General features: G+C 38.0%; 5 protein-coding genes across 11 annotated transcripts in view; 1 reads left to right on the top strand and 4 right to left on the bottom strand.

The window, feature by feature from the left end:
• The first annotated feature begins 12,014 nt into the window (after window positions 1-12,014).
• Window positions 12,015-29,687, top strand: LOC310722269 (uncharacterized protein). Its single transcript, XM_083534620.1, has 42 exons — window positions 12,015-12,174; window positions 12,912-12,935; window positions 13,174-13,328; window positions 13,555-13,659; window positions 13,905-14,067; window positions 14,154-14,264; window positions 14,795-14,923; window positions 15,013-15,129; window positions 15,217-15,385; window positions 15,485-15,610; window positions 16,875-17,056; window positions 17,179-17,364; window positions 17,442-17,581; window positions 17,679-17,839; window positions 18,043-18,069; window positions 18,147-18,227; window positions 18,312-18,443; window positions 18,528-18,729; window positions 18,845-19,017; window positions 20,864-20,975; window positions 21,105-21,240; window positions 21,786-21,941; window positions 22,532-22,555; window positions 22,772-22,926; window positions 23,048-23,152; window positions 24,414-24,576; window positions 24,666-24,776; window positions 24,925-25,053; window positions 25,194-25,310; window positions 25,388-25,556; window positions 25,774-25,899; window positions 26,140-26,321; window positions 26,653-26,838; window positions 26,989-27,128; window positions 27,331-27,491; window positions 27,937-27,957; window positions 28,056-28,109; window positions 28,213-28,326; window positions 28,404-28,605; window positions 28,902-29,074; window positions 29,204-29,315; window positions 29,429-29,687. The coding sequence occupies exons 1-42, from the start codon at window positions 12,049-12,051 to the stop codon at window positions 29,565-29,567; spliced, it is 5,496 nt and encodes a 1,831-aa protein (XP_083390746.1). The 5' UTR covers window positions 12,015-12,048; the 3' UTR covers window positions 29,568-29,687.
• Window positions 29,688-31,586: 1,899 nt separating this feature from the next.
• On the bottom strand, window positions 31,587-49,837 carry LOC310722363 (store-operated calcium entry regulator STIMATE-like). Of its 2 annotated transcripts, XM_083534773.1 has the most exons (11): window positions 49,204-49,837; window positions 46,656-48,805; window positions 44,133-44,181; window positions 43,276-43,371; window positions 43,079-43,200; window positions 40,780-40,892; window positions 40,156-40,233; window positions 39,917-40,066; window positions 38,278-38,388; window positions 33,748-33,871; window positions 31,587-31,946 (listed from the first exon to the last, which is right to left on the bottom strand). In XM_083534773.1, exons 2-11 carry the CDS (start codon window positions 46,861-46,863, stop codon window positions 31,840-31,842), a joined length of 1,158 nt encoding a protein of 385 aa, XP_083390899.1. In that variant the 5' UTR covers window positions 46,864-48,805; window positions 49,204-49,837; the 3' UTR covers window positions 31,587-31,839. The 2 variants fall into 2 exon arrangements, with proteins under 2 accessions (XP_083390899.1, XP_083390898.1); XM_083534772.1 differs by lacking the exons at window positions 38,278-38,388; window positions 39,917-40,066; window positions 40,156-40,233; ... (4 more) ...; window positions 46,656-48,805; window positions 49,204-49,837 and adding an exon at window positions 33,953-34,109.
• sfmbt1 (Scm like with four mbt domains 1) lies at window positions 49,673-77,535 on the bottom strand. 3 transcript variants are annotated; one of them, XM_083534751.1, is made up of 21 exons: window positions 77,385-77,535; window positions 68,561-68,608; window positions 67,715-67,809; window positions 65,201-65,444; window positions 64,433-64,521; window positions 64,074-64,326; window positions 61,956-62,053; window positions 61,739-61,840; window positions 60,266-60,425; window positions 58,588-58,670; window positions 58,293-58,419; window positions 57,149-57,262; window positions 56,428-56,470; window positions 56,274-56,341; window positions 55,615-55,754; window positions 54,617-54,726; window positions 54,325-54,500; window positions 54,021-54,199; window positions 52,998-53,219; window positions 52,701-52,829; window positions 49,673-50,889 (listed from the first exon to the last, which is right to left on the bottom strand). In XM_083534751.1, exons 2-21 carry the CDS (start codon window positions 68,583-68,585, stop codon window positions 50,749-50,751), a joined length of 2,598 nt encoding a protein of 865 aa, XP_083390877.1. In that variant the 5' UTR covers window positions 68,586-68,608; window positions 77,385-77,535; the 3' UTR covers window positions 49,673-50,748. The 3 variants fall into 3 exon arrangements, with proteins under 3 accessions (XP_083390877.1, XP_083390879.1, XP_083390878.1); XM_083534753.1 differs by having other exon boundaries at window positions 68,561-68,646; window positions 77,385-77,489; XM_083534752.1 differs by lacking the exon at window positions 77,385-77,535 and adding an exon at window positions 71,275-71,723.
• A 1,990-nt stretch (window positions 77,536-79,525) lies between these two features.
• On the bottom strand, window positions 79,526-101,995 carry prkcdb (protein kinase C, delta b). The gene is made up of 17 exons (XM_083534688.1): window positions 101,675-101,995; window positions 90,895-91,013; window positions 88,990-89,256; window positions 86,635-86,800; window positions 86,228-86,259; window positions 85,655-85,740; window positions 84,695-84,824; window positions 84,249-84,349; window positions 84,023-84,110; window positions 83,583-83,713; window positions 83,276-83,449; window positions 82,847-82,938; window positions 82,436-82,498; window positions 82,133-82,271; window positions 81,680-81,868; window positions 81,225-81,353; window positions 79,526-80,518 (listed from the first exon to the last, which is right to left on the bottom strand). Exons 1-17 carry the CDS (start codon window positions 101,833-101,835, stop codon window positions 80,360-80,362), a joined length of 2,226 nt encoding a protein of 741 aa, XP_083390814.1. The 5' UTR covers window positions 101,836-101,995; the 3' UTR covers window positions 79,526-80,359.
• Window positions 101,996-109,705: 7,710 nt separating this feature from the next.
• Window positions 109,706-127,500, bottom strand: part of fgd5a (FYVE, RhoGEF and PH domain containing 5a) — a 37,862-nt gene continuing 20,067 nt past the window's right edge. For 2 of the 4 annotated variants that reach the window (XM_083533663.1, XM_083533664.1), the window contains 16 exons: window positions 125,854-126,005; window positions 124,835-124,991; window positions 120,550-120,640; window positions 120,359-120,409; window positions 119,458-119,516; window positions 118,490-118,561; window positions 118,162-118,230; window positions 115,698-115,781; window positions 115,078-115,157; window positions 114,743-114,836; window positions 114,513-114,650; window positions 114,311-114,413; window positions 113,652-113,794; window positions 113,391-113,519; window positions 112,502-112,656; window positions 109,706-111,960 (listed from right to left, as the gene is read on the bottom strand). In XM_083533663.1, the coding sequence (XP_083389789.1) occupies window positions 111,924-111,960; window positions 112,502-112,656; window positions 113,391-113,519; window positions 113,652-113,794; window positions 114,311-114,413; window positions 114,513-114,650; window positions 114,743-114,836; window positions 115,078-115,157; window positions 115,698-115,781; window positions 118,162-118,230; window positions 118,490-118,561; window positions 119,458-119,516; window positions 120,359-120,409; window positions 120,550-120,640; window positions 124,835-124,991; window positions 125,854-126,005 (1,614 nt within the window). In that variant the 3' untranslated portion in view covers window positions 109,706-111,923. The remainder of the gene's footprint in view (window positions 111,961-112,501; window positions 112,657-113,390; window positions 113,520-113,651; window positions 113,795-114,310; window positions 114,414-114,512; window positions 114,651-114,742; window positions 114,837-115,077; window positions 115,158-115,697; window positions 115,782-118,161; window positions 118,231-118,489; window positions 118,562-119,457; window positions 119,517-120,358; window positions 120,410-120,549; window positions 120,641-124,834; window positions 124,992-125,853; window positions 126,006-127,500) is intronic. The other 2 variants (XM_083533666.1, XM_083533665.1) reach the window with 2 other exon arrangements.

Raw genomic sequence — 127,500 nt, 5'->3', positions numbered from 1 at the left:
GAAATGCTGAGGTAATCAATGTCTTCTCTCCACATTGCTATCAATTTGTTGGTGTGAAATCATAGCGTGATTAACTTTAATAATTATTGGATTGCTGACTTTGTGAATTGTCTGTGCTGAATGTCCTGAAAGGTTTTGACTTTATATGTGAGAAAAATTGGTGAATATTTGATACAATTTATGCCTTTGGGACTGTAATGTAACGATTTTTGATAAACAGAACAAATTATTCCTTTAGTGCGATCTGTCACCTTATTAACATTCATTTCTCATGAATTTAATTACATGACCATTGAAAGAAAACATTTATTTTTGCTGTAAAGGTTTGTACTTTTAGCCAATTGCACAGAAATTTTGCAAATTATCACCAGATCAGCAAACAGGTCCCCTGGTGGTCTAGTGGTTAAGATGCAGCGCTCTCACCGCTGCGACCCGGGTTCGATTCCCGGTCAGGGAACCATCCCCAGCCACTCTCAGTGCCGGTCCCAAGCCCGGATAAATTGGGGAGGGTTGCGTTAGGAAGGGCATCCAGCGTAAAAACATGTGCCAAATCAAACGTGCGGAGGATCCGCTGTGGCGACCCCTAACGGGAGAAGCCGAAAGAAAGAAAGAAATCACCAGATCAGCAAACAATTCCCGGTTTCTAAAATTCAAGGTCGAGTTCTCAAGAAAATTCGAAGTTTCTGTATCTTTCACTTTGCATGTTCAAATACAGATCAAAAATAATTGGTATTTTATGCACTCACGTATCTACACGGCTATATGTTATCATTTGAAGCAAATCTAGCAAACATTACAAACCAAACATGTCTTAGTAAACCGTATACCTTGGTGTAAAGTCCTAAATAGTGGAATTGTTACATTTCACTAAAGAATTCCTCTATCACAGAATCAGAGTGAAAATGCACAGGAATGCAGCAAATGACTGTTGCTCATACACATGGGGTTTAGTCACTGCTCTGGCCATGACTGGAAAGAGCTTTCAGTTTAAAGCCGAGTTCTCCAATACGGTTGAAACGGCATCTCGTTCTAATTGAATCAGCATCCTGTGCAGCGTTTTCCCAGCATGGAACAGTGCTCCTGTCGTCTGTCTGTCTGCTCTCGCTTTTACTCTTATACTTCCTATATTTCAGGCGTTTTTTGTTTGCTTGTTTTTTCCCCCACAGCTTATCACACCATCTGGAATTCAGCTCTATGAGTCTGATAAACATGGGGCACCAGTATGTCTCTCTCTTTCTTTCTTTCTTTCTTTCTTTCCTTCTTTCTCTCTCTCTCTCTCTCTCTCTCTCTCTCTCTCTCTCTCGCTCTCTCGCTCTCTCGCTTTCTCTCTCTGTAGACATAATTGTGATTTAACACAAGCATGACAGTACGGGACTTCCAGCATGTGAAAAAAAAAAAAACTTAAACAAACAAACAAAAGATAAATCTGAAATATGTAAAGTATCTTATCTTAACGTGCAAAATGGTAAGAATGCTGATTCTTGTTGCAACAAGAACTCGTACCCGAAAGACACACGTCTCCGTCCTCGGCTACAGCGCGATGGCCTTATGACCTTTTTTCTCTCTTCGAGGTCGACAATTGTGCATTAGTGATGCTGATAATGTACATTTTTTTGTCATTGTAGCTTGTATACAGTTTCGATAATGAATAACGATACTGATTTCATGCCTCCCAGTGTATTTAAATGACCAGATAATGACACTGAGACAATTAAGACAGTTTGATAGGATATCGCTTTGTTTGCTTTTCTTTCAGTCATAAATAGACATTTGACTCATCACATTTCAAGCAGGTACAATTTTTTATCTATCTCAATGTGTGATTTTTTTTTTTTTGAACAAAAATCTTTATCTAATTATCCTTTAGTTTATTTAAGGCTACATTTTTCATGATTTCATGGTTTGCACTGCAGCATCCTACACTAAAAATCGCAGAAAAAAAAAAACTAAAAAAACAAGCAAAAGTACATCTGTTGATAATTGAAGAAAAATACAATGCATATGTTTCTCTTGTGTGATTATGTGAGTCATTTATAAAAATCTGGAGGTGCTTTTAGAAGATGGCCTGACCTCCAGTCCTCGACACCTGAAGAAAGAACATTGGCGTGAAAAAGGTTAATGTGGAAATAAATGAAAAGTAAAAAAGTCAGCTTGAAATTTCTACATGAATGTGGTGTCTTTCTGTCAGTGTGTTCCTCTATTAGCTGCGTTTTGTATGTAGCTAGCTAAATTGATTTGTTTTGTAAACACTAGCACTTCGTGTCATCAGATATTTTGCCATGTAATTATAGCAAATAAAAGCTAATCATAATGATAATTGGAAATGATCCTTTTTTTTTTTGTAGGATGTTTTTTATGTTTTAGTTTAGGGTTTTTTTTGTGCTTACTAAGTTATAATTAAGTATTAATTATAAATACAGCCCACTGGTTTCTAAAAAAACATGTTAAAAAGATCCTTTAGGCTTCTGGTTCTGGATGGTAGTTAATTGTAGTTGTTTTTACCCAGAAGGATTTGAGATCAGTGGTAGTTTATTTTTTCATAGTTTTTTCTTGTGTGTGTGTGTGTGTGTGTGTGTGTGTGTGTGTGTGTGTGTGTGTGTGTGTGTGTGTGTGTGTGTGTGTGTGTGTGTGTGATCTAAAACAGACTTTCTTTTAGTTTGTGATGCTTTAAAGCTCACACTTTTACAAGTAAATGAATTGTACTCTTTTTTTACATTTACACTCAACTGAAGAACTGAAAATAAAGAGTAATAGAGTGAGAGCAAGAAATTACTCATATTTTAGGAGTGTAAAACAGAGAACAATCTGAAAGAGACAAAAAGGGGGGGGGGGAAGAGAAATAGAGAAGTCTTGGCTATAAAAGCATACAGATGAAGAGAAAGAAAAAGAGAGGCAGAGATAAAGGCCAGGCAGCCATGTGGGTGATTCCAGCCTCGCTCAGGTGTGTCCGACTAGCAGCGCCGAGAGACAGACAGGCGGGCAGACTGGCGTCGACGGCCACACGCGTGTCCTGCCACGCCACACGCCAAGAACCCGCATACCAGCGCGCCCACACGCGGGCACAATGAGCGCTCAGTACTGCATCACGCATCGCCGGCAGCAGCAATGCCAAAAATTCCTGCACAAAGGTAGAGCTGGTGTGCGAGCAGGACAGGGTGAAGGGTGAAGCACTAATCACTGCACAGTTCACACAACTGCCACACACACACACACACACACACACACACACACACACACACACACACATACCATACACGTGACCTTGAGCTGCTTTACATCAGATAATACTTAGATGTGTATGGATAGACTTTGTGACACTTTTCGATGAAAAGGATTCGAAGAATTTGTTGTGCTTTCAGGCCTGTAATCCAAGCTGGATGATCGAAGTTACATAATTTATTCTCCTCTGTATAATAAAGTAGTTGAAATCATGATTCACGAGAGAATTTAAAGGATTTACAGTGCAGAAATCTAACGTTCAGGCATGACAATATGTCCTGTATGAGGAAACAAATGATTTCATTCATTAAAACTTTTACAAAAGAAATTCCCAGGATGTCAGTTTTATTCTATAATTATAACAATTTTATTTTATAATAAAAGTCTATTATTCAAGATTAGAATATTTTCTGCACATATACAGTAGAAGGGTTGAAGAAATTACAAAATTAGATTTATAATTAAGTGAAGAAAATTTTTTTTGTGGTGTGGTAGTGCTTTTAGAATTGTTGTTGTATTTTAATTGTATTTTCATCTTTATGCAACAGTTTCTGGAGATAGTTCAGGAGATGATAATGTTTCCTTTTACAAACATTTGTAGTGGAATTTTTTGTTTTTTTTAACTAAAATACTTTCTGCACTTTTAATTTAAATTTATGAAATGAGGTCAAGCAAAATCAAATGTTTTTAAGCCTCAAATTCAGATTAAATGTTCAGCATGTTGTGTTCACATAAACATATCAAATTGTGACCCATTTAAAACCCATACCTCTCAATAAGTTGACAGGGATGTCCCTAAAAACTTAACCGAAACTGGATTGCAATCATCACATATAAATATAAATATTAAACAGTGTTGACAAATATTTACCATAAGTTTAAGCAGGTTGAGGTTGAACCTCTCAAAGATCTGTAGCTTCAGCTCTCAGTGACTGTTGAAGAAAAACTGTACTACAATAATATATATACAAATATGCTTTTACTGTAAAACAATGAATTGTTAGTCTTGTTTTGGTGTTGCCACTGCCAATTATTTTATTTCTTACACATTTAGTACTAGATATTACAAGATCTTTAGTTTAGATGTTGAGAGTTTGTAGTTAAATAACTTTAATAAGCCTTAAATAAGCGTAAAAAACCCCAATGGTGAATATCAGGATTTTATTAATTGGGAGGTTTAACACAAAAGTCAGACAGACAGACTTTATTCATTCCACATTGAAATTCATATATTACAGCAGCACAGAGAGTAAGAAATATACTAAACACTTTATAAATAAAAGATAACATTAGAATAAAAATAATATACAGCATACAAAGAAGACACAAACATTGTGAGGGTGTGATGGCATAGTGCAGTAGTGTGTGTGTGTGTGTGTGTGTGTGTGTGTGTGTGTGTGTGTGTGTGTGTGATTTGAGGCGAATTAAACAGACATTAGCACAGTGATCACTGTAAGCAGTGTTCATCATTCATTGCAACGTTCATCAGTGACAGAATTTGCCGTGTGATTTCAGTAATTTTTTAATTCAGTAATTAAAAATTAATTAGAAAAAGCAAGACGGAACAATGCAACAAAGAGAGAGTTCACAAACTTCAAAATGCACAACTTGAACTATATAATATAATATAATATAATATAATATAATATAATATAATATAATATAATATAATATAATATAATAATATAATATATAACACTGATCTAGGATTTATGTCCACATTATTTTTATGTCCACATTGTTGTACGTGTGTATTAATGTTTCTAAGTAGTTGCTCAACAATGCATTCAGGCTTAAGTATGATGTATTTTACTATTATATATTTATATAAAACTGTAGGATATTTAATGATTTTTCCAGGAAATTACACTCAAAAAATGATTTTATCGTTATTGAGATATAAAGCTATTGTATGTGTGTACGAGAGACTAAGCAGTGATACGAAAGTCCTTTCACTTTACATTACTCATTTTAGTGTGTTTTACTGATATCAGTGCTTCATCTACAGATTGCATGTTATCAGCAAACGCTCACAAACAGGAGCGAGACTATGAAATAAAGAACTAACACAACAACAACTACAACTACAACTACAACAACAAAAACACAATAAAGTATGTTGCCAGGTGATAATGTGTTTGTTGAGGTTACACATGTCCCAGGAATTTGTTGTGGTTAGAGCTGGAGCTCGAACACTGTTTACTATGACACTAATGTGTAGTAAACAATGATAAATATGTTGTGAGAATCTTCAGCGCCAGAAAATAAGAGCAGATGATTCGAATAGAAGCATTGGATTTGTCCTAAACCAGAGAACGAGTGGCAAAATATAATGTGTGATTCGAGCTATTTTTTTGATTTGCAGAAAGAATAAAATTTTCATGAATTTTGTCAGAATTTGAATCTCCTCATTCATTTCAAACTGGATTCCACATCCTAGGAACACAAATACACATGTCACTTTGTCGTCACCGAAGACCGAAATCGTCCGGGTTCTAGAAGAAATGATTATCATGTTAAAAATTCAGCTTGACTCCTTTTTTGATTAGACTGATATGCTGTGAAATGAGCAACATGGCCAAATCTGTGTTTCTGTTCTCCAGATGATTTTATTTCATTTATTTATTTATTTTTAAGACAGGTGAAGTAAATTCACCAACAACAGTTTAATGAACCGTATACAAAACTCTCCATTTGTGTCCTTTTAGTGCACATAATACACATCTGCTTCTCTCAGCACATTCTATATCATTCTGCACATTTATTCTGAAGTATTAGTCTTTTCAATCATTCTATGTGTTTAGCCTGAATGTATTCATTGTGTATCCTAAAGGATTTATATAATCGTGTGTGTATATATACTGTGTATAACCTTTTATACAGTTGTATATTTCTGGTATTGTAAATTATTTTATCCCACATTCTCCACACATATTGTGCCTTACACACAACCTGCACTTATATAACTTAAACTCATATATGTTTATATACAGGTTTCGATTCTTATATTTACTGAGCTCCTGCACATTTTCACTGCCATAGCGTTAACATTTATTTGCTGTGCATTTATTCACATATATATCACATGATGTACCTGTACTATGCAGTGACAATATAGTTCTATCTATCTATCTATCTATCTATCTATCTATCTATCTATCTATCTATCTATCTATCTATCTATCTATCTATCTATCTATCTATCTATAGTAATTTTATGTCTATAAATCTTGCATTTTAAATAAAAAATAAAATAAAAAAAGGTTGAAAGGTTTGTTTTAGTTTATTTTATTTTCTAAACCATAATTTCTGCAAATTGCACACCAGAAAGCTTTTCAAAAGGAACAGCTATAGTGATGGAAGATAAATAGTGTTTGGTCACCTGCAACATCCACAAAAAAGCTATATAGTTAATGAGGTCAAATATTAATGAAAGGACACTAAAAATACACACAAGCACAGAAAACAATGTATAATTTGTATGTATACTATTGTGCATATACAGTAGTATAACTGAATACCAGTTATTTTAATTAAAATACACCACAATAAAGTAAGTGCGTGTGTGTGTGTGTGTGTGTGTGTGTGTGTGTGTGTGTGGTGGGGGGGTGTCAGAAATGGCATCAATATTTTTTTCAAAGACCTTTTTTTATCCATGGTATTGTTCAATAAGAATGCAATCCATTCACTAACTTTATAAACTTCGAAGCAAAAAGACAAAAATGGTGGAGGAAAATACACCAAAAGAGGTACACGATAATTTTCTAATTACAAAACAAAGGTTCTGAGAATGAAATACTTATTAATTAATAAATAAAAATCGAATGTCTTAAACTTAGAAATGCAATTTTGTTTAATCTTCAAATCTGTGTTTACTTTGAAATAAAAATTTTTTTATAAGTGAAATGGTAATTGCCTTTTTTTTTTTTTTTTTTTTTTTAAGAGACCCGAGCTCAGTTCTTTTTAATTAAGTTTTGACGCCACCTAGTGGACAAAAGCACTAGGCGGTTATTGTAGCTTTACCCCCATCTTGTGGTCAAATAATGCAACTACGCCGATTTTCTAAATAAAAAGTCACAAGTATTCAACGCTTCGACAGCTACCAGTTTAGCATGCTGTTTAGCAAACTTTTATTTATGGCTGCTTTAAGCATCTTTACCCCTAGAATATGTGTATTTTATATTGCACAAGGTGTACAGATAGACACAAAAGATTTGGATGAGCCAAAAATGTCTTTGTGACTGATTATTACAGCACATAATGACATATTTTACAATGAACAATATTTGACAATGTTTCAAGCCTTGTTAGTGTCACTACCTGCCCATCAGTGGTTCTATGGTGGTCCCTTTCCATTGATGAATTGGGTAGGCTACTAAATTGTGCAGTCTTCGTTAATAAGTTTACAATAAAACCTCTAACACATAATCAAGCTTTTACGGTTTACGGTTGCTTTTTTTTTTTTTTTTTTTTAACCCTGTAATGTCCTGTGTATTTGTTTTGGTCGATAATAATGTGTCATACAGACAATTTTAGACATCAACTATGACAATTGGAGATATAGTAGGTTTATGTATGATATAAATGTGTTTTTGCATTTATATCATTTTAAAAACACTGCCAGTTGAATGTTTTCTAACAGTTTTACAATTAATTGTGAAATAATTGCAGCATGTAAAACTGTCATGGCAATAAAAGTAAGAAACCCAGACAAGAAACCACACACACATCCACCTCATTGTACCTATATCTGCACACTGAGAGAGACATGTGTTATTAGTTATTAAGTCTCAGTCAGAGCAGCCCGAGGGTCCCTGTGAAGCCTCCGACTCAAATCCAGCTCAACTCCTGAACTTCCGACACGATCCGGGTCAACACGCTTGCCCTCGGCCCACGGGGGACACACGCCATAGCTGTTTAATCACGGCTAAAAAAGGGCCAGGCACCCCAACAAGATCTCATTCACACTTTCTCTCTTTCACACACACACACACACACATCACACACTCAAGTGCAGATGAGAGAATGACTGAGTTACTGTTTAAATATCTTCAAATTTCCCACACGTCCTGAAATAGCACTAATGTACACCAACACGGAAACTAATTCACGTGACACGACACACACTGTGAACTCCAGAGGGTGGGACATAAGTGGAAAATGAGTCATGTTATTCTTTGTAATTGTCTGGTTTGTTACTATGACATCCCTATGAACATGTGTTCATGTGATATTTTTAAAGCACAACCGTGAGAATCCATAACAAAAACTGAAGGATCTGCCAGGAAGAACTGGCAAAAAGTTCAGGATCCAGATCCAAATTTTGAAAAATTTGCAGCTGCACTTGCAGCCGAAATACTGAATCACAGAGGATGGAAACTTCTGCAAACACCAAACGGATATTTTCTTGTGTTATTAATCAGGGCTTTACAACCTCAAATATTTAGCAGCATCAAATGTCAGATGTGTAAAATTCCCAGTGAAGCTTATTTCTGTTCTAAGTTGTAATGTGAAGGAGTTTAAGGGTGGGGTAACTATTATATATGCATGCACATATTTCATGTACATTTAATAACTATAACACATATATGCTATGCCCAGAATGCCAGACTCCATATTCCCTGTCCTTTACTCTAAATGTAATTTATATTTTTAACACTCATTTTGTTTGCAAGTGCAGAGATGAGAAAAGATTTGGATGAGCACAGGACAGTCTAGATTAGTAGACTTATCTAGAAGGAAAACGGAGCTCTTTCTGATTTTGGCTTCATTCTAGCTACTGATAAACAACCTGCCCCCTTAAATCATAATACAAAATTAAGCAATCTTTTTTATTATTTCTGACCACAGCAGTGCTCTAAGATGGAGATTCAAGTTTCATTAGCTGTTTCGCATTCAAGCATTTAACCCATGCACACCACATTTTAGATAAAAAAAGAAATCAACATTAAAAAATCTAAACTCTTCTCAATTTTATTCCTAGATCGTTTTTTTCCTTATAAAACTGCAAACTCCATAAAGCACTCTTTAGCTTGAAAAGGTAGGATATTATCATTATGATTTTCAGAAAGTTCTGCTTGTTTAAACTCTTTAGAAACCAAAGAAGCAAGAATTATATTATTATTTGGTTTTAGCATTAAAATCTTTATATGTTTCTCCTTAACAAAACAAACACAACAATTTCAGTGCTAGATATAAAGATTGATAGCTCAATATTGCTCAAGTTGACAGTAATATATTCTATATAAGTTTTGTTTAAAGATGAAATCTGTCAACAGGGTAAGGAAGGGTGCAGGAAAGGAAACAAAACTGAGGCTTTAATGAAAGTTAAAACTTTATTTAATTCTTTCTGTGTTTGCCAAAATATCCAAGGGATTTAAAGAGAAATAACGCAGAATAGGTGGGGCTGAAGATTTCGGAAATTTGGGAGATTTTCCTCATTTAGGGCAATAAAAATATATATATTTTTAAATTACTTCATAGGTGACTTCAGTCCTGTTAAAGAGGGAGGAGTGGGCAAAGACAAACACAAACACACACACACACACACACACACACACACACACACACACACACACACACACACACACACACACACACACTCACTAGCAAGGCTGAGATCAAGCCAAAATGCCATAGTTGCACAACCCACACAGACAGACCTATTGATTTCTGCCTCTTCCTTCTCGGAAGCTGAATATAAAGTGAAACTGCCTGGAATGAAACTTTTTTTATTTTTTGGATAAATAAGCTGATGTTAAAGTTGTTCAGGCGAAGCAAAATACATAGCAAATTCTGTGCAGGGTGTGTACACATCCTTGTGAGTCAGTGATTACGTGAACGTAACAAAAAAGGCTCTGTTTTGTTCATGAAACAGAAACCAATTGCCAAGTCTGACGTATCTTTGTTAGTCTTTTAACCCTGCACCATGCATTTAGATGATTATGGAGTCGACATATGAAGCATTATGACAGCGAATATAAAAAACATCTTCAGGATGTCTGGATTACAGCTTGCAATACAGTTTGTTTGATGCAATTTAATAGTTCGGCTTCCGCTATTGTAGAACAGTTGTAATGGCCTTGATGAAGGCAGAAGAAGGTGTGGCCTAATGTTTGAAGGTACAAATTGTACAAAAGTCATTTAGACAATTATACATATAGTGGCTCTATATCATTTCAAGATAAAGAAACGGACATAAGTCGTTGTATTAATATGAGATAATTAACTTTTAACTGCATTTTAAAACTAATTATTTTGGAGCACAACAGCACCCCCCTGTGGGCGAAATACAAACAGAAATGCTGGGTCTGATTTCTTTCTAACCCAGACTGTAGATTCCTGCAGCATTGTCTGATTAAGTGTCATTTGATTACAAAGAGTGAGATATTTTATCTCCATTCATCATTTTTGGCCAAGAAGGCAAATCCAGTTTCAGGTGTAATTAATAAACGAATGAACAAAAAAAGATTTCACAAAATGTCTTCAGAGGAGAAACAAACACAACATTTACAATCAAAGTGACAAAAATGACAGAACTGTAAGTTTAATGGTTTTCTTTGGTTTAAAGGAATGAGGTACTAACAAATTTTTCAGTGTTAGGTATTCAGAGGAAACAGGGCATGAAGCCAGTAGGACATTACACATAAATAAAAAGGGTAATCATGAATGCAGCTGCTTGTCAGCTACAAGTGTGTGTATGTTTGGGTGTGTGGGTGTTTGTGTGACCGGATAAGCCTTGTATTATATAATAGTGAGTTTTATTTATCAAGGAATTCATAAACTCTTAACCCTCATAAGGTCTTCGTTTCCTGTTTACAAAACTGGTCTTTGGGGTCTATATGACCCCAACAATTGATAGAGAAATTATACAAAAAATATACATTTTTAATTATACAAATAATATATATATTTTTTTGTTTACTTCTCATCTATTCATTAATGCTGTGTTTTGGGAGATATGAAGTACTTTTGTACCTATTTACCACACAATTCCTCAACTACACCATAAGCTTGCATATGAAATATTAATTTTTTATAAAAAAATCACTTAAATGATTATTTAAATTTCTGATTTATGCTGGATTGATAGATTTTTTTTTTTGACAAATGAAGAAAAAATATTGAGTTTTTTTCACATTTCCCATTCATTTCAATGTGGGGTCTTATTGACCCAGAAGCCCAGTTTTTTTGTGTGTGTATAGATAGATTATGTAGGAAAAGTCACAAAATATTATTCCACTCAGATGAAGGGAACCCTTTTTTTTAATCAAGGAAAAGTCGATTGGGGTCATATAGACCCCAAGGACCGATTAAAGGTTAATCTAATACTACTGATAATATAGTAACATTATAATTTGTATATGAAATTTCCTGTATGTACTGATTGATTTTTGTATTTGATTCATTATAAATCTTTTCAAATGCAATCTTTGTATTTATATGAAAGTATACAAAAAAGAATCTTTTCTGCATGACTGCACCATTTAAACATGTTTTATCTGCTCAGCAGCACTTGAGGGGTCAGGGGGTGGGGTAGTGTGTGTAAATAATTATTGTTTCAAGAGTATTGACAATAGTATCGTAGTATCTTGTCTATTTGTGAAGAATCAAGAATGATTCAAGGAACGAGCACTTTACAAAGCTAAGAGAACACTTCAGATACAGCCTTATAAGTCCACACGTTCCACTGGCAAAACTCTGGCAACTAAACACTGCCTTATTCATTTCACTTTCTCACCCTCCCTCGTTCACTCTCACACACACACACACTCATTTAAAAGCTCCTGCAGTCAGGACTAAAATTCAGAGCAGAACTCAAGGTTCATCATGGCTACGGTGTGGATTGGGCTGCTGGTGTGTGCTTGCGTCTGCCTGAGAGTTACAGCACAGCTGCCAGGATTTTCCGTGCTTCTTCATCATGAGGAGGATGAGGATGAGCAGCCAAAGGAAGAGGTGGGATTTTATTTGCAGTTAAAGGCTGTGTGTGTGTGTGTGTGTGTGTGTGTGTGTGTGTGTGTGTGTGTGTGTGTGTGTGTGTGTGTGTGTGTGTGTGTTATATAACTCGGCAAATACTCTACGTATCATCATTTGTGTTCAACACAGTTTTTGTTCCGTTACTCATCTACAGTATGTGTAATCATCACAGCACAAAACACATTTCCTGTTTTTATTATTTACACTAGTTTTTTACAGTTATTGAGTTTTAGATCAACTTTTAATTTCAGATGAGCAGTTTGTTAGACTTAACACTAATAACCATGACAGCATATATACTAATCTCCATGATTAGATCCATGATGTGATTATTGCTTTCTTTCATGTTTTATAGTCATGAACTGCACTGGGCTGGACTGCATTGTATAAAATAATCAATAAATTAAAAGAGACAATAAAAAAATTAATAATGAAAGGAAAAATTTAACAAATCCAGTAAAAGGTTTTTTTTATATTAGATTTTTTTCATTTATATTTTACATTTTTAAATGTTTTTATGTGAATCATTTCTAATATTATTAACATATGATTTTTTCATGCATGAGTCCATAATCAATGAGCTGTTATGAAATCGAATAACTGACAGAATTTTGTGATTTTTTTAAAAAATGATTCCTAAAAAAATCATGACCGTGAATTGAATAAAAATACTCTGCAAAAATATTAATATATTTATTAAAATTTTATTCTCACAGACGCCAAAGCCAGGGAGTCATGAGGTAAAAAATTATCAGTTGCCATATTTTTCTGAAAACTAGGAAATGTTTAATAGACCTCTCTGAAACACATACTATATAAAATTATTTACTAACCCTGACTCTTTTCTCTATTGGACAGAAAAGCATATTTATTGGTGGTCAATCAACACTAATATTTTGTGTTTACTATTTCATGCATAATTTGGTTAAACAGCTAAAATGGTTACCCAAAATGTGGCTGATTTTCTTGGCACTTCAGATCGAGATGCAGTATATGAAGATAGACTGCAAGGTGGCGTCTCGATTTGCTCACACAATCATGACATCAACAGCCCTGAACAAAGCCAACACCTCACAGGAAGTCTTCTTCGAGGTGGAGTTACCCAAGACGGCCTTCATCACCAACTTCAGCATGTCAGAGTGCTTTTTTATAACTGCTTATACAGTTCATCTTTTCCAAACAAATGAATCATAAATGAGTCATAGAAAAAATGACTCACAAATTTACAGTAGAGATCACTGCTGCAAATCCAGTCCTCAGAGATGTTGCATGTTTCTTTTTAAGGATTAAACATATGGTTAAATACAGGTAGATGTTTTGAATGCATAATCAATATTTTGTGCATTCTGGTTTTTTTAGGGAGATTGAAGGAAAGACGTATGTAGGAGAGGTTAAAGGGAAAGAGAAAGCCAAGAAGGAGTATGAGACAGCAGTGTCTTCTGGGCATACAGCTGGACTGGTAAAGTAAGTATAGCACATATAATGACTTTCTAATGAATATGGATATTTACATTGCATCATTATTTTTCTTAATGCTTTGAGACATGGTTTTTTTTTTTTTTATGCATTTGCCAACATTAGTAAACGGTTTAAAATGTTTTTCTCATTACAATATGTTCTTGAAAACAAGAACTGATTCATGCTTCCACTTTGCATACCTTTAGGCAAAAAGCACATTATTGTGTGGGTTTGTTTTGGTTGTTTTCCAGAGCTTCAGGAAGAAAAATGGAGAAGTTTTCAGTCTCTGTGAACGTTGCAGCCAACAGCAGTGTCACTTTCACACTTACCTACGAGGAGCTCCTTCAGCGGCGGCTTGGAAAATACGAACTCATGATCCGAGTCAAACCCAAACAGCTGGTTCAGCACTTTGAGGTGGCGTAGTAATGAGTATTTCCTGTGTTTTTTTTCCCACTTGAATTGATTTTCAGTGTGTTAAATATTCACGTTCACACCCACAGATTGCTGCTTCCATTTATGAGCCCCAGGGCATTTCATTTCTGGATACCAATGCCACATTCATCACCAATGAGCTCCTCCCACTAGTGGAGAAAACAGTCACTGATAAAAAGGTGAGACCGTTAGTTTTCTAGTTTTCACTGTATGCAATGTAAAATGGCAAATACAATGATAACAGCTGCATGGGGGTTTTATTATTCATGTCAGTTTGTTAGGAAACCTATAAATTATGCTATTTACAATACATGACACATATTTCATACATATCATATATTAAAATATGCTGAAATATGTCTCGAAATTGCAAAATGATATTTTTTGTTAATATTAGCCACTTTAAATCATAGTCCATATCACTTTTGAATAAAAAAAAATTCTCCAAATACTACAGTATTAGAAATACTGATTCAAAACTGGATTTAAAAAAAGGCCATATTGGAAAGTCACAAAATATAGTAGATGTTTACAGCAGAATACTGCACCTTAAAATAAAGGATCTAATGTTTAGTAACGTATTCTTTCTATATCTTTTATATTATACACAATCCATTGTGTAATTAACACTGTGGATTTATGTGTATCAAAAAGGAAATATTTTTAACTGATTTCTGGCAACATCTTATTGCATGATCTTTTTCTCCAGGCCCATGTGTCCTTCTCCCCAACTTTGGACCAACAAAGGAAATGCCCAGACTGTGATGGTACACTGATAGATGGGGATTTCCTTATCACTTATGACGTCAATCGTGAACAGGATTTGGGCAATTTTCAGGTCCAACCTTAAAGGCATTTCAATAAAAACATTTCAGGATCTATGTATTTGAAACTCTTTCTAACACTAAATCAATGTTTTGGTTTCAGATAGTCAATGGGTACTTTGTACACTTCTTTGCGCCACCTGATTTGCAAAAATTGCCAAAGAATGTAGTGTTTGTAATAGACAGGAGTGGGTCTATGGAGGGCAAAAAAATTAAACAGGTACGTTAAATTAAACTAAAAAAACATACATTATAAGCATTGTTACAGAACTATGGACAGTTTTTTTTGTTGTTGCTTTTGTTGTAGACCAGAGAGGCACTCATCACCATTCTAGATGACCTATATGAAGAAGACCACTTTGGGCTGATCATATTTGACGATGAGATAGAAAGATGGAGACCGTCACTGAGCAAAGCTACAAAAGAAAATATAAAAGAAGCACAGAAATATGTCAAAAGTATAAGAGCACGGCATAGTAAGTGTTTGTAAAAGCATGATGATTGTGGAAGAATTTAACAAACTCATCATCCTAAAGATCACCTTACAAATGCTATGAATGCACCTGTTTTTAAAGTGACAGATATCAATGGAGCTGTTTTAAATGCGGTTGACATGCTCAATACAGCCAAAAGAAACAATTCCCTGCCAGACAACAGCCCCTCCATGATCATTCTACTGACTGATGGCGACCCAACTGCTGGTACGTTTGGTCCAGAGATGCTTTAAAAACACGAAATGAAATACTATTATAAAACCAACAACAATGAAGCTTCAAGGCTTTAAGCAGAAGTTTCCAGATTTGGTTCCCAGAAGAAAAATAATATTTAAAAGAATTACACAATTTACATTTTAAAATTGTTTCAAGCTACACTTAATGGAAAACTGTTTTTTCTCACATGGTGGCTGCTATAAGCAGACTTTTGCTCACCAGCTGCTCAATGTTTAGTAAATAAAAGTAAATAAAAGTTTGTCACATTATCTAGAAAAAAAGTCCTCGGTTCTAAAGACACTGACACTGGAGTCTCCTCCAAGTAAACATCATCCTAAAAAATATTTACCAACAATATTTTCTCTAGATTGTGTTGAAAGATTATTACACAAGTTCTTTATTAATTAGTGATAACTAAAGAAACAATTTCATTAAATTTTTTCATCTTCTCCTGCTTATCTGTAATTTGGGTCAGGGGGGCAGCAGTCTAAGCAGATTCCCCAGCTACTTTTCCGTGTCCAGGGATCGGGCTGTCAAGGCCCCAGCCTTCGACTGCCGCCCAATCCTCTCAGTACCGGTCCCTTACCGTCCCTCCTGCAGGTGGTGAGCCCACGGGAAGGCCACGTCGCTCCGACGTCACGGTCCTTGATTTATTTTTCTCGTAAGGGTCCCCTGGAGCATAGAGGGTTAAGGGCCTTGCTCAAGGGCCCAAGAGTGGCAGCTTGGCGATACCGGGGCTTGAACCCCTGACCTTCCGATCGGTAACCCAGCGCCTTAACCGCTGGAGCCACCACTCCCCCTAAAGAAACAATAAGATAATAAAATCAGCACTTGCTTGTCCTTTAGTTGTTGCTCAAGAAATTAAGGCAGCACCTTCTTTCAAATTTTGATTTGCAGCATAGAAAATAATGTTACTAATAAATGAAGAATTCATATTGCTCTTTGTCATTGCTGTGAAATCTGGATGCTGTGCACTTAATTTGCACGGACCAAATTTGTGAAAACAAAATGCATTCCATTTCCATCTGGCCCAAATACCATCACGATCTGAATCTCACTGCTAGAACACAGACACTACTCAACCTTAAAAAGGCCAAATCTCCATTAAGATATGGACCAAGACGAAAATTCAAAGCCTTATATTGGTTACATCATTTATGGCCCACAATACACTTGTCATTGACATCAGTATAACCATATTTGGCTTGTTATTTTCCACAGCACCATCTAAAAAACTGCATTTTTTTATATTCAGGTGAGACAAATACAGCTATGATTAAAAAAAATGTCCGTAATGCTACTGATGGAAACATAAGCCTTTTCTGCCTGGGCTTTGGATATGATGTACAATATAGTTTTCTGGATGTGTTGGCCAAGCAGAATAACGGTTTGGCTCGGAGAATCTATGAAGCCTCAGATGCTGTACTGCAGCTGCAGGTACGTAAATTGGCATGTCCACATTATATTTTGTTTTTTTTTTTATAAAAAAAAAAAGTTATTAGATGTTAGTTAGAGACAGAACTTTGATCTTGACTATGGCCTGCACTATCCTTTCAAAGGGGTTTTATAAAGAGGTGGCTAGTCCACTCCTTTTAGATGTGAACCTGCATTATCCAGACAGCATTAAGAATTCCATAACCACCAACCATTTCAAGCAGTTCTTTGGGGGCTCTGAGATTGTAGTCGCCGGCCAATTGAACGACACTCAAGCGGACACGCTTCTTGTTGAGGTGTCTGCCCAAATGGTGAGTATATCAGAAATATCTTCTATATTTAAATAGATGTCATCAATATGCTCACATTTATTTTTGTTTTTATTTAGCTGGATAGAACTTTTACAATTCAGGGCCAAGCAAATGCTGAAGAATCGTCTGATATGTTCCCTGAACAAGAGTACATCTTTGGAGACTTCATTGAACATCTCTGGGCATATCTGACTATCCAACAACTCTTGAACAAACAGTATGTTGGATATCGTATGGTTTGTTTTCGGTTTTTTTTGTAATGTAACATTACCTTTAAGTTGCACTAATCTGTGGTTAAATGAATGCCCTGATAGGGACGTGTGTTCACCCGAAGAATGCGAGAATGTCACCGCTGAAGCACTGGACCTCTCGCTAAAGTACAACTTTGTCACCCCTCTCACCTCCATGGTGGTCATTAAGCCGGAAACTAACGGGGCCTCAGAAGATACGCTAATAGCTGACAAATTGACAGAAGGTATGACTAAAATCGTATTATTTCTCCAGACTATTGAACATTTTTCACCCCCAAAAGAGAACCCCATATCTGTACTTGTATTTAAAACCCATAGCCTGCCCAATCAGAATGACATTTATATACGATTGCAAAAACATGCAACATGAATCCATATAAGTGTCAATGCTGAACTGACAGCATGTGTCTGCTCATTTCCTTCATAGACGAGCGGTTGGATTTTGCAGGACAAGGTAACAAGTTGCTTTCTTATTAGATAAAGGTTAAAAGAACTACCCTCCTAAGCACCACTAATCATTTCTACTTCTAGTTTCCAGCTCCATGTTACAGAGTTCAAATGTTCACAGTTTACTTTTAAGTAGTGGACTTTTTAGAGCGAAAAGTCATAAAGGTGAGACAGTGTGATCAAAAAGATAGATTTTATTTTGTTTAATGAACAAATTAAGAAATAAACCATTTTTTTTCTTTGGTGAAGCTCTAATAGCTATGGCAGTTGATGGAGATCCACACTTCATTATTGAGCTGCCTGATCGGAATAATAATCTGTGTTTCAATACCGATGATAAACCAGGCACTATCTTCAACCTTGTAAAAGATCCAGATTCAGGTAAATGTGGGCTTTACAAAGTCTTCTTTGCAAGTGTGCCTTAACAGTGATCACATTCTGTTTATGTTGATTTACAATCCACAGGATTGGTGGTCAATGGAAAAACCATTGGCGACAAGAAGGTGAAGCCTGGAAGCAAGCAGCACACTTACTTCGGCCAATTTGGAATTGTTCATGAGAAATTCAGTATCAAATTAATGGTGACAACAGAAAAGATTATAATATATAAGCAGGACAAAGAAGAACATCTACACTGGTCAGAAGCATCTAATGTTAAGGATTTAAAGTGAGTAAAATGACCTGATATTTAATTTATAATGAATGCATTCCCTCAACATGATTAGATATAAAAAAAAAAACTTTGACCTGGGGAAAAAAAACTTACCTTCTCTCCTCTCTAGCATGGAGCTTCAAATAGTTAAAGATCACAGCCTCACAGTAACCCTGAAGGACACTATCAAGTTCACCATCATGTTGCACAAAGTGTGGAAGCTGCATCCCTACCATCGAGACTACCTGGGCTTTTACACGCTGGACAGCCATCTTCTTTCAAAAAAAGTCCATGGTCTACTTGGTAAATTTACTAAAATTTCCCTTTTTTTTTCCCTTGAGCAAAACCCACAATTTTCAACTAAATGATCATAGAAATGCAAAAGTAAAAAAAAAAAAATAGAAATTCACCAGGGATGAGTGATGGGATTTTATTGGAAGTTTACTAGAAAAAATTGGGAAATTCATACATGCCCGATAACGCTTTTCTTGCCAGCTAGCTTGCCAGCAATTCGCTGTATTTTTACAGGATTACTACCATAAACATTTACATGACAGTGCTGATATCACACTGTATATTCAACTATAATGTCATTTTACAGCATTGCTTACACTTAAAACATCACCTATACTGTAATGAGTAAAAGACAGGAGGTGGAGCTGGAGGTAGCAGAGCTGAAGATGTTGAGGTTTTCGTTGGGAGTGACGAGGATGGACATGATTAGAAATGAGTTTATTAGAAGGACAGCACATGTAGGATGTGACAAGGTGAGGGAGGCGAGATTGAGATGGTTTGGACATGTGCAGAGAAGGGACATGAATTATATTGGTAGAAAAATGCTGAAGATGGAGCCACCAGGTAGGAGGAAAAGAGGAAGGCCAAGGAGAAGGTTTATGGATGTGGTGAGGGAAGACATGCAGGTAGTTGGTGTGAAAGAGGCAGATGTAGAGGACAGGGGGGTATGGAGACGGATGATCCGCTGTGGCGACCCCTAATGGGAGCAGCCGAAAGAAGAAGAAGACTGTAATTATTGCTTTTTATACTGTACTCCTAGATTTCATTTCACTTTAAATAATTAAACAGCTTATTGTAACAAAAAAAAAAATGTTAAATTAGCCGTAATCATTTATAAAACAAAAGTGTAATAAAAGGTGTTAAGACTGTTTAACTTTCTAGCCAATGTTAGTGGTGTTAATTTGTTGTAATTCATAGTTGTTTTTAGCTCACTAAAATAATTAGAAAATGCGACTGTGATTTGTTTTTATGGTTACAGATATTTATAAGACAGCATTAATAGAATGGCGTTTAAACTAGCAATTATTTATTGATTTTCTCGAAGGCAAAGGTTAATTTATCCTCGTCACAGGCAAACAAACTCTGAAAAACCTCCAACAAATGTACTCTTTCTTAACACAGCTGTTTCTGTATAATCCTGAATTAGAAGTCTCTGCTCCAATCATAAGAGATATTAAAATTAGCTGGAAACATGAATTCAGAAATTTTATAAATTTATTTCATTCTTTAGAAATTGGCTTTGAAAATGTAATGTTATTTCTTTGTTTTATATTTACAATGACAATTTTTTTAGTAATTCTAAAAAATCTAATTTTATTGTTCGACAATCAGTACAATAAGAAACAGCTACAATTGCAGAGAGACAAATTCTATTCAACTCAATTCCTTCAGTTAATCAAAAAATAATTTTTTATAAAAAAAAACCTTCTGAGCAGGTGAAACTGAGGCTCTCAGCTGAGGATGATTAGTAATCATGTGAACGTGTTTTTGGGGTGTGTAGTCGTTAACAGCCATATTTGTAGGCCTCGTGTGTGTGAAATGTAATATGGCAGGGAATTTTTGTTTGTTTGCTTTTTCTTAAAGCTGTTTTTCTTGAATGATATCTTGCACCATAAAAGCAAAATGATGAAGGTTGTGCTTTTCAGCATGTTTTGTTCTCTCTATGTTACTAATGAAAAGCAATACAAATAGTTTTTTTTTCATTTATTAAGAAGTTACAGTCATACTGTTTTTGTGTAAAGAAAAAAAAATGCTGATCACAGCACTAAAAGGATTATAATTTTTATCTATTAAATTATATATGTAATTGTGATTTATATTTATTTAATATAATGTTGATGTTGTCTTCTTACAGGACAGTTTTTCCATGGTATAACATTTGAAGTGAGTGATGTCTTTCAAGGGAAAGATCCTGACAAACCAGATGCCCACATGCTTGTGAAAGGCCACAGTCTCACAGTGACCAAGTAAATAATTTTTAAAAAGCCAAAAGAACATACTTTATATCTTCTTTTATGAACAAGTGAAGTCCTTTAAATGCACAGGTGGAGTGCGTGGTTGAGTGAGTTCATTAACTGTGTGCTTTGTGATTCCAGGGGCTGGCAGAGAGACTTCAGAATGGATGTGGAGAAAGGAGAAAATGTGCCCTGTTGGTTTATTCATAATAACGGCATGGGGCTTATCGATGGAGTCCTAGAAGACTATGTGGTCTCCAGCCTCTTTACAACTGTTTGAGAGGGAAAAGGGACTACAGAAGAACTGACTAAACTGTAGACATGTTTTCATTTTATTACTAAAAGTATGACATTTTTTTATAAAGAGAAAACCTGATCATGAATCATTATAACAGAAATCTTTGTAACAAACAAATTAGAGGACTTTGACTTTGTACACATTTGCTTCTGACTATAAACGTTTATGGGATTGCTCAAGTTGCTGTCCATTTAATCGATTTTTGTGTGTGTGTGTGTGTGTGTTTAATTCTGATTAACTTAGTCAGTTCAAATTATTTAAAATGAATTTGTCAAAAGATTATGCCAAAGCTAGCAGGAAAATGAAAGAGAAATGGAAAAATACCAGTAGTTCACTCATCGAACAAACTGCAAAAAAAATTAACTTGACACAAAATAATGTAACCTTAACCTACTAATGAAGAACGGTGCAAATCTGTGTGCCAAACCTAACAGTGAAAGAACTACAGCCATTTGCCAAGATGGTCAATGAACGGGCAAAGAGCACACATAATCACTGACCTGCTTACAAAAACACTGATTTAGTTCAGGGTTTCTGGGAGACTTCGCATTCGGGAACTGAGCTCAGGACGCACAATGTCTACGGCGTGGACTGCACTGCTGATCTGCATTTTGATTTACTTATGTTTACCTCTGGGGTCTTATGGAGCATTTGTGATCTCAAGAGAGAATGGGCGACAGGTATGTGAATTAATTCAGTGTTGAAAGATTTTTGGAAGGAAGCGTTTGTGTGTATGGAATTGGTGTATGTCATTAGTATACGGTGTGGTTTAAGAGTCTAATTCTCAATGTAAAAATGAGATTTGGTTTTAGATTTGCAAACGTGTAACCACTTGACTGTATCAGAAGTCAAAATGTTGCACAACTTTTAACCATTTGAACTGATCCGATTTTTTTTTTTAGTCCCTTCTGTTAAAGCATGTGTTTAGACATGAATGGATTTGATCATGAATAACCAGGTTTTATTACAAATTTCTAAACTAACGTTTTACTCAGGTTATTGCTGATAATGTGATTTGTAATGAAAACCTTTGTGTTCAATTGGAAAAAAACTAAAAAGCATTTTCACCAGTTCTCTTGAACTTTTAAAACACTGTAATCCAGTTTCTGCTTCTGCAGGATAGTAGCAGTAAAGCCAGTTATATAATAATGAGAAATGACTGCCACAATATTTTAAAGAAACAACTACAATTAAAAACGTTGCAATTAAAAATATTAAAATATATTATAATTATTATATTAATTCTGTCTACCATATTGCCTCCAAACAGAAACGTAGTGCGAGTCCTGCTCAGGTAAGGACAAGTTAATCAATACATTAAACATTTAAACATTAACCAAATTGATGATTTGGTTTGGGGAGATTAGCGATCATAGTATCATTACGCAAGAAGATTATTTTGAGATTGGAATTCGACACTCAGTACAAATTTTCACATCGGTTTGAATGTGTTTAATATTGGAATACTTTCAGCACTCTTTTTTTTTTTTATTCACATTCTCTGTCTCAGATTGAGGTGCAGAATGTGAAGATATCCTGCAAGGTGACGTCTCGGTTTGCACATACAGTCATGACGTCCACCGCTCTGAACAAGGCCAGCGTTTCTCAGGAAGTCTCCTTTGAAGTCGAGTTACCCAAGACTGCTTTCATCACCAACTTCATCATGTCAGTTATGGGCTGGTTTTTATTATTTGTATTTTACAGAATCTTTCATATTATGCTTGCTTTTGATTTACTGGGCCTTTCCTTCAATGCACTTCAATATAATATTATATTGACCTTTCAGGGAGATTGATGGAAAGACCTATGTTGGAGAGGTTAAAGAGAAAGAAAAGGCCAAGAAGCAGTATGATGCAGCTGTGTCGTCTGGACAGACGGCTGGTCTGGTCAAGTAAGTGATAGAATTGATCATAGATAACGATTTGGCTGAACAATGACACATGATTAAATAAAAAAATATGCTCACACTCAATCACACTTAGGGACTAAATGAAAGTACCTTGAAACTAAATGATGATCGATGCATCTTGGGCAGTGTGAATGGAAGGAAGAGTTGTGTGACTTCATGGTATCAGAACAGATATTAGTATGCGCATATAACGTTATACAGTGTTGGGGGTAACGAGTTACAAGTAATGTGCGTTACGTAGTAATATTACTTTTCTGGAGTAACGAGTAAAGTAGAATGCAGTAAAGTATACTTTATAAATTTACACATTAATATCTGAGGTAATGTGTAAAGCACAGCACTACAGATGTGTGTGTGTGTGTGTGTGTGTGTGTGTGTGTGTGTGTGTGTGTGTGTGTGTGTGTGTGTGTGTGTGTGTGTATATAATGTTGAATATATAGAAATGGAGACAGAAATATAGAAAACTTTTGCCGACTTTCCACCACTGCAGATCTGTTGACTGCTCAGAATAAAAGTTTTCCATGGGAGACACATGTACGCGGAGACAGAGAGCAAATTCACAGCTCATTTGCTCTTTGTGGGAAGATAAACTGCCAGGGTCACTGATAATAGCGCGAACTTTGTAAAAGCGTTCAGAATGTTTCAAGCTGATACTGAAGCAGAGAATGATGTAGACAAGGTCGTGGTCATATTTACGGAATTGCACAATGTTTTACGGATGACAGTGAAAGGTATGTTCTCCCTCCACATCACAGGTGTGCAGCCCACACCCTTAAACTTATATACACGAACGATAGTTACATTCCTGACGGCGAAGGCAGTTTGAAAAGCAGTGTACAGAAGTGCGACTGGAAAGTGTTCAGCCTTGTGGTCAAAATTTAGTCGATAATCTTATTGTTGTCTAAGAAGTTATTAAAAATTGTAAATGTTTAAGACATGTCTTTTGCCCTAATATAACTTATTTCTTAATGGCAATTATCTATATTACACCTGTAAGGTGTAATATAACGCATTACTTTCCATAAAAAGTAACTAAGTAATGTAATTTGTTACTTTTTTGGGGAGTAACTCAATATTGTAACGCATTACTTTTAAAAGTAACTTTGCCCAACACTGACGTTATATAATCATAAGAAGAAGAAAAACTGAATCAGGCTGAGTACTGAGCCTTGCAGGAAACCAATGGGATAAATGGAACGCTTGAAAAAATAAATGAACAAAATGATACTTGTCTATTTTCAAGAGCTTCAGGGAGAAAGATGGAGAAGTTTTCAGTCTCTGTGAACATTGCAGCCAACAGCAGTGTCACTTTCACACTTACCCACGAGGAGCTCCTTCAGCGGCGGCTTGGCAAATACGAGCTCATGATCCGAGTCAAACCCAAACAGCTGGTTCAGCACTTTGAGGTGCAGTTTATTGCTATCTACATGTTCTCTTTTTAATTCTTCCTCATTCCCTGGAACTAACTTACATTTGTAAAAAAAATTACCTATAGATTGTTGCAGATGTTTATGAACCTCAGGGCCTTGCATTTCTGGATGCTCATGGTACGTTCATTACCAATGAGCTGCTACCCCTGGTGAAGACAACCGTCACTGATAAAAAGGTGAGTCCACAACCTCTGTGTTGATTATACGTATATGTGATTAATTGTTTTTTCTATAAACTATGTTAATCTACAGAAATCCACTAGAATAAAAATGCAAGAAAAACAAAATGCATTGTCCTGATCCTAAACACATGATCTTTTCTAGGCCCATGTGTCTTTCTCCCCAACTCTGGATCAGCAACGGACTTGTTCAGACTGTGATGGCACACAGATCGATGGCGATTTCTTCATCAATTACGATGTCAAGCGTGTATCAAATCTTAGTGATATTCAGGTTTGGAATTTTATGAACAGGAACATTGATATCAGCATTTCTCTAATATAATAATAATAATAATAATAATAATAATAATAATAATAATAATAATAATAATAATAAAAAAATTCCCATGAAGTTCTTCTTCTCTCTTTCAGATAGTGAACGGGTATTTTGTACACTTTTTCGCCCCAACGGATTTGCCCCGATTGCCAAAGAATGTAGTGTTTGTGATTGACAAGAGTGGCTCCATGAGCGGAACCAAAATTAAACAGGTAAGGAAAGGGACATCTTTGCAACGCTGACCGAGCCGATCCAATGATTCGTTGCCTGCCTTGTTGATGTTCAACAGACGCGAGAGGCGCTGCTGACCATTCTCAAAGACTTGCACGAGGAAGATTTCTTTGCCCTAGTAACGTTTTCTACCAGGGTGCAAACATGGAGGCCAACCCTGAACAAAGCCACAAAGGAAAATTTGAAAGAGGCAATGATATTTGTTGAAAACATACAACCAGATAGTTGTAAGTATCAGCACATTTTCTGATCTTTGGGTTAAAAACATATGACATCAGCTGTCACGTAATACTTTTTTTTATTAATACTACTTTTTAATAAGTTCCACACGAAGAAAGCTTGACAACTGATGACATGACAACTGATGTTTCACTTTTTCTCTGTTTTTTTTACATATATATATATATTAGCTCATCCTGAGCAATTTATTCCTTTTGTTTGTAGACACAAATATCAACGATGCTGTTTTGCTTGCTGTGGATATGCTGAAATTAGCCAAAAAAAAAGAAGTCGTCCCAGTAAACAGCGAATCCATCATCATTCTTCTGACTGACGGAGATCCCAACGAAGGTCTGTCTGTGCGAGTAATTATATATATTGTTTGATGTTGTGCCCACTGATAGCACAGAAAAAAAACAGTAAACTTTAAAAAAAAAAGATAGAGAAAAAAAGAGAGATTAAAATGATCATTTATTTCATATTTTTTTATGTTCTCCTCATTGATAAGCTTTGAGACCAAATGTTCTCAACAACGAAAATAAGTTGATTCTAAAAAGATATAAAAATTTAGTGAATCATCCATTTGTTTAGGTGAATCAAATCCACAGAAAATACAAGAAAATGTCCGGAATGCTATTAGTGGAAACATGACCCTCTTTTGCTTGGGCTTTGGATATAATTTGAAGTACGATTTCCTGGATGTTATGGCCAAGGAGAACAACGGTCTGGCTCGGAGAATCTACGACGAATCGGATGCCGCTGTTCAGATGCAGGTGTGAGCCCAAACATATTGTCCATGAGTCCATATTAACAGGGTTTCCTCATTAACACAACAAATTGCATTTATGAAGAAGTTAAAAAATTATGATCTGTCATAATCTAAAAGATGTAAGCAATTTTTAATTTGCTGATAAAGGCAAATGATTGACTTTGGTAGGTAAAAGTAACTTCAGCTCACCAACCTATTATTAACTGCATGGCTGTAACAGTACAGAATTTATATAACTTTAGCTGTTTTAAAAGCGATCTCTAAGCACTCATTTAGGTATAAACAGTATTTTGCTGGATTGAATAATTGTTTTTAATATGCACTTGATTAAACAGGGATTCTACGATGAAGTTGCAAATGTTCTCCTATCAGACGTGAATTTCAATTACCCGGACAATGCGGTAAACTCCCTGACAGGCAAGCACTTTAAACAACTGTTTAATGGCTCCGAGATTGTCGTGGCAGGTCGACTGAATGACATCCAGATGAACGACTTTCCGATCGAAATATTTGCTCAGTCGGTGAGAGACGTCGAATAAATTTTTTTAATCGAGCAATACTGTAGAAAATACTATAAAGTCACTTGTTACAAATTCAACCTATATGAAAAGGCTAATGCAATTAGAATAAACACATCTGGGAAATTTAGATATGATATTCTTTCTGTTTAGTTGGATGACAAGTTTGCCCTAAAAGGCCAGGCCAGTGCTCAGGACTGGAATGTCATCTTCCCTGACAAAGAGTACATCTTTGGGGATTTCACAGAGCGTCTCTGGGCATATCTGACCATTCAGAATCTTTTGGACAAGAAGTAAGTGCAGCATTGGGCTTATTTTGTGGATGAAAAACCACTAAGATCATCTCGATGTTTTCATAATTCTGTGCTATCTGAATCGCTATAAACACCTTTTTCAGACCTTTAATAAAGGGGTTATGAAAAAAATACATATTAAATAAAATATTTACTGATTTGGAGGCTCAACCAAAAACTAATGGACAGCATTTCCCGACAGAGACAAGGGCTCGCCCGAGGAGAAACAAAACGCCACGGCAGAAGCCCTGGCGCTCTCTCTGAAATACAACTTTGTGACGCCACTCACCTCCATGCTGGTCATTAAGCCTAAAACCGAAAACGTTCCAGAGGATACATTAATTGCTGACAAGCTGACCGAGGGTAGGATACTACTACATGGTTATCGTTTCTTTATTGAAAATCAGAGCACAGTTCAATCCTCTAAAAGTACCACAAGTTTGACCGTGAACTGCTTTACACAAAAACATCTGCTAATGATAGCAGTAGGAAGAGAAATGCCATACTGTTTCGGGCTAACAGGAAGGCTATAGTATAACTCAAATAAGTACTTTTTATTGCTATAGTGAGTAATCTCAGAATTATTTATGGACTACTAACCACAACACAGAGTAGCAGCCTACATCTTGGCCATGACCAAATCAGGAAGTGTCTGAGACTAGAGGTTGAGTGTAAACAAAAACATTAAGCATTTGGCAAATCAGGAAAGAAGGGTGTAACTGAGAAATAGTGGTCAGTGGACGAGTAGTACATGTTTGATGCAACAGAGAAATTGCTCATGCTTGACATGTCATTTGTTGCTTTACAGATCAACGTCGTGTTCCACAAGGTCAGAACTTATCAACAACTCCTTCAGAAGGCTAAGTACTAATTACTTTTTGCACCATGGATTTTTTTCTCCTCTTTTATCTGTTTATGTGATTCTAGTTTCTGCAAGTTCACACACTTACAGGACGTACACTTCAACACCTATAAGCTCAGGTAAAGGTTTTATTTATTTACTGATACATCCAGTAACGTATCAACCGAGCATAAAGTAACAAATTTGATCAATTTAACATCTTTTGTGTTGTTCATATAACAGTTGATTCCGATCCACATTTCATCATTCAGTTCCCAGACCAAAATGATGCAATCTGCTTCAACATCAATGACGAACCAGGAACTATCTTCAACCTGATCAGAGATCCACTGACAGGTACGTGGACATGCAGTTCATAAGATTCTGTCAAATCAGGACTTTAAAGATCCTTTAAAGTGACCTGTTTCTTACAGGTATCACTGTAAATGGTCAAACCATTGGGGACAAGAAGGTAGAACCTGGGAAAACGATGCACACCTACTTTGGGCGCTTGGGAATCATTCATGCTAAGTTTGGCATCAAATTGGTGGTGACCACGCAGGACATCTTGGTGTCTGTAAAGGGAAAACACGCACAACTCTTCTGGTCTGACAATGCCTCAGTCAAAGTGTCCAAGTGAGTAAGACAAATACATTGTAGAGAATGTGTAATAAAACAAAAGGTGTAAAAAATGATGTATAATAAGTCTTTATTAACATCCATACTCTGGATGGATGGCAGAATTGGGGTTTGAACTGCTGATCTTCTAATCAGAAGACCAATGTCTTAACCAGTCATCTACAAAGTCCTCTAAATGAGGTTATTTAGTCAGGATAGATGGACATTGAGCTAGGAGGTATAATTTCACAAATGCTTGTCTAACATCTAAAAATTGCCACTTCCCATAACTAAATTAATTTCTCCTTTCTCAGCATGGACCTGCAAGTAGCCAAAGACCGCAGTCTTACAGTGACCTTGAGGAACTCAATGAAGTTTGTTATTGTTTTACACAAAGTGTGGGCGAAGCATCCTTACCACCAGGACTACTTGGGCTTTTACACCTTGGATAGCCACTTGTTTTCTCAAAGTGTCCATGGTTTGCTCGGTAACTATGCATTAAAATTCATTCAAGACATTCATTTTCAAGCCAGAACAGATAAGCAACAAACAGGACTACTTATTTTTAATATATAATCATTATAATTCGTTATAAATTTGTGTTTGTATTTTACAGGACAGTTTTTCCATGGTGTAACCTTTGAAGTGAGTGATTTATTTCAAGGGAAAAGTCCAGACAAACCAGATGCCAACATGTTTGTGAAGGGCCAAAATATCACAGTGACCAGGTAAATTATAAAAAAATATTAAATATATTATTACATTAAAATATTATTGAAATGTACAGATAAGATCGTAGAACCGAATAAGTTCCTATAAATTGTGTGCTGTGTGACTCCAGGGGCTGGCAGAAAGACTACAGAAATGATGTGAAGAAAGGAGAACTTGTGCCCTGTTGGTTTATTCATAATAATGGCACAGGGATCCTCGATGGAGTCATTGAAGACTACATTGTCTCTGGCCTTTTTAGGACAACCTAAGAAAATATAGACTACAATCTACATTTCTTTTCTTTAAAAAAAAAAGAAAAAATATTCATTGAGATAAACATGTTTTTGAAATATGTACATGCTTGTGATTAAAATATTTCTGCGAACAAACTGCTTGGGTCATCCATTTTAATACCAAAGCTTGAGCAGCACAGAGCTACAGAAGCAGCAATAATATACAGTTAACAGTTTAAAAAAAGCAGAAGCTGGGGCACAGATCAAGTAGATGATAAAATCCCCAAAAAAGGTACAGTTGTTGCAATGTTCATGAGGCTCATTGGCAGGACACAGGTAATTAAGGGTCTCATTTTTCAAGTACTGGTTTGGTCTCTGAATGCTTATTTATTTATTGTATAGAAAATGGCAAATACAACTTAAACCACCTAAATATACACTCTTGTTATTGTGTGTGCTTGTAGCTCAGTGGTTAAGGTCAGTGTCAGTATGTGTGAGACAGTCCTGGTTCAAGGCTTGTTTCACTTTGATGATTTTCATTATTTCTCTAAGTTTTGCAACAAAAGATAAACCACCTGTAAAAATAAACACCAACCCAAACCCAAACCCTGCTTGTTGACCTGTTGGCTCAGTGGATAAGAGCACATGTAAGTGTGAACCTGACAGTCCTGGTTTAAACCTTCACATCATATTGCATTGTGTATCAAGTAGAAGATAAATCCCCCCAAAAAGGCATGAGTGCTGTCAAGGACCTGGTGGCTCAGTAGGTAAGAGCACAGGTAAGCGTGAATCTGACAGTCCTGGTTCGAGCCTCGCTTCAGGCTTCAGTTAAGGTCTTTCGTTTAGAATCAGATGTTTTTGTGTATCATGTAAAAAATAAACCCCCTAAAAAAAAGCAGGTTTGACAGAAAGCACCGGTGGCTCAGTGGGCTAGAGGTGAGGTTGGGGCTGTCACTGCGAGCACACAGGATCGTGACCGCCTCTGGCGAGCTGAAGGTGCTGGAACCCGGTGGGACACTAAATCTGGCAAAGTGAGAGAAAAAGAGTGAAAGCCAGTATGTCCCAACCGGGGCTCCTGGAGAGGTGGAGGAAGGGGTTATGCTACTCTGGGCTATTTATATATATATATATATATATATATATATATATATATATATATATATATTTATTTATTTATTTATTATTATTATTATTATTATATATTTTATTTATTTATTATTATTATATATTTTATTTATTTATTTATTATATATTTTATTTATTTATTTATTTATTATATATTTTATTTATTTATTATTATATATTTTATTTATTTATTTATTTATTTATTTATTATTATATATTTTATTTATTATTATATATTTTATTTATTTTATTATACATAATATTCACCTTTATTTTAATATATATTTTTTTGTATACTTTGTCTATATAATCGACAATTACCTCATTACTTTTACTCTTCTACTTAAAATTATACATATCTACTTGCTTCTTTATTTTGTTGATAAAAACTTTGTGTTAATTTTTTTTAAATGTAAGTAAATCATCTCACTGCTGACTTGAGGATGTAAACCACACCTTGGATTTGAACCCTGAGCTTCAGCAGCACGCAAACACTTGCGCTGTAACCCACTGAGCTACAGATGCTGTTGGAGAACAAATTCTTTTATTGTTTATTTATAGCTTTTTTCTGCATTTATTTTAAGAAAGATATAAGCAGTACTTGAACCAGGAATCCAAGGATTGAAAGACGAACACTTTCCTGTGCTGCCACAGAGGAAGTGCTACACAAAATACTTTTTGTAATAGTTTATCCTGAATATGAAGCAGCAGCTTGTTCAGGCTCCCAGTTGATACATGCCATTAAAGAATAACATGCCTTATCTGTAAAGTATGTGTGTGTGTGAAAGCTCACGTACACAGTTATTTCAGGCACATAGAGTGGAGGATAAATACCCTTTTTTTTAAAGGCCCTGGCGCCTTACTGGTCTGGTGGTGTGTGTTGACTTAATACTATGAAGAACACAGGATTAAAGCTGTGAAACAGAAATCTTTTTCTTGACTGAAATTGAAATCTTTAATAACATCAAAAACTTAGAAAATGCACAAATACAATTGTTACTTGAATATTTTAATGTATAAAATATAAGACTTAATTGACAAAAAATGTATAATAATAAATCAAACACTTATTTGTTTAGAAACATTTTACAAATTGCACCAAAAAAATAATTCTTTCAGCATTTGGAAATTCCAACTTCCGGTTCCATCATCATATAATTAGACAGCAGCCTTTCTGAAAAAATCATTTGCCGAAGACACTCCCTGATGGAGCTTTGGGCTTGTCGAATGCCGTCTCTGTTCCGGTTCGCACACCGCTGAACACAGATGGAGCCGTCTTGCCCATACGTTCTGAAAGTAGAGGCACCAGACATATCACTGCACACATCCTAGAGTACTTTTAATCCAATTCTATACCAGAGCTGGTAATACACTACAGTTATTGATTGATACACAAAGTACTTTAATATACTGTAAGAATGCTGTCTGAAACAAACTGCTATAACCTTAAAGTTGATTTCGATTGAGGACTCATCCTGGATCCTTTAATCAGTTTATATTACAGCAGTGTCCCAACACTATCTGTTTTTTCATCATTTAAGACTAAAATGCCATATGCTTTTATTTGGTTTTAAGTGCAGGTAATGCAGAACATTTGGGAAACAAGTTCCAATTATAAAGAACACAATTCCCACTCTCTTATCAGCCTGTTGTAAAGATAGTTATACAAATAATACAAATATAGTTTGTCATGTTACAGTGAAAGCACTAAACACTGTGTTCTAAACACTTTCTTTAGTTACAGCTTGACCTCTATTTGTTACAAAGTGCTGACACTGGAGACTCCTTCCAGAAATGTTAAACACCTCACCAACAACTGCATCATATCAACAATGACAAACAGAAACGGCAACATATTAAAACATATTAATATAAACGTGCATTTTTTCATTTTCATGTCAGTCCGATCGCTGAAAAATGACAAGACTTTTTTTGTTATGTTACTTCTCCAAACAGGAGGGGGCGCAAGTTTCTGCCGGTCACCATTGTAATTAAAACCGAGTAGGATATGCGCATTATTGTGAACATTCACCAAATTATGTAAAATAAATAAATAAATAAATAAATAAATAAAATAAAATAAAATAAAATAAAATAAAATAAAATAAAATAAAATAAAAAAAAAAATATATATATATATATTAAAAAACCCAAAGTTGACAGTGAAAACCGTGTTTTCCAGGCAATACCTTACCTTTTAATTTTTTAATTTATATATATATATATATATATATATATATATATATATATATATATATATATATATATATTTTTTTTTTTTTTTTTTTTTACCGAGTTTAAGGGGGCACTTGCCACAGGCTTCTGTATGTTTCAAACTTTCCCTTTAATAACTGTTATGTAGCACTTTTTAATCTGTTCTCTGAGGGTAGTTTGAGAATGTTCTTATGGCTACTACATAAAAATAGGGTCATTGCACATTTGTTAAAATACATACATTTGCTTGTCATTTAACCAAGTTGGCTATTTAAAGGCACATAACTGCACAAGTTTTATATTTAAAAAACAAATAGCATTAATTGCATAATGAAAACCCTTAATAAAGAGTAAATTGAAAAATTATGTAAAATGTGTTAAGTCTGTATTAATAATCTGCCCCCCCGGAAAGATTTCTGTAGTTCCCAAAGAGGTAAATGAGGCATTTCGTGTTGCCACGTGACTAAGACACCTTGGTGCTTGTAGCAATGTTAAAATTTTTACTGTAATTATCTGTTACTAGTTCAGGAATATTATGTAGTGAAAAAAGACAAGCTTCTTCCAGCACTGGTATAATAATAGTAGCCCAAGTGGCTGAGGCCCTTAATCAGAGACCCCTACAATTCTCTAAATTATACATTTGAGCACTTGAGGGTTTAAGAGCCTTGAACAAGGGCTCAGCAGTAGCATTATGGCAGTACTGGGATTCCTATCAGAAGTCCACCATCTTAACCAGTGCCCTACCATGTCCCATAGCTAAATCATAAATGGTTTGACAAAGTTTTCAAGCAGGACGAGCAGCAACAAAATCCACAGTTGTTGTAATGCTAGCACCACTGTAACAGCGCTTGAAATAAATGGACTTTGACAAACTCACCACATTCCACCATGACTTCATATGTTTTACTCTTCACTTCTCCTTTTAGGCCCAATTTACTGCGGGCCCCTTTCAGGTCCTCCTCCTTCATGGGGGGACGCTTCTTCTTCTTCACCTCTCCTGGCTAAAGGAGTGAAGCAAATGATAACTCGATTTGAATCACCTGTAAAAAATAAATGTTACACTTGCCTACATGATAGCGTACCTGAGACATGGCGTATGCGTATATCCGTACGATCCCGTCTGGCCCTTTTCCTTGTCCCTCTCCTATCTCAGTGCCCTTTATATATCCTTCCCTCTGTGTGATCCTCTCCTTGGTGCTATCTCTGTCTTTCTGTTATCACAGTGTATTATTAGCTATGACGTCAGCGACGGTGCAGCACGAATGGATGATCCTTCTCTTCGAGAGTGATGACCTCGAACAGCTGGACGAATAAAACACAAAACATACCCTCACAAACACCCCCCACCCCCCCACCCCATAACCTTAGACTTCCTCTTCTTTACTGAAATGGGAGCCAATCATAATGCTTTAGTTTCATTATGACACATCATGACATTATCAAAAGCAATATTCGGTTTAACAGCAGTCTATGTGTCTCCTGGACATCAGGTGAATTTCATGTGCAAAAAAGGTTTTGGAATTTAAGTATTAAGAGATTTAATCTATGTCCTTTTGTGTATGTGTGTGTGTGTGTGTGTGTGTGTGTGTGTGTGTGTGTGTGTGTGTGTGTGTGTGTGTGTGTGTGTGTCTAGAGTATATGAAATGAATTATAAGAAGAGGATACAAATGGAATGTCACGCCAGTATAAGATACAATATGAAGGTAGCGTGATTCATTTTTTAAACGTAGGCTCGATAGTTTTATTTCTTACCATCTGCTCAAGTAAGATAAAACCTGCGTTGCTGAAAAGCGAGACATTTGTTCGAGTCCTATGAACATTATTTTTCATAATATACACAGTTAAAATGAAGACCCGAGAAAAGCTATTCATAAAACAGATTTTCCATTAACAGCCTTTAAATATGACTGTCTCATCACAAATTATGACATTACAAAGACCTAAAATATATGTGACACACTCACCATTAATTATTTTGTCTTAGTACAGATATAGTGATAGTGATATGGACGTCTGTGATCACTGGGACATTTTCCAATAAAAGATTGAACACAGCAAAACAAAATAACAAAGCACTTTTTTTTTTGGGACAATGAGTCAGCTTTAATAAACAAGTCAGCAGGTTGTGTGTGTGTGTGTGTGTGTGTGTGTGTGTGTGTGTGTGTGTGTGTGTGTGTGTGTGTGTGTGTGTGTGTTTTCAGAGGGAAAACAGGCTATGAATAGTCATTGAGCTGATGTGTCTGGCTCACTGTGGGATCTGGTTAGACTTAGGAAACACTGACAAATGCTTGTATTAGAGGGTCCAAATATTATGTACTGCAAACAACTGAAGTTAGACATGTCAAAAACTTTGATACACACAATATTAAAAAATATCAGATAAATACTAAGTTATTGCAGCAGTTAATATACAAATTGTATTTTTTTATTAGAGGGGGTGTGGCCTCTGTGTCTGTCATTCCCGGTTAAGCAAAGAGCAAAACAATTTTGTGTCATATATATGATTTATACTGATATAATAATTTATCCTGGAAATTTATTCAAATTAAATATTTTCAGGGACACAAAATGTTTTATTTCTTGGAAAGCTCTAGGAGGAAATAATAGAATATTATGAAGCTAAGATTTATGTAATTTCAAAAGCAAATCGGTTTATATGCTTTATTTTAAAAAGAAAACTACAAAATAAGCAGAAAACCGTAAAACATTTGTGAGCATTTCCTATATTAGACAAAAAGAATAAATCAGCTCGTTTATTTTTTCTATCTTGACAATCAAATACTCTGCTTCCTTCAGCTAAACACAAAACTATGCTGTAATGCTGCATGAGAGTGCTGACCTACTGTGTGTATATTTCAGGCTTTACTCAGGCTAATCGTAGAACAGTCAATAGTTTAGCGCATTGTGTTATGTCTACATTCCTGCACTCAGTTTACACTTACCATCTGTCCCAGTAACTGAATGTTCAGGATTCCTTCTCACACCAGTGATGGACTGTTTATGTACTCCGTTGTGGTTAGGATTTGGTGTGCTCGGGTTTAATTCCCGGTTGTGTGTTAAACCCATGGTGTTTGCTGTCAAGAATTGAAGTTCCTGTATTGTACCCGTCATTGTTTACTGAACTAATGTAAGATTTTAGTGAGAATAGACACCCAGAAACACTTGGGACAAAATTGTATTATAGTTTATATTGGAAGTAATTCATAGCACACCCAGAATTTGCTTAATAGTAGAAGTGTTCAGTGTCAATGACCTTAAGCCCAGAGCATTCAGAAAGGCAGCTGTCAGGCTCTGAACCAGATCCCAACCTTGCACATTTAACAAGCTCATAGTTGAAAAGAGTGTGTTAGAAAAAAAGGCAGGGGGTTGTGTGGCGAACCTGTGGTGACTGCCATCCATTATTCACTAAATATGTCCAAAATAGGACCTTAGTGTTGAGTTTCCACATCAAATAAAAAAAACAAAACAATCAAATCAAAGATACCATTTCATTGGTATTGAGATAAGGCTGTCATTATTTAAACTCTGACTAGATTCCTGCTTAAACCCTGAAAAAAAAAAAAGCTCTGGCCAGACCAAAAAGTAAATCTGAAAGCTAATACAATCAAAATGAAGTATGCTATATTATGAATGGTTATCTTTTTCAACTAATCAATTTGGCTAAAATGTACAAATAGTAAGAAAAGCGATCAGACTGGCAAGGAATCGCAGACACCAAACATCAAATCACAGACAATGCTCCATATTCAAAAGAGTATTCAAACCAGCAACGATTAAGCGATCTTCATTTGCAAATGTCTGCTATGGCTGATATACTGTGTGGATTATCCAGGGAATGAAACACCTCTCTGGTTCATGCTTTACATTCCGTTTGCGGCTCGCCCACATTGACGTTCCTCGGGCCCTGCACATGCTTCTCACGCCAGCTCATCATCTCCCTGGTGGTCTAGTGGTTAGGATTCGGCGCTCTCACCGCCGCGGCCCGGGTTCGATTCCCGGTCAGGGAACTAAGGTTTTGGCGTGACAAAATGTTATGAAAAAAAAAAAAAGAAACATTACAAGAAGCAGCAAAAGAAATTTCATTTGTTTATTGAAAAGGCATATAAGGACATTGCAACTTGTCAGTAAACCCCACTCGTGTAGTAGTTAGTATTTAAGATTCCCAAATACCAAAGTGTCCTTGGACAGTGTTTATCAAAACAAACAGAATTCGCAAGCAACATTGCTGCCGGTCTTCACAGTACTCCAAAATCAGCAGGTTAAGCGTGAGCACGAGAACATCGAGACATTAGAACACAGTCGTTGGGACACCGGGAACGACTGGTGGCACATAAGGATAAAAACTCCACAAAATGTGAGAATTCTACCATGATTCTCTCGATATCGTCAGGGAGGAATGCTACAGTTTATACAGGATGCCAAAATGTGAACTTTGCTACAGAAAAGGCATAAAGTATGAGGGGTTTCATGCCTTTCCCACCAAAAAACAAAAACACCACAGTGATTAAACAAAACTGTGCAAAAGGTAACCGTGGAATTAGTTCAAATCTCCCAAGAGGACAGAGGAACCATAAAACACTGTAGAATCAGAAAGTCACACAGACACAAACACATGGACACACAAGCGTTGCCCAAACATACGTTTTGCAGAAATCCCCCCCCCCCCCCACTGTTTTACAAGAAGGTTCCCTTTTTTATGAAACCTAACAAATACATATTGTAAGTAGCTTGAAAGAAAAAAAATTTCGTATCGCTTTATACTGTTCGCCAAACCGTTTGTTCCTGAGATCTTTGCACCACACAAGTTCAACATTAACATTGATTAAACGTGACGGCACGCTCGTTATTTTTTATTTGTTCTTCATACAGTCAAAAGGACGACGCGCTAACGAGACAGAAGAGAAACGCTAAAGGTAGAGGTGTGCTTGAAGGCCGGGTCATTTCTCCCAAGTTAGATTTTCCATACAAAACACATCGAGGCTGAGTGACTCCAGCCGTTTAGTATATCTACAGGTATAAAGAAGCAGCACTGGTCTCCAGTATACACTTTCTTTAGTAAGGTGGTTGGTATATATATATATATATATATATATATATATATATATATATATATATATATATATAAAAAGCAGGAGCGTTTTTGTAACAAGAGCCGGCTTATAGAAAACAGCAGGAAGGAGTCGTATTCCTCTCTCGCTGTTTTGAGGGTCGGTGATAAAGCCACTCCTGCGGCTTCGCAGCTCCATAATCAGTACCTAGAGCTTTGTTCAGGAACGAGTTATTCCTCCTACCTGCTGATCCGTGCACGGATGGAAGGCTGGACACATACTAATCTGTCTCTCAGGTGAGCAGAATGCAGCAGACCGAGTCTGTGACAGGAATGAGCAGATCTAAAGATTGATCACACAGGAATGCCCAGTCGGTGTTTCTTTTTCTTAACAGTTTTGAGACCGGCGAGTCGGCGTACGTCCTCGTCACCGTCCGAATCATCCATTTCGTCATCCGCCGAGAACAGGATCTGATCGGGGAGGAAAAACCTACAGTTATTTTCTTTAACGTGCACATCAAAAATAAATTACGGCTAATGGCCTAAAGAAATAAAGCTGTGACTAACACTGTGACTTAGGAGAGTCATATTTAATCGTGGTGTAGTGCAGCATGCCCATGTGGCAGCATGTAGAAGCTGTTACAATGCACTGACACTGGAGACTCCTTCAAAAATCCCCCTCCTCATACAGTAACCGTACTTACTGTAAAATGTTTTCTACGTGGATGAATAGACAAACAACAATATGATGCAACAATAGATAGGATGCGTAAAGGTTTTTTCTTTTCTAGTATAGACGCATCCTATCTATTGTTGCATCATATTGTTGTTTGTCTAATAAATACATGGATTCTAGACTTTGATCTGAAGTAGAAGCTGCTGTGTTTGACAGATGAATTAGGCCAGTTGATGTATCCCGATCTATTTATCCATGTAGAAAACATTTTACAGTAAGTAAACCGAACCGAAACCTTTAGCACATACGGCGAAATACACCACCTGCTTGGACTCGTTCATGCATGGAGCAGGGACTGTTGTACCCTACAATAAAAATATTCCTCACTGCATATCGAGCGAGTGAATGAATAAATGAAAGATGGAATGAATTATTTTAGGTCAATAAAGAATGTGTTTCTTAAATGCAGACATTTGCTGAAGTATGCTGAAATAAGCAGAACAGTTAAGTAGAAATTTTATATTAAATATAGAAAACATACATACGCATTAATTTATTCAATTTTTTTTCAAATATATATATATTTTTTATTTTATTTTAAATATTCTGTAATTTTCACAATTACAGAAAACCTTTATTGTATATATTTCTTTATTGTATATATATATTTTTTTAAGTGTCCTTGCTATATTTCACACACATTTAGAGAAATAAAAACCTGAAATTTTTTACCTCACAAATTGAATCCAATTTATTTTCCATGAGACAGAACCACACAAAAAGCGAAATGCTTGGAAACCCGGTACACTAACAATTACACACGGATCCCATGTAATAACTTTAGAGCAATGACTCGAATAATTTTAGAAAAGCAAGGTGGAGTTAATGGTTTGTTTAAAAAATAAATAATAATAAAAAACACTCTTTGCTCCATGACCTCTTCAGTCAGCCGTCATGTTCCCACACCGCTAATGACAAAATCAGAAAGAGTAGGTACTGTGTGAAGGATATGAGGCGAGTTAAGCTCAGCCACACCTGCGTCATTAATACAATACTCACATTGAAAGAAAAAACAAAAAAACTAAAAATACATAAAAAATTAAAACAGCTGCTGGGTGTACGGGTGACACCATGTTACACAATTACCTCTTAAAATATTAGATGTTATTAGACTTCATTGGCTGGTTTATTAGTTCAGCCTGAAGCTTGGTGCTCTTAAATTACTTCTAGGTATGAAGCATTTTCTCTGCAGGAACCTATGCTGTATGTTTGTGTGTGTGTGTGTGTGTGTGTGCGCGCGTGTGTGAGAGAGAGTGACCTCACCTCAGATTCGGAGTCATCATGCGAGAGCGCTCGTCTGTAGCGCACTTTGCTGTTGCCTCGTGAATCGTCCGCGACCTCTCGCTCCTCCAGCTTGGCTTTTGTCCTGCCTTTCTTCATTAGGAAATTATCGACGACCCAGAACATCAGGGCCTGGTCAAGCACACACAAACATTCAGAAATGTACAAATGTTTTAGGTAAAAAGTGCTGTTTCACCACAGGAACCAGACGTTCTACTCACATTAACGAAGAACGGCACGATTAGCATAACGAGAGCCAGCTCCAGCTGTGGGTTGGTGATCTTGTTCAGCATAGCCAGCTGTACACCCAGGCACAAAAGAGAACAATCAGGATGAAGGTCGAGCTTACAAGAAACTCTTTTCAACCTAGAGCATATATACTATATGGCCAAAAGTTTATGGACGCCTGATCATAAGATTCGTATGAGCTTTTTTTTTTTTCCGAACATCCCATTTCCCATTTGGTCCACATTTGCTGCTGAAGATGTTCCACTAGATTTTGGAGTGTGCTTGTGGAGATTTGTGGAGATTCGTTCAGCAAAAAAGTGAGGTAGAGTGAACTACTGCATCCAAAGTCATCTATACAATTGTGTGGCTTGTGGTAACAGTTTAAGGGAGAACCACATGTGGCTGAAAAAGTCAGGTGTCCCAATACTTTTGTTCACAGTCTATTTTCACATAGAAATGTCTTGGTCTTGAATAACTAAGATTATGTGTAAAGGATGAAAAAATCCTACTGTAATTATAAGCTGTTAAGAGTCCATTAGTAAGATAAAGAATAAAAATGAAACGGTTGAGCTGCGAATCACACAAATCTAATCTCCGGTGTAAAACGTGTCACTGACCTTCTTCCACTGGGGAATTAGAAGCACCAGGATGATGACCACCTTCTCAAACATCATAATTAGGATGTACAGAGCACATTGGCCTGCCCAAGCAGTGCACTGAACTGGCTCCCCTACACACACACACACACACACACACACACACACACACACACACACACACACACACACACACACACACAGACACACACAGACACACACAGACACACACAGACAGACACACACAGACACACACAGACACACACAGACACACACAGACACACACAGACACACACAAAGACATCATTAATATATTGCGAAAGAAGCATGCAGAATACATTCTGGTTTCCTTCATTAACGGCAAACAATATATGACTGTGTTCCAACGTGCATGAGCGCCAGCGTGCGATATGACGAATAAGAAAAGAATCATCCTGGCCATTTTTCATTAGAAAAACGGCGTGTTCATAATCCTCTATCTTACTGCACGAATGAAAAGAAGAGCCGAACGGATGACATTCGCGTGCCAGACGCATATTAGTGAAGGTTTGTGACGTGAATTACAATTTCCTCCTCCAGCTTGACGAGCCTTTAAATAAGCGCCGGCGCGATTTCTTTCTGTTCTTCGTAACGACCCGTTCCGCTGATAAGCCTAATCAGTATAAATTACTGGGGGTTAATCAAACAGCAGAATAATTATCACACGCTGACAAGATGTTGGTACAGAAACACAGCGTGCTCATTTTTACACACTTTTTTGTTTTCCTTTTTTAAAAAGGTGCAGTCTATAATGGTGAAGGTGTCTGTAATAATGATGGAATCTCAAAAGCTACATCAAACAACCTCTGCAATATTACTAAGCCATCTTTTTTTCTTGGATTTCTTGCCATTCCTTGTATGTTGTTTAAGGCCAGAATTGAGCTTCTAGGACAACCAGGGCAGGGCTGATCAATCTCACTACTTTGCTATAGATTCTTAATCACAACAGAGCTGGTGGGGTTGATTATTAAATCTTTGAAGAATTCTTCAAAATCTTCAAAAAAAAAAAAAAAAAAAAAAAAAAAAAGAAATAAAGTGGGTCATGTAAGAAAAACAATTGCTATTTAAATGTTTTGATCCCAGTCTTATGTTTTTGGAGCATTAAGACAGATTTAGATTTGGACAGTAAAGAATATAAACAGTCTGCTACAATGGACACAACAGCCATGAACAGTTTTATACTCACGTCTCCATCAGGGAACAGTTAATAACCTCAACAATTATGATACAATAATTAATGGACATTCGGCATCACCCAGGTGAAAATGGGTTCTTTTGAGCAACAGTATGGTTTCATGCTAAGGAAAAGCACTATAGACACATTATTGCTTTGAGGATATGATTGAGAAGTATAAAGAAGTTTAGAAGAAGTTGCATTGTGTGTTTGTGGATTTAGAAAAAGCGTATGACAGGGTGCCGAGAGAGAAGTTGTGCTATTGTATGAGGAAGTCAGGTGTGTCAGAGAAGTATGTGAGGGTGGTGCAGGACATGTATGAGGACAGTGTGCAGTAGGAACGACAGACTGGTTCAAGGTGGAGGTGGGACTGCATCAAGGATCGGCTCTGAGCCCTTTCCTGTTTGCAGTGGCAATGGACAGGTTGACAGACGAGATTAGACGAGGTCTCCCTGGACTATGATGTTTGCGGATGATATTGTTATTTGTGGTCAGAGTGTTGAGCAGGCTGAGAAGGGCCTGGAGGGGTGAAGGTACACGCTGGACAGAAGGGGAGTGAAAGTCAGTAGGAGTAAGACAGAGTACATTTGTGTGTATGAGAGAGAGGGCAGTGGAGTGGTGCGGTTGCAGGGAGAAGAGGTGGAGAAGGTGGAGGAGTTCAGGTACCTGGGTTCAACAGTGTAAAGTAATGGAGAGTGTGTTAGAGAAGTAAAGAAAAGAGTGCAGGCAGGGTGGAGTGGGTGGAGAAGAGTGATAGCAGGAGTGATTTGTGATAGAAGAGTATCTGCAAGAGTGAAAGGGAAAGTTTATAGGACTGTGGTGAGACCTGCGATATTGTATGGTTTAGAGACAGTGGCATTGAGTAAAGGACAGGAGGTGGAGCTGGAGATAGCAAAGCTGTAGATGTTGAGATTTTCATTGGGAGTTACGACGATGGACAAGATAGATCATCCAGATACCCTTCTATCAGTTCAGAACACGATCTCCAATTTACACCCTCCAACTCTAAAATACGTTTCCTGAAAGAAAATCTAACAAATTAAAATAATTTTGTTTTGAGTCTAATCCTGTATTTTTAAAGAAACTAGACTAAGAACAAATCTTTACCATACTCTCCGAAGCGCAGCGACTCCCACTGCCTCCATTCGACCACGGCACTTACGGCCTTCACACCACCGTAAATCACCAGCATGCCCAGTGTAGCGTCCAACAGAAAGTTTATGAGGTATCTGGTGGTATGACAGGAAAGAAGGTCACACGCAAAGAAACATCTTGTGACAGAAATAAAAGCAGTGGGGACTCACAGTGAACACGGGTCTTCTTTCGTCAGGTCTGACAGGTAAACGTTGGCAAAGTGAATGAAGAGCATCCCGATGGCCAGCTTGGAAGTGTCAAGAAACCTAAAGAAGAAGTGAGAGGGAGAAGATATGAGCAGACTGATGGTGAAAATTATTTATTATAATTATGAATTCATTTTAACAAAAGATGGAGGTTTAGTCCGTTCCTTATCCGCCATGTCTGGCTAAGATTTCTCAATAATATGACATCATTTGAAATTGGCGTGCGAGATACAGAGCTCTTACTTGACCTTTCATAATATTAGAGATGAAATGAATCACTAAATACACATCAAATACACTATATGGGCAAAAGTATTGGGACACCAGACTTTTCCAGTGTAATTAAAATAATTAAACTGGATTATAATTATAATAAACGTTGGAGGCAAATAAATGTAAAGGACGTCGCAGGATGTGAAAATATGTTTTGCACTACTTCAAGTAGAGGATCTTGAGTAGCCTGCTATAGAGCGTTGACCTCAACCCTATTGAAAGCCTTTGGGAGGAATTGGAATCATGACTGCACCCAAGACCTCCTCACCTCCCCTACATCAGTACCAGACTTTACTTTTTTTTTTTTTAGACTTTGTGTCTGAATGAATCTACTGGGAGATCTTCCCAGAAGAGTGAAGCTAAAGTTCGAATGAGATGTTAAGAAAGTGTCTTATCTTATGGTCAGGTGTCCACAAACATTTGTCTATTTAGTGTAGTTTCATCTAAGAATATTTCACGTGTTTCAGGGTGGAATTGATTTTTACACACACAATTCTGATCGATTATAGAGCATTGTTGTGTAAGAGTTCAAATCGTGATTGCCTTACCAGATCCTCCAGGGTCTTCTTTCGTGCTTGGGTTCTCTGAAGCGTTTTACTGCAGTGCAAACACATACACGCAAAAACAAACACACACACACACACACACACACACACACACACACACACACACACACACACACACACACACACACACACACACACACACACACACACACACAAGCACTGAAATGAGGTCTGAGCCATAGAACAGATCAATACTAGTTACCAGGAATATTCTCTGCTAGATATAGCTGTCCGGCTCTAGTCCACGACATGCTGAGGGAGTAGTTATTTGCACAGAAGTTATTTACAGCAGCATTGAATAAGCCAAACTTCCCAAAATCTGGAAAAAAATATAAAAATATATATAAAAAAAATCTCTTTAACAAATGAATCACCTGAGGTAAACTTTAATAGCATTCCTGCAAATATTACTCAGCAGTTTCCCTAAAAAAGGTCAGATGACCACAAGTAGCAGCGTCTGAGAAGCACAAAGATCGGATTTCACATCTATAATGATTTACTTTACTAAATAATTCATCGGAAAAGTATGCAAATGCAGTGGCATGCACGGGGTCCGATAATCAGCCTACGACGGATCGTTCGGCACCGTACGACACCCAATTTGCAGCTGGAATTGATCTAATCGTACAGAAGTGCTATTCAGAGAGCAAGAATCAGAAATAAAGCTGTCGCTGTTTCGGACAATGGTGGTTGTGTTTGGGGCACAGCAGCAGAGTCTTCAACACGTGCCTGCTTCCTTTTACAAACTAAATAATGTATAGAATGGGATGGATAGGCAGGGGATGTGAAATCCTTTATAAAAAAATAATAATTACATTTTCCTATTACTAACACTGGAGCCTTTTTGAAGCATTTGCTCAAATTATCAGTACATCCCATGAAGACTAAACATTCAACACGTCTCCATAACCTCATTGGAATGTGTTTAGTGCTGAATAGAAATAGAACCCCGACTGGTGGAGCCTCAACACCAACATTCCCTTTATTTTTTTAAAAGTAAAAAAAAAAAAATTCTCCAAAAGTATTTGAGTTTCCATGATGGAGGAACTTCCCCCTGTTTGTTTAAGATATAAACCAGGTCTACACATAACACACACACACACACACACACACACACTGGGAAGATTATTACGGTCACCAGAATCTGAGGTCACGTTTTATATGCAAATTAATAACATCATAATGTAATATAATTTAATAAAATCGCATTTGTGGACAATATCTGACATGATCTTATATGTTTATGAGGCATTAGGGATTTTCTGCTCTTGTTTCAGAATCAGTTAAATTAACGTTATTTTTTGCCTAGATAAGCTACATGATGAGTTTGGTTGGCTTGTCGATCAATTTTTAAACAATTTCACTTCGATTTTCCAGGTGAACACATCCAACAAACCTGGAGAATTCATTGGAATAGTATATCAGCACTCCAAAGAAGAATCTCAGTGCTATAAACAAAACATATAACTGTGATCTTCAGTACCCACAATGTGTATTGGTTCAATTTCCTTAAACCGAGCCGAGTCCAAAGCTTTCACTTTTCACACGAATATCAGTCAGCGACATGTTTGATTTGCCGTTGTACAGTTTGATTGCGTTGTTGAAGATTAATGATCGCTCTGTACGACCTTCAGATGGCATCTTTTCAAAGTAAACGAAACGTTCTCATATTTGATATTCTAAATGCAAAAAAAAAAAAAAAAAAAAAAAGAATATATTCAGACTGACGTGGAGCCACAGACAGAGGTAAGGAGTCACAAGGAAACCCAGAGAGGAATCAGACTCAGAAAAGGGAAGCAGTAGTGTTTTGTATAATTAAAGTGTGAAATGGCCTTTTTGCATGTCGCATGTACGTTACAGAAGAGTGAAATTCTTTCTTTGCATACCCCAGTGAAGTTAGGAAGCTGAGGTCAGAGTGCAGGGTCAGTCATGGTGCAGCAACCCTGGAGTACAGAGGGTTTTGCTCAAGGGCCCAAGAGTGGAGGCTTAAGAATACTGGGGCTTGAGGATTCTGGGGCTTGAACGCCTGACCTTCCAATCAGTAACTGCCAGAGCCAATAATCAATGAACTTCCACAATTTCCTGCCATTGTATCATGACACGGCTGAAACAAATACCTCAGCGTGAAGTTGCCACCTGGCTTTAACCTCACATATATTATATTTTCACCCTGTAAACAGTTAAACGTGTTGAAATAAAATAAGCATCAAACCTTCCACGTTTTGTTATTTTAATACAATGAAACATTGTCCCTGACCTAAATCACTTCATCGTAAATTATCAAACTCCTGAGGTGAACCTGAAGGGCAGCACTCTACATCAGCCACTGCAATTGTCGCCATGTGACGTCATCAAGCTCACAACATTGCTGACTTCTTACAGCATTGAATGAAAATACAACTGACAAATTAACAGCAGAAACACCATGCACGCCCCTTCTCCTTCTATTTAAACCTGTGGATGGTTCAGGGTGGAGTTGTGCTTTAAAAGGCTGTGTACACTTACACATGAGGGTGCTGAAGGCCACCACCCCGAGCAGACCCTGCAGGAAGATCCCAAAGCTGTCCATCAGGTCCCCGTTGGCGCATCCCTTCATATCCGGGTCTCCTCCGGGAGACGAGTTGGAGGGCAGCGCGGCTCCTTCCCCGGGTCTGGACATCATGTGTCCGGCTGCGTTCCCTTCCAGCATCCCACTAACTCCGGTATTCGCCATGTTTTCCCCCCAAAACTCCCCAAAAGAAATGGCAGGATTTCCGGTATGACAGGCCTCTCAGTAGGAGTGTATGTTTTTTCTTTTTATCAAGACGTCCCTTATTCTATTTTTCGGACCTCCATTTCCTCTCAGGAAGCTCAATAAACCTGGTTTCTTATTTTATAAAACATTATATTGATTATTTATTGCATTTAAGACCAGGCTACCTCACGTCACTCACCATGCCATGGACCAACATCCTATTAAAGACACCAGGGGGCATGTAGAAGGGATGCTATACTGTCTTAATATCCACCATTCTCTCACTAAGAAATAGTTTTATTTTTATTTCTTTAATTCTTCTCTTTTTCTACCTTCACCTCTTAAAACCTAGACTGTAAACTATGCTAGCTAGTCGTGTAACTGCCAACATGCACTGACTCCGGGGGTTTACAGCAGGCTGTAAAACACGCCATGTCACATATTCCCTTTCTTTCCTTCTCTAAATATATATTTCTATCAATTTTAATTAACGTACAATTACATTACAGCACCAACACCGGACCGACAGCGCCTTTAAAACCCAACCGTTAGATGAAACTCCCGGTTCGATTCAGTCCTAGAGTCATCCGGTTGTTTATTTGTTTTTGCTTATTTGTTTGTCCAAACGTCTTCATCTGAAACGTAAATTCTTCTCCAGACTGAATTGTTTTTCTTTCCTTTCAGCCCTCAACTGCAAACAGTCACGTTACACATCACAGCCCAACATCCTACTCAACTTCCGCCTTGACCCCCCCCCCCACTCTCCACGTCGTAGTGACGCATATAAAACGCGCCCTATTCTGGGAATCCTGGGAAATGTAGTACATATCGCTTCTAAACTTTAGCTGTTAAAGCAGAACCCGAGTAGTGCAATGATTTAGATTTTTAAGTAAAGAATGAAACACAACAAAGCGTATTGAATTGTATAATTAACCAAAAAACAATTTAAAGGGATAAGAACTATTATAATTAATTTTTATAAGTGGCTGGCCATCAGGGCCAGCAAGGCCTTCACTGCTGGCCTAAACTCTGACTTACGTTTTTATATATCTTTTGTCAATGAATATGTATTAAATTATCCCAATAGTCTATTCTCTTCATTTCATAGGGTTTCTTTCGGTTGCAACCAAGGTCCAAGAAACGTGCCTTGAGGCATTCACAATCAACAGTGAGGCACTTGTGGTATAAAGTATATGCAAATTAAGCTGTCGCTTTAACCAATCAGATTTCAAGTTGATGGCACTGAGGCCATCTAGCAGGCATACATTAAAATCAGCATTTTCACATCTTTTGATTGGATAATCATAGAGCGCACTAGTCAGAGCTCGCAAACCGCATCTGTAACAAACCGAACAAGCTTAAATATATTCGTGTCAAATTAATAGGGTTTTTTTTATTCCACAGTGGCTGACATAGGAAGCAGATTGATTTGTTTGCAGATACACTTAGAATACATTTACAAAAAGGACTTTTTAAGAAAAGCTGGACATCCTGAGGAAAGTCAGCCAATAGAGGGTTAAAAACAATGAAGCTTTTCTTTAACCAATTATACTTTTGTGTTTCTTTCATGTTGAATTTGCACAAAAGCACACAATCAGCCTTCATTTCAAATCCCCATTAAAATCGTAATGCACAAAACAAAATGCTGGAAAAACCAGAGGTCATTTTACGAGGTGAGTTGATGGTTCGGATATAGATGATGTATGCTGGCCACGCAGTTGTGGCTCCAGTGAAAGGAGACTTCTTGAATTGTGTTCACTGGGTTTCTTGCTTTAGTTATTGCATTCATTCGATTGTTTTTCCTCTCCCTCAAGTTATTAATACCAAACAAAAATTGATAAAACATTGATGCTTGTTTAGACTGACATTAGAGACTCCTAAAACTGCAGACTCATTACATAAATGAATATTTAATAAATATGTATTACAAATACATATTTGTATTTGTAATACATATTTGTATTTGCCCACCCAGGGACGCCAGGGGGAGTGGTGGCTCCAGCGGTTAAGGCACTGGGTTGCAGATCGGAAGGTCTGGGGTTCAAGCCCCGGTATCGCCAAGCTGCCACTCTTGGGCCCTTGAGCAAGGCCCTTAACCCTCTATGCTCCGGGGGTCCCTTACGAGGGAAATATCAAGGTCCGTGACGTCGGAGTGACGTGGGGCCGCCTTCCCGTGGGCTCACCACCTGCAGGAGGGAGCGTAAGGGACGGTGCTGTGAGGATTGGGCAGCAGTCGAAGGCGGGGGTCTGCTTAGACTGCTGCCCCCGCGACCCGAATTACGGATAAGCGGGAGAAAATGAATGAATGAATGAATGAATGTATTACAAATTTCAACATAAGGATTATAAGCCTTTTGTAACATATAAGCCTATGTTAAAGCGTCCATTATACATGTCTGTGTGTGAGAACATTAATGGAAACAGGGGGTTCGTTCTATATAGTATACATTAAAAGCTGATTCTGGTTAATCTGATTAAAGAATTTAGCACTGCTGTGGAGAAAGTTTGTTTATTATCAGAAGTAAAACCAGTTCTATTTCATCGCTGAAACCACAACAGCCAATCAATGACACCTAAATAACTCCCAATGTGTGTAGTAATATACACTGAGACATAACAGTGATGTATAATGCAATAGTTGGCGCTTACTGTTGTGCTTAATTATTCTAGATCTGTAGAAGGCTGGATGATTAATGCATAACACAATTAACATCAATTAAAAAAAAAAAAAATTAGTTTTTCCATTTCATCATGGAGTATTCCCGCATCAATGAAGTACACAAGGTAATTTGTTTGATCATGGAATTTATTTACAGCACCTCTTTTGAAAGAGACAAAAAATTAGCTCCAGTTTAGTTAAATTTTTTTTTAAATAACATTTCACAAACATATACAATTTAGATGAACAAAATTAACATTCAATCAAATGTTTTTGAGCCAAAAAAAAAAAAAAGGGAACAAAATCAAACAATGTAAGTAGACACACACGTAATAAAATGCTTGGAAAATTCACCAGAGCGCTTTGGAGATGGAACGAGATAAATGGGGAAAACTAACTCGAGAAATTTGACTCGTCGAACTCCTCGAAATACGAATGCGATGCGTGAAGCCGAAACTTGATTCTGGACTTGCATACTTTATTATATCGGACAGATCATCCCGAAATGTTTATACAATAACCTGAATCCTTTTGTGTGCTTGAACGCTAACCACGACATCAATCACATTAAAGGTGTTATATTACACGAAATGTCATTTCTGAACGCGGCCGAAAACGACTCGAGTGTCAAACTGGAGGAGGGAAAAAAAAAAACTTTCTTTACAGAATCCCACCGCAAAACCAATTACCAGGCGTGTTTACTTTACATTGTAATCCTCCAAAAAAACTAAACAAAACAAACAAAAAACCCTGTAACTGGGACATTTAATCCCACTAAAGGGAATATCTGATATTTACACGTATATACAGACAGACTACTATGTACACGTTTGCATACCACTTACTGTACACGGGCAATTGGTCTTTGTGCTTAAGATTCTTGCATTGTCTTCCGCTCTAAGATTATTAAAGGTTTCAGAAAATAAGCTGCTTGAGCCTTACGGAAAAAACTAGCTAATGACTGACTGAGAAATCTTGTGAGATCACCTAGAACGCACGATCAGTCTGAGCAGAGCTTTGTGACAAACACCACTAATTCTCAATTCTCCACACACCAAATTCCCTCCTCAGTAGCTTATTTCTATCAGAAATAAAACTCAAAGTAAACAAAAGAACACAGACTCACATTTTCTCTCACACACACAAAGAGAAATAAAATATTATCAAATAAAATAACCCCCCCGGGCGCTGTCATCGTGCTACCCTCAGCTGGCAAACTGCTGGTAAAACGCCAGTTTGACCCTCTCGATGTGGTGGCACAGCTTAATGGCGGGACCGAGTTTTAGGTCCATACATTCCTGCACAGTGGGCAAGTTTAGCAGCAGCAGGGCCTGGCCATCAATCTCCTGAAAATGATTCCAAAACAAACAAATAAATGATGAGAGAGTGATTACGTATAAGATTTCATAAGGCTCAAACACCATCAGAATCCCTGTGCTGTTTCCAGTGGGGCATGTTTCTGTTTGAGTTTCTATCCAATCATATTTCAGACATCGTGTGTTTGCCAGGGTCAAAGAAATCTGCCTTGCGAGCTTCATAGTCAACAGCGAGGTGCATGTAGCTTTAAATAAACGACAATGAAACTGTCACTTTAACCAATCAGATTTTAAGTTGCCGACACCAGGGCCATTTAGCAGGTATGTGACGGCGTCTGATTTTCCATGTCCTTTGATTGGATGGTCAGAGAGCGCACTAGCCTCTGTAGCAAACTGCGCAAACTCAAAAATATTCAAACGAACAGACTCGTTATCGATATAATTCTGTTAACATAAAAATTGCTGTTCTGCACGATTGCTGCGTAAACGTCCATTGTCCACATGTACAGTATTTATTTTTATTCAGACGACACTTTTTCTTTTCAACAATCGTTTTGTACTGTACTGGTCAGTGCTACCGTGTCGCTTTGTTTACTGTATGGCGAGACACTGTGTTCACTTGCCTCTTTGCATTATCTAGTCCTTTTTCCTTTGCACTAAATGTTGCACATGTGCACTTCATGTAGTTCGGTTTTAATTGCGCGTAGTTGCGTGTTACTTTTTGTTATTTTATGTTTTTTGAAGTAGCACCCTGGTCCTGGGGGAACGTTGTTTCTTTTCACCGTGTACTGCCCTGTGTATAACAATAAAAGCCTACTTGACATGATATATGTGTAGACTTAATAGCTGTTTGATTCCACAACGGCTAATAGAAGAGAAGAATTTGATTTGGTCGCAGAAAAACTTTCAAGGACATTTTTAAATGTCATGAGGAACGTTTTTTCTTTTACCATTTACAACATTTTTTCCTGTAGAATTTGCACATGCACAAAAAAAAAAAAAAAAAAAAAAATTATAATTTTCTTAATTAAAAAAAAATTTCATGGTTGGAGGAGTCAAAAAGTACAACATAAAAGCACGGAAAATTGTCATATAAAAAGGTTAATATTATTGCGTTAATATAATATAATAATATATTGCGGGAGGTGCAGTTGTGGCTGCAGTGAAAGAAGAATTGTTGAATTGTGTTTCTTGCTTTAGCAATGCCTTGGATACATTAAGTGAAGTGACTTTTCACCTCTTACCATGGTTTCATACAGATGTGAAAATCCTTCTATCAGGTAAAACAATTCGATACACATCTTAAACAGATTCGATTAAAAATTCAGTTTTAAATACGATACGATTTATAACCAATGCAATTCGGTACAGCACGGACAGGATTCGATTGAGCATGCTATGTTTAGTTTCAAGTTTGATCCAAAAAAGGTTCAGTTAATTTAAACGTAATCAAAATTTCATGTCATTTAAATTGTAGTTTGCACAACAATATACACAATTTCTGCACTTTCGTTATTTCGTCTGTAAATTGCTAGAATCTGCGTGCACGATCGATACCGTACTCAACTGGTTCAAGTAATGATTTGTGTTCGACATTTCTTTAGGAAGCTAAAGTCATATTTTTGCCAAGTGTAGATTATTCAGTTTACACGCACCTTTACTATAACAACCACAGTGGATTTGAGAGTGGATGTGACCAGTAAATCTGAATCATTTCTGCAGTCTTCCGGATACACACATAGTATATACAGTACAATATGTTAAAATGAGATACAATAAGACAAAGGATATAGAAACCAAGTACGCTGTTGAGAGATGTTTTAAGAGAATAAAGTAATCACCTGATCCATGAAGATGCGTGCGAGTGGAGCGCAGTCGGTTGTCCTGATGAAACGCACCACATCTGTAACGCTCCACTCCAGAGGACTGCTGTCCAAGCACAGCTTCTGAGGTGCCTCAGGAAAGGGACTCTGAGTGATACATAGCGATAAACCCTTTTATATTATTGGAATAAAAGTTGCATTGACTCGTATTGTGATCTGCGTAATCGGAAACGAGCTCAAGATAGCGTACTATTTAGAGCAAGCGCAACAAAATCTGACAAAACAACCCGGGTTTAAATTGTATGGCGTCGTTACTTTAGGCGACGGAGGTCTGTTCTCGTCGTCCGAGTACGAGGGAGAGCGAGCTTTGCGACGTCGGCGTGTGGGCCGAGGGGTTTCAGGAGGAGACGGTGAGGGGGTCGGGGGCTGCGATTTCTTTTCCGAGTATTCGGAATCTTCCATCAACTCGTCCTGCTCGGAGCCGCTGTCGTCGCTCAGCGAGTCGTCTTCGTCCAGGTCTTCCTCGTCGGCGCTTCCCTGGAGAAGCACAGATGAAACGGGGGCTACAGGTGAATCAGGCGAATTTTAAAAATGTGGACAGGTGAACCAGTCAATATGCTAATATTTCTACTTAATTTTTTGCATAGGAACATATGAATTTACATTCTAAGGCATTTGGTAGACATCCTTGTCCTTATGAAAAGCTATATGGTTAAGGGCCTTGCTCAGGGGCCCAGGAATAGCAGTTCGGTGTGGCTGAGTTTTGAACTTGTGACGTTCGGACTCAAATCCAACGCCTTTACCACAAACCTACCACCTCTCTATTATGCAAATGTGTATTTGTCTTGTTAAACAAGTAAACTGATAGACAACAGCAACAATTTATATTGGGAACTTCTTTCTGCCAGATTGTGCAATATCCTTCAAAATAAAAACAAGAATGAAAATTCCATTAAGTAATATGAGTACAAAATTTAAATGCTCCGCTCTGGAAACACAATCTCCGCTCGAGTTAATGAGAATTATAAGGTTTATAAATACAAGTGACATGACTTTGCCAAAGGGGTGAAGTTTAATGCCGTGGTCATGAATTAGCACGAGTTAATGATCGGTTTCGACCTTCAGTGTTCCACTGTTCTAGAAAGGATTCAATGATTTAGAAGCAAGAATCTATTTTATAGAACTCATAATATATAACAGTAAGAATGAGTACATCTGTAAATTTGTCAAAGATGTCAAGTGAAATGATGTTTTTCTTTGCCAAATATTTCTGTAATACTGAGATTCTTTTATTCCTTTGTGTTTTCTAACATGATGTATTTATTGGTGTAATATTACCTGAGGAGACCCTGCAGGCGTGTTGTCCACGGAGGCGGAGGAACGCCTCTTCTTATGGACAAACAACTGCTTCCTTCTCTTCTTCCTCCTGCCTCGTCTCTTCACACCCGCATCCATGTTGGTGTGGCCTCCGGGTGGACGGCCTACACGCCGACTCTTCTTCTTCCCGTAGTAATATGCTGTAGAATAAGAATTTTGCATCCAAATTAAAAGCAGTAGTTCTAAGTATTTGGAAGAAACAAAAAAAAAAAACTAACGAGAAGGTCAACGGCAGAACCTAGAACCGTAGAAGAACGTTACTCACTGTATTTGGTTTTGGTGAGCACCGAGCAGTTCTCTGAGCAGCGCTCCAGCACCATGCGTGGCCCGAACAAATTAGGACAGCACTCCAGCTTCACGCAGGTTCTTCTGCAGAACTCGGCCACGCGGTCTGCCGTGCGAACGATCTCCACTGTCGCCCTGTAGCTCTTCCCTTTGTATCTACATTATATTCACATGCACACTGGTTAGGAAGTCCATTCCAGGAGACGCAGGAAAAGGTGCAAATGAACAAATCCTATTCTCTCTACAACACAGGTATGTGTCGGCATCCTCACTTGGCTTTTAGGATCTCTCCATGACCCTGCCAGCGTCCCTCTTGGTCCAGCTGGAGCTCACGGAGCACACGACTGGGTTTGTAGGCGGAGTTTATCAGCAGGGACAGAACCTGAATTGACACATACACAGCACCAAGTTAAAGAGTTCTAAAATAAATAAGTAAGACACCGACATTACTAGAAAAATACTTTATATTATATATTATATGATGAACTTATTCATAAGTTGTGAAAGTTATTTTTTTTGAGGAAATGATTTATTAATTGATTTATTATATATTATTAACAATGGAATAGAATAGCAATAAAACTGAATAGAAAATAACTTCATGTGTTCTATATTATAATGTCACAAAATACGAAAAAAAAAAAAAAAAAAGGAAGCAAATAATAAAAAAAAATTGACGAGAGCGAAATGAAATAGAATAGAAGGTGACAGAAGAATCCTACAGTACAAAGATCGAAGAAAATCTTACATGCTGATTGAGGCATTTATGACAAAAACACAGTCAAATTTATTTCTAGAGCGCTTTTCACAACGGACATTGTCTCAATGCAGCTTTACAGAATTTAAGAGTTAAGGTGAAAGTGATAGTGAGAGAGAAGGAGAAACAGCGAGAGACAGATATTAAGAGAAAAAAGAAGAGAGAGAGAGAGAGAGAGAGAGAGAGAGAGAGAGAGAGAGAGAGAGAGAGAGAGAGAGATTACGCAATTCCTCTTGTCAATTCCTCTTCGCATGCTTAAAGGTATTGTGTTGAGGTATGAGTCATTGTAATTCCTGCTCATGAACACTAAGCAGAGCCAAAACTATTTTAATTGTTGAACAACATTTTGTGTTACTGTTCCGCATTAAGACTCGCTAATGCGTACTGAAAGCGATCGGAGAACACAATAAAACCAAGGACAACAGAATTAAAACAAAAGAACACAAAATAAGACGAAAGATTGTAATAAAACAATGAACAGTGACCGAGACATTGATGACAGAAACCACTAACCTCTTTAAGCACCAGGACGCAGTTGCCCGGACCTACACACTGTGGCAGCTCCGCGATGCGGCCCTTATTGAGGTACGGACCGGAGAAACACCTGTGGTTAAAGTAGATCTTGGGGCAGCTGTACTTCCCATTGACCTGACCTGCAAAATACACAGCAAATATCCTTTGCGATTTAGCGGCCATTTCTCTACTTAGTTACTCAACAGCCAATGCACATTTTTCACTGCCACAGCCATTATATTTATTTTCTGTACATCGATCTATTTATATATGACAGGCTGTATGTATAAATGAAATATTAAATGTAAAACACACAAACACTTACATACACATCTGTATTACACAACAGGGGTCTAAAAAAATGCTAAATACTTAATCCAAATTTTCCATGTATTACATTTTTTTTTTTCCAATTACTTGTGCCAATGTGATCAAGTACTCAATTTATTCAATACAATAAAAACGCGTATTGCATTAATTTATTTATTTAAGAACATCGAAGCAGCTTGACTCCTACTGCAGCCTCAGAGTTGTGTTCAAACAAAAACAACGAGAAGCATGTACTCTTTATTGTCTGAATAAAAGGATGTGTGTGTGTGTGTTTGAGAGAGACAGAATGTGTGTAGGTGTTTTTGGACACTGAAGTAGCAAACACTTACTCATCTCTGTCTGGCTGTTCAGAGGCTGTTTGAGGGAATCAGGGGAGGAGGCTTTAGCTGGCATTCTGCTGTAGGTGTAAGACAAAAGGAGGATTAGTCTGCAAATAGTGCAATCATACGCAGCAATTTGTCACGTGAGAACCGTGTCGCTTACTGCCGCTCCGGCTGGACGACTGCGATTTTCTTCTGCTTTTCCACTGCAATGAAAATCAAAACATGCGCAGAAATGAGTGAACCTGCACGGACGGACTTTGACAAAACTGAAAACTTTATATATTTTTATAAATGATTGAAGATAAACGCAGTGTGAAGATCTTTACGCGGCCGGTGAAACGATAATGCGATCATACACACAGGAAATACTCAGAATATAATCTGAGGATGTGTTGATACTAAAGCAGCAGCAGTGAGGCATGTGCTAAAAAATATTACAGTAATCCTCCGCTTTAGCGCGGGTCCACACTCACGCCAACGCTTTAACGCGGAATTGCGTTTGTTGCCACATAACTAATTTGTTTGGCTGATTTTCCCGGTCTCTCGTGGAACAGCACGATAGACCAAAAAACTTATAGGGAATTGATTTTATGGAGTTTTATGTTAAAAATAATGAAAAGTATTAATAAAAATATAATAATTAATTATAAAATGAAGTTAAATGTTAATACAGTACAGTAATATGCGCATAAAATAGTATTTTTGGGGTGGCACAGTTTTTCATTTATAAACATGGGATTACTAAAATTTATTTCAATCCAAATATCAAAGATATTTTCTCTCTTTCTCTGTCTCTCACTCACACACACACACACACACACACACACACACACACACACACACACACACACACACACACACAGAGAGACACATAAAATAACCTTTGGGCTTGCAGGGGTATTGAAGAGGGTAGCCGTTAGTTTCACACCAGCTCACAGGAAAAATATCCATGGAGTCCATATGAGTTATGATCTCTAGAACAGGTTGCTTTACTCCTGCAGATCAAAAGATGAGAATTAAACCCTAAAAATATATATATATCTATATCTATCTGGTAATTAACTAAAAAAATGGTAACAACAAAGTGGCTAATTTATGGATTTTTTCTGGGTTTTTCCCGGTTTCACAAACTTCAAGCCAAAAAACTGAGACCCATAACATTAGACCAATGAAATTGCCGAACGGGTTCAGGTGAATAAATGAAATTCTTTATATTAAATCAGATGCGCTCCCACTGAATCGGGCCGCACCACATCATAAATATGGATGATGTTCCTCTGACGTTGACCTGCCGCTCACTCGGACTGTCTACAGGAAATGTGAATCATTCGTCACGCTGAAAACAACCGGGCATGAAAAACCGCACTTCACCTGTGTTCTGAGCTGCACGGCATCGGGAGAAAAGATTTACCGATGTTGATTTTTAAATGCACGCAATAGTTGTGAAAGGAAGGAGGAAGACAGTAAACAGTGACTTTCTTGGTAGGCTACTGTTTAGATACAAGCCGTGTAACAGTCGTCTTTCGTTAAAGCCTGTGTAAAGTTTATTAGTATCAGTGTAGACACCTGCGGCTTATAGACAGGTGCGGCTTATTTATGTTCAAAATAAACATCTTTGTCAAATTCAGTGGGTGCGGCTTATATATGGGTGCGCTTGAAAGTCCGGAAATTACGGTACTTAACTGTTATGAGATGAAGAAAGAAAAAGAAAATCGTCAAAAAAATCTGTATAATACGTCACCAATCGGCTGCCCTGTTTTCTACATATCGGCATTGGTCAGAGAAAAACCCATATCAGTCAACCTCTACTATATAATATCTTCATATGCGGTTGGCCCGACATAACAAAAAAAATTATTGTCTACAAAGTGTATTTATGTTATTCCAATCGAATTCTATTTTATTTCCACGGCCCAATGAATTCTGTATATTTACAATTGTGTACTTCAAATATTTAATGAAAACAAAAACGCTCCAGAAACCCCAAGCTTTTAAAACAAAACATTGCATGAATGAGTGAATCACCTTCTAGTCTAATCCAGATATGTTGACCTTTGACCTTGGTGACTGTGGCCACATGAATGTTTTGAGGGCAAACAGGATTAACAGCCTCCAGCATCATGGACTCTTTATAGCACTGATCAGAGGGATCCTGATACGAGGAAAGCAGACAAGCAAAAACTATTTCTCTTCACACACAGATTACAGAATATCGTCATCATCAAATTAAACGTGTTTTGTATCTCTGGTGTTCTATTACACTAAACTCACAGTGGAATTATTGTGTGAAATTGTGTTTTTTATAAAATACAAGACTCACGGAGGGGAAGCATTGTTGTGGGGCTGGTTCGGCCTCGCACTGTTTCAGATAATCAGCCCAGTCAAAGTCCTGCCCATGGTAGCCTACACACACACACACACACACACACACACACACACACACACACACACACACACACACACACACACACACAATAGACAAAAGACATTTAACAAGCAGTGATGATGAGAGTACCACACTATTATCTGCTTCACTGTCATTTGCTTATTCTTTTCGAGATAATACAAAAGCGCCTCAGCCCAAAGAACTATTCAAATATTTGAAACACAAATGATCTGCATATTAGTCATCCTGAACATCACCAGCGTCGCCTTAAATGCACCTTTCAATCCATCTCTGTTGTTTTAGAGATGACTAATATGATTCGGAGGGTTCAAATTTGTAGGATGCCACAAAGCGATTTGCATGTTTGTTTTCAGCTTAGCTCTTAATCTTCCATTATTCAGGACTTACCCTGTCTCACCTTACAAAAAAAAAAAAGTTTAACCCATAATGTGCTGGTAGAAAACACATTACAGTCGATATGTATGCAATTTTCAGCCTGGTTTCAAACCACACAAATGAAAGCAGACCAGAAAAAAACAAAACCAAAACAAACAATAAAACTTTATGGGTGTGGAAAAACGGCAATCTGATGAAACTTTTCAAGCATGCATCAGTCTATACCAGGGGTGCCACACTTTTTCAGCATGCTACTTATAAAATTACCAAGTCAAAATGATCTACCTACTATAAAAAAAATAAAAATGCATAAATAAATATTAATTTTTTATGTCATGCAATCTACCCACACTACCTTTGCGATCGACCGGTAGATTGCGATCTACGTATTGGGCACCCCTGGTCTACACTGTTAATTTATAGGCCAATTTTTTAGTCAGGATGTAAGTTTTTAACAGTATTGAACAGTGCTAGTTAACGTGGTAAATGTCCAGGTACAGAATGACATAAGTAATAAGTGTTTATAAATCATAGATCATAAAATTCTACTAGATACACAGAGCTTTGGGATTGAAGAAGAATTATTTTCTGGTTCAGATCTCAAGGTGATTATCATTGTTATTGTTTATTATTATAATGTTATAATGCCATTCTTTCAAACAAAAAAGAAAGTGTTGGTGTTCCCCAGGGGTGAGTTGTAGGGCCCCTACTAGTGATAAAAAGATCGGATAATTTCAATGACCTGGTTCTTTGAAACATTTTTTTAAGTCATTTAGTTCCTTTGATCAGAAATAGAATAAAATGTTAAATTTTCAACAAGCAGAACCCCTACATACACAATCTTTGACTATAGTTCCTATAATGTATATGTATATATAAATGCATTTTGTATATGAGAGTCAAGTGAGAAAAGTATGAACGGATAGTACCAAATGAACTCCTCGATTCTGTTTCCTGTGTAATGCACTGCATAGTGTACATAAGATTCTGTTTCCTGCTCATAACCTACGGAAATTTTGCAATGCTTTGCTCATGCACGTCCAGTAAAAAACAAACAAAAAAAAACGAATCACTCTTTGAGACTACTCGTTCTTCCGAGTCGCATTAAAGACGCGTTTAAAATTAACGAATCGCTTATGATCCACCTCTAGCTTTCAATTTTTACAACCTAAAAATTTTTTTTAGAACGTCGAAGGTGAATATTTTACTGTTGTACCTAGTGGTGGACTGAGCTTCACTCCATTCTTGAAACTCCATTGAGCTGGAAAAATTCCAGGGCTGTCCCTGTGACACACAAACGATCTGCTTCCTCCTTTTCGCTCGGCTTCCTCCCTCATATCATCCATCTGCACCAGGAAGAACTGATCGCTGAACACCTGCAATGCAAAATACACACATACACACGATAAATATACATTTGATTATATGATTATATAATTCATATATAATTATAAGAGTCTGATTATAGAGCGGATCTGGGATCGGATTCACTCTGCGGACTGATGCTTATAAATAAATACAATTTTACTTATACGAGTTCCAGTACAAGCAGTGGTTTGGGGTCAATTTGTATTTTTGATTCTTTGTGATACAAGAACACACGCTCATGAAAACTAATCTACTTTCAGCAATATAAAAAGCAACTTCCACAAATACTGAGAAAATAAGGAAGTGAATATCCAGCACTAAGCAGAGACCAATTCCTTGTAAATGTTTAAGAATATACAAGGACATGAGGATGCTCTTATTTAAACCGAGACTTAAATTGTTTGGAGGAAAACAAAAAAGCTAAAGCGGTATAATCATTTAATTATGGGCCTGATGACACAAACAAAGCAGAAGCTACCTTTTATAAATCAGTGTTTATAAAAAAGAAGTAGGAGTTATATGCTTTAGACTGCCGTTTAACAGCCCAAGGGAGTTTAGGAAGACTGGCGAAGCGGCGTACGGCCGCCTTTGTGAAAATAAATAGACAGCCAGAGAGCCACCTTTCAAAATGAAAGAGGAGTTTGCTGCCAGGGTGAAGGTAAAATTCGTGTCTGAATGCTTTACAAATATACAGGAGAGAATGAAAGATTGCAACTGGTATAAAAATAAGCATCTGAAAGAGAAGAGAAAATTAAATGTTCAGGATAAAAATGAATGAAATGCAATGATGTGATATGCAAAAAAAAAAAAAAAAGATATATATTTTATGTATATACTATAATGCTAGTTGTCCGTCACAGTGGAGGATGGAAATAAATGAAAGAATAATATAAAGATAATTAATCGATAAATTACATTTCATTTACTTTTAATAAATTAGCAGACTGTGATGAACCTTTTACTAATTTTGTTTAATTGTTTTACTCATAATCCTGATCTAAATATATTCAGTTCGATTATAAAGATATACAATATGAAGGAAGGTTGTGAATTAATAAATTTAAATTAGAGTAATGAATTGTGTTATTGCATCAAAAAACATAAGCTAATCAAGTGCTAGCATAAAAATTTCGCCTGGGCAATGCTAAAAAACCAGGCAGGTCCCATGTGTTTTTATAATATGTATGATCATTAATTCGGGATACCTTGACGAGGGTACATTTTGTACACCTTCCCGTTACCTGAGGCAGAAATTTGAGGGTGTGTTATAATTTAGCGGTAGGACAAAAGTGTGTTTCATCTGAGCAGGTGAGTGTGTTACCTTGACAACAGATGCAGGGCTGATGGTGAAAGGTTCAGCAGGATCTACTGCCTCGAGCTTCATCCCCTCAGCGAAGCAGTGCGGAGTGATGGCTGGCCGATCCTGAACACACACACACACACACACATCAACCTGTAATTATTTCTTTATTGAAATATCCATAAATTTGCACTTCCAATTAAATGACCTTGTGCACACAAGACAATCGTTTGCTCACCTTATAAAACTCCTCACTAATACTTGAATCCTTTGGCTCTTTACCGATGGCTTGTCTCACTTCCTCCCATTCCTCCTTAGTGCGCAACGGAAGCAATACTGCACACACACACAAAATGATTGTCAAAATAATTATGACTTATACCAATATACAGCAATGTTTATCTCCCACAACCTCCTGGACTCTGATCTACTCGATTCCACAATCGATCTGCTAAACCCTAACCTAGAACACGGCAATCTGGACTCCCATAAACAGTGCTATAATCATCATATGCTTGCTCAATAGCCATTAAATTACATATGATTGTATAAAGAACGCGATGCATTAGATTGAAATCAATTGTAAACATTTATAACCGAACAGACGGGACCGTAATGCCTTTCAGCAGGCTTGTAGGCAAAGACGTTTTGTTATGTTTTCCAACTGGAATGTAGCTATAAAACCAGCCTTTGCTTTTATATAGGTAAGAAACGTGCTTTTTAAGGTGCGGATTGTTAAATAATAGGCGTTCGCAGAAATGCTTTCAGTTATAAATGAAATGGCTCCATTCCTAAGCGAATGTTTAAGCTACATGAATCAAATTTGTAGAAATAAGTGTAAAAACCCGAATCCTATCCCAATTAAACCAATTCATAAACTGATTAAAAACAGGCCGCTGCTTTATAACCGCATTCCTACAAGCTCGCAGAACTGAAACCTGCACTGAAGCATTTTTTTTTTCAGCCTTGAAATGTCTTCTGAAGCATGAAGAGCATGTTAAATTATTTCTTGCATTGTAGGCAGCACTAAAAAATAAATCCATTTGGAGTTTCTCTAAAGTGGAAAGTGGATGTGCAAAAAGTTTTTTAATCCTTCAGACAAATTGAAGTGTTTGGCAGAAGCCCAAGACTGCGTATGATCCCTGAGGACACCATCCAAACCGTAAAAGCATGGTAGAGGGAGAATTAGGTTATGGAGATGCTTTTCTTTAGTAAGGTCTGGAAAACTGGTCAAGGAGGATCCTGGGATGGATAGAACCAAATACAGGGGAAATGTTAAGACAACCTGTTCAGGACAAGACGAGTGAGAGACTCGGACGGGGTTCACTGGAGTAGAACCTGAATCTACTAAAAAGATCCAGTCAATGGCCAAAGCCCAATTCAATTGAAAATTTGTGGCAAGGGCGATATGAGCTAAAATTTATATCACAATATTTTCCAGACGATATAGAAATTATATTGCGACATCAGAACAAAAAACTTTGGAGTCAAATTTTCTGTAAACCCAAGTTAAATTACAATTGCAAAATATGTATTTTAGACTTATATAAGTAGAATAATGCAGCGTTACTTTGGAAAGTTGCATGTTTGGCTAAAATATTTATGGCTGTTTTAACCAGTCATATGGAATTGAAACCAGTTCCATACGACAGAGGAGGCCACCCTCTTTATAACCAATCCTTCCTCGTGCTCTTCAACACGACTTTCTGAATGTTCTTATTCACTTTTGCTGTGCCTATTGTTAAATCTCATGAGCTTGCAAATTGGAGTTGCCTGTGCACGCTTGCTCCTGTTGTATGGAACCTGTTTTTTTTGTTCAAAATCTCTGACATTGGCCAACAAACAATACTATGCCATTTGTATTGTGGTGATGTAGCCAAAGGTGGAAACACTAGTAATCTCTTTAGCAACTTGAAAACCATACATGCTGGCAAATATGAGGAATGCACCCAAATGCGTGCAACAGATATCCCTGGAGGCGGAGCACGGCTTCCACTCGGCATTCAATAAAGTCTGTCTGTCGGTACTCTTTAGGACGAGCAAAAAAAAAAAGGGAAAGACATAAGTACAATAACACATAACAAAGCAAAGGACATAGAACCCATTCAAACTGTGGAGAAAGAAGGGTTCAGGAAGTTGCTTCTGGAGCCAAATTATGGGATCCCCACATGTAAATATTTTAGCCCGACCCTACATATTTTGCATATAGCGCCCAACCCTATCAAGACCCTACACAGGTGGTTCTACCAAGTATTGACCCAAGAAACTTACATACAACCAATCAAATGCTTTTTGTTTAACAATTTTCCACAAAATGAGTGGTGTATACTCAGTAACCAGAGCCCTCACAGCTCACCTGATGGAGGTCTGAGGGTGCAGCCATGCTCTTTGGCCCAACCAGGAAGATGGAGCAGGGGGTTCAGGTAGAATATCCAGGTGATGGAGTGCGTGTCAGAAAGTCCTTCTGTGCCGGCGTAGCGCAGACGGAGTCGTCCCCCGATGTTATCCTCAATTGTAGCCCCCCAGACCATGCCGGCATCCTCTTTATCCACCAGCTCCACACTGAGGCCCGGACTCAGCAGGTCTACAGGGTTGCAACCGCGTTGGGCCTTTGGTTTATGGAAAAATAAAAAAACACACCCTCCCTTTAGATCTTCCTCTAAACACACCACACGTATAAGGTCAGCAAAAGTATGTGTAGTTTATATGACTCACTCCTTCCAGCAGGTTAGCCGGTGCGCTACAGGATTCTGAGAGTGATTTCTCCAACAGGGACTCCCAGTCCTGATGCTTCTCTCGCACACCTTAAAGCACATTTAACACCAACCGTTGAATAAAATTTAACTGCTATAGGGTGTAAAGGCATTCATACACACCCCGTACAACAGCTGAAACCTGGCTGCCTTCCTTGAAATTTTGACTTTGTGCTTCTATAAATCCAAATTTTTCTTAATTGACCAGGACCACGAGTGCACATCCACTTTTGCCTGCAGACTACAAACCAGTAACAGTATATAACACAGTGCATCTTGCAGCTGTTTGAGTAAAGAGAACTTGCGCGTTTTGGACGGTGTATAACACCGAGCCGTCATCTAAAATAGAACACAAATCTAGTCACAACACAGGTTGGCCCATCCCCCCACTTCCTCAGCAGTGGAGTGCATATCAAGCGTGAACTTGCACAATGTTGCACGATGCTGCCAGGAATAAAATCAGCTTATTAGAATCACATCGGAGTTTATTGATGTGCAGTTGCTTTTAAACTATGTAACTCATTTAAGGATTATTATGATTATGATTTCTTTTTTTTTTTTTTTTTTACCAATTTCATTCTTAGCACATGAGTGGGACATTTTCATTAGTAATTTAAGTCTTAAAGGAAGCACATATATTAAGCATTCAACATGAAGCATTCCTGAGGATCACAGAAATAACATTAAGATTAATGCAAGAAGAAAACCACACATAACCCCATGCTCTCACCCTCAGGCGGTCTCATGGGTCGACCGTGCTGCCTGCTCCAGCCGATGGGGTGCAGGTCGGCGGTCATGACATCACACCAGAAGTCGGCGCGGCGATCATCGTGGTAGCCTTCGTAGCGTAACAGCAGCAGCTGGCCGCAGGTGGTGATGATGGTGGCCACCCAATAAGCTCCGGCGGGTTCTCCACGCACCGAAACCTCCAACTTCATTCCCGGAGTCAGACCCGTCTGCAGGCCTTGATCCATCTGAGATAGATAGATAGATAGATAGATAGATAAATAAAGAGATAGACACATACAATCCAGTCTAGCATCTACTAGAATTGCAAATAGGAGCAATTGTGCAAATTGACAAGGGCAGACAAATGGGCAAATATATGCACAGCATATAATATACACAATATTGACAAAAGTTTGCGGACACCTGGTCATAAATATGGTGTGTGCGTTTTGAGCGTCGCAGTCCACATTAAGTCCCACTTTGCTCTTGTAAATCCCTCCGATCATCTGGGAAGATGTTCCAATAAATGTGCTTGTGAAGATCTGTGCTCATTCAGACACAAGGGTGTTGGTAAAGGAGGAGGAGGCCTGGGGTGCAGTCAGCGTTCACATTCATCCCAAAGGTGTTCAATAGGGTTGAGGTCAGAGCTCTATAGCAGGAGATCTTCCACTCCAACCCATGCAAAGCATATCGTCATATAGAATGCTCTGTGCATGAGGGCTTTGTCATGCTGGAGCAGGTCTGGTTCTCCTAGTTGAAGTAAAGGGAAAATTTTGTGCTACTTCATTAAAAAGACAATTGTTTCCCTTCAGATTTGCGATAACAGTTTGGGAAAGAACCTCATATGGCTGGGAAAGTCAGGTGTCCCAATACTTTTCTCCATAGAGTGTATAAAGTTACAGCAAATAAAAATAAAGGCTATTGCATTGATTATGTGCATAAGCTCTTGAGCAAGTACAAGTACATATAAAAGTTCTGTGCATTGTATAAATATAAACACAAACATGTATGAGAGGTGATGTTGGCACATGATGTATTTGAGGCACAATATGTGTAGAGAATAGGGGATACAAAAGTTATATCTAGCGTATATACAGATAATATATAGATATGTGGATGATATATATATATATATATATATATATATATATATATATATATATATATATATATATATATATATACACAAAAGTTTGGACACACCTTCTCATTCAAAGAGTTTTCTTTATTTTCATGACTATGAAAATTGTAGAGTCACACTGAAGGCATCAAGGGCTATTTGACCAAGAAGGAGAGTGATGGGGTGCTGCGCCAGATGACCTGGCCTCCACAGTCACCGGACCTGAACCCAATCGAGATGGTTTAGGGGTGAGCTGGACCGCAGAGTGAAGGAAAAAGGGCCATCAAGTGCCAAGCATCTCTCAGGGAACTCCTTCAAGACTGTTGGAAGACCATTTCAGGTGACTACCTCTTGAAGCTCATCAAGAGAATGCCAAGAGTGTGCAAAGCAGTAATCAAAGCAAAAGGTGGCTTCTTTGAAGAACCTAGAATATGAAATTTTTCCGGTTTTTCACACTTTTTTGTTATGTATATAATTCCATATATAATTCCACATGTGTTCATTCATAGTTTTGATGCCTTCAGTGTGAAGAAAACTCTTTGAATGAGAAGGTGTGTCCAAACTTTTGGTCTGTACTGTATGTTCAGGCTAAATCAATAGAATGAAGGAAAATAATAATGCTAATATATTCAGAACAATTGTCCAGAATCATACAGTGTGTGAAGAGTGGAGCAGCACCGCATGATTACTGACAGTAACTTCAATAATGTCAATAAAGAGAAGAAATACAGCAGGTTATTTAACTTCTTATAGCTGGAAGCATGTCGCCTTGAATCCAAACGCCTATAAAATAGAGCAATGGAATTACAGTAAACTATTTATTATGGTATGTATAATAATAATAATAATAAGACGACTAAACAAATGTCCATCGCGATGACAAGAGCATTTGAATAAAATACAAACGCCTTAAAGATCATGCACGTTAAAATCTCGCAGTTGAGACTTTATGAACAGTTGCAGGGATTTCTCTCTTATAAACTTATTATCTTTCATTATTTCCCTGTATGTTCATGTTTCATGGCCGTTTTTTTGTAATGAGTTTTTATTATCCTATGTATACGAGTCCCTTCTGAAAACCAGGCTAGTTTCAGTAGGTCTCCCTCACACACACACACACACACACACACACACACACACACACACACACACACACACACACACTTGCACAGAGGAGTTTTGATGTGTTTGTGTTGTCATAAATATGGATTTAAATTGATTTCTGTGGTAACAAAGCAAATGGTTATTTAACACAAAGTGTGAAAATGTGCAATACTAAAGATGACTGTGGAAAAAGAAAAAAACATTGTGTGTGTGTGTGTGTGTGTGTGTGTGTCAATGTCAGGAAGCAGAACAGGAGCCTGAAGTAGCCTCAACTCAAAGCTGTATGCTTACATGTTTGAAGGCATGGTGAGGTACAAACAGTGCGCCCGTCTCCTCCAGGTAATCGTCCCAGTTAAATTCTGACGCGTCCTGACTAGAGTCCGCATCTGAAACGGCACAAAATGCGATAGATCACATGCAACAAGTGTATTATTAACTTCAGACACACACACTAGGTAAAACGTGTGGTAGCAAAGACACACAATATTCATTACACACAATATAGACGAGGGTTTTTAAAAAAAAAAAAAAAAAAAAAAAAAAAAAAAAAAACACACGCACCAAATTATAAAAACAAAAATTCCAATCAACAAAAATCCAATCAACTAGATATTCTCACTGTTTCATAGCTTTCCTGAATGTATTATTAACTTAAATATTTATGCAGTCTCACAGGTATTGTAGTATCTATTACATACATATTATTACACATAATATAACATATTACATTTCTTCATATTTATTACATTTCTTTATACATTTTTATAAAAAAAATTTTTTTTTATTGAAAACAGTTGCCAGCTTCTGCACAACATTAAACGTCACCACGAACAGCTGACAATTTTGACGTGATGAATAAATTTTATTAAATTGATTGTTATGCAACTGGAATAAGCCACTTTAATAAAAATGAAGTACGTCCCTGTGTTCACATGCACCCAAAATATTTTGTTTCTTAATGAAGCGATTTATTTCCACTAAAGTTGCTCTTTCATTACGGTCCAAATGAAATGGATCGAATTGATTTGAGTCAGGAAGGTCTCGCATTTTAACTGCCAACTGCAGCATGCAAACACGTGCATCAACAGCACATTCTTTTTAATAAATGATAATTATATATATTTGTATATCCCTTACCGGACTCCAGCGCATCTTGGCTCATTTTGGAATCAGATCTCACAGCGTCTGTTGTAGGGAAGCAAGAAAATAAGAAATGAAAACAGTTTTTAAAAATACGTGTGAAAACGATAGATATAGAGAGAGAGAGAGAGAGAGAGAGAGAGAGAGAGAGAGAGAGAGAGAGAGAGAGAGAGAGAGAGAGAGAGAGAGAGCTCATGAGACAGTGATCAATGTGGAGATAAGCAGGCGCTGCAAAAAAGCCACATTTGACATGTCAGTGTGTGTGTGTGTGTGTGTGTGTGTGTGTGTGTGTGTGTAAAAATGTAGAGTGAGTTTTTAAAATACACAGTGACGCTTTTAAAACAGCTCAATGCCCAACAGCTAAACAACAACTTGAAGGCTTAATTAAAAAGCCAGACTAGTCTGTGTTCGCTTTTTTTTTTGACAACTGCCCTCAGTCAAATGCTCCATAAAAGAAAGGAATTAATCCACTGCGAGGGAGATGAATACCAACGCGTATGATTAGGATTACTCCCAATTACACCGAGCGCAAAATTAAACACGGCTTTGGCTTTTTTTTTTCCTTTTTTACAGCTGCAAACATCTGTCCACTTAATTCACAAATTAGGACATTTACAACAGAGGACGGTCCTCAAACAGTTAGCGGCGATACAATGGTTCCTGAAGTAAAATTTCTGAAACGGTTACGGAACATAAAAGGTTAAATGGTGAACGTTTGCAGGGAATTTTCTCTCTCGAACCTGCTGGATTGAACATTTATTTTATTTGTGAAACTGGTTTTGATATTCTTTTTTTTTCCCTCAACAAAGCTCATTGTGATGTCTGAAATGATTAGGGATCGCACACACTTCAACCCAGAAAAGACACACACACACACACACACACACACACACACGCACGCACACAAAACTCTATAGCAATAGAACAGCTATTTTCCCACAACTGCCACATGGGTCTTGACAGGCGTGAACGATGCGCACATTTGACACTCAACCCTATTGATGTGCTAATACTGTTGAAGGACAATTCCTCTTTATAACAGGGATCTGATCCGTTTTGAAAGACAGTCGGGTCGGCTTTTGGGTTTATATATATTTTTTCTTTCCAGAAGATCATGCATAAAAACAAAAGCTTTAACCAACACTGAAAAAAAAAAGATCACAAATTTATAATCTAAAAACATCTTAATAAATCTACTGTATAAACACTATTTTACCATATAGTGATTCCAGTACTGAGAAAAAAGCATTGTTAATATTATTATATGCAATACCGCTGATCTTTTGGGTCTTTCACACACATTCTGAGGAGTTTACACGAAATACCAAACAAACAACATCATTTGAAACAATTGCAGGTGGCAGCTTGTGGGCAGAAATGCCTCGCTGATGAGGAAGATCAGGGGAGAATGCCTGAACAGCTGACAGGAAGGCAACGGTAAATCATATAACCACTTTTTACAACCGTGGTGTGCAGAAAAGCATCCCATTATCCACACTGAATCCTGAGGTAAAATTCCTAAAGCAGCAGGGTTCATGTCCTGTCAGCTAAAACCAAGAATCACAGTGGGTACAGGATCATGTTTCATGTTTATTAAGTTTAAGCACCATGTTAGCATCAAAAAATTTTAAAGTGTTAAACACTAACCAAACCGAAAAGTCTAGTCTTCGAAACTATGAGAAAAGACTCCTAGCTTGCAAACCTTCTCAAATATAAACCATTTAACGCTTCAAAAGGGGGGAAAAAAAAGGCTTAAATAAAGAATGAAAAACATTTAAAACAAAGTGCCATTAACTCCACGGCTCCATTCAGCCCGAGCTGTCAAGTTGTCTTTGTGACGCTTGACATCTCTATTAAAAAGGAGAGATGAGGGAGCGACAGGCTCGCTCTGACAGTCGCTAGCTGACCCGAGCCACCCGCCGTGACTACCGCCCCCACCCCCATCACCACCACCGCCACTGCCGCCACCTCCTCCACCACATTGTGCTCGGAGTGAAGAGACAGAGGCATGGGAGATTGTATCCCAGAGCTCTCCAATGCAGGCGCAAAAAAAAGGCAAGCCTCAAAGCCCTGCACGATGCTCTTTCCACTCGGAGGCAGACGATTATAGAATAATAAAGGGCTGCAATGAAGGAAGGAAGGGGTTGAGACAGAGGAAGAATACGCTGGGTTTGATATTTCTGCAGCAAAATAGTTGGGACATTCCTCTGGACTAACAGTGGGCGTATGACAGAATGCAGAAAATCCTGCGTCTGGGTATGAAACGTCTTGCAATATATACAATTATAAAGCAGGAGAAGCATTTGTACATGTGTTTCGATACTTGAAGGCTCCGGGATAAATAAAACGATCCATCTATCCATCCATCCTAACAACAATTCAGCTGAAGGCTACTTAGATATGTCCAGAGAACTGTTCAAAGGCATGCATATAAAAAATAACTCACAGGGGTGGAGAGACCATACTTTCATTAGCTAGATCACTGGGCAAAAAAAAAATCCCTGCTGTCCTACCCAGTTTTATATTTGTTCCTCAAATGACGAGGATGTAAAGTAGCAGCACATACAATAACATACGGTAAGCTAATCAGCAACTTGTGTTAACAAAGGGTAAAGGAAATAGGATGATTTCAACAAGCAATGTCATTATCCTATTAAGGTTCTGAAATATCACGTTGCAGGTAAAAAAGTGCAAAAAATGTTCACTCTTACCTCAACAAAAACGTGGATTATCAGAAGAGTACTTTTTCAATGGAAGCAAACACACCAAATGAAGGTAAACTTCTGCGAAAGGCAATAGGGAGTCGATTTTTTCTCCCCATTTCTGGTCATTGAACCGATTTGTCCTCAAGGCAACTACTAATAACCACCCTAAACACAAAATCAGATTTTTCAAGGCTACTGATTTCTCTCTCCAGGCTGCTTATAAATAAACACCCTCTGTCTCGCAAACGGAGAAGAAAAAAACCCCCCGGATGAATCAAGCGTTATACACGTGCAGCTAGTAATACGCTGGGGAAAAAAAACATGCTAATGTCATAGAGTGTAACGGCGCAAGTTTATCACGCTAAGCACCACCCCGACCACTCAAACACCCTTCCTGCAACCTCTAACCCCACTGTTATCACTACTCACACAGTCAGGAATAGAAAGTGCAAAGAGTGAACTGGTTGAAGAGAGAATACGCCGGGGCTTTGAAGCCGCTGGTCACATGTCAGAATAACAGCTTACGTCATGTAGGACATTGGTATCGAACCCTGACCTGAAACATTGAACTGTTTTTTTTTTTTAAAGCTTTATCTATGGTTTGGTTATTCATTTTTAAAAACCAAAGCCACGACAAAGTGACAGACTGAATGCTCTCTAGGTCGAAAGGCATTCCACAGATAATCTGTTTATGATTAGTCTCCAACCTTGAATTAAAACCAAACAAATCGCTGCCTCTGTCCACCAAAAATCAGGAGCACATTTTCCTTCAAAATGAAAAATACTCAGCGCTGGAAGTATATACTGATACACCTACCATGTATATAGTAATATATTTTTATTTTTCAAGTTTATTTCGTTCCTTTGACCAGAAATTAAATAAAATACGACAGTTTTTATGAAAAATATAAACAAGTAAATATAAAAGATGCAAAAATAAAACCTCCAATGGAACACAATTACTCATGATGTCCTTTCTTTACTCAGATATAAAAAAAAATATATAGTAAACTTTACCGAAAAATAACAATCTCTAAACATTTGTTTTACTGACAAATTAAGCACCAAAATCCGCCATGGTGCACACGTCCGTCAATTAAAACCGTCCGTGTGGAAACATAGCAAAAGTTCAGTTTGGTGACCTGATGATTAATGTCATTTAAAACACCATAATTACTTACATGCACAAGAATATTATATATAAATAGTTTGGTTTCACTAATAATAAAAACAAGCATTTGCATAAAGCATCCATATTCGTCCATGCCCATGTTGATTACAGTATTAAAAACTTAAAAAGTATTTATTTAAGTGCATTTAAAATAGATGAATAGAAAAATAATAAAAAAGCTCATCATACAATCATGTGATTATATATATATATATATATATATATATATATATATATATATATATATATATATATATATATATATATATATATGTATATACACAAGCCTGATTTTCATAATAAAAGGTTTTAATATTACAAGTAACTGGATTTGAAGTGAAAGTGAAAATGCAATTACATACTCCAACACTGCGATTTAAAAAACATTAAGCAATACATAAGATTTCAGCATCAGCATGAGCCGCCTGAATGTGGGATTTGAACTTCTGACCTTTTTTTTTTTCCTATTTTAAACGCAGACTGAAGCATCATCTCTTCAATAAGCACTTAAATAAACGCTAATCACGCCTGTATCGCATTCCTGGTTCTGGCAGAGCGTGTCTGCGCTAGTACGAGGGGAGGATGCTTTCCAAGGAGACAACAAAGCACTTTCTGTACGTCGCGCCGGACGGGAACGCTTGCCAAACACTGTAAACGTAAATGTAATTTATTCATTTGGCGGGCACCTTCATCCAGTGCAACTTAGTCCAAGTGCAGCGCCGCTGAGGAGCCGAGAGTTGGAAGAGTGCTGCAAAAACCGACAGCCTACAAACGCTTCTGGCGACATCAGTCGACCAAACTACAAGTGACGCAGTCCAGCAATAACACTTTAGACCTCTGTTTTTATGCAGACCTACACAGTGTATTACGTACCACATATCGCAAACATGTCTTCGAGTATAGAGCATTATTGCCCGCTCTATGCAATGTAACAAATCTCCAAACGCTCCAAATTCGAGCACTCGCACATGCAATATTGTCCTTCTTATTTTGGCTTTCCTGGCATATACTCACTCGGCGCTCTGAGAGAGCAAATGCGTGGACTATATGGTCGTCCAGGGCTCCATGAGAACTCAACTGGGAGTCACTGGACTAACTGGGCATTCGACTAGAAGCGCAGAGTTGACAGGCGCTCCTTGGTGGTGAAAGAAGAGGCGCTGGTTTAAGTTCAGATGCCTGCTTTAATGACGTTTACTTGTCCTGCGTGTTGCTACTTTTAACTCTATTTGCATCACTGTAAAAGTCTCTGTAAAAGCCACTTGAGTAAATAGTGCACAGAAATAACTAATACTGTGACACCCCGTGACTGACCCCTGCTCGTATCGGGAAGGTTTATTGCTGTCCCTTGTGCGCATGGCCTAATCAGTCAAATTGTATATTCTCCTTTTTTAAGCCTTTTTAATTTCTCTTTAATTTTTATTCATAAAAAAAAAAAAGCTAACTAATACGCCCTGGCGAAAAAGCTTTTACAAAGTGCTTAAACTGAAGACTTGTTAAAAAAAATGAAAAGAAATGAATCCTGACTGAAAATTTTACCACAACAAAAGGTTTTTCTACACATTTAAATCTGTTTAATAAATTCCCGCCAGGGTGACTATCAGATTTGTAAAAAAAAACTATACAACTGTACACCTTCTGACCAATCAGAATCAAGAACCCCCTTAACAGCACTGAGGTAAAAAAATTTATAAACTAAAACAGTAAAAAAGTTTTACCATTTCAATAAAGCTGCAGAACTAAATGTAATAAAATTCTGACTAAATGAGTTCAGCCTGTTTTCCTGGATTATCGCTTTACTCCCTGGGAACGAAGTTGCGTTTCTGTTTTTTTTTAAGTTGTGACAGTTTTGTGCAAGGTGCTATATAAATACACCAGGGTTAGGCCATGATCTATGTATAGGAATGACACAGTGAGGCGAGTAAATACAGTGTCATCCCGCTTTCTATGCACATCTTGCATTGTTGAAGAAATCTGTGCTCCGGCTGAGACGCGTCGAGAAACGCTGACGCCCGATGACACCAGCTTGGCGACCGAGTGCTTAGCTAGCACCTTAAGACCAAGGTGTAACTCGCATAGGGTGCAGGTGCAAGCTCTGGGGAATTCACACACAACCCGGTGCAACTATTACACCATGGAGAACACGGACAACACAAAATCCCGAGTTGGCACCAAACATCGTTATTGTCTGTTACATAAATAAACCTGTTCTGTGCTTCGGTCTTTAAACAAAGGACTAAAATGTACTGATGAATAAAAACACATCTGATACACAACTTTACTATATCATGTTCCCAAGATCAGATTTAAAGCTTATTTGCAAGTGTCTTTGCACTCAACACTTTAGCTTGTACTTTACTATCAACAAAATTGATTCCCTGTTGTAACTGCATCATATACCCACGCTGCATTCTGGATTATTCCGGAGCTCTCATTCATAAATTGTTGTAAGTCACAGAGCGAAAAAAAGCTGTTTCCAGAACTGAAAAATCAAACCTGACCATATTCAGTTATGTCCGCTAATGAACTCTCCATTTTGATTGGTCAGAAGGCATTGCTGAATTTTCTAGAACAGCAGCTCCGGTGGAATCTCTGGCTGTAATCTTAATGTATTTCTATAGCAGTTTATTCCCCAGGATTTATACGGTAGAATAATAATGTAATAATAAACAGGTAAATAAGATGTAATTTCATTGTGTTATTGTTAGATCGTTCAGTGAATATCGGATTTTAAAACTTAAGAAGTGTTCAGTGTCAGTGCTTTGGAATGGTCGAGATGTTTTCCACCACAGGAAAGTTTCAGTTTCTTGGCAACATGACAAGATTTTTGGTTAGTTATTGTCGTATTTTTTCAGTCATTGATACTTTGACACTATTATAACTCTATATATTAACATGAAGATGAAAGAGCATGATCTGCTGTTCATTAATCAATTAACAGTTATAATCATTGACAAATTGTTGTTGTAAACAGCCTTATACGGGTTGACTCGTTTTTCAGGGAATGTCTGGATTTTTTTTACACAACAAATCTTAGCTAACGTTTACATTCGGACAGCAATTTAACAAGTTTCTAGCGAGTCGTATTTCCAAAACGTACAAAATCACAAAAACGTTTGTGTTAGACGATGATGCAATAACGCTCTTCACAGTAAAACAATTTTTTTTTAAATCCGAATTTATTAGTTGTTTTTTTTTGTTTTTTTTGTTTCGCTTTAAATACGGTATATCATATAGCAGATAGTTGCTTCCTCGGGTTTGTAAGAGTCGTTCAGGAGACCCCTGTGAGCCGGGAGGGGGGGGGGGGTAAACTTTCAAAAGGTGTAAACTGTTATCGTGTAGTCTTCTGGGAAATGTGAATATCTTAAGTAGCTTCTGGAGGGCAGAGAAGGGACGAGAAATATGATAAGTAAGCAAAACTGATCATCGTCTATGCTTATCATCCTGTTTAAAAGATTACCCCTGTTAACACCCCCCCCCCAACACCCACCACCGTTACTGTATAACTCGACCTTCTTGTCCACAGCGTGCAATAGATGGATGGCGTATCGATCAGACGCATTTTAAAGAGGTCAAACAAGCAAAAGACGCTGGAAAAGCAAACAACAACAACGCTCGGTCTCTGATCATCACGCTAACAAATAAATAAAAGTTATGGTTCAAAATAACAAACAAAAATTGTGTACAAGTGTGTAAATTAAACTGTAAATTGAGTTGTTGTATATAATGTAAAAAAATATGTTTTACGTATTATACGTATTTTTCCAGGCATAACAGGTCAACTTATGAATTCGACTGAATGACAAGAAGGAGCATTAAAACAGATCAACACGTGAATCAGTAATAAAATATTCAACGAGTCCCAAATTTGGTGGAAAACCAGTCGGTCATTTTCTCAATGGAAACCCTGGAGTTACTCTACATATCAGAGTAAAATAACATGTATATACTTTTCCAGCAGAAGATCTTCTGGAGATCTTCTGCTGAACCCCAATGTCTCTGCTCATGTCCTGTCCTGTCCTGTCTTGTCCATTCCTTCCTCCTAACATATCCAGTTACAGCAAAAGTCACAGTCTGGCATCATCACAGCTCACCATCTCCAAACTTCTCAACCAGACCATGAAAAGCTCAAAGTCTAATCAATGGAGAAGCAGTGAAGATGTGAACAGGAAGAAGGTTGTGTGTTTCATGTGTTTCAGGGTGGAGTTTCCCTAAAAACAACTTTAATAATGCGGCTTCCTCACCAATCTTCTAATGCAATACGAATTATTATATATAATGATAATAATAATTATTATTATTTATCAATAGTAGCAGTGAACTTGCATATGAAGGTGAGTGAAAACAGAGGGTAATATAGGAACTGCGGACATCGTGCTCTTATGCAACACACACACACACACACACACACACACACACACACACACACACACTATATACAACAAATATACTGCAACTGTTTCCTTGTGTGTGTTTTTTTTATTCCCGTTTCTACACGCACGTATTTCAGCTCTACAACGTTTCCACGCATAAAAGCAACTTTCGCGCACGCACGCACGCACGCACGCGCGCGCGCGCGCACACACACACAGCACGAAAGCGTGTTTTTTTTAATGCACGTTACAACCTGAGTGTCTTATAATAAATATTTTTTTGGTGCTCCATTTGTGAGCGCAACATTAAGCCGAAAAAAACAAACAAACAAGCAAACAAACAAAAAATAAACGCAAAGGAACCAAATCAACTTCGATCCAAACGTCATTCGAGCAAAGTCATGTTTAATTTTTTGGTCATTTTTTTTTTGAGGTTATTATTTTTTATTTTCACCCGATGGGAAAGAAAAAAAGCAAACCAGCACGAGCGAATGCGTAAATCTAATCCCTCCCGATCCGACACTAAATTAACTCCCCAAACCGCCCTGATATTAAACCCTCAATTTGTTTCTTACCTCCGAGGAGAGTTTTTTCTTTAATAGATGCCCCGTGTCTCTTTTTTTTCCGCCTTCGTTTTTAGTCGTTCACGACCTCATTCCAATATGGCCCAAAGTGCTAGTGCGCATGCGCGGACGTCTAACCTCCCCGTCCGCGTGCTGTGCATTCATTCCATATTGTCGGATTGCAAGAAATTGAAAAACAAAACGAATACAGTAATAAAAAAAAGAATGCATGCACTTTTATTGTTTATATCAACCAACGTTTGAAGATTTATTAGTTATGAATTAGAATTCCATTTCAAAAGCAAGAAATCAGGCCTGGATGTTATGTGTTTCTTTATTTATTTTTCTTCTTCTAATATTTGTCTGTTTCTTTTTTTCTTTTTTTAAAGACACAGAAGCTGACGGGACTGCAGTTCACCTGCCTAGGTTAGATCTCTCCCTGGATAACCTATGAAGTTACACGGAAAAAAACAAACAAAAAAAACAATCAATAATGAATCTTTTTTTTTCACTCATCGAGAGAGAGAGAGAGAGAGAGAGAGAGAGAGAGAGAGAGAGACTGTTGGATTTCAAGCACTATTCAACCCTCAGTGTAATATAAATATGGCGGAATATTTTAGCAAGCTCAAGTCTTTACTTAGTACTAGTGACTTTTTTTTGTCCTATAATAAAAAATAAAAATTTATTTTTTTCAATGTTTAGCCTATAAAATAGTCCTGCTTTATGTCAGCTATGCAGTGCAAATGGATTTGCATCATTATTATATTATATGATATATAATATAATATATATTTATTATATTATATTGCATTGCTACACAAATGGCTGTTGCATCACTCAGTAGTTGCAATGCAAGCTTTCCTGCGAGGGCTCGAACAGCCTATCAAGAGTTTGCTGCTATTTTATTATTATTATTATTATTGGTTTTTGTTTGTTCTTGGAGGAATATTGCCCTTATTTTTACAGGTTTTTACAGGTAAAGCAGACAAAGGCGAAAAAACCCAAGCCACGTGTAGTTGCTCGCCGCGACCACAAGATGGCGATATTTTCTATTAATCCCCAGGTCAAATGTTCAGCGTTGAATTAAAAAATAAAATCGAAAGAAAGAAAGAAAGAAAGAAAGAAAGAAAGAAAGAAAGAAAGAAAGAAAGAAAGAAAGAAAGAAAGAAAGAAAATACAGACGAGACCATTGAAGACTTAGTGTGGTTTTATATTGCAGTGGGTAAAACGAAGCTAAAATCCTTTATTGTAAGCAATTATTATAATGCAAGTTCTTAAATCTTCTAGCGCTGTGACTTTCAGCTTAAATGTAATAAATAAATATATTAACAAATTAATTAATTAATCAAAAACGATATTCAAAGGCCTTACAAAGCACAACTCTGCTGTATTTATGTTGCTGTGTTGCTGTAGCGCCATCTGGCGGTGCGGAGTCACGCGGTCAAAGGAAGCAAATAATCCTGTAATACGACAGTTACTTCTATTTCCGCCCTTTTAGTTTCTCTTAGTAAGCACACAGGCATGCTGGGGGAAAAGAGAGAGAGAGAGAAAGAGAGAGAGAAAAGAGTTTGGGAGGTAGAAAAAGGGAGAGAAAAGGAGCTAGATATTTGGGTGCTTAATAAAATGAGCTGTAAATAAATATAAATAAGTGAAGGTTATTTCACTGCTCTATAACTTTCACAATTTATTTTCTTTATTATTAAATAGTTTGATTTGAATGTGTTTTCAGCTGCAGTTCTCTGAATTACTCAATAAATTGACTAGGATTATTTACAGATTTATTATCATTATTATTACTTCATATTGTTACAATACTGAAAATGAAGGGGTTGATATTTTGTAGCATAGGAGTCATATATATATGATGTTATTTCTCTGGTCATAACTGTTATTACACAGTGTCATTATATGCTCAGGTAGAAACCTATTTGTAAATGTTGTGAAATAAAGATTTAACAATAGAAACGTGTACAAAAGCATGAAAAGACTTTGAGAAGTTGTTGCACTGCCTTTGAGAAGTCTTCTTTCGAATACATTTGTAATCATTGCTTTTCTCATGAATTAAATAATGGATAATTCTTTATTAATAATTACGATGGTATAAATAAATGTAAACAGCACACACATGATGACCCCAGGCTCTTGGGATATGCTTTCTTTTTATTATACGGAGTTCTGAAGAGTAACTATATATATAAAAAAACATCCTTATCTTCCCAACAATGAAAGCAGTTCAGAACAATATACATACATATATGTATTTATTTATTTATTTATTTACAGTCTTTTATTTTGTAAACACCTACCTGTTTAATAACATTACATACACTAGATCTCAATGATTAATTGATGCGGATATTAAACCTCCACCAACTGTTTATTACGTAGCAAAATGTAGTACCATAGACTATAATAGCATGATTTCTTTCTGGCTGCTGTTTCTAGGTCTAAGGAGTGGATTAGCAGGATTGATTTTGGCTCCAATTTCGGAGATAGTGGGAAAGTGAGCCTCAAAAAATAAAAAAATAATAATTAGCAAAAAGTGCTTCATCGAGCACCCCTGCTTCTTGGTTTAGGGGGAATCCTGGTGTAAAAGCAAGGCGTTAAAAAAAAAAAAAAAACACATTAGTTTACATAGTTTACACATTTAGCACTTGCACAACTTCCTATATGTCAACACCAAAATACAGTACGTCAGATACAGTTAACTGGATTGCATTCATGAGAAAGAGAAAGAGAACCGTAACCATATTTAGTACTCGGTCCCTAGGGGGCACTGTGGCATTTCTTTGCGAGCTGCTGCGTTTGAGGTTTCCTGATCTATTACACAGCAGAAGAGCAAGCTTGATCGGAGAGCACTAGGTCAAGGAAACGTTAGTATTTGTGGTTTAGACCTTTAGTGGCTGTGTAACACTGGGGTGTGTATGTGTGTGTGTGTGTGTGTGTGTGTGTGGTAATGTCTTGTTCACAGCAACAAGAGACTAATTTCATTTCCCCATAATGGACTCCATTGTGGGGTTGATGAACGAGAAACCGGCGAACGCCGATTGGTCCATGGAGTCGATCAGGTTCTTGTCGCCTTGGGAGAGGCGGGGCTTCTCGCTCAAGAACTCGCGGTCGAAGTTGCTGCAGTCGCTGGGAGATTTCTGCGATTGGAAGAGAGCGACAGTCAGTCGGCGGACAGACCGATAAACGTCTGGCTCGTTTGCGGTAATCGAGCGCAAGAGCGATCCTACTGACTGCGTTACGCTTCATTAAAAATCAATTCCTTTCTAATTAGAGTGCATTCGCTCGGGACGCTCGCTTGGCTTTTCCAGCGCATGCATCAAACTAGCGTGTGGAAACAAGTCTGCTTTATTTTTCTACTCCACAACTCCACAAAGTAATTATTACAAATTCTGAACAAATCTGAGAAACCCGTGTGTTATTCCAGCTAAAGGAGATGATCGTCTTTTATTCCTACGATCTAAATACACGTTTGGGTACGAGTATAAATCATTAAACCCCTTTGGAAAGACATTGTGTACAATGGCATTTTCTCCTTCAAAATCTTGGTATAGTTTTGAACACAATTACTGAGATGAAGCCTGAACACCGTCTTAGTTAGAGAACTATGCTCCTACTGCTGGGATTATGGGGCTATGAGCTTATCTACAGCCAAGGAATCATTCATCAGCATTTGTTTGGTTTATAATGATCAGATCAAAAACCACAGAGTCGCAGTTTCTCTAATGACTTATATAATTAGATTATTCATCTTGATCATATGTAATCACCACAGGATAATATTTTGTCTTCGCTGATAACGAAAGAAGTATAGACCAGACAATTTAACAAATCCAAAGACCGTACCACTTTAGGCTTGAAGGGGGGAGTCACTTCTCGCTTCTCCAGGACAATCCAGTTAATTGTCTTGAAGAAGGGATGTCCACGAAGGTTTCCCACAACACCAAGTCGGCGGGTCGGCTCTCGCTCGAATAACTACAAAACAACGATTAGAGACAGATGTAAGTTATTATAACGGTGATAACGCCCAGAAAAAATGTAAATGTTTAGCACCAGAGTTCCATTTTTCTTTAAAAAATATATAATAATGTTCAGAATCAGAATTTTATATAAAACGACATACAGACGATTTTAAAGCCACAAAGCACATGGTTTTAATTTGAATAAACAGCACAACATTGCTACGCTTTAAAAAAAAATGTATATCGTCGAACATGTGGTGTATAAGTGCGTTTTGTAATTAGCGTTGTAAACTTTTATACAGACGTCGCTTTCATTAGCTTTTAGTTTAAACGCTTTACCTTTTCCATCAGGTCCTTGGCCTCCTTGGTAATCCAGCGCGGGAAATGAGGCGTGTCCATCCTGATCGACTCAAACAGCTCGTCCTCATCGTCACCTTGGAACGGTGACTGGCCAATCAGCATCTCGTAAATAAGCACTCCGAATGACCACCAGTCCACTGAGAATGTGTATTTCTGCCCTAGTAAGATCTGCAAACACACACACACGTACAGATGCACGGATTCTGATTTAATCGCTGCGATGCCTTCGAGCTGGTCTTCCATCTTTGGGGTTTGTGGTGGGAATTAGAAGTTTCTAAATGATTAGAGACGACATTTTTCCAGGTTGCGAAATTGGCTTTGGTAAAACACGCCAAATTTATTTCAGACACTGTAAACCAGAGACATGAGAAAAACCTTGCACACTGGTAAGCCAACACACACACACACACACACACACACACACACACACACCTCTGGTGCGATGTAATCGGGTGTTCCACAGAAAGTGGTGGCACGATTCTCTCCGAATACATTCTCCTTACACATGCCAAAGTCTGCAATCTTAATGTGGCCGTCTTTGTCCAACATCACATTATCCAGTTTCAGGTCCCTGAAAAACACATCGAAGAGCGAGTCATGATCGATTCATTATTTTATGAACTGTATTACAACGACATAACAGTAAGATGTTACATTATATCCTTTAATGAATGTCATATATTAATTGTTCAGACAGATATGAGGAAATACCAACCACCATTTAAATCATCTCACCTGTATATAATGCCTTTGGAATGAAGGAACTGCAGGCCGCAAACAATTTCAGCAGCATAAAACCTGACGTAAAAGAGGGTTGTTTCGGGGGTCAAATTAACATACCAACAGTATCATACAACAGCACATACCCAGTACAATAAAATCAGCATTTCAGTATTTCAGTTTATATGTTAAACAAGGATCTAAAACAAATAATCTCCATGCAATGAACATCACAGACAGCCTTCATGTTTAAGAAAATGTACAACAATGCATATTTGGAGCATCTGATCGTCGACTTCATCAGATAATCCCATTAGGCACTCTTCTAATTTTAGTCTAAGGATTTGTTCGGAGTACTGAAAGTACCGGTAAGTCTTGTTTGGCTGGTAGTGCGGTTGTTTATAGGAAACTATGTCAGTCACTCACGTAGCTCTGTATAGATCAAATCTGCCTTTGTCCTGAATGTGAAACATCAAATCTCCTCCATTTAGATACTCCATCACAAAGAATAAGTGCTCCTGTGGGTACAAACAAAAACAAACAAAAAGAACAAAATCATTTGTATTAAATAAATCAATACTATTTTGACAATTGACAATATTTGGTAGAGGAGTGACAAAGAGAAACGGCTCATTAAGAAACTATTTCTTCGCTGCACAAGGCAGACCGGTAATTCAGTCACGTGTGTCATGCGATGGATTTGAACATTATACGGAATTAAACCTAGATATGAATTCAAACGTGCTTTGAGATGATACTCGGGATGCGTAATACAATGTATACGATGTTCTCTCTAGCGTTCTGTTGCAATAATCGACACTAAACGAAACTCGACATTGAGAACTGTTGCCGCACCTTGGTCTGGATGGTGGAGTAGAGGTGCGTGAGGAAGGGGTTTTCCCAGGCTAACGCCAACACCCTTTTCTCCACCATTGTGCACTCCACGTCATCGTCCATTAGCACCACGTCCTTCTTCAGCGCCTTCACTGCAAAGAACTCGCCCCGGCCCTTCAGCTCTGCCAGCAGCACCTAGTTTCATTGTGTATTACAGGACATGTATATGAATATAGCGATTCTATTATCGCTTTAAAATATGTGCATTTTGATGCAGGTTTGGGTGTTTTACTCATGTGTGTGTGTGTGTGTGTGTGTGTGTTCTCACCTTGCCAAAGCTGCCTTTACCCAACACTTTGTGGAATTCAAACTGGTCAATGGACAGGTATGTGGAATGTGTTTGGTGCGGGATGGTGTAAGGTGCGGGGGTGTGACCGTCCCACAGTTTGTTAAGGTCTCCTAATATATACACAGAAAAAAAAATATAAAAATACAGGATAATTTAGTAGGCACATTAAATGCCTAGATATTCCTGGAAATAAATAATCATCATCATTAAAAGTGGAAAAAAAAGAGTATATTATGATCGAGGTTTGCGAACACAGAGCAATACAGCAATTTTGAATTAATAATAACTAAACACAGTTTGAAATAGATATAAAATAGCCACAAAAGTGGATTGTGATCATCTCAACAGCACATCTGGAAAGCCAGACTTCCTTTGCAATAAAGGAAAGAAATAATAATTATGGAATAAACCAGGCTTACCACTTGGGTCCAGCGGCACATTTTTGGCTATATCCTGATAGATGCCGATGTCCGATAGAGTGGGATCCGGGCGCTTTGTGGAGGATTTCTGACCAGAAGATGATTGAAAAAGTGTCATTAAAACTTATCAAGCACCATGATGTCAGTACAGAGATCCAGCTGATACAACATAGTAGGAACTGAGCGCAAGTTGTGATTGGTGTAAAGCATTTTGTGAGCCACCCACCAAGCTAACTTGATTAAGGGCTTCGGCGAGAAGTTTCTGGTTTATACCACAGAGGTTGGCAACTTTAGTCTGGCATTTGTGGTGGACGTTCATCGCACAATCTAAATACAAAGAAGGCAAATATTGAGATTAAAAAGAGAAGCGAGAGAGAGAGTAAACGGAGTCAGAGTACTTCTCAGGCAGGATGACAGCACACCTTATATATCATTCAAACCAATTTAATCTCCTTATTAATGTATTAATAAACAGATAATCCATCTTGCATGATTGAATCAGTTTATTTCAATCCAATTTCGACATGAATTCTTTGAAATCCTGTGATTAACACTTGGTTATTAGTCGTGCATTAAAACAATATACATGAGGCAGAATAACAAATGAGAATTGAGTAGATTTATTTTAAAATACTAAATGTGACGACTGACAGACAAGAAACCCCATCTCACCTTCACATTTGAGACCTTGCTTGACCATTCCCCATAGCAGACTTCCACAGTGATCGCAGAAGGTAGGACTCATGTAGTTGTGTGTCTTGAAGCGATGTGGCATGTCGATCTTGAAGCGCTCTTTCTGGAACTGCAGACACACAAAGGAGCCATAATTAACCCACCAGCATACACCCAGGGATCTGTGATGCTGTACGTAGCCTTCGCCCTGCTGCATGGTGCTTTTCTAATAAACCAAAATCTCAAGCGTTTCTGCCTTTTCTCTATCTACCGGTAACTACTACCAGACACCTACAGCTTTGAGAAGCTCAGATATCAGGAAGTTCGTTAAAGTAAAACACGAGGACTGCATCGTGAATTCTTGTTCCCCAAGCAGATAATTAAATGTAGTGGCTCTGTAGCTGCCTCGCTGTCATTAGGTGCAAGACTGAGCTGCGTGGGCTTTAAGAATGCACACACATCTATTGATTGATCAATGGAAGACTCTGATCCTTGTGCCCCCTGTGAACCATGTGAGACTGACCTGCCAGACCTGCTTTAAAAATATACAACAAGCATGATTTGGTGTTTATATTGTAATCTTTGTTTTGTTTTTTTTGTGTCACAATGTTGAGCCTTCAGTGTGAGTGTTACAGCACAGCTTACAGAATCGTGTCACATCTGTAATTTTAACATGTCTGTTCCTTGATGGCTAATTTTGTTTTTAGCGTGTACTGCTTTTAAATCCTTTATAATCCTCTACGGTATTTTATAATCCTTGTTTAGTATCCAATTCTATGCAAATCATTCTCATTCCTGCTGGCAAATTCCAACCAATTGCACACTGCGGGTCAGAATTAACACTGAAGTGAACTACAAATGGTCCCATGGTCACCGCAATGTGCTGTAGGCCTGATAGGGACACCTTTACTGACCGCCGTGTGTGTTTATTTACCAGGTAAACAGTGCGCCGATCCTTACCACAGTGTCTCGGCTGTTGGCTGCCGTTCCTGTGCATCTCCCGATGATCTTATCAATGCATTTTTTGTGAATGGCCGCATTGCACTCTGGGGGGGAAAAAAGACAGAGGGCAGGAGACAGAGGTACATTAGGTGCATGCTTTCAGACTTTACTACTACAAACCAAGATATTACTGTTGATAACTACGATTAATAATGAGCCTAAAAAAATCAGCATATTTATTATTAAACTGGAACTGGAATGTCCTTGGTCCAGATTTCTTTCTTCTCATAACACTACATGGTTACGAAGATGTCAGACTACAGTATAAAGATTCAGTTCAAGATATATTTAAGCATTAACGAAAATAAAAAATATATTCACTGTATTTGTTTTTTTTTCTTCATGCATTTCCTTTTGTTTTTCCAAAAGTGACAACTTATAACTAATCTGATAGCTAGTAGTACAAAAAGGTCATTAATATTGTCAAATGGGTGTTAATGTTACTTTGACGCCTGGTTTTGTGGGTGAAATGTTGTTACTAATTCTGTGTGTGTGAACGAAATAAAAAAAAAAAAAAAAAAAAACACTTACGTCTGCATTTGTAGCCCTGTTTATTGAGGCCCCTATAAACGAACAGAGAAAGTGTTAGTGTATGAGCCACATTAAGGTTTCAATTGTACAGTTCAGGTGACACAACAGTAGTAGAGGAAGGAACGGCCTGCGATATTTTAAACAATTTCTGACCAGTCATTTCTCACAAATAGATCAAAAAGACACCCGAAAACTCTTTTACAAACACAGACAGATAATACCAGTTATTCCTTCTTCCTGTGATAAGTGATAGTGAGCAGCAGACAGGAGCAGGAAGCTGACTGCAGTTGAAATTTATCAGCTACGACACACAAACCTCAGCAGACTCTAAACAACACGTATTGCTTTTATTACTGGTTTGTGGAATAATGCATTCATTTTGCTAACATTTCCAGCCTTCCACTCACCAGACGAACTCTCGGCAGACGGAGCAAAACGTCGGCTGTTTGAAAAAGGTGGCGAGGAACTCATGGTTTTTGATGAAGTGAACCTTGGCCTGTTTGATGGCTCCTCTTCGTCGTTTCAGTGTTAAAATCCCGTCCTCTTCCTTTTCGCTGATTGACGCTTTGCTCTCTGAAAGACAGTTGAACAAAAGACGTTAAACACATGAGAATGAATCCGCAATGAGATGGATGCTAAGGTAGTTGAGGAGATCACGTGTGTGTGTGTGTGTATGTATATATATATATATATGAACACTAGCGTACTATTCGCTGCGCTTGGGCTCGCGAAAGCCCTAGCTGTTCAAACCGTACATACATTTTATCGACAAATTGTTTTTAATAGAATATTCCATTGAACATCACTAGTGACCACTGCTATAACATAGTCATTAAAGTTAGTAATTATAATCATAAACCTCTATCCATTTAATACGCAGGGTTTAAGATGTTCATTGCTCAAATATGAACTTACTTCTTAATATAACTAGCTGATATCTAGAATTGTTTATGGGTATAATAAATTAAGCAAACAAAAGACATAATATAATCTTAAATGCTGTGGTTGTTGTAACTTTTTTTTTTTTTTCCCCCATGCTGGCTGTAAAATGTCTAAGCCCCCAACCAGATGCCCTCCCCCCCAAACCCACCCTGCTGAGAAGAATCCCCTAAAACACAAAACCGTACCACTTCTCAAAGGGGAGTTCCAGTGTATAGTTGTGTAAAGCTAGCACTGCTTTTTACACTCTATCGATTTACACACTGACTCATCTCCTTCCCCGGAGTCGGTCGGCAAGACCGGGCAAATGTTCCGACCACAGCCACCTATCAATTCTTTGGCAGGCGTGATCTTAAGTTGTGTAAAAACGTCCAAAAATGTAGCAATAACGAATGTACGCGTATACAGTGATTTCCTCATACACAGAGACCGTTAGGTCTAGTTTGTTTTTTGCGGATTAATTCATGCGCTGCACTTTTACTTCGCTTTTACACATCTAATCTTTATGAAGAGGTTACCGAACAGCAATGCTGTTAGACTGTAATTCACTTTTAAATATATTTTGCTCCCGCGATCGCTGCGGATAAGAGGATGCTAATTTCTATTGGCGTTCCAAGACTATCAGCGCTGCTTTAGTGCGAAGATAATAGCAATGATGATGATATCATAATGTTAATTTACTACGACAGGCGTCGAATAAACATCACTGCCACTGTCACAAGTCATACCACATGTGCGTGTGTAAGTGAAAAGAATTTATATCTTACTTAATATGGTGTCATTATGTGTCATATGTATCGGCTGTGTATCTATAATATTTATATCATCATTGAGGCAGCATTTTAACGGCTGAGAAAGACTCAAGGAGCAGATTGCGGAAGTGAAACTGGGCCTCTGACTCATCTGACGACTAAAGTAAACAAAAATGGTATTGTAAGACAGCGCTGATGAAGAAGAGTGTGAATGAGCTCGAGGCGAATCAAAGAAGGACAAAGATAAAACTGCAAAAGTAACAAAAGGAACAATGAGAAGGAAAGAGTAGAGAGGCGAGTAGAGAGGCATAGAAAAGGCAAACGTTATGTTTGGGTTTATGGCTTATTGACAGGACGCGGTGTTTGGTGCGTGTGTGTTTTGGACTAGAAGCTGCTGTCGTGGGGCTTGCTCACACTGAGGACAAAACAGAGGCCTGTTCAGACATGAGCTCTATAAATAGGCATGACTGTGCCTCTTTTCAGGAAGCCTATGAAACCGGGGTGGAACCAGTGAGAATGTCTGCCATCTCACACTACACACACGCTTCACTAACATTGTCCTAGCCACTGCATTTGGTGGCAAATCCTTCTGTACATTCCCACACCATCATGAAGTTTTCCTTCAAAAAGGACACTTTATTTTCCCACACTTGGGGCTGAAAGTTTTCGTTTTATTACTCAGTAAAGACCGAACCAGGATGTAGAGGTGGCCCTAACTCCTCATCACCACTAGAGTGCACTGCACATGGGAATTTTCGAGAATCAAAAATTTACTGACTTTATTAAACACATAGTGCTAACCGTCAATTGTCTTCCATTTCCATTTGTTTTAGTCACTATTAACTAATTTCCTTTCTTGATTCCTGATTTATACGACCGAGCGGGTTTCAACTAAAGCTCAAAACAACCCCAAAGTATTAACCTTTTTAAATACAATTTTTAACATGCCTATTTTTAGTGTACTTATATGCATTTTCGACGTAAATTTGGCACAACATCCAACATTAATAAATTAGTTTGTGACTAACATCTGTTAGTATATGTAACGTACATGTAGAAATGACCACCCACCTGAGTCATTATCTTCAACAAAGAACTGCACAGACATCATGACCTTTCCAGAGGGCTGCAGGTCTACCCAGAATTCTGCTCGGCCGTTGCCCTTTTTGCAGCGCTCGGCAAGCACCGATACGCCAACCGTGGCCTCGGAGAGAGGCTCTTCGGCCGTCTTCATCAGGAGAACCTGGATCACACGGCCTTCGTAGATATGAGCATCGAAGGTGGACTTCCATTCGGGGTACATAGTGGGCTTCCTCTGGACCAGAGTCTTTCCCCGCTCTGGAGAGGGAGAGAGAAAGAAAAAAAAAAAAAAAAAAAAGAGAGGGACAGAGTTAAAATAGCGAGTAATTCTAAAGTCGGCTCAAAACCGAAGAATTTGCTGGGCTGTGTTTCCAGACAGATTTCTCAATTTCTGCTTACTGCTTGTACTGCAGGCATTTTTTTTTTTTTTTTTTTACTGTTACTATGGTTATGTCTCAAACAGGGAAGTCTTTATTTTTTTTGACACATTATCTCACTTTTGTCACCTACAAATAATTCTTTCTCTGTAAATCCTTGAATTGGAATTTTTTTTCAAATATTTTTTTTATTAAGAAATATGTATTAATAATAAAAAGGTGTACAGAAGTATGCATTTAGACACAAACTAACCCATTAATAAGACGATGCAACAAATCCGGAGCCCTGATTTATAATCTGTGATGACTTTTTTGGCATGACATACATTATCAGTCAAAAGTTTGGACACCTTTTTAAAGGCTTTTCTTTATTTTAATTATGTTCAACATTCTACATTAATACTAAAGACATCCAAACTATGAAAGAACACGTATGAAATTATGTAGTAAACAAAAAAAAGTGGTAAACAACTCAGAATATGTTTTATATTTTAGATTGTCCAAAGTAGCTACATTTAGCTCTGATGACAGCATAGCACACTCTCTCATCAGACTCACAAGGTAGTCACCTGAAATGGTTTTCAAGGCACAGGTTTGCCTTGTCAAGAGTTCATTTGTGACATTTCTTGGCTTCTTTATGTGCTTTAAACCATCAGTTGTCTTGTGCAAAGGAAAGGGTGAATACAGAGTCAATAGCCCCATTGGTGCTACTACATCTACTGTACAAATCCATATTATGGGTAGAAACACTCAGTTAATTAAAGAGAAGTCAGTCCTTCTACTTTAAGAAATGAAGGTCAGTCAATCCACGCTCACAATCTTTAAATGCATCCCCGAATGCAGTCTCCAAAACCATTCAACACTATGATGAAGACCAAGAGCTACCTCTGCTGCAGAGGATATGTTCATTAAAATTATCAGGCTTAGAAGCCACCGATTTACATAAATGCTTCTCAGAGTTCAAGTGGCAGACATATTTCAGCATCCACTATTCAGAGAAGACTACGAGAGTCAGGCCTTCATGGTCAAATTGCTGCAAAGAATGATTACTTCAGAAGAACAAAAAGCAGAAGAGATTTGCCTGGGCCAAGAAACACAAGGAGTGAACATTTAATAGGTGGAAAACTGTCCTTTGGTCTGAAAAGTTAACTGTCTTTTTAGACATACAGACGGTTGTTGGGTGACAGTCAAAAATTGAGGGCAAGCTTAACCAGCATAGCTACCACAGCATTTAGCAGCAACATGGCATCGCATCTGGTTTGCACTTAGCTTGGTCATATTTGTTTTGTAGATAATGTAAGAGCTATTTGTTCAAGAAGGAGAGCGATGAAGTGCTGCAGAAGACCTGGCCTGTTTAGAGAGTGAATGAAAAGCAGCCAACTAGCACTCAACACCTCTGGCAACCAGGAACCACTCCAGGTGACTACCTCATAAGTGTGTGTGTGTGTGTGTGTGTGTGTGTGTGTGTGTGTGTGTGTGTGTGTGTGTGTGTGTGTGTCTTTAACTCAGACATACTAACCCGTGGTGAGAGACTCCTTCATTTTGATGGCACAGAATGGTTCCACCAAAGGAGGAAGCGTTCCCAAACTATATTCGGTAAAGGAGATCCGCAGGAACGGAGCCATGGCCAACACACACCTGAAACACACAAAGAGAAACAGAGATATGGAGATCAAACAGATGTTCAAACAGTTGTGTGCAGAGCTGGATCTATGTGCAGGAAATGTCCGAGTTGCTGCGTTGCCACAGAGAGAGAAACTTCCACATTTAAAGATGTGACAGTAACCGCTTATGCAAAAGCCAATTTTCATCATGCTGTGTAATGATCGTAGATCCACATGTGGAAGTGTTTGAGTTTTGCAAATAAATAAATAAATAAATAAATAATATATATATATATATATATATAAATCCCTATTAGTAAATAAAACTTATGTGCCTCAAAAAAGAGGATATCAACAGTGCACTTCTAGCATCATATAAAAACTGAAAGCAACATTTTACATATAGGGTAGTGGTGACTAAATGGTTAAAGCTCTGAGGTACTGATTAGACGGTTGGAGGTTCAAGCTGCCAGTGTTGGGCTCTTAAGCAAGACCACTTATCTCTATCTGCTGAAGAACACTGTGTCCTGGCTGACCCTGTGCTTCAACCTCAAAATCTTACCAAGCTTACCAAAAAAAAAAAAAAAAAAGTCTAATAAAAATAAAGTACATTTGGAGTGAACGCAGCCTTTCATCATTTCTAGTTCCCCTTCCTTTTTGTTAAAAAGTGATATTTCACACATTGCTGTAGAGTGCCTGAAACACCTCTTCCTGTGTTTGCATCAGCGTTATGCCCTTTTATGTAGCAAAATTACATTTTAAAAACTCTTTTTCCAAACTGCTGTTGAACTGAACTGCATTCCTGGTGGCCTCAAAGCTCAAAACATACCTACACGCTCTAAAGTGACTCCATACACCAAAAAAAGTGTCACAACTGGCCTTTACACCATTTCATAACGTCAGACAGATTAGAGTTCTGATATCCAATGAATATACATTTACTCATAATGATAAGGAAACTTATGACCCTGGGACTTCTTAGGGTAAAGTTGTATGTCTGTAAAAACAAGGAAGTAGTCTGGAAGGGGTGACTTATTACTGAAAGGATACTGCAAATACAGTGCACGTGGACAAACATATGAAAAACCCAGGATCCTCCTTTAGGTCACGTGTTCACCGAGTATGAGTGGAAAAAAGGTTTGAAAGCAGTTTAAACACTAAAAAGCGGCTTCAGAAAATGAAGAACGTGATCTCGGATCACCTCGGTCCTGTAAGATTCGAACTGATCCCGGATTAGAACCCGAGTCACACTGTTGCTGTAAAACAAAAAGACGAGTGAACGTGTGCGAGGGCGAACACGTTGCTATGGTGAGGATTAGACTGCGACTGGGCTGCAGATTCCAGGCGCCATTTTTAGGTCTGTTCCTCTGTAGCGTGAACAATTTTCTTTGGAGCCCTAGAGGTCTTGCTCATGGTTCGAATTCAACCCCCGAGTAGCACATTTTTTCAACAGATAACCGTAATTTGCTTTTCCGAAGCCATAATAGGCGAGTGCCCTTGCGATAAGGAGCGCTTGCATCATAACAGTACACGGTCTGGACAGCTGAACGTCTACAGAGTGAGGGTCAAGTAAAGAAGGATGTACGTTTCTCTGCAGGAGTGGGGCACTGATTAAGGGCAGGAATGAAATGTAGAGCAGGTGGAGTGGGACTGCAAGGGGTTTGTGTGCGTCCAGAGGTGCTACACACTCGCTACACACTTGCAAAAAAAGCATGCATTGCTTGGATTTTAGACACAGACAAACCGGGTCATATAAAATATTTTCACACATCAGGGAACCGCATGAGAGAACTCGCACGTATAAGCTGGGAACCACACACCCTCACACACACCCTCACACACACCCTCACACACACACACACACACACCCTCACACACACCCTCACACCCTCACACACACCCTCACACCCTCACACACACACACACACACACACACACACACACACACACCAGGTTGTCTGGTTCGTGCCTAGTTTACACACTGTGTGGCTGCACGGCTGGTGTGTTTGTTCAGCCGTAATTGCAGAAGACAGTGTAGTGCAGTGTAGACCTGTGTGTGTGTGTGTGTGTGTGTGTGTGTGTGTGTGTATTTCTAGGGTACACACACACACACAAAGACATCGCTGCAGATGACTTTAAAAAAGACCCACTCGTTTCCCCAGGAGAGAGAGAGAGCGGAAAAAATGAGCACACACTGCAAAGGAGGGGACAGTGTGACAGAATGACAGTCGGGTGGAACGTATACGAGATGCAAACACGACCGCAAACTTCACACCAGTTCATTTGATATCCATCCAGTCTGATCTATTTTCTAACCAAATGCTCATCAATTCTAATTCATTTCGAAGGCAGCTGTAGTGAGTGGCGTTCTCTGGGACAAACAAAACCGCTCATGGCGGTCTGTAGTTGTCTGCAAACGTGCGTATATATTTTTGTATACGTTCGTCTTTCAGGCAGAAAATCTTCCTCTGCATTCCTGATTATCGTAAGTGTGATCCACATCCTGCTAAAGTGTGTGTGTCGAGGCTGAAAACATATTTATTTAGCCTATTTAGTGGTCGATTTTTCTTGGGTAAAGGAGGAGATCTGGAGGAATCATTGATATAGAGAGTGTATGGTGAACTGGGATATTTGTATGCTTTGTATTCAAACATGCTCCTGAGGTATCCTCTCCATAGATCTTCCCACTTCGTCCAGGCCTGCCTCTGCATAGTGTTCTCTTCGACTGGAGGCCACTCTGTACAGCTCTGGGGACGGTTTCTCATCAACGCCCCGGGAATCCATGAAAATCCGGAATAAGAACAGGAGCTTTGAGGATGGATTTGGACTGTAGTTAATGTCAACAGTCTGCTACACTGACTCAGAACTACAGTTTGCATCTGATCACCATCACTGCACATCTTAACATCGTTTATTTGTGATAAATGGACATTCGGTGCAACCCAGATGAGGATGAGGTTCCTTCGAGTCTGGTTCCTCTGAAGGTTTCTTCCTTATGCCACCGGCTGGCTCATCAGGGACGAACTTACATGTAAAGAACATTCTTATTCATTCTTTATCACCGCATTATCTGTGTAAAGCTACTTTGAGACAACGTTCATCGTTAAAAGCGCTATACAAATAAAGATGAATTGAAAACCGAATTAAGCCGGTAGCTCAGTAAACAGTGCGCCCCCCTGACGTCAAAACGCTCGTCAGAAAATAACTAGTTGGTTGCCTCGTCTGACTTTTGTTTTGTCGGCAAAAACAGTTTGATGGAACGCAGAAAGGTCATGATAATAATTCCTGTAACTTGTACAAGAATGAAATCAAAACTCTTCCTCTTTCGACATTAGGGGTCGCCACAGCGGATCATCCGTCTCCATACCCCTGTCCTCTACATCTGCCTCTTTCACACCATCCACCTGCATGTCTTCCCTCACCACATCCATAAACCTCCTTAAGGATGAAAACAAGGGACATAAACAAGACTGTTCATTGCAAAGCGGTTTAAACGACACAGTGTGACAGAATGTTCATTTACGTTAGACTTAAGGAAGTGATGCAAAAGAAAACTGGAACCACCTTGCATCATGGAGTTTCCCTCCTGACATTAAATGCAGCTACAAACAGAAAAAAAAGGACGTAATGGTCTTAAATAAATGAAACCTGTCTGGATCGCCTTACAAAATCAGCGATTAGTAATAAAACAAAATTTTCTCTATTACAACATGCTGCTCAAGACCCCGCCCCTTTGTTTGATGGACAGCTCAAAAACAAGTCTTTTTTTTAATCCATCTTTAATTTAATCTTTTACTTCTTGTGTGTTGTGTAAAAGTTTGCATATATGATTTAAGAGTATCAAATCCAAAACAACAATCCGCATAAAAGAAAACGCTGATGCTGCATTTTTTTTTTTTTTTTTTTTACCAGTTAAAAAATAAATAAAAACAAATAAAAAACAAATAAATAAATAATCCTTATATATTAGACACTACACACCGGTATACTGTAATTATGTTTTTCTGTCCTCTCTGTGCGTACATTATCATCCAGCACACACACACACACACACACACACACACACACACACACACACACACACACCAGGTTGTCTGGTTCGTGCCTAGTTTACACACTGTGTGGCTGCACGGCTGGTGTGTTTGTTCAGCCGTAATTGCAGAAGACAGTGTAGTGCAGTGTAGACCCGTGTGTGTGTGTGTGTGTGTGTGTGTGTGTGTGTGTATTTCTTAGATACTACTCTCCTCTAACTTTATCTCTGGTTATGTGAAGACAAACAGTGTTGAAGAAGTCAGCAGAGTCCAGCCTTTGAGTAAAGACTGAGTGTTACTCTGAAAGAGGAAAAAAATAAATAAATCAGCCTCGTCCTTGACGTATCATGTTTCTTATCCAAAGTAAGCCTGGCTTGTGAATGGAGCTTCACCTAGACTGCAGTCAGCACTTTTTTTTTTGATAGGAAAGATAAGCTCTCTCACTTGTCTGTTTCTTTCTTACTGCTTGCCGCCCCTTTTCTCTCACAGAGGGAGGTTAGGATTATAAACTGTAATATTACGCTCGGTCAAATGAAGCGCAAAGCTGTACGAGGTCCTGCGAGTCGAGTTCATGTGAGCGTGAGGAGCTTCCACAGTCTTCTCATGAAGTGTTGCTTGGAAACGACTGCCTTTAAAACTTGGAGCATCATCACTGTGTGAGCAGAAGCAGGTGGAATCAACAATCAGCATAAACATAGCTGTAATCCCGTTCCTCATCAAGGTGTGCGAGGAGTGTGTAGCAAAGTGTGGTCTGGTTTCATATTGCGACATAATGTGTGACGTATTGCTCTTCAATAAAAGGGCTGGATGACACTGCAAAAGATATCTTAGAATTGCCGTTTAGCGTTTTAGCTGACTTTGGTAAAATAATAATACTATTTTATTTTATTTTTGATTATATTCTATACCAGTCTTGTGCTCCTCCATTTCAATCCCTCCGAATTCTTGCATGAAAAAGGTAAACCCGCAAAAAAATAAACAAAAGCTGCTCGATGTAACCACAGTTCTTGCACTTATTTACATCTACGCAGGCTCTGGCCTGAAGGAATGCTCTTTCAGGAAGCCTTTATGCTGAGCAAGGACTCGTGTAAGGAACGTAATGAGCCGTACAGTCAGATCATTGAGCGGCTTCTGTTTGGATACAACGAGGCCTGAACGAGAGAGGCCAACCTGTTTATCCTGCCTGAGGTGTGTGTGTGTGTGTGTGTTTGTGTGTGTGTGTGTGTGTGTGTGTGTGGTGTTTAACCATCAGTCTCGGCATACTTTTGTCTTTAAGGGGTGAAGCCTAGGTGTTGGCTTGTGTCCAAGTGCTTCTCATCACATCTGAGCTCCAGACGGAACATTCTAAGAAATGTTTCTCAAAGCATTCAATTCCCAGTAAAAAAAAAATTCGGATTACCGCCAAATAACCAGATCTGCAAAAACGTTCTTAAAGCATTAAAAACATTAGCGTGAAAAACTTCACCTCCTTCTAAAACGGAGGATTTTTCAAAAAAAAAAAAAAAAGAAATAAAAAAAAAAAAAGAAATATATAACTCATCAGCTACTCAGTATAAAGGATCTAAACATAAACACAAACTTGGATTCCAATCACACAGTGTTGCAGTAATAAGCATGACACAAGCGTGACGGTGACTATCGGTGACGTGGGTGCGTCCACGCGATGCCAGAAAGGTGAAAAATCCCTTCAATTCCATGCAAATACAGAGTGAGGTTGCAAAAACAGTAGAATGTACACAATCAGTCTCCTGACCCCTGTCAAACCTGGAATGCTAGCTGCTCTGCCCACTTATAAATGTTACTACGGCAACCGACATTAGCAAAGTCTCCATGTGATTACACATCACACGGCACAGTTGAAATAAAAATCACTGCAATGTATGAAAATTAGCTTCACACTTACTGAGTGCAACAAGCTGCACTGCTTCCAAACCTGCCCCGCCTGGAGCATTGTGTCAGCGTGGTGATCAGACCTGGAGTACAGGTCCGGGGTGTGTTCGATCGCGTTTAAATCATTTGAACGAGGCGAATCTGCGATGCGAGATTTACTTTACATCGTAGTTTCAGAAATGCGAGTGCGGTCGAAAGCGTGCTTGTGAGACGTCGCTCTTTCATTCTCTCTCATACGTGTGCGGTGCTTCATACACGCAAAAGAATCAGTTTATCAAAGAATTAGAAGTTTAAGAAAGAAAGAAAGAAAGAAAGAAAGAAAGAAAGAAAGAAAGAAAGAAAGAAAGAAAGAAAGAAAGAAAGAAAGAAAGAAAGAAAGAAAGAAAGAAAGAAAGAAAGAAAGAAAGAAAGAAAGAAGTCAAAAAGGGTTCAAGGTCAATAGCAAGGCAGGTGCCATGTGACTCATTCCAGAAAGCAATTGATTTCTCTCTTCCCTCAGGCACAGAAACAGAAGCCCCCTCTCTTTCTCTCTCTTTCTCTCTCTCTCCCTGAAACACACACACACACACACACACACACACACACACACACACACACACACACAACACACACAAACACACACACACCTCTGGCTAAGTGTGGAAGATCTGATTCCTCTATAAAACCCTGTTTGCACATGTAGAGTATTTGTGTGCAGGGGTGTGTGTGTGTGTGTGTGTGTGTGTGTGTGTGTGTAGAGGCATATATATGTATTTATATGTATGTTTGTTAGTGTTTGTACATGCGGGTGTGTGTGTTTGTATGTGAACAATCCCAGGGTACAGTCAAACCTGCTGAGCTACTTTCTCTCGAGTCCATTATCACACACAAAGAATGCAGAAACTTTCCTGTGTGTGTGTGTGTGTGTGTGTGTGTGTGTGTGTGTGTGTGTGTGTGTGTGCGTGAGAGTGTGTGTGTGTTGGCATGTCTCCCCAAAGGTGAAAAGGTTTTTGCTCTCGTCTCTCAGGGCATTAAGCCCGGTGTCCATTTCTGCTTTGTTCACACTTCACAAAGACTTAATTAACCTCCCGAGGCCACCCGCTGCACTCAGAGCACATCCTGTCTGCCTTTCGTTACCAACACAGAGCAGCAGAACGTGTGTGTGTGTGGGTGTGTGTGTGTGTGTGTGTGTGTGTGTGTTTAAATAATAGTCTGGTGTGTGAGTGAGGATTAATGTGTGCTGTATACACGGCTGTGTATAAGTTACACAGATCAAAAAGAAGTAATAAACACACATTGCTGGAAAACACAAACACACACACACACACACACACACACACACACACACACACACACACACACACACAAGCATAGAGCAAGACAATATATATTGCAAGCAACTCTACAAAAGCCACACTTGTTGGTGAGATCTATTGGAGATCCGCCCAAGAACCTCATAAGTACAAGAGTTGTGTGAAGTGCGAGAGCTACACGAGATCTGAGTCAGACCTATACGAGACCTGTGATGCAGGTCCAGCACGTGAGATCTGTCCGAGAGGTGCATGAGACATGAGTGACTCAAGCTCTGTGTGAAAGCTACAGAACATCTGCTATTATGAGCCGAGCGATTGGCGTGAACGAGCTCGCGAAGATTGCTGTCGAGAGCCACTCGAGATCTCTGCTGGAGATACGGCATGGTATTTGCGAGAGCTAGGCAAAAAGAGATCTGCGTGAGAGTTTGTTCGAGACGTATGCTGAGGCGAAAGATTCACGCGAAATCTAAACAAGAGTCACGGGGGAGACGTGCAAAGTCATGTGACCGCTCTGTGATACCTACTTAAGAGCAATGCGATTTCGAGAGTTCGATGCGAGCGCTTGATGCTCTCATGCGCTTCCTCTTGAGTAATCCTTTTGAGAGTGAGACCCGCCAGCTCAGGCTGTGTCTCGCAGCTTCTGCACTCAGTCCTTATCGTTATACTGAATTCAATCGTGCTGCACGGATTAATACTGAAAATCGGCCTACGTAATGAGAATGAATGAATGTCACGGGCTGTTCTCTTGGCTAGAACCGATAACAGGAACGGATGAAACCGCATGTGCATGCAACGCCAGCGTGCTTGCACGTCAAAAGAGAATGAGGCATGGTGCATGTCAGATCACAGCTCTGTGGTCAGTACAGCAACACTGCAAGGCACGGTGTACGGGGTCCTTAAAGCTGCTCCGCAAGGTAAACAAATTAGAGTGTGTCTGCCACCTCTGTCTCCATTCGTGTTATGTCGATTCAGCAAAAAAAAGAGAAGTGGCAAACGACTACAGGGGGAAAAAAATATATATATAAGTGGCTAAAAACGCATGCAGTGGAAAATGAGTCAGAGTCGAACCAGCAGGTTGCACTGAGGGGTTCAGCAACAGCTTGCGAATGTTCTTTGGAAAAGGGCTGATGTGTCACCCAATACAATTACTGGATAAAAAGCGACTCCAGGGCATCGAGATTGAGAAGAGACGCAACAGAACAAACATGTAAACATGAAAGTAAACAGATTGGGGGCTGTAGAGGTATTTGCAGGGCAGGTTGGGTTAAGGTGGGGTTGGTTTGGGTAAGAGAAGAGTAAATAGTTTACTGTGTCCGGTCATCCAAAACAATGACATTTAATAATAAAAACCACTGGATTTACCAAAGCACTTAATAGCTACGGTCAGTAATGAAGTCGGTTCTCGTTGTCGGTTACGTAATCACGGTATAAATAATCATTTTAATAATGAGAACAAAAAATAAATGAAAACTTTGGTGTTGACACTGAAGGCTCCTTACAAAGAAATGCACATTTATATGAACACTTACGTTTTTTTTTTCTATAATGAATAATACATTTTCATTCAGTTATTAAAATATTATCAGGATTATACACAGATTTATTCAGAGAGAGAACTGAGCATTATTTACAATAATAAATATATAAAAAGCATAACTATCATTGTAGTCTGACTTTTCTGCCATCTGTTTAATTGCTTCTACACACACACACAAACACAATTATATTATTATTTTAATAATCTATAATAATAATAATAATAATAATAATAATAATAATAATATTATATAATAAAAATTATTTATATATATATTACATTTTATTATTTACTTTAATCTTTTCTTTAATTTTACGATTAGCAAATGCAACCCAGTTCTGATTCTGATTGATTCTGATAATTTTCCAAATTCAGAAGTGTCTTGTTAACTCAGCAACCCGAAGCTTAACATCAAAACAACCTTAGAAATCTATTTTTGCCATTTAAACATTAATCTGTATATAAAAAACTTTCTTGAATGTATTCATGATGAATCCATGAAGTGCAGTCTCATTTATCATTACTAAATATCTGTTCTGCACACTGAACATAAAACCCTACTTTTTAACTTGTAAGTCATTGAATACTTGTTTTCATGAATAATTGAAAAAAGACGTTATCCGTGTACGACATCATAACATTTCCACTGTCATAAATCCCTGCGATAAAATATCAGATGTTGTTCAATAGTTCTCCGGAGGGAAGTCATGTGATCTGGGACGTGGCTGAAACTGAAAATGTAGAACAAGATGCCTGTATGTATTCCTCACACTACCCGGTGTCACTTATGTAGGCGTTGAAATCCTACACCAGTCTCTGGTATTCGGGACACCTGAGTAATGGCATGGACGTTTCGACCGAAGTGGGATTATACCTAAACTATCTGGTTTTCACCCAAGTTAGTTAAAATGGGGACACAATGCATTAGTGGGGTAAACCAGGGTATAGATATGGGACGGCACTATGATACTTCATGATGTATTGGAGAAAAAATAGAGCCACCTTTCCTTGTCACTGATGCGGCAGACTTTTAGATCTCACGTTCACCTGAAGGTGTCGAAGTAGTTTACATGAAAAGATTTCATTTTGAGACTAAAGTCGAATCCTATGATTTCGTCTCTCAGGGCAGCAGTGGTTCAGTGGTTCAGGCTCTGGGTTACTGGTCATAAGGTTGGGGGTTCAACCTCCACCACCATCACCACCTCCACCACCATTGGTGGACCCTTGAGCAAATACTCAACCCTGACCATTTAAAGAGACACTATTTACACCTGTCCAGCTGTTCTACACAGTTATAACCACACACAATCCTACAGAAGAGTAAAACCTGACCTGGATGTGATTATGACCTGAGCTGGCTTGGTTGATTGGAACCCAAAACCTTGAGGATTTAAATATTCAACTATTGCTTCCTCTATTTACTTGGTTAAGACAAATTTTCTACAACATGAAACAACTCAATGGTGTAAAAATAACTACAAAATTAAACCAGGAATATAAAGTTGGACTCAGAGTTTGGCCAGTGAAAGACTTCGCTTATGTAACACACTGCGCTCTGGGTTCCTCCAAAACCTCCAAACTAGAAACGGTTCGTGTTTACAGTACAGTCAGAAAACTACACAAAAACACACATTAGAAACAGGTTTTATTGTTATTTCTTTGCGGTTTGGAAAGTGACAATAGTCGAAACAACACGCGTGTTATCGCTACTTCCTGCCCAAACCTGAGTGAGCGGTGCAGCCGGTGGTTGAACAACCTGACTGACTGAATGGGAGACACCGCGGTGTGTGTGTGTGTGTGTGTGTGTGTGTGTAGCTAAAGTGCCATTATTCGACACGAGAAGTAAAAACCGAGAAAAACACCGTATTTTTTATTTATTTCAATATACATGTTGTAAGTTCTTTTGTTGTTGCAACTCGCAGTAAGTTTTTAAATCCAAACTCACCACAGAGACGCGGCCGAGAAAATCTGCGGTACACGAACTCCTGACTTCTGCTTAACAAAGTATGCGGCGGACCGGAGAACTGAGCACACGGAGTGTTTGAGGAAGTGTGTGTGTGTGTGTGTGTGTGAGTGAGTGTGTACCCGCCCCGCTGTCATAGTCATTGGCCACGTCCATAAACCGCATACTAGCGTACTGAGCAGTACGCTACAAACAGAACGCTACGCGCGAGTTCACTGCACGCGCGTCGCCATGACTACGACTCATTTACTCCATATTCCCGTACTAACTAGTGCGCATTTTTTGGGGAATTGCCATGGTGATACGATGTGACGTTTACACAGGTGGGAGGGGATGGGGATGGGGAAGGGGGCGTGGTCAAGACTACATCAAGGACCTTGAGTCTACCTTATATTGATTGATTGATGACGTTTACAAATTTTTATTCATTTCTTTATATTTAAGACTGGTTTCAATATATATTTATATATTAGGGGTGTAACGGTACAACAATTCACGGTTTGGTACCCCGGGGGGTAAACACTTTTTAATTATATATAATTAATTGAGTAATCAATTAAATTGGCACCAATTAAATTAAATTAAATTAATGGAAAAATTTGTTAATGTTTATTATTTGTTAGATCCAGATGTGATCCAGATGTGTGTGTGTATATATATATATATATATATATATATATATATATATATATATATATATATATATATATATATATATATACATATATATATATATATATATATATATATATATATATATATATATATATATATATATATATATATATATATGTGTGTGTGTGTGTGTGTGTGTGTGTGTGTGTGTGTGTGTGTGTGTGTGTTTTACGTTATATTTAATTTTCTAAACATATGCTCGACTTAACTGTCCTACTTATTTTAATATACTGTAACAAATGTCTTCAAAAACAAATCGTATTTCCGGTACGGAGTGCGTAGCACACAGTGACACTGTGCTTATTCTGGTTTCTTTTTTATACCCTTGGCGTTGTTGTGTATGTTTTCACATTTATTAATAAGAATTAATTAATGTGCTTATAGTCCGAAACGGAGACTAAACAAACATGCGGTCCACCATTTAATACTTTCCTGAAGTAAATCAGATGATAACTATGTTCCACATGTAAAAAGGACTGATCCTCTACATGAAATTGCAAATCTTTTGAAAAATCATTTATAGTACATGATATCATCAAAAGTTTAAAAGAAAATCAATATTAGATGCTCGTGATTTCCGGGCCCTCAGGTGGCACCACAATTAAAACAGTCATAAGTCTGTAATGGACTCATTAATACCTCTAGAAATGATTGTCTGTGACCACAGTTTTCCATGTCATCCACAAATGTATATTTGTAAAAATAAATAAATGAAATTAAATAATAGAATAAACAAAAAACGAATTAAATAAATTCATCATTAAATACATGGGACTTGTTCGATCATGAATCATGATTGGGATTTCATTTAGAAATAAAGAAACTGAAAATGAATGATGTATGTCATGTGTTCCTTGTTGTAAATTCGTTTAAGAATACGAGGAATAAGGAAGTCTCTCTCTGAAGGTCTTTTTTTTCCATGAAACCACTGAGAGTGTGTTAATAGGCGTGGGCTTCGACATGGCTCTTACAGAAAGCCTGCCTTTGTTTTGCATATGCCCAGGTGAGGTAGCTGTCACGAAGCCAGAAGGACTCCGGAGATCCCGTACTGAAACCTGAGCTCAGGGAACTCCTCCTTACACTTACCTCACACTAGTGGAAAACACACAAGCCTTTAACTCTCTTTCTCTTACACTCACACATACCCATGGTAAGGTCACATGATGCTTACTCACTCTGCTACACCCTTTGCTCTTAGTCCAGGCTGTGGTATATAAAGTACTCTTAGCTCCTGTGTTGCTATTTATAACAATCTTCAGCTGCTGTGAATAAGACCTGGACTGTGTAACTCATAAATCTGAAAATTCCACCTGTGTGTAGGAGTGTAAAGATGTGTGTGTGTGTGTGTGTGTGTGTGTGTGTGAAAGAGATCTCCGACTACTTTTGAACTGTTGCGCTGTTTCACTTCTCCTCTGACATCCAAAACCACTTCTTTCTTAGCTGTTCATCTCTTCTCCTTTTCGGCCCGTTCTTCATTCGCTTCTCGTTCTGTCTCTTCTGCTTTGCTCTCCCTGTCCCTGTCCCTGTTTTTACCCCAGCCTGTCTGCCTGCCGGACTTCCGTATTGTTTTCACAACCATGTCCTTTTCTTGTGCATTTTCTTAAGAATCGAGAATAAATAAAGATCTCTCAAAACTGTCTGTTACTCAAGTAGCAGCCTGGTAGATACAAACGGGTCACTTTATGACCTGGGATCTGTTTAAAATTGCCTCCTCATGACTTATCTAGTGAGGATGATCAGTTTACATATTAAAGAAATCATATTCATGCTTCCTTTTTGTAGAAACCAGGTACAATCATGTACAATATAAAGTAGATCATCCGAAACTGGTGGGTGGTGGAGACTGTACATCTCATCATCATTTTGAGTCTATATTAGATTGTGCCATTTGTTTCCACATGGCTGGTGGAAACTTTCAATATCTAAGATTCCAAGTAAGAATTATAGTTGCATTATCTACAGCATCACATCTCCAGGGACTCCTGTTCAATCCTGAACTCATGTTCTTCATGTATCTCTTTGGGTTCTTCCTCCTACATTGCAAAAAACATGTCAAGTAGGTGAATTGACTTTTCAGTTGCCTCTGTTTTGTGAACATAAATGCAGAATCTACGAGTTCGTGACCAGTATAAAGCGATTAATGAGAAATTAGAAAGAATTGAACAGAAACCAGATTATTTCCTATATTTGGGTAGAAACGTTCATATTTATATTCTTAAAAGAATTCTTATGAAGAAGCACTAATTATATATACACGGGGTTTGCTGAAAGGCTACTGGAAAATTGCGTAATCGTTTCCTGTAGATCATTTGCAATGTCCATCGAATTGCCTCTTTCAATGAAAGTGGGCGGGCGTGTTGAAATGACCAGGCTTTCTAGAGAAATCACGAAGCTTTGTGGTTTGTGAGAATGTAAAGGTTGTGACGATACACAATATTTTCCAAGACGTGTGTTTTGTGACTTTTTACAATATTTCTTCCAAAAGACTTCCAAAGACATAAGTCGTTTTACTTCTCTTTTATAGGAGTGTGCTCTTTTATTGGTTAGTCTAATTTTGGTCAATTTAATGTGAGTGTGGTGTGTGTGTGTGTGTGTGTGTGTGTGTGTGTGTGTGTGTGTGTGTGTGTGTGTGTGTGTGTGTGTGTTTCCAATCTGTTTCCACTGACCAAAACACATCCAATACCGAGAACTGGCCCTCATATACCTAGCAGTACTGCTCTGACTAATGACCTTTCACTATGATAAATTGATTATGCACAATCTAGTGCATTTCTCTGTGTGTGTGTGTGTGTGTGTGTGTGTGTGTGTGTGTGTGTGTGTGTGTGTGTGTTTAATGTAATGTAATGTAATGGAGCAGCAGTACACCAGACAGCACTACTAAACTAAAGGACAGGAAAGTAAGCCACCAGGGTGGAAAAACAAACATTGTCCCAAAAAAGGAGAAAAAATGGCTGACATTCACTTACACACACTTTCTCTTTCCCTCTGTCTCCCTGTGAAATCATGAAGAAGCAGAATTTCTTTATTAAATTTTTTTTGTTTTAACCGAATTGCTCTAAAAAAGTTTTTTCCCATGATTGTGTGATGAACACTATATTTACGCACGTTTTCCCCTCTTCCTCTTAAACAATTCATGATTCAGAAATGAACTCTAAAATCAAAAGGCATTGCATAATTATGATTATTATAAAATCGCTTCTCTGTGGGGTTTTCCCTGGCACGCCACAATTCCAGGCATGACTCCACTTTGAAAATATGTCACGTTATTGCGGAAAAAAATAACAATGAAAGCATACGTCTTGTCCTTTAAACCTAAGTCAAGATAACGAGGGTGACATCATGGATAGAATGATAGGAGTGGAGTCTGGCCCTCACCCACACACACACACACACACACACACACACACACACACACACACACACACACACACAAAGCAAAAACACACAACACAGATCTGTTTTCCTGCTATATATGGAACTGGTGAGAGACACACAGAATGACACAGGTTTTGTTTGGTCTCCAAACAAATGAACGAAATACACAAAATCACTGAAATGTAACGATAATAATCGCACACTCAACAAGGCAAACCTGAGGCAAAAACAAAAAAAAAAACCAAAGAAGCATCGCTGAACAAATGCGTGGTGGTTAGTAGCTGATCTTAGATAAGTTCTTTTTGGGTTTACAGCGCCGTGTCGAGTGCAGCATGGGGAATGGCTGCTGGCGTTCTACATATACATACATACACTTTGTAGACACCTCACCATCACATCCATGTGATTCTTCACCAGACTATTGCCAAAAAACACATGATTGTCTATTACAGGGGTCCCCAAACTTCATTCTGTGAGGGCCTACTTTTTCTTGTCTTTAGTGGGGGACCGGGGTGGTCTGTCACAGAAAATGACATGACTACCAGTATTGTTGTGTAGATTTGATTATGATTTGAAATGTATTAATTATGCCTCCTAATGTTGGATTCGATTATTTTGTTCTGCACAGTACAGACAAGTGAGCATTTCGAGAAATCGTTTCGAGAGCCCTATAAAAGAGCATAGTAGTTTTCATTGAAATTACAACATTTACTTAAAATGAATAATCTTGAATCTAACAATAATTAACCGATTAAACTGATACCGATAGTTAGGCTGGATCGTACTTACCGACAATAAATAAGGGTGGAGGGAATAATAGGAGCAAATTAGGACTAAATGTGGAATGTAATGCTCAAAAAGCACATACTTTACTTAATACCAGGTGTCCACAAACTTTTGGTAATATAGTGTATGGATGTGATAGTATATTTTGACCATATAATATGTTTGTGCTGTTCTATGCCATAAAGATTCTAAGGAAATAGTGAAATATATGACATGGCTTCTGTGGGATAGGTATATCCTGTCTTCTGATACACACAGATGGCTATCGCTCTTTGTTTCTTGAGAAACTACCTTATTACCAATTAAAAATAACCGCTTGCTTATGAAGAAGCAGCTGTGGTTAAACACCAATCTGGCTCACCTTCAGCCTGAGATTTTGTGGTCTCTGAATGACATCACATCCTTTTTTTATTTATTTTATCTCTAAAAGTGAAAGTTTGACATCATGTGAAAGATAATGGTGGACTATTTACATTTATTCGGATGTTAGTAGTTTCATTCTAAAGATTTCTTTCCAATTGACCAACCCATTGTTCCTGTCTGTATTCTTCAGGCAGAAAGACAGAGAATATAAATCCCCCCCACCCCCAAGCTGTCTCTTTGTCCTTACTTTATCAATCTCGTTATTGGGTCAAGAGAGACTTGAGGGAGTTTAGCAACTGGAGCAGCCCAGTTTCGGCAGTTCAGTTTCTCTCAGTCTCTCTAGGATTCGCTGCCTATTTGCCGAACGCTTTCGCTCCGTGAAGATTCTCTTTCTCTTTCTCTTTCTTGCTCTCTCTCATCACACACAACTCAACAAAAAGGGACAAACAGACCTGAATGATCTCACCATGTTCAGATCTTGTTGTACTTTAATCATAACTCAATTCAACCACCGTTTATTTGCATTGTCCCCCGAAACCCACGTTTTTACATTTGAAATAAGTCTTGACACCCCGATCAAAAGGTCTATTAATCTGATACGATCACTCCGAGTAATTAAGTCATCCTCTTGCACATTTTTGTTACAAACCACTGAACTAAAGTGATTCACATCAGTATTCACCCCCTTGAAGTGTCCCAAGAGCCTTTCCTTTCAATTAAGCTACAAACAACTAGTAGTCCAGTGGCGCTGACCCGTTTGCAGTTACACTGTCACATGACCTCAATATAAATACACCTGGTCCTGGAAGGCATCAGTTTGTTAAAGAACACGCCTAAGCAAACAGCATGATGAAGATTAAAGAAGAAAGCACACGTCCAGGACAAGTGGAGCAAACAGGATTTTCTAATGAAAAGACAAGGAAATGCTGAAATTTGCCAATATTATGTCTGTCTGTCTGTCTGTCTGTCTGTCTGTCTGTCTGTCTGTCTGTCTGTCTGTCTGTCTGTCTGTCTGTCATCTTTATATATAAGCCCATTCACCAGCCACATAAAAAAGAATTGGTTCCTCTAAAACAAGTGTTGTGGTAATTTTCATCTAAATAGCTTGAATTAAAAGCAGGAAGAGCAGTTTATATGGCCCACACTGTTCCACACAACATCTGGATGATGGGAAGTGGAATGTTCAGGAACTAAAAACTCAAATAGATAAAATAAACTGCTATGATAATTAGGAGTGTGTATCTTCACTAGTTCTATTCGATTCAATTCCGATTATCATGTCAACGATTCGATTCAATTCGATATCACGATCCATTACGCCATTAATGAATACAAGCAGTTTTTTTATTTGATCTGCTCGAAGAAAATACACCAGTTTGTTCATAAAAGCCAAAATATGCCCAGATTGCGGATCCGTAGTGAGTGCATTGTTTATCACTCGCTTTGGTATTTATATCCACAGTAGGCAATCATTTCAACATGATATATTTTTAAGAGAGTGGCCCCTAAAATAAAACCTGTTGTTAATTTTTTTTCAAAATGCTCTTGTTGCCCCTGTATTAATAAGCACATATTCCGTTCTACCCTGTTCCCCTTGCCTGAGAGCCTTTTTTTTACCGATTTTATTGTCACGGCTAAAATTACACCTCCTAAATCAGCCTCATACAAAGAACGGCATTAATATTTCAGCGCATGAAAAGAAATAGGCCGAAATGTTTTGCGCTGTTTCTTTCTTTTCGTTCGCATCAATTATTCACACTCCGTCCCACTTTACCTATGCCTTGATGATAAAACTCATTATCCGAAACCTACAGCAGTTATATCACCTTACTCGGCCCTGAGGTCCGATCATGACAAGCGGACGAGAGCTCGAAATGCAAAACGGCGGCAGTGATAAGGGCCGTCTCTTACACAAGGGGTCCAGATAAGTGTCTGGATTCCAGGTCAAGCTCACACAGCCAGTGTGTGTAATTAAAGAGAAGGAGCAGGAACTTTAGGCCCAGTGACCTTGGAAAGCTATTAATTATTTAGAGAGGAATTGTTTTTTTTTCCAGGCTGGTCTCAGGGAGATAAAAATCAGACTTGAATAAGAGTTAAGCCCACATTAGTGTAATGCTATAGCGTTTTCACATTCAGTTACTGATCAACTGGAAGGAGAGTGTTACAGATTCATAATTAGTTTCAGAGTTCTACCTGATCGCTACAGCAGAAGCTCGAAGGTCAATGTAATAAGAAGTGATTTTGCTGCCCCCTATCAGCTGCTCATTGAAGTACAATGTTTACTGCAGAGCCAGACAGTGATAATTTTTTTAATGCATTGGGATTCTGCTTCTGAAAATAGATTCCACAAAAAACATTTAAAATTAATATTAATAAAACTTTAGTACATTAAAACGAACACTTTTTCATAGTGCCTCTTGCTTTTTTTTTTATTTATATTGTTATGATTTGGAGTTCATTAATGTGGATTTCTAAATTATTTTATACAATGTAATTTGCTAAAAAGTTTAAAAATAGTTGTATATATATATATATATATATATATATATATATATATATATATATATATATATATAAATCAATAAATTATTGTCATTATTATTATTTGACAAAAAAAAATTCTGTGTCACATCTATTTACTATATTTATTTGCACAATATTATCCCAAATCCATACAGTTGGTTCACCTTAATATCAAGTATAAAAAAAGGAGTCAGTGTGTAAAGTAAAAAAACAAAAAAACAAAACAAAAGAAAAACAATGATCAAACTGTTATTCCCTCATGTAAAACAAACACATAAAAACAGATAAAACTGTTGATAAAAATGGCATAACTCTTTTTATTTTTTGTTTCAGTGCAAATAAAAGAAAATGCATGTTTTTTTAATAGTATGTACATTCATTTACATTGCTCTAGATTCTTTGATTTGTTGTATAGATGAATCTTCATAAAGTAACACAGTGTATGACTGTAACAGTGAAAGTCCCAATTGCCATTCTGTCCATCCCTAGATCTGATTCTTTTTCTTCTCAAAGGCATAAAATCATTGCCTTTAAAACAAAGAAACCAGGAGATGGAAAGGAAGCAGAACAAGCTTCGTTATTGTGTGCAGTAAAAAAAAAAAAAAAGGCTCAGTTGGTGTAAAGCACCTACAGGAAGCTTACAGTATCATTTGCAACACATTTTCTCGGTTTTCTCAGTGTCATCGTCAACATGTACAGTAGAATAAACCTGGATAAATTCAAAACTGAGTCGTCATTGTGTCTCTGGGAAGCTTACGACGTTAAAAAATATCACAAATCAGTGCAGCAGAACAGATCGTCATTATCTCAGCTCTATAAAATCCAAAAGATTCAGCATGCAGGGATTATTAAAGAAATATCGACTTATACAAAGACAGGCAGTGCTATTAGATTCATCATGCACCTTTCCTGTCCCTGCTGTGGAGACATTTGTCCTAGAGAAAAATCCTTTGTGGACAGAGTTCCATCCACGATTTGAATGCGGCTCACGATGCCGTTCCTGAAATCTGGTTACTGCGTGTACAAATGATGTAAAACTTGTGAAGGACATTCAAAGGTGTACTTGGCGCAGTGTTGAGGTGAATGACAGCAGGAAAAGACATCCTAAAGTTATAGGCAGTACTAAAAGAAAAATAAATGTCAGGCTTAGACTATAAAAGTGGGAAAATTGAGCTAGGTCTATAGAAATGGAAAAAAAAAGACAAGTTTGTCATAAAAAAGACTGGAAGAAATTGTTTAGAAATGGCAGGAAGAAAAAATTCGAGCCTGAAATCAAGCCTGAATATGATATATGATGTAAAAGGAATGACTCAGCATTATAATAATTGTTAGTATGTCATGGTCACTTCTTTAGTTTGAAATCGGAGCGCCACCTTCTTGCTGATCTATAAAATCTGAACAAATGTGCAAAAAGGAGTCAAAATGCTGGCAGTCATCTTGGTTATGGTTAACTAAACTAGTACTTTAGTGTAGTTGGTGTCAGTCTGCTGTTTAAACTCTGCCTTAAAAAATTGCACATATAAAGACATATTAGTGTCAGTTTACCCACTTCCAATAGAATGTTGGTCAGATCACCCATTTAAGCCACGCCTTCAATTTTTTTGAATAACGACATATTAGTGTTGGACCTCCTCTTATGTATAGCAAAAAAATTACGCATATAGTAATATATGTATTTTCTCAGCTAAATTTGTAAATAATAATAAAAATATTAAATAAGGAGATGGCATAGATTAAGGGAGTAGATTCGGGTGTATTTTTGTCAAAAAATATAAAACAAAATACACTTACTTCTGTTATTTACCTACACTATTGTTGTTGCTCCAGTGCAATACGAAAGAAGCAACTTTTGCACAACAAGCCTTTTTCAAATACAAAATGTATGTGTGTGTGTGTGTGTGTGTGTGTGTGTGTGTGTGTGTGTGTGTGTGTGTTTAACTATTCCTGAAAGCCACATACAGTAAGAAATTCAGATTGAATGTGTAAATTACAAACAATAATGCCTGATGGAAAACCAAACCGAAACAATGTATATTACAACCTAAATTCTAATATCTAATGATGAAATATACAGCTAATATACAGTGTGGTATCAAATCTGCTTACGCTTCAATTGTAAATAGAATTTCACATGATTTGCATCGATCCGTATAAAAATTCAGAGAGCCTGAAATTTTAAATCAAATACTGTGTCTTTTCTGTTACTTAGAAAATTTGAAGCGGACAAACCCGAAGTGTGCAAAATGTTCTGTACTCGTAAAAAAGTTTCCTCTGTTTTATATATCGCTTATGTACATTCTGCACTTTTTCTTCAGAGAGATGCGTCAAGTCACATTGTCTCCTGTTCCATCGTGGAATTTCCAGTATGTTGTATGAAGAAACAACTCCGTTTATATATATGCATGAAAGAAAAAGCGTTCAGGTGGGGGTGAGTTATGGTTCAACATGCGCTTCTGTCTTTGTTTTTAAAAAGAGTCACAACTTTACAGTCCCACGGCTTCAGTTAATACTATAATATGGTGGCTTCCTCCATGGCGTTCACCCATCTGTCAAAGTGTACATGGGAAAAAGAGGTTGAACACGTGTCAACATTTTTTTGGGGGAGCAGTGCATTTTATTAAAATAAAAGTAACTCTAAATGGATAAAAAGTATGATGCAATGTTATGTAGTAAATTTTTCAGTCAATATTGTTTTTATATTGATGTTAAATTGCTATATGAATATGTATTATAAAGACCAGAGCATTTCAAGATGTGCTGTTTTCATCTTCAGGGGTATTTTGAAATGTTTTATTCCTAATTTATTTATTTGGAAGATGTTCAAGATGACTTTCTGTCTGGATCTAATCAGATAGAAACTCTCTGGAAAGTCCCCAAAATCTTCATTACTCTAATGATGTACTCTAGGTGGCACCACAGAGCAGCTCTAACTTTTAATAAATCGCTCCTCAGAGATGCCTGTAGGATTTTATTTTAGTGTGTCACAGGACTAGTGATTAAACTACAATAACACGTTAAAACATTCGTCTGCTACATTTGTTTGTTTGTGTGCGTGAATATATTTGCACATGTGTGAGACGGACAGACCTTCGTGCAGTGTAATGATCGTCCGCTCGAAACGTATAGTACAGAGTTTTTTTGTGGTAGAGCTGAAAGACCCCGCCAGCGTCCTCACCCTCGGAGTGATCAGAAAGTTTCACTGTGAAGCCCCGAAGAGGCAAACTTTCACTCGCCACCTTATCCTGAAGAGATGTAGAGCGAGAGAGAGAGAGAGAGAGAGAGATGTAGAGCGAGAGAGAGAGAGAGAGAGAGAGATGTAGAGCGAGAGAGAGAGAGAGAGAGAGAGAGAGAGAGATGTAGAGCGAGAGAGAGAGAGAGAGAGAGAGAGATGTAGAGCGAGAGAGAGAGAGAGAGAGAGAGAGAGAGAGAGAGAGATGTAGAGCGAGAGAGAGAGAGAGAGAGAGAGAGATGTAGAGCGAGAGAGAGAGAGAGAGAGAGAGAGAGAGATGTAGAGCGAGAGAGAGAGAGAGAGAGAGAGATGTAATGCGAGCAAGAGAGAGAGAGTGAGAGAGAGAGAGAGAGAGAGAGAGATTAGAGAGAGAGAGAGAGAGAGAGAGAGAGAGAGAGAGAGAGAGAGAGAGAGAGGAGGGTTTCACTAATGATTTGGCCTATTCATGAGTAGGAGTGTGTGCATGGAGATACCATCAGCTGTGTAAAAGATAGTCAATTTAAATTAAATGTGTGTGTGTGTGTGTGTGTGTGTGTGTGTGTGTGTGTGTGTGTGTGTGTGTGTGTGTGTGTGTGTGTGTGTGTGTGTGTGTGTGGTATTTCAGGTCCTTTCACTAGGTCATTGGATATTACTTGGGTGTTCTCATGTATGCTAATAAGAGCACTGCAATTAAAACTAAAAATATAAAAGTGTGTATTTTTAAGTATGTGTGCGTGTGTTGGTGTAGGAGACTCTGTGTCCCCTCACCTCTCGAGCTGTGAAGGTGTAGAGCACCTTGTCTTTGAGCAGGAACCACAGCCTCTTCCACTTCCGCTTGCTCTTCTTTCGCCTCTGCAAACTTCCACTCATAGTGGAGCCTTCAGCACCCACAGATACCTACACACACACACACACCACAAAGTATAACACTTACAACATAAAGAAAGAAAGGAAGAAAGAAAGAAAGAAAGAAAGAAAGAAAGAAAGAAAGAAAGAAAGAAAGAAAGAAAGAAAGAAAGAAAGAAACACCTGAGCAAGAGGTGATGTTGTGCTGCTCTTCCTGTTCTTCCACAGGCTGGGAGGCTGCAGGCTCTGAAACACGGCGGACAGAGGTCTGCTGGCACGCTGTGTGTGTGGGCTCGCACTACCACATGAAATAGGAACGTTCCCACCTACACACGCACGCACGCACACACACACATACACACACACACACACAAGAAGACAAAATGTTTACATTTTTCAATTATTTCTCAACATTGAAAAAAAAAATGAAGGAAATCTTTAATGATCATAAAGTATTTTTCAGCATGCTTGTCACCACTGCTGTTTAAAGTATTACTAATGTACCTTACACCACCAGAGGGCGACAAATATTTAAATATAAATACTATCATTCAAAAGAATTTATGGCTGTAGTTTACTTATATTACAAATGGATGTATTTATTATTTGTTTGCTGTTTATTGTTATCTAAGTGCATTTAAGCAACAAACTGAAAAAAAAAATACTTGTGTAAATAATGTTTAATATGCACAACATGTATAAAAAAAAGTATGTTCTTTAATTAGTGATCCATATATTTTTTAATATTACATTAAATATTTATATATTTGATTTATTTAGGTGTGTCTCTAAAATAGACCATATAAAACTATTTATTTGCAAAAAACAAAAAAACAACATGCCTCGTTTCTTGAGCTCGTTGTAGCAGCGGTCACACACTTTAACCATTCGGTCCTTCAGATACTTCAGTGGGTATCTGTTTCTGGAGCAGGAGCGACACACCACCTACAGGCAGAAAAACAAAAGTGCATAGAATAAATTCAATGCAGGGATGTTTTGTGGTCCTTGTGTAGCTCGGATGTGTGTTTGAGATTGTGTGAGTACCTTGCCACACGCGTTGCATTGGTGTCTGCGCAAGGTGAGACTGAAATCCGACGCGCAGTTCATGCACATCATGGCGTGAGAAATGGGCACCAGGACAGGCGCGGCTTCTCCCAAAGACATCCACAGCTTCTCTCTGGCCTGGAAGCAACACGGATAAGTAAACTACGTCACACAAGAATACACAGCAGCTTTTTGGCTTGGAAAACCAGAAAACAAAAGATAGTGGTCACCTCACTGGAGGAGCTAAACGTATTGAGGCCTGCAGCATGGTCGGCTATAGCTCGGCTTAGAGTGTGAAACCAGTCCTCTCTTTCTCCTACAGAGCTATACGGTTAAAGAAAGAAAAAGGAAGAGAACAAGAGATCGGTATAAAAATAGTGTTTTACATACACATGTTGCTGTAAGAAAAAGAATTACCGATGAAGCAAGTGTATCTACGGTAGATGATTATGTTTCTGGACTGCACTAATTGGTTGAAATAGTTGTATATATTTTGTTCAACATTCAACATCTAAATGGAATGTAGCTACAGATAAAGGATGCATGTGTGCAAATGACTTAATACCTGGCTGAGAGCGTGATGTTGACATCATTGACCTCGATCCTTAGTGTGTTGAGGACATTATCAATGACCGGTTTGCTAACCTGCACACACACACACACATACAAAGTGTTAATGAAATAACTACACATGATAACAATTCTCCATACAACCGTGACAACGTACATTTTACCTAGAGGGCGACCGCTAGTGGATGTTTACCAACACAGAGTAGGTTGGATTCTACTTGGCGATAACCGATATTTTTTTAAATGGATACTGAATATAAAACACAAACATAGCCCATGTAAAATAGTACTGAACTTAATTAAAAAAAAAAAAAAAAAAAAAACAGTACTGAATCATGAAAATGTGCTAAATGAAATATAAATGAATTCTATGCATTCTAACTGGAACAAAAAGTAATACTCCAAATAAATCCAAATCAAAAACAGTTACAGCCCAAAAAAATCAAAAAGACAAGTCAAATAAACAGCACATGATGTCAGCGATTCGCCTCTAGAGGCCACTCTCGTGTACTGTATAACGCAACTCTGAAAAACTATTGGTATGGATTCTAGCTGATATCGGTACCAATTAAGTGGCGAAACCGATTAATCAATTGGTAAAAATGTGGATTGTACCTTCATCCCAGTGAGAAGAAGAGTGTTTTTCATCCTGTATTTCCCATCCTGCTGAGGGTAGGTGTACAGGATCATGTCGTTCATCTGTAATGCAATACACACACACACACACACACACACACACACACACACACACACACACACACACACACACACACACACACACACACACACACACTCAGGAGTCTTATATACACAACAACAGTTTTACACCTAATCATTTGTTATTATAAATCTACATTTTAACCACTAGAGAGCAGTACAAGCTTCATCCTCTGCCCATGTCTCCACACATGTTCTGTAACGTTACGCATCTCTGTTTTGCTCCATGAGAGAGCAGTTCACACGCTGCACACAATAGATATGGTTTATCTTATTTGCTTGACTGAACAATGATATTGTAATTGTGGGAACCTGCACTTACACATACTCACTCACTTTCTCACTTTCTCACACACACACACACACACACACACACACACACACACACACACACACACACACACACACACACACACACATTCTGTTTATTGTGTTTTACTCAACAAATTTAGCATCAGACAAAAGCAATGACATCACTGGAACACACAACGTGCAGTGCCCAGGATCCAGGAATTCTGCACCAGTGATTCAGAGAAACAAACCTGGGCGGAGGCTCTAAACAGCAATGACAAAACAGTAAAGAAAAACGCAACACGCAACACTCGCAAAGAGTGCACGCCTGTTCTCTCTCACACTAAGAAAAGCGTTTAAAAATTCCATGGCCAAATTGCTAAAACTAATGCAGATTAACACAATGTTTTTTTTGTCCAGGTGATCATAGAAGAGCTGTGTTTCCTAAAACTGTTCAGTTTTGCTCTTGGATTGTATTTCTTGGGGATGGACGTGGTATACTGTAGGTCTTTAATAGATAAAAAATGATTTTTGCTGGAAAATATATGTTTTAATGTTTATATTTGAGGTGGCATTGTAAAATAAAGAAAAATCCCAGCATGCCACACTAACACTACCCCAAAAATTCCTATGGTATCATTATCTCCACCAGAAATACTTCCTTTTTCCAGATTTTCTTATCATTTATACAAACCCTCTATCAACACGTCTGTTCTCACATTGCAGTGACATTGCAGTGACTTCTAAGTAAAAATAAATAAATTCTGTTGCTCTAACAGTTGATGGATTTCGCTTCTGCGGAATAAAAAAAAAGAGTGTATGATTTGTTAGCGAGGATGCACCAGCGCGCCGGTCGCAGCGTGAGTGATGGCTTTCAGTGCCGCCTCTGACTGGTCTTCATTTATTACTCTATAAATTAAAGCTGACCCAAGACAGTCGTCTCTTCTCACAGACCCTGTGACATCACGTCTGACTCGATTGCAGGCAGCATTACAGACGCAATCATCAGTCATATAAACGCAGACTGGGGCATCAATCAGGGGACACCAAGTGAATAGAGGAATCATGAAGGTGAAAACAAGAGGGAGGAGACGGGAGGAGTGATAGAAGGGACACCTGTCAGCGAACAGTGGTGTATTTAGGTGTACAGTTAGGTAGAGGCTTGAGATCTGAGCAGTGGTGGACAGTAACAAAGTAATTGTAATTCATTACTGTACTTCACTACATTTATCGATCCTTTTTATTTATGAGTTGATAAAAATTGTATGTATTTCTAGGGTTCATCCATCACTGCATATGAGACATATGATTTGGGACATTTAAGGATTCTAAGTGACAACTTACTTACCCACTCAATTGACATTATTTTATATAGAAGAACTGTAGGTGCTAGTTGCTTAATTTAGTTACATCAATTGCAATTTATATCCTTTCACACAATGCTTTTGCCTGATACATGGTTGGTTTGCTAATTGATAGAGAAGTGTGCTATTTTTGTATATCTACCATATTTTAAAAATAACAACAATCTTGCTAAAGTAAAGTAATTAAAAAAATAATATGCTATGTTAATCAGCTATGACTTTTATTCGATTAAAGCCTGAGGTGATTTCGTGTGTAAAAACAGAGCTGAGCGTCATTAGAAAATTCAGCTGACTGTCTTGTCTGGCGTTACAAAGAAAACCATCATCCACTGACACATACCAAACATCCTGGGTGGAAACAAAGCCTTGAAAAAACTCGAGACGCTGAGAGATGAGTGCAAGAGAGAAAGAGAAAGAGAGAGAGAGTCTAGTAAAGTGCCTCTTAAACCTGAAACTAATGATATATAATCACTGTCACAAACTCTTACGTGAGTCGAAAGAAGAGTCAATCAAATATGTCTGTGTTTAGGGATTAAAGGAGCGGTATAAAATTGGTTGAGTTATTGAGAATTAAAATACCCTCTGTGAAAACCTTCCCTTTTACATATATGTACAATTTGTGACTTGTCTTATAATAAAAAAGATGGACTGGAAGAACCAGGAAGAAACCTCGAACAATGAGATGCTTTACGAAAAAAAAGATTTACCAAGAACAGATGTCGAGGCTGTCGGCTCTTTCGGGAGACCTTCATAAGCGTGCCCTCTTTCACAAACACCTGGAACAGGCACACACACACACACACACGCACAGAACAGATGGTCGTCTCATATGAGTGTCATATAGTTTTATCAGTGAGGTGCCTCTGTAGTAATGTCATGTGCTGCTGTGCTTGGAATGTGCCGCCATATTGGCCTAGTAAATCAAACTTTCAAAACATTTTAATCAGCGATTTTCTCATCCCACCACTGCTCATGTGAGTAGGAATCAGAGAGTGCGAAAAAATAAGAAGTGAGCATGTCTGTATAAGAACTCACTCTTCCTGGCTGCAGCAGACTTCTCTTCCCCTTCACACTGGACTCAATGTGGACTAGACGCAGCAAGTTCTCCTGGGAAACCAAGAGAGACAGAGAGGGGAGAGGAGAGGGGGAGAGGAGACTTGACTTTGAGATGTCTTTTATTATTTGAGTAATAGCAAAAGGGGACTCAATAAAAGCATGAAAATAAACTTTTTACACAACTTTAGAAACATTGGTGTTAAAAGAAGGAAAGAGAAATCGAGAGATGTATCTCTCTAAAAGAGATACATCCAAAAGTTCTGTTTTAAATCCCTAATCAGGTTCACATAAAAAATGTCAACACCCCAAAGAAAAACATTCACATTGTTTATAAGACTGTATAATTCATATTGTATAGTTAGTCTCTTATTTATGAGGTCTTTCAGCATTAGGACAGGATCAAGCCCTCTCCTCCCTCTACTATTCCTCCTAGTGACCAATATTGCTAACTTTGCAGTGCAGTTCTTAGTTTTTTTCCCCAGAGTATTTTGGATAGTAAAGAAACAGTGGTCGATTAAAACTGCCAGTGAAATGTAGACTCCAAGCTTCTAATAGGTTTGAGATCGCAAGGGGGAGAGGGAGAGAGACAGGAGGACAGAGAGATCAGAGAGAAACAGAATCAGATACTCTGAATGCTTTTTGTCTGTTCTGTATATGAGAAGGAGGAAGACGGAAAGGGAAGAGATGTTCGGAAATGAATAGCAGTGCAGGAGATAGAGGGATCCTCTGTACGTGTGTGTGTTTCTGTGTGTGTGTGTGTGTGTGTGTGTGTTAGGGAAAGCCTCTGTGTCTCAGTCTAGGCCTTGTTCCACTGCACACTATGCTCTTTGTTTGGGAACATCTGGAACACTTTGATGATATCACCTCTCCCCACCTTCGACTGTAGCATCCCGATGTAAAAACTTTGCCAGATCAGAGATCCCACACACTCGTACGCACAAACTTACCCCCTCTTTCAGGTTGTCGTTGGCCTGGTCTGCAACCTCTGACACAATCACCAACGCAGCTGTGTGTAAAAGCAAAATAGATAAAATTGCATTGTGTGTATGTGCTCAGCAAAATGTTTTGGAATCGGACAGTGTCGGATGATGAATAATCGACTGGCCTTGTATTTGCAGGAAGCTAAAAATCTATCTATGAAGAAAAACCTGACATTGTTTCCTGCTTGTAAATGTGTAATTGTTCACCTTTTTTAACTACGTCCTTTCCATGGAATGAGATGGAAAAAAAATATATTTCTGATGGGTTTCTTTTTGAAAAAAAATAAATTTTTCTATAGTATTGATGGTTTCTATAATCGCGACGTAATAGTGGTGATATTAAGAGTTGGATTAAGTCAGGTAAATGCTCACTAAAGGCCCAGCTACCAAATGCACGGCCTGCTATTGTAAAAGACTAATCGCTGACAAGATCTGGCTAATATCTGGGATGGAAAAAAAAGAAAAAAAAATCTTTACAATATTGTGAAACACAGATTTCTTCTGAAATACAATAAACTGTTATTCCTCTATATGTAAGGAATAAAACATAATAGAGCAAGCGGTTATCGGAAAACGAATCGATGGAGTCATGTGAGGCATGTTTTCCAATAACAGCATGTCATGAAGTGTTTTATTTGTTTTAAAGCAAAGCAAATGGTATAAACATGAATTATTTATTCATTATCATGCCCTGGGGTCATTTTTGTCTATTTTCTTATATAAAGCTGCCATTATAGAAAATAATCACTTCTGAACCAAACAAACTGGAGAATTCAACGGTGTAACTAATGATAAGGAATGCTTTTTTTTTTTTATTATTATTTTTTTTATAATGCTTTAAAATGTAGGGAAGAGATGAGAACAATACCTTGTGTGTCTTCATATTCTTTAGAGTCAGGGGAAAGGTTGTTCAAGTAATCTGGAAAGAATGAAATTTAGACACAAAGCAAAGCTTTAGTGCCAAATAGCAGAAAACTCCCAGTCTGAGTCAATTAGGAAATGAAATAAAAAAAAAAAATTCCCAAATCATCTACAAATAAACATTTATGGTGAGGTTACCTGTGAGAAGCATGCGGTATTTGAGGACCCGCACGATGATCTGCAGCAGCTGGTGTTTCACAGGAATCTGCACTCCCTCGGAATTCTGCTGCTGTAACACACACACACACACACACACACACACACACACACACACACACACACACACACACACACACACGCAGCACTTACAAATATGACTATCTTAATGCATCGCTGTACAGCCTGACCCAGACGTCTACAACCTAAACAGACGTCCAGTCATGACCTCCAGCCTAGATCACAGATACCAAACACAAGCACCTAGGAAAAAAAAAATCATTGCAAGGACAATTGGTAACCTTTCCTTACACAGTGGCTACAGGCAGAGGGGGAAACCCCAATAAATCTCCTTCTTTTCTTCAATTATTCATTATTCACAGTGAGAGAAAAATGAGTGAAATGGAGTGCAGAAATCAATCATGCCTTAATTGACTTGGACAAGTCTTTGTTCAGGGTGACGGAGGCTCTGAGGGCATGTTGGAGGTCAGATAACTCGCTTGGAGAATAAAGAGATATTCAGGGAGCGTGCAACAAAGCAGGAAATAAAGAAAGGTCAGATGTAGGTAGGAAGTGACCTGTGAAAATACACTAAGGTGTGTGAATACCCAAGGGGAAGGGTCCCACGGGACCCCAATTCCAATACAGCCCTCTAGTTTGTAGGTTTTGCCTTATAGATGGTGCTTTTCTGCTCACCACGGTTATAATAGGTGGTTATATACACACAATGACAACAATCAAAATTCGTTCTGATGCTTCATGCAACAGCCAATATGATTATTACAGCTGTAGCTTTTATCCTAATATCTCTATAATTGGCCCCCAGAAGAAGGTATTGAGTATTTTGGCAATTTCATTCATTTCATAAACGCTAGAAATATCGATTAGTTTTGCTTTCCTACCTAATATCGTTCCGACGTCTTTCCACACTTGAGTCTGGACCGCAATTGATTTAATTCCAATTCTTTTTGAACAACAAATCAGTTGTTTCCTCCATTTTATTGCTATTGATCTATGAAATTTCTTCCAAACTGACCAATAGTCTGGGTGAAGCATTTGGCCAAATCTGTTTAGTTACAGTCAAAAAGTAACAACCGAGCTGTAAATAAAATAATATTATAATTGAAATGCCTTTTCTGTTTTCTGTTTCATAAGCAGAGCGAAACACTTGACACGTGAAACAGGAAGAAACCTGATGCCTGGTCCTGGGATTGTATTGTGTTCACACATTGCATGGTCTATACCTAATTTCACTAAAAGCAGCTCCAGTCCTACAATTTTATGCGGATCAGATGGTACATACTGCACAAACCTCATTGATTCGGAAAAAATAGATCTTTATGGGATGAAGCAATCTTTACTAGCACATGCCGAAAGAAAAACAGTGTGATCATGCTTTCAAATATGCCCCTTTATCATTCCATTCTTCTTCAATTCTCTGTCTTTTGAGCCCTCTTTTTATTTTCCCATCATCATGTTGCTGTAATCATCGTTCCCACATTCTTTCTCCTTGACTCGGGTAAATGCCCCCTTGAGATTCATTAGTTTCTCCTCCTTTTCCATACATCATGTTTATTTGCTCCTTTAATTTAACCACTAAAGCAGATATATTCGAGTAACATGACCTATGGGTTAAATCCCTTCGTCGTCCTGAGAGCTAGCGCTATGATTGCAATCCAATTGACATTAGTGCTGAAGAACAGGACTCTTCAGCCCGCCAATGTGTGTATGTGTGTGAGTGAATGATTGAGGGCTGATATTTAGCACCCTTGAGTTGCACTGGAAGTGAGCCAGCCATTCAGAGGGACAGTGGCCGATGCCAGAATGCAGATAAGCTACACAAATCACCATGGCAGTATGAACTGAGGCAGCGCCTGCGCCCAGAGCTGATTTAATTCAAAGGAGGCTGCTTCACTAATTAGCTTTTGTCTGCCTCATTGCCTGAATGTGTGTAACGGACTCTTTGTGTCTTTATCAAACCTCTTCCACCTGTACGATTTAAGGGGCTGCAATTGCCTATAATAAACTCTTTTTCTCTCTCTAACACACATACGCATCATTAAACTAAATGCACACAATATCGAGCATTTCATAAAAATAAAAAAAACATATATCACAGCTCTTCTAGAAGTACAATGCTATTCTTTAAAGACCAAAAAATGCAATCGTTACCAAATTTGTATGACACAAATAAAACAATTGCAGATTATTGGAAAAGAAATCAACATTTTGGGAAGCACCTGGTGTATCCATACACAGTATGCTTTTGTCCTTCAATACCTTTGAGCTCTCAAATTATTGATATCTCTTTAATGATTGGGGATCAATTCACTGAGTCATAGGAGTCAGAGCGAAAACTCAATGTGGTGTCAACTTCAGAGTTTAGAAGGATGTCACATTTCTCATTGTCCTCATTCTTAGTTTTTCCAAATACATATTTTTCCATTTTGTGTGTTGGCCTTTTGTTGAAACCCAAGCAAAGTAAAAAAGAGTGTTTGGGATTGGATCCACCTACACACATACCAAAGGTTATTCATCGTCCCATGTGTACTGGAGAAGGCAGTATACACAATGCTTTCTAAAGTATTATCATTCACTCATTGGAAACCTTGATGGCTAAAATCAACCCCAGAGTTGCAAAGGTGCCATGCACTGAATCATTACTTTCGCTGCTGATGGGCTTCACAATCGCAGTGTAATAAAATTAAAAGTGTTAGTCAAAACACTGTATTTCCAGAGGCTCTATGCAAAATCAAAAAATGTTTAGCTTTTGGAAATTGCATGTGCACTAAACTGGATGAACCAGTGAATCAGCTGAATCAGTGAATTCAGAGAATCCTGTTCAAGCTGGAGATTTGATGCAGTAGCCCCTGTAGGACTGACTGTAAATAAACATGTGCACAAATAAGTCACAAAACAGAGATGCTGCATATCTGTCCAAATCATCAGAAAAAAATTATTAAACAATTAATCAAAATGAATTGTGTTTATTTTTTTTATTTTATTTTAATCCATTCTGTTCCTGTTTTGGTGTATTCACATTTTCACTGAAATAAAGGGTGTGTACAATGAAATTGTTTTTACCAATCTATTCCTTAATAGCCAGTTGACAGAATATCTGTGACTTGGAGGAGTCACATGGTTAATGTGTCCTATTCAAGTTAAACTAATGACTCAAAGACTCCGCTTGACAAGAGCTTAAACAATGATCAGTTCTCCAAGTAAAGGAGCAAATTGGCTCTGATTGGGGAAGTGAAGGAATCAATTGAGGAGCAGTTAAAGGTAATTGACAGCGGACTGAGAGAGGAAGAAGAGAGCTGGAAGGATGTTCATTTAGACAGCACTGACCTTTTGAGGCTTGCACAGCAGATGTATTGATGTCTGTGTGCTGAAAAGGCAGTTTCTTTCTGTTGGATTGTCAATAGTGTGTGTGTGTGTGTGTGTGTGTGTGTGTGTGTGTGTGTGTGTGTGTGTGTGTGTGTGTGTGTGTGTTTCATAGTGTTTGTGTGTATAATAAACTGAAATGAAATGAAAACTACATACCTACATATTTATGGTTGCCTCAGTATGTGTTAATTGAGTTTCTGATTAATGAGATTTTAGAGGATCTCTAAAGCCTCAAAGCCTACAGATGACTACAGTTTAGAAGTCAGGTTTTGAATAAATAATATTATTATTAACAGCATTACACTTTCACTTTCACTATTGAACACACCACTCGCTCTAATCCACACCTATAAATATTAAAAAATGATATTGATTCACAGATGATAAATGTGGATGCTGAGTTTCCAATATGTGATGTGTTTTCACTAAACTTGTTTTAGTGTTTTGGCATAAACACTATAATAGATCACCTTGCATAGTGCTGATGTGGCTTCAATAGATCACTGATACTGTTGTGAGCAGCTGTAAAATCTCAGTGATTTGGAAAAAAAAAAGTGCTCATAGATTAGATCATGTTAAGCAAACTCTGACACCATCAGCTGCTCAAAACAGTGGCTTATTTCACCATTCATCACTGTCTCTCTGTCACAGCTAAAGATTGATTAAGCCTTCCAACCACCACCTCAAGCCCACCCCCCAACACTTGCTTTCAAGAACTGCTGAATACAGATGCTCATGAATATTAATGAGCCAGGACAGTTGGCCTCTTGTCATTGGTGATTCTAATCTCCGCTTAGACACGCGGTCAGTGAATGCAATGAATATCCTACGAGGCGTTTCTTCAAATATTGCTTCACCTGAAATCGCATCTTATTCTCACCTCGAAGCGTTTGACGACATCAGCGAAGGCTTTGCTCCGTCTGCAGCTCTCCTCCAGCAGAGCCATGCTGCGGTCATAAGCGCAAATGTAGGTCGCGAAAATCCCAAACTCCTCACAGTGCTCCAAAAAGACGTCCACTATCTTTGGGCTCTCTTCCCTGAAGATGAATGAGAAGCATTAGATACTTTTGCAGCAAATGCAGAGGGTGTTCAAGGACATGTCCTCTCTTATTGACAGCACCTTTGTGGTAGATACGTATATCTCCTCTTTCACATGAAGGTGTATGAGGATCATTCTAATAAAGCGTAGTGACACACGTTTGGGAAACGGAAGTTAGAAGTGATTCATGATAGTGTCTTTTATAAATTAGTCGTTTTCTTGGTTTTCCCTGATCAAATATAAGCATTTATTCAATGATATGTATAAGTGCATTTATTTTATAAATAAAAGCAATCGGCAGCATAGTCATAATCCCAAGTTTTCTGTTAGTTTAACAGATTATGTTTATTCGTTTTGTGGGCTACGAATAACTTTTGGATGTTGCCATGGATAACAACATGGAGATATTTATAAATGATAAGCTCCCATTTGGTAAGGGGCCAGTTTAACACACCCAGTGGTTAAAACAGTATGTCTGGCTAAATAAGTCTCATAAACCTCATCAGTGATTTTCTCACACAGTGAATATCGTGCATTGATCAAGAGTTAGAAAACAATATGTATAAAGTGCAGCACATTTTTTTATCAAATCTATTTATGCAATTTCTACATTTTATTTTTATTTTTGGAGTATCCAGATTTCTAAATAACACAATTGAAATGTCAAAAATGATGTCAAAAAATATAATAATTCTATATACAATATACAATAATTATTGACAACCAGGTCACTTATACGTTCATAACTGATACTGAGCCAGTTGTAGTTGTAGATTGCCAATAATTCTGTAATGTTAACATACATGGTTATTGTACCATAATAATCATAATGAAACATGTGAATATGTGTCGGTTCGCACCACTGTTGAATGCGGGAGTCCAGTTGTGTAAGGATGTCTGTGTGGAGCTGGTAGGCCTGAGGCAGAGTGCTGAGAATCTTGTCCATCGTTCCCTCTTCCACCCCGGGCTCGCTGTCCTCCCCTGCTGCCTCTTCAACTGCTGCCCTGAAATCCTACACAGAGAAGGCAAACAAGAGAAATGGTACAATCTGTATAGTTTTATGTACTGCTTCAAATCCTCACACATTACACTGTCAGCCTGATCAATTTTCCAAACAAATAAGTTTCTCTCTTGTCTCTGATAGGGAAGGTTTTAAAAGATGTGAGTACTTGTTTATAAAAGGTTTTTAGAAACTTACAAATAGGTCTCTCAGAAAAGAAAATGGTGTGTGGCCAGAAATATGTAGTATTGTGTATATGAATCCATTAAACAACAACAACAACAACAACAACAACAACAACAACAACAACAACAACAACAACAATTGAGCCTGGATAAAAACAAGTCCCTAGTATTTAACATTTAGCAGAATTTTTGGGATTATCTAGAATACTTGTCAAACTCAAGAATTTGAATTTCCCTCTCCTTGAACTAGAAGAGACCCAAACCTGTTGTGGCCTGCTATAAAGCTCAAACACTATTGAACACCTTTGGGATGAATTGGAACACTGACTGCATCTCAGGCCTCCTCACCTCACCTTCATCAGTACCTGACTTCACTAACACCCTTATGGCTAAATGAATCTCCACAAAGCCCACTCCAATATCTTGTGAATAATCATTCCAGGAAAGTGGAAGTTAATATAACAGCAAATATGTTGGGATGTGCAAAAACCACATAAAACTTTTATGGTCAGCTGTCCACAAACATTTGGCTTTAGTTTGTGCATCTGGCTGAAGATGTTATTGGCAAAATTGCTGCTTGAAGGCTTTACAAACAAAAGCTTGTATTATTTGCATGTTTTATATTTTATTTACATTTATTATTATGTTATAATAATACATAATAAAAAGTGACAAATAGTCCAAGGTTTTGTGAAGCTCATCAATTTCACTTGTAAGAGAGCAGCGACAAACTTCTACACACACACACACACACACACACACACACACACACACACACACACACACACACACACGCGCACAGTACGTGATAATCCTCTAAATTCCAGGAGCTTCACGCATTAATCAATGAGCATCGACCGCTCCTGAGTTCTGCATCTGTCAGTGCTCTTGTAACTCACTCCGAGCTACTTTTATGGGACTCCTCATAACTATGAAAACATTGTCCTTTACCATGTCTTGTTAATATAAATCTAAAAAGACACCACAAAGAATAAAGCACTTTGTGTAGCATTTTCTTGCTAACCTTTGTTGAGAAGAAAGTCTGCACTTCGTTTTACGCTGCATTTATTGTGATTTTTATAGGGACATCTTTATTTAAAAACAACTTACAAGGAAGATCAAATTAAACAAACTTAAACAAAAAGAGCTAAGCTTCATTTCACTTAAAAAAAAAATCATATAATTGTATAAAAAAATAAATGTAATGTAATAATATGAACAAAATAATAAGGCATTAGTGGATTATTTGTGACTTTTTCAGCCATTATTCCCCAATCTGTCCCCACAAAAATAGAGCCAAACAATTATATAGGATGTCTTTG

Source organism: Silurus aristotelis (assembly GCF_946808225.1).
Source record: "Silurus aristotelis genome assembly, chromosome: 28".
NCBI classification, from domain to species: domain Eukaryota; kingdom Metazoa; phylum Chordata; class Actinopteri; order Siluriformes; family Siluridae; genus Silurus; species Silurus aristotelis.
Note: the sequence above shows the minus strand (reverse complement) of the source record. Positions and strands in the feature narration are given on the sequence as shown.

Excerpts from the sequence above, each read along its gene's own strand:
- LOC310722269 (XM_083534620.1), top strand. The coding sequence starts at position 12,049 with ATGGCTACGGTGTGGATTGGGCTGCTGGTGTGTGCTTGCGTCTGCCTG. Across the intron at positions 17,840-18,042 it reads AGCTGACAAATTGACAGAAG|ACGAGCGGTTGGATTTTGCA; the intron begins GTATGACTAAAA and ends TTTCCTTCATAG. Across the intron at positions 25,054-25,193 it reads CAAATCTTAGTGATATTCAG|ATAGTGAACGGGTATTTTGT; the intron begins GTTTGGAATTTT and ends TCTCTCTTTCAG.
- LOC310722363 (XM_083534773.1), bottom strand. The coding sequence starts at position 46,863 with ATGGCGAATACCGGAGTTAGTGGGATGCTGGAAGGGAACGCAGCCGGA. Across the intron at positions 44,182-46,655 it reads GGCCTTCAGCACCCTCATGT|TAAAACGCTTCAGAGAACCC; the intron begins GTAAGTGTACAC and ends TTTGCACTGCAG. Across the intron at positions 33,872-38,277 it reads AACACCGACTGGGCATTCCT|CCAGGAGAGGTGAAGAAGAA; the intron begins GTGTGATCAATC and ends TCACTCCTTTAG.
- sfmbt1 (XM_083534751.1), bottom strand. The coding sequence starts at position 68,585 with ATGAGCCAAGATGCGCTGGAGTCCG. Across the intron at positions 64,327-64,432 it reads CGGCTAACCTGCTGGAAGGA|GCCCAACGCGGTTGCAACCC; the intron begins GTGAGTCATATA and ends CATAAACCAAAG. Across the intron at positions 55,755-56,273 it reads GAACAGCCAGACAGAGATGA|GTCAGGTCAATGGGAAGTAC; the intron begins GTAAGTGTTTGC and ends TGTATTTTGCAG.
- prkcdb (XM_083534688.1), bottom strand. The coding sequence starts at position 101,835 with ATGACTATGACAGCGGGGCGGGTACACACTCACTCACACACACACACA. Across the intron at positions 85,741-86,227 it reads ACAGGGCTACAAATGCAGAC|AGTGCAATGCGGCCATTCAC; the intron begins GTAAGTGTTTTT and ends TTTCCCCCCCAG. Across the intron at positions 81,354-81,679 it reads CCAAGGACCTGATGGAAAAG|TTATTCGAGCGAGAGCCGAC; the intron begins GTAAAGCGTTTA and ends GTTGTTTTGTAG.